The sequence below is a fragment of the Phyllostomus hastatus genome, unplaced genomic scaffold (assembly GCF_019186645.2).
Source record: "Phyllostomus hastatus isolate PE091 unplaced genomic scaffold, TTU_PhHast_1.1 phas_contig_312, whole genome shotgun sequence".
Lineage (NCBI taxonomy): Eukaryota > Metazoa > Chordata > Mammalia > Chiroptera > Phyllostomidae > Phyllostomus > Phyllostomus hastatus.
In genome coordinates, this window is record NW_025333849.1 from 2,830,450 (window position 1) to 2,974,628 (window position 144,179).

The 144,179-nt window shown below is 39.6% G+C and overlaps 1 protein-coding gene and 2 pseudogenes across 4 annotated transcripts; 2 read left to right on the forward strand and 1 right to left on the reverse strand.

Annotated features, from left to right (window-relative positions):
• Positions 1–20,611: 20,611 nt before the first annotated feature.
• PTPDC1 (protein tyrosine phosphatase domain containing 1) lies at positions 20,612–115,757 on the forward strand. Of its 4 annotated transcripts, XM_045839823.1 has the most exons (11): positions 20,612–20,887; positions 68,454–68,538; positions 91,894–91,957; positions 92,433–92,604; positions 94,834–94,914; positions 95,141–95,259; positions 96,317–96,454; positions 98,378–99,606; positions 109,319–109,504; positions 111,621–111,731; positions 113,796–115,757. In XM_045839823.1, the coding sequence occupies exons 3-11, from the start codon at positions 91,897–91,899 to the stop codon at positions 113,910–113,912; spliced, it is 2,214 nt and encodes a 737-aa protein (XP_045695779.1). In that variant the 5' UTR covers positions 20,612–20,887; positions 68,454–68,538; positions 91,894–91,896; the 3' UTR covers positions 113,913–115,757. The 4 variants fall into 4 exon arrangements, with proteins under 4 accessions (XP_045695779.1, XP_045695776.1, XP_045695778.1 ...); XM_045839820.1 differs by lacking the exon at positions 91,894–91,957; XM_045839822.1 differs by lacking the exon at positions 68,454–68,538.
• LOC123819461 lies at positions 102,663–105,252 on the forward strand (annotated as a pseudogene).
• Positions 115,758–117,922: 2,165 nt separating the features above from the next.
• LOC123819462 lies at positions 117,923–118,659 on the reverse strand (annotated as a pseudogene).
• Positions 118,660–144,179: the final 25,520 nt, after the last annotated feature.

Below are 144,179 nucleotides of genomic sequence, written 5' to 3' on the forward strand. Positions count from 1 at the left end.
GGGTCAGCCTGTGGTAAGGGAGTGTTGGTGATTGAGGTAGACCTGGGGCTGGATCCTGGCCAGGATCAGGGCTGGCTTGAAGTGGGAGTAAGAGCAGGGTCAGGCTGGGGTCAGGCCAAGGTCAGGCCAAGATCAGTGGCTCTGGCGATGGGCATTGAGACATGGACCTGACGAGGCCAGGACCAGCCAGTGTCACTGCTCTGGCTTCTGTTGCTACTGCCCTTGGCCACCTTGGAGCAGTGATGGTTCCCCTTCTGGGCCACTCTTGCTCTGGTTCCTGGTGAGAGAGTGAAGGGCAGTGCCCCCACCCTCACTGTGCAGTGGTTAGCCGTCGGAGCCCCAGGTACATGGGAGGTGCTGTGTTTGGGGGAACATAAGACAATACAGGGCTGGACAGCCAGACCATGGACTGTGGACAAGGATCCAATGCCTGGGGTCACTTGTGTCTCATCCCCTCTCTGTCTTCCCCTACACTCTACAGCCCAGAGACCACTCAGCACAGGTGGGTCTCAGGTACCCGCCTCCACTTTCAGGCTTCTGGTGGGAACTGTCCCAGAACCTGAGGGTGGGGTAAAGAACCAGGACTGATGAATGAGGGGCCCTGAGTCAGGACTAGAGCTCCCTGTCCCATCCTAAAGTCCAAGCACAGGCCCAGGGCAAGGACTCACTTCTCAGAGGACCTGGTACACCCCTTTGCCACATCCTTCTCAGGTGTGAGTCCTAGAACCAAGGTTATAGTCATAGCCTACCCTCTCTTCTATTTTATTTTTCAACTAGAGTTGACATCCAATATTATTTTATATTAGCTTCACGTGTATAGCATAGTGATTAGATATGTATATAGTTTACAAAATAATCCCCTAGTAAGTCTAGTACCATCCTGGCATCATACACAGTTACTACAACAGTATTGACTAAATTCCCATGCTGTACTTGACATCCTCATGGCTTTTTTGTAACTACCAATTTCTACTTCTTAATTCCTTCAACTTTTTCATCCAGTCCCCACAAGCTCCCCTCTCATCTAGCAAACATCAGTTTCTTCTCTGTATCTATGAGTTTGTTGGGTAAAACCTTTTTAGTTTGAAGTAGTTACTTTTTTTGCCTTCTCTTGCCTGAGGAGACATATTCAAAAACACATTGCTAAGAGCAGTATGAGATCATTTACTGCCCAAGTTTTCTTCCAGGAATTTTATGGTTTGGGATTTTACATTCAAGTCTTCAATCCATTTCAAGTTCATTCTTGTATATAGTATAAGAAAGTGGTCTAGTTTTTCCCAACACCATTTATTGAAGTGACTGTCTTTACTCAATTGTATATTCTTACCTCCTTCATTATAGATTAATTGACCACATAGGCATGGGTTTTATGTTGGGCTCTCTATTCTGTTCCATTGATCTATGTGTTTGTTTTTATGCCAGTATCATGTTGTGATTGCTGTAGACTTGTAGTATAGTTTAATATCAGGTAGCATTATACCTCCAACTTTGTTTTTCTTTTCTAAAATTGCTGTGGCTATTTGGAGTCTTTTGTGGTTCCATATAAATTTTAGAATTATTTGTTCTAGTTCTGTGAAAAATGTCTTTGGTATTTTGATAGGGATTTGCACTGAATCTATAGATTGCTTGGGTAGTGTGGAAATTTTAACGATGTTAATTCTTCCTATGTGTGAGCACAGCATATGCTTCCATTGTTTGTATCTCCTTTAGTTTCTTTCTTCAATGTCTCATAAGCTTCTGAGTACAGGTCTTTTAATTCCTTGGTTAAATTTATTCCTAGGTATTTCATTTTTTGATGCAATTGTACCTGGAATTGTTTTCTTAATTTCTCTTTGTGATCATTCATTATTGGGGTATAAAAATGCAATTGATTTTGAATATTGGTTTTTATCTTTCTATTTTATTCATTTATCAATCCTAATAGTTTTTTTTAGTGGACTCTTGTTGTGTGTGGGCTAACCCCACAGAGTAAGATTCACTGTAGTGGGGCACTCATGCCTGCTGAGTCCACCCTTTGAACTTGTCATTTGTGGAGCTAATTGGTTGGTGCTCCGGTGTGGTCTAAATTTGCTGCCAGGTGTTTTGGTTTTGGGGCCTCTTGGGAGGAGCTCTGATGCAGGCCCAGATCAGCCTTTACTTGTACCTGGCCCAAGCCCAATTGGTAGGAGCTACAAAATGATGTGGTTGGTAGTTGCCTCTGCTGGGCTTGGAGGCTCCTGGGACAAGCTATGCTTTGAACTAAGGCCAACTTCCAATACTACCAGGCTTGGGGCCCCCTAGCCAGAGATACAGGCACTCTGAGGCAATCTACTGCTTGTTTCAGGTTTGTGGGCCTTTCAGATATTTTACAGAAGTCCATAGCATGGGCCAAGGATAGTCGCTTGTGAATAACAGCTGCTGAAAAAGATTTATTGCCTGTGGACCATTTGGGTGGCATGAATTTGATGGAAACTCAGATTTGGCACCTGCCTGAGCCTACAAGCTGTGTGCAGGGAGGGCTCAGCAAAAGGACAATGGCACCTGGCAGCACTTTAGTCCAGGAAAGAGCTGCACCTCCAGCTTTCATCCTGAAGCTAGACAATTCAGTTCCTCCCTGTATATGTGGTGCACCTGGTGCTCTTTGAGTTGCTGCTCCAGTGCTGGAGCTCAGAAGGAATGAGTTCATCAGCAAGTAATTTTGGGCATAAGCCCTTTGAGAGTGACATCTGGGACTCCAACAGCACTCTGTCTCACCCAGATGGAATCTCCATGGATTTTCACAGCCAAATGTTATGGGGACTCCTCTTCCACCAGCACAGGTGGTCTAGGCTGAGGAGCCAGGTATGGGACTAGGACCACTCACTTCTGAGGGGAGTCAAAGTTGAGATATCCCTCCCAATTCTTAGCAGCCACACATGGGTGTGGGACCAGCCCTTTTTTCACCTTCACCCATCCTACCAGTCAACATAGCTTCTTCTTTATAGCGATAGTTATAGGTGGTCTAGTCAGTTGGTCTTCAGGTGGTTCTCCATAGTAGTTGTTCAATAACTTAGTTATAATTTTGATACGGTCTTTGTACTCTACAATTTTACTGAATTCTTTATTAGTTCTCATCTTTTGTGTGTGTGTGTGTAGCCCTTACAGTTTTTTGTGTGTATATATACACACAATATATACACACACATATATAGTATATCATCTGCAAGTATAAACAGTTTTATTTCCTCCTTTCCAATTTGAATGCCTTTCCTTTTTCTTCTCTCACTGCTGTGGCTGACTTCTAAAACTGCATTGAATAAAAGTGGTGAGAATGGGAATCCTTGTCTTGTTCCTCATCTTAGAAGAAAAACTTCCAGCTTTTCACCATTGAGTATGTTAGCTATAGGTTTGTCATATATGGCCTTTATTACATTGAGGTATGTTCCCTTCATACCCACTTTATTGAAAGTTTTATCATAAATGTTAAATTTTGTAAATTGCCTTTTCTGTATTCATTGAGACAATCATATGATTTTTATCTTTCATTTTGTTTATGTGGTGTGTAATGTTGATTGATTTGCAGATACCAAACCATCCTTGCATACCTGGAATGAATCCCACTTGATCATAGTGTATGATAATTTTAAAGTATTATTGAATTTAGTTTGCTAATTTTTGTTGAGAATGTTTGCATCTATGTTTATCAAGGATATTGGTCTATAATTTTGGGGGGTAGTGTCTTGCCTGGTTTTAGTGTCAGTGGAAGGCTAGTTTCACAAAATAAGTTTGGATGCATTCTTTCCTCTTCAAATTTTTGGGAATGGCTTTAGAATGGTTTTTAATTCTTTTTTAAATGGTAAAATCCACCTGTAAAGTCATATGGTTATGGACATTTGTTTGTCAGGAGTTTTTGATTACTGATTCAATTTCATTACTAGAAAATGGTGTTATCAAATATTGCTTCTTCCTGATTCAGTCTTAGAAGATTGTGTTTCCAGGAATTTATCCACTTCTAGGTCATCCAATTTTTGGGTGTATAATTCTTCATTGTATTCTCTTATGATCTTGGGGTCAGTTGTAACTTCATTTCTTTTATGTGTGATTTTATTTATTTAGAACATTTCTATTTATTGATAAGTCTGGGTAAAGATTTATTAATTTTGCTGAACTTTTCAAAGAACTAGCTCTTAGTTTCATTGATCTTTCTATTTTTTAGTCTCTATTTCATTTATTTTCTTTTCTCCACTCTTTATTATTTCCTTCTTTCAAACAACTTTGGCCTTTGTTCTTTCTCTGTTTCCTGTTTCTCTTAGGTATAATGTTATTGTTTATTTGAGATTTTCTTGTTTCTTAATGTGGGTCTGTGTGTATTGCTATAAGCTTCCTTCTTAGACTGCTTTTGCTGTGTACCATAGATTTTGGCGTGTTTCCATTTTCATTTGTCTTGATGTATTTTTTTATTTCCTCTATGATTTTTTCATTGATCAATTGGTCATTTGGTAGCATCTTGTTTAGCCTCCAAATGTTTGTGTTTTTTTCTGGTTTCTTCCTGTAGTTGAGTAGTTGATTTCTAGTTTCATATTACTGTGGTCAGAAAAGATGCTTGGTATGATAGCAATCTTCTTAAATTTACTGAGATTTGTTTTGTGACCTAACATATGATCTATTCTGGAAAATGTTCTGTGTGCATTTGAAAAGAATGTGCATTCTGTTGTTTTGGGGTGAAAAATTTTTAAACATATCTATTGTATTAAGTCCATCTGATCTAATATGCCACTTAAGGTGAATATTTCCTAGTTCATTTTCTGTTTTGGATGATCTATCCATTGATGTAAATAGGTCATTAAAATCCACTCTTAGTGTACTACTGTTAATATCTCCCTTTATGTCTGCTTTATGTATGTAGGTGCTCTTATGTTGAGTGTATAGATGTATTCCTGTTTTAAAGGAAAAAGGGGAATCTATATTCACAACCTTGGCAGGAGAGTTTATTTGTGATGGTGTTATTTTTGTGTCATGATGATACAATCTTTTTTTTTGGTCTTGGAACATATTGGCATTCATTTACTTAAAGATAATGTAACACATGTGTGTTCATTAAAGTACTCCATGGATGTGACTAAACAAGAATGCTTATCTTATACAAGAGATAAAATTTTCAAAATTGCAATCAGAACTTTTGCACTGCTAAAATAGCTCATATTAATTGAGAAAATTGTATTATGACTTATTTAAAACACAATTAGAATAGCTGTAGGGAACAAAGGCACAACTTGTGTAACTGCTATGCCAGAACATTTATGCTACCCAATGCAAGCATATCTTGCTTTACTGTGCTTTGTTTTATTGTGCTCTGCAGATACTGTTTTTTCTTCTTTTCCTTTTTCTCCTTCCTTCCTCCCTCCCTCCCTCCCTCCCTCTCCCTCTCTCTCTCTCTTTCTTTCTTTCTTATTGAAGGTTTGTGGTAACCCTGTATTGAACAAGTCTATCAGTGCCATTTTTCCAACAGGCTCAGATAATAGCATTTTTTAGCACTAAAGTATTTTAAAATTAAGGCATGTACATTGTTAAGACATAATGCACTTAATATACTTAATAGTGCACTTAATTAACTACAGTATAAACATGACTTTCATATGCACTTGGAATCTAAAAAAGTCATGTGACTTGCTTTATTGTGATATTCACTTTATTGCAATGCTCCGGAACAGAATCTGCAAAACCTCCTAGGTATACCTCTAATGGGACATTGGAGGCAGACCAACAGGGCAAGTGCTTCAATAAGACCATCACTGACTGTGCAAGAGTAGTTGTCCATTTATTTTAATTACAGTAGATGAATATAGAGAAATGGTAAGCAATGGCTAAGTATATTATTGAGAACAAACAAAAATGGAGATGATGTCATGGGATAAATTGTTTTAAAATTAACTAAAGAATACATTTGATGGAGGATTGGAACAATGCTTAAATATTCATATTTATATCATAATTTTTAATGCTCTAACTCATAAAGCAGTCCACTGAGATGGGTCTGTCAATCACTAATTTTCAGAAACTCAAATCTGGAATGCAAAAAAAAGTGGGAATTAAAATACACAAAAATGCTTTTAAAAACCCAGCATTTTATTATAAACTGATTTGCAAACTTTTTATGCCTTAAGAAAAATTCTTTGTTAATAATTTATTGATTATGCTGTCCCATTAACTCCCTCCATCCCCCTCCACCCTGCATACCCTCCCCCACCCACATTCCCCCCTCTAGTTCATGTCCATGTGTCATAAGTTCTTTAGCTTCCACATTTCCCATACTATTCTTCCCCTCCCCCTGTCTATTTTCTACCTACCATCTATGCTACTTATTCTCTGTACCTTTCACCCCTCTCTCCTCCTCCCACTCCCCTGTTGCTAACCCCCCATGTGTTCTCCATTTCTGTGGTTCTGTTCCTGTCCTAGTTGTTTGCTTATTTTGTTTTTGTTTTGTTTTAGGTGTGGTTGTTAATAATTGTGAGTTTGCTGTCATTTTACTATACATGTTTTTTATCTTCTTTTTCTTAGATAAGTCCCTTTAACATTTCATATAATAAGGGCTTGGTGATGATGAACTCCATGAACTTGACCTTATCTGAAAAGCACTTTATCTGCCCTTCCATGCTTAATGAAAGCTTTGCTGGATAGAGCAATCTTGGATGGAGGTCCTTGTCTTTCATGACTTGGAATACTTCTTTCCAGCCCCTTCTTGCCTGTAGGGTCTCTTTTGAGAAATCAGCTGACAGTCTGATGGGAACTCCTTTGTAGGTTACTGTCTCCTTATTTCTTGCTGCTTCTGGGATTCTCTCCTTCTTTTTTACCTTGGGTAAGGTAATTATGATGTGCCTTGGTGTGTTCCTCCTTGGGTCTAATTTCTTTGAGACTCTCTGAGCTTCCTGGACTTCCTGGAAGTCTATTTCCTTTGCCAGACTGGGGACATTCTCCTTTATTATTTGTTCAAATAAGTTTTCCACTTGTTGCTTTTCTTCTGCCCCTTCTGGTACTCCTATATTCAGATATTGGAACATTTAAAGATGTCCTGGAGGTTCCTAAGTCTTTCCTAATTTTTTTTTTAATTCTTCTTTCTTCATTCTTCTCTGTTTGGTTATTTCTTTCTTCCTTCTAGTCCACTCCATTGATTTGAGTCCCAGTTTTCTTCCCAACACTATTGGTTCCCTGTGCATTTTCCTTCATTTCACTTAGCATAGCCTTCATTTTTTTTTTCTAATTTGCGACCAAATTCAACCAATTCTGTGAACATCCTGATCACCAGTGCTTTGAACTGTGCATCTGATAGGTTGGCTCTCGGTTGCTTAAAAGGATAGGTTCTGGGGATTTCATTTGTTCTTCTGTTTGAGCCATCTCTCTCTCTCTCTCTCTCTCTCTCTCTCTCATTTTTTTTGGTCTGGTAGTACCTGTTACGTAGTGAGGGGTGGAGCCTTAGGTGTTCACCAGGGTTGGGCAAGCCAGTCACTGTATGTGGGGACAGGGTCCGAGATATAACAATGGCCCTTGCTCTGTTTTTTGCTGATTTCAGTCCCTTCTGCAGCTTCCCCCAAGCAAACTAGACCTTTCTGGTGCTGATTCCCAAGTGGGTGGGCTTGTGCACCCGTAGGACTTTCCAACTACCTCTCCTGTGAGGCTTGGAGTCTCTCCCTGTGCCTCAACCCCACAGGTGTTTTCAATCAGTTTCCCAAGGCTCTATTTCCCAGCACTGAAATCCTGGGTTGTGCGCAGTGCCTTGCTTCATAATAGGTGCCTTGCTGGGTCTGCTGGCTGCCACCCCTTGGCTGGGGTTTGCCAGCTGCCGCTTGTGCACTCAGGGTCTGCCCACTGTGGTCTTATGCGCCCAGTCCCAATGCTTTTTGTGCCATCTGACCACTCTCCACCCGGTTTCCTGACTCTGCCCTTCCTACCAGTCTGGATAAATGTGTCTATTTTAACTCCTTGGTTGTTCAACTTCCATACAATTCAATTTTCTGTCAGTTCTGGTTGTTATGCTGTTTCTAAATTGTTGTTGTCCCTATTTTAGTTGTGTGAGGAGGCACAGTGTGTCTACCTATGCCTCCATCTTGGCCAGAAGTGAAAAATTCTTTTGAAAGCATCACCAGAAATACACCATCACTCATTAAAAATAAGTTTAAAAGAGTTTTCTTGAAACTGACTCTAATCAGTGGCCCTCATGGAACTTCAGAACACAGCTTGGTTTTTATTCCATATCATCTACAATGTTGTCATCTCTCAATACCACTGCTCTCTACTGCAAGCATATTAAGCATCTCTTGTTCACAAGTTAATAAAAATTCCTCTAGACCATGGCAGGAATAATTAAATAGCTTCACAGGTTGATAAAAGAAGTCATTTTTCTGATAAACTATGACATTGCTAGAGAGATGAAAAATGGCATTTCATCTGCATTACATCATTTGAACGGTATTCCATATATGATAATCTTTCCACAATGTTACTTTTACTCTAGGGTGGTAGTGAAAGTAGAGAAATTATGTGTATGTATTTGAGTTCTAGTTGACTTTTGCCATCAGAAAATTTATCTACCTTAAAATTCATGACTTTATTCATTAAGAAAGAACACAGACTCACAAGAATGAATTTAATTCATATCTAATTCTCCAATCATTGTTTTCCTTTATCAGCATTTTTATTAGAAAGCCTGCATTACTTGGTAAGAAATGAAAAGGTGCTTAAAATTAGGGTTTATATGTAATGACTTATTCCTTCATTTTTAAAAATTATACACTTTTGATTTCTAGGGATCAAATATAGAGTGCACTCACTGAAGCCAAGCTTCTGCACACATATCAGAGTTTCCTTTGGGGCAGATAGAGTAGAGGGAGATCTAACCATTCCTCCTTCACCAGGTCATTTAATGACATCTCCATGTTGTGGATGATGCAAATTGGTACTCACCATTTCTATTCCATTCTCCTTGTGGTTGGAGTTGTAGAAGCTACATTTGAAGCTGTGTTCTTAGTGTAAATTATGGTGATGAGATTTGAAAGGTGAGAGTGAGAGAAGGTCCTCTGTCTTCCCTATTCAGCTCTTTCTACTAGAAAACAAAGTCTTGGAAATGTTGAGTTTTTCTTTCCAGTTCTCCAGTATCCCTTCTCTATTATAGAAGATTTGAGGTTATTAGAGCAGCTGCAGCAGCACCTATCAATTCTTGCTTCCTATCCCTGGATCACGGCTACTATGTGTGTCTTGAAATCACACTACTTGATGTACTACTGAAGGTGGAAACTCCCCTAGGCAGTCAATTCTGTTTCATTCTGGGTGGGAGGATGCAACAGTTTTAAGCCCTTAGGGATTTAGAAAACTAAAGAATTCATGTATAAAATAAATAACATAGTGATCATTTTCACATTGGAAAACTTGTTATAGCATTGAAACTTCAAAGAGGTTGTTAGGTGAATGCCACATAAGAGTAAAATTGGGTAGGGTTTTGCTCATATTACTAGAAAATGTTTTTTAATAGAACACCCTAACCAAACTGTAATAGAGAAATAATTTCTACATAGTCTGAGTTTTCCATAATAGTGCTGGTTTAAAACACTAAGTATTTAAGTTTTGGTTAGAAAATATGATTACAGTAACTACAGAGTACATTTTTTCCCAGTGAATAAACTACAGTATATATATCCAATTGTGAGATATGAAAATGAAGTAACAAGAATCCAGACTATAAGAAATCACACATAACCTCTACCATTGGTTCAACTCTCCATCCAATCACGTAATCTTTTCATGACTCAAAGAAACCTCCAGCACTTCCTCTCTAGTGGAGATGCTTCAACATCCTCTTTAACTCCCCATCCAACTATTTAACCTCTCACATTTAGTAATGTTCAAATTGGCCTATCCATCTGCTGAGGGAGCAGAAGATGTCTAAATTAAGAATGCCATGACTGCACACAAGATGGAGTAACTCCTCTCAAAGCATGGGGGGAATGGATGCTAGTGGCCAAAGGATGCAAACTCCTTGGCATGGCACACATGACCTGTCATAACAAGGCACTGCATAATTCTTTTTAAAAAACTTTTAAAATATTTATTATTGTTCTATTACAGTTGTCCCAATATTGGTCCCTTTGCTCTCCTCCCCCCAGCCCACATTTTGCTCCCAGTCAATCCCCACCATGTTGTCCATGTCCATGGGTCATTCTTACATGTTTCTTAACTAATCCCTTCCCCTTCTTTCCAACCTTATCCCCCTCCTCTCTCCCCTCTGGTCACTGTCAGTCTATTCCTGCTTCCCTGCCTCTGCTTCTATTTTGCTCATTTGTTTGTTTTGTTCATTAGGTTCCTCTTATAGGTGAGATAATATGGTATTTGTCTTTCACTGCCTGACTTATTTCAGTTAGCATAATATTCTCCAGTTCCATCCATTCTGTTGTGAAAGGAGGAGTTCCTTCTTTCTTTCTACTGTGCAGTATTCCACTGTGTAAATGTACCACTGTTTTCTGATCCACTCAGTTGCTAATGGGCACCAGGGCTGTTTCCAGCACTTGGCTATTATAAATTATGCTGCTATGAACATAGGGGCACATAAGTTCCTTCAAACTGGTCTTCTAGGATTCTTAGGGTATAATCACAGCAGTGGGGTCACTGGGTAAAAAGGCAGTTCCATTTTTAGTTTTTTGAGGAAATTCCATACTATAGTACACAGTGGCTGCACCAGTCTACATTCCCACCTACAATGTATTAGGATTCCCTTTTGTCCACACCCTCACCAGCTCTTGCTTTTTGTTGATTTATTAATGATGGTCATTCTGCCTGGTGTGAGGTGGTATCTCATTGTAATTTTAATTTGCGTCTCTAATAGCTGGTGATGTTGAGCATTCTTTCACATGTCTATGAGCAATCTGTATGTCCTCCTTGGTGAAGTATCTATTCAGGTCCTTTGCCCATTTTTTAATTGGATTGTTTGTCTTACTGGTGTTGGGTCATATTAGCTCTTTATATAATTTGGAGATCTAACCCTTGTCCAGGGTATCATTGGCAGGTATATTTTCCCATATGATCAGCTCCTTTCTAATTTTGATGATGTTTTCTTTAGCCCTTTGGAAGATTTTAAATATGATGTAGTCCTATTTGTTTATTTTTTCCTTTATTTCCCTTGCTCTAGGAGCTATATTGGCAAAAATATTGCTACATGGGATATCTGAAATTTTCCTGCCTATGATTTCCTCTAAGAATTTTATGGTGTCATGACTCATATTTAAGTCTTTTATCTATCTTGAGTTTATTTTTGTGTATGATGTGAGTTGGCGATCTAGTTTCATTTTTTTGCATGTAACTGTCCAGATCTCCCAACACCATTCATTGAAGAGATAATTTTTACTCTATTTTACACTAATGTCCCCTTTGTCAATTACTAACTGTCCACAGAGACATGGGTTTATTTCTGGGCTTTCTATTCTGCTCCATTAATCTGTGTGTCTGTTCTTATGCCAGTACCAGACTGTTTTGATTACAGTAGCCATGTAATATACTACCAGGTATTGTGATCCTTCCCACTTTGTTCTTCTTTCTCAAGATTGCTGAAGCTATTTGGGGCTATTCTTTTTGTTCCAAAATAACTTTTGTAGTTATTTGTTCTAGATCTGTGAAATATGCCATTGGTATTTTAATAGGGATTGCATTGAATCTATAAATTGCTTTAGGTACTGTGGACATTTTAATGATGTTAATTCTTCCATGAACATGGCATATGCTTCCATTTCTTTGATTTTCCTTGATTTCTTTCTTCAGCATTCTATAGTTTTTTAAGTATAGGTCTTTTACCTTCTTGATTAAGTTTATTCCTAGGTACTTTAGTTTTCTTGTTACTATAGTAAATGGGATTCTGCACACCTCCCCCCAGTTTCTGTTTCTAATATTTCATTGTTGGTGTACAAAAATGCCTTTGGTTTCTTAACATTAATTGGGTGTCCCGTTATTTTGCCAGATTCACTTATGAGGTCAAGTAGTTTTTTTGGTGAAGACTATGGGGTTTTCTACATACACTATCATGTCATCTACAAACGATGATAGTTTTACTTTCTCCTTTCCGATTAGGATGCCTTTTATTTATTTTTTCTTGTGTGATTTCTGTGGCTAGAACTTCTAATAGTATGTTGAATAAAACTGGTAAAAGTGGACACCATTGTCTTGTTCCTCATCTTAAGGGGAAAGATTTTAATTATTTTCCACTGAGTCTGATATTGGCTGTAGGTTTCTCATATATGGACTTTATTATGTTGAGGTATGTTCTCTCTATTCCCACTTTGCTGAGTGTTATTATCATAAATGGGTGTTGGACTTTATCAAATGCTTTTTCAGCCTCTATTTATATGATCGTGTGGTTTTGTCTTTCTTTTTGTTTATGTGGTATATTACACTTATTCTTACACTTACACTTATTCTTACACTTAAGAATATTGTACTATCCTTGCATCCCTGTGATGAATCCCACATGATCAGATTGTATGATCTTTTTAATGTATTGCTGCATCCAGAATGCTTGTATTTTGCTGAGAACTTTAGCATCTATGTTCACCAGTGATACTGGCCTGTAGTTTTCTTTCTTCATTGTGTCTTTACCTAGCTTTGGAATATGTATAATACTGACCTTGTAAAAAGAGTTCTGGAGTCTTCCCTCTTCTTGAATTTTTTGGAATAGTTTGAGAAGGATAGGAGCTGGTTCTTCTTTAAGTGTTTGGTAAAGTTTACCTGTGAAGACATCCAGTTGAGGGCTTTTGTGTTCTGAGAGTTTTTGATTACTGCTTCAATTTCACTGGCTGTTATCAGTCTACTCAGGCTTTCTGCTTCTTCTTCATTCAGTTTTGGAAGATTGTATGATTTCTAGAAATTTGTCCATTTTGCCCTGATTGCCCAATTTCTTGGCATACAGTTGTTCATAGTAATTTCTTACAATCCTTTGTAAGAAATCCTGTGCTATCAGTAGTAACTTCTCTTTCATTTCTGATTTTATTTATTTGGGTCCTCACTCTTTTTTTCTAGGTGAGTCTGGTTAAAGTCTTACCTATTTCATTTATCTTTTAAAAACATGAGCTCCTCGCCCTGGCTTGTGTGGCTCAGTTGATTGAGCATCAGTCTGTGAACCAGAAGGTCACTGATTTGATTCCCAGTCAGGGCATATGCCTGGATTGCAGGCCAGATCCCCTTTGAGGGGCACACATGAAAGGCAACCACACATTGATGTTTCTCTTTCTCCCTCCCTTCCCCTCTCTCTAAAAATGAATAAATAAAATCTTTTAGGAAATAAATAATGAGCTCCTGTATTTGTTGATTCTTTGAATTATTTTATTAATCTCTGTCATTTAATTTTGTTCTAATCTTGATGATTTCCTTCTTTCTACTTACCCTGAGATTTGTTTGTTGTTGTTCCTCTAGTTCTTGTAGATGTAGGGTCAGGTTGTTTATTTGAGATTTTTCTATCTTTTTTATGTAGGCCTGTATTGCCATGAACTTCACTCTCAAGACTGCCTTCACTGTGTTCCATAGGTTTTGGGCTGTTTTGTGTTCATTTTCTTTTTTTCCATGTTCTTTTTTATTTCTTTCTTGATTTCATTGTTAACCAATTTATTATTTAATAGCATGTTAAACAGTATTTGAATGTTTTTGAGTTTTTTCCTTGAGGTTGATTTCTAATTTCAAGCCACTGTGATGCAGGAAGATTTTTTATATGATTTTAATCTTCTTGAATTTGCTGAGGCTTGTTTTGTGTCTTATCATGTGGTCTATCTTTGAAAATATTCCATGTGTCTTTGGAAAAGATGTATATTTTGATTCTTTGGGGTGAAAGACTCTGTATATAAAAATTAAGTACACTTGATCTAGAGTGTCATTCAATGCCACAATTTTCTTGTTAATTCTTTTCTTGGAAGATCTATTGTTGGCGATGGGGTGTTAAAATCCCCTACAATGATGTGTTGCTATCACTATTTTTCTTGATGTCCTCCAAGATTTTCCTTATATATTTAGGTGTTCCTTCATTGGGTGCATATATGTTTACAAAGGTTATACCTTCTTGATGTATTACTCCCTCAAATTTTATGTAGTGATCTTCTTAGTCTCTTTTTAGGTCTTCATTTTAAGTCTATTTTGTCTGATATGAGTATTGCTACCCAAGCTTTTTTCATGTCCATTTTCTTGGAATATTTTTATCCATCCCTTCACTTTCATCCTGTGTAGATCTTTTGTTCTGAGGTCAGTCTCTTATAGACAGCATATATGTGGGTCATGTTCTTATCCATTCAGCTACCCTATGTCTTTTTTTTTTTTGAGCATTTAATGAGTTTATATTTAAGGTTATTTTTGATAGGTACTTATTCATTGCACGATTTTCCCTTTGCACCTGTATTCCTGTCTCTCTGTCTGTGTCTCTCTTTTCATCTACTTAAAGTGGTCCCTTTAGCATCTCTTGCAATGCTGGTTTGATGGAGATGTAGTCTTTTAGCCTTTTCTGTTGGGGAAACTATTTTGCCTTCTATTTTAAATGAGAGCCTTGCTGGGTAGAGTAGTCTTGGTTGCAGGCCTTTGCTTTTCATTACTTGGAATACTTATGGCCATTCCCTTCTGGCTTGAAGTTTTCCTGTTGAGAATCACCTTATAGCCTTATCAGAGCTCCTTTGCATGTTACTAGCTGTTTCTTCCTTGCTGCCTTTAAGATTCTCTCTTTATCTTTGAATTCTGCCATTTTAATTGTGATGTGTATTGGAGTGGGCCTTTTTGGGTTCATCTTGATTGAGACATTTGGTGCTTCCTGTACTTGCATGACTTTTCCCTTCATCAAGTTAGGGAATTTTTCTGTCATTACTTTTTCAAACAGGTTTTCTATTCCTTGCTCCTCTTCTCCTTATGGTATCCCTATGATACAGATGTTATTATGTTTCATATTGCCTTGCCGCTTCTGTAAATCCTCTTCACTCTTTTTGAGTCTTTTTGTTTGTTTGTTTTGTTGCCCTGTCTGGGAATTTTTTTCCCACCTGTTCTCCAACTCACTGATGTTATACTCTGCTTCACCTAGCCTGCTTTTAGTTCCTTCCAGTGTATTCTTCATTTCAGACATTGAATTCTTCATTTTCTTCTAGCTCTTATCGAGAGTTTCTATTTCCTTTATCATGCTGATGTAGTTCCCAAAAAGTTTCTTATATCTTCCACAGAGTTCCTTGTAGTTCTCACTGAACCCCTTGAACTTCCTTATAACCATTATTTTGAACTCAATGTCTGATAGATTGCTTGTCTCAATTTCATTTAGAACTCTTTCTGGGGCTCCTCCTTTCCTTTTGATTGGAGGTTGTTTCTTTGCCTCACCATTTTAGGTGACTCCTGTTGTTTGTTTCTGTATTTTAGATTGGTCTTATTTACTCCCTGTCTTCATGGGCTGTCCTTCTGTTGTAGGAGACCTGTGGGACTCAGTGGTGCAGCTTCCTTGATCTCCTCAGCTGGATGCTTTTGGGATGCCCTTTATGCCATTTTTTTGGTGGGCTTTCTTGCTGTAATTGAGTTTTGATTGTTGTTGGGTCATTCTTTGGCGAGTTCTTCCCCCTGGCTATCTGTCTAAGAGTCCTACCACCCACCACATCTTGTATTCTGTTGTACAGGTGCTGCCACACATACACAAACACACACACACACACAAACCCAGGAAACAAAACCCACCACCTCAGTAATAACCACCCCCACAACCACACAATAAATGTCAAATAAGCTAATAAGGGTGTGAAGATATTAAGACTATTATAGGAAAGGAAAAATGAATATAAGATGACTAACTGAAAGAAAAATGATTTTGAGAGGGTAGAGGAAAGAGGAATAATAAGAATAGGGAATACAAGCAAGGTCAAGAAAGAAAGAAAATAGAATTTACATTCTAATTTAAAAAAAGACCGGGGTAAGAAGGTGCAATGGAATAGGAAAAGGGAAGAGTATAGTAAGGACTTTAAAAACATTAAAAACAATAGTGAAAAAAATGGGAACCAAATTGGAGAAGATCCACCACAACAATATCAACAACAAATGAGCAAAGATTAATACCAGTGGAATGTGAATGAGAAGGAAAAAAAGAAAGAAAGCTTATGAGATATCTAGAGGAGGATGAGTGATTTTGAGAGGATAGAGGGAGAAGAAATGCTAAGAGTAAGGAATGAAAATCAGGCTAAGACAGGGAAAAAGTAAAATTTACAAGGAAAAAAAATAAAGGGCAGGAGGAAGGCAAAATGGAGTAGGACAGGGGAACAGTAAAATTTGAGATTTGAAATACAAAAATAGTGTAGATATAGGAATAAAATTGAAGAATGCAACAACAACCACTATATCAACAACCAATGAGAAAAGACTGGTAAAACTGGAGAGAGAATAATAGTGTTTTAAGAATGGGAAAAAGACTGTGAGATGACTAATGTCAAGAAAAAATGGTTTGTAGAGGGTAGAGAGGGGAGAAATAGTAAGAGTACAGAACAGAAACAAGTCATAGCAAGAGAAAAATCAAATTTAAAACAAAATTAAGAAGAGAAAGGAAGAAGGTAAAATGGAGTAAGAAAAAGGAGGAGCAAAATATGAGATTTGAAATAAACTAAAATTTAAAAAAACTTCCTTCAAGTGTTATAATAGGCACAAACTTGAAAGAAAAGAAATGAATGTTAAGAAGCTGTGCAGGAGAGAAAATAACACAAATAATGAAGATTGCGGTGGAATTTGTCTCTGTAGAATCCATTGTTTACCACTGTATTTTTTTTCTGGATCCACATCCTGGTGGTATATTCTAGCCTGGCCCTAGGCATCCTGTTTGAGACTACAAGCAATCCACAGTCTGTGGCTGTGTCCTTCAGATTTGGCTAATCCCCACTGTTCTACCCTCCTGGCTTTCCATCAGCTTAGGGTCCAGGAGTGGTTCCTTTGATGACCCAAGAAGACTGCAAATACCTTCTACACCTGCCTCCAAAGGGGAACTCTGTTGCAATCATGAGGGTGGGAACCCTGGGTCACCCCCCCGGGGGGGGCACTGTTCAGTCTTCAGGGAAGATGGTGGAAGTGTTTCCCCACCCTCTCACCACACATCTTGGTCTGTCCCAGATTCTTTGCTGTAATACATGGTTTCTGGTGAATTAGCCGTCCATTTCCTGTGAGGGGCCAATCTGGGTAAAAGGGGCAGCTCTTTCCTGCTTGACCACAGTTAGCAGCTCTGTCTAGGTATGGAGGCTGGGCACAGCCATGAACATGCTTTGTTGCATCTGTTTCTAACCTCTCTTCTTTGCTAGGTTCAGTGGATCAGGACCTGAGGAACAGTGTAGCTTATAGTGCCTGGTAGAAAGGGGCCTTTGGGAGCTTTTCCTTCTTTTCCTTTGGATATATGCCCAGCAGTGGGCTCCTGAGCCTGGTCTCACTGCAGAGCCTGCAGAGCCTGTAATCCTGTAGGTAGGGGTTGGGCACACCTGCCTATGAAGGGACCTGCCTGACTGGAGTGAATCTCAGGAGTTCAGCTCCTGGCCATCCAGACCCCAGCCTGCTGCTCTTGCAGGAGACCTGGATTCGAACCATACACTCTGCACAGTCTCCTGCTCACCAGCTGTGCTGAGTCAAGTCCTACAGTCCCTTCAGCATGACTCTACCATTCTCAATTCTTTGTTGGAAGAGCCACACCCACATGCTAGCACAGGGTCCTTTCTGAGACTCTAGTGTTGCTTCAGCTCCTCTTTTAAGAGAGTTTCCACCCTGGGTGGTGTGGCTCAGTGGATTGAGTGCCAGCCTGTGAACCAAAGGGTTGCTGGTCCGATTCCCAGTCAGGGCACATGCCTGGGTTGTGGGCCAGGTCCCCAATAGGGGGTGTGTGAGAGGCAGCCACACATTCATGTTTTCTCCTTCTCCCTCCCTTACCCTCTCTCTAAAAATAAATAAAATATTTAAAACAATGTTAAAAAGCTTCCGTGTGACCACCTCACACTTGCAGAACCAAGCTCTGAGAGGGCCTGTTCTACACACATTCCCCTCCCTGCAAAAGTACAAAGTCTCTCTCTCTCTGTCAGGGCTGCCCACAGCCTGCCAGAGTCTCTGACAGCATAAAGGATATCTCCGGGTGGCAGTGAATATAGTCCTCAGTGAAACTGTAATACCTGGTAGTGGCAGGGTACTCTCACCACTCCCTTCAGTGATTCTCAGCCTCAGGCATGCTCCCACCATTCTGTTTCTGCAGTCAGCACTGCCCTGGCCACCTCTCTCCAGCCCTAGAGCTGGAGGCTCATGAGCCAATTTGCAGCCTCCTCAGTCAGATTCTGTCCCATCTTCAGTTTCCATGGTGCCCGGGATCAGGGAGGCACTAGCCCCTTACTCGGGTACTTACTAGTATCTAAGTACTGCAGCCCCTGGATCCTAGCTCCTGGCAGTGGTGGGGTGCATGGCCATGCCCAGAATGGAGGGCACAGAGACAGGTCTGGACGCCGAGGTGCAGGGATTCCGGAGGCTTCTTCCTGAGGAGGATATTTTGAATTCCTCAAAGTGTCTCCCACCCCAAAGCTGTGTGGCTTCTGGCTGCTCCACTAGAAGAGCCGGGGCCTCCTGCTCCCAAATGCCCTGCAGGCAAGCCGGCTCTTGCCCACTCACGCACATGCCCTACACACTCATCCACATACACACTCACACTGGGTCTCACTCACTCTCAGCTGGATTTTTTAGTTGATTGCTCTGTGGTTTAGCTGCAAGACCAGTTCAGGTCTGGGAGCAAATGGCTGGAGCTTCTAGTTACTCTGTAGCCAGTTTGGATCCCCTGCATGACTCTTTAATGTGCTCTTGCACTTCCTCTCTCTTCATACCCACCCAGCAGTCATATGTGCCACTCTTTTTATCATCTATATACTTTTTTACTATCATTCCCTATATTTAGCTTGGTCCTTGCCAGTTCAATTTTCAAGACTGTGTTCAGTTATCATCTCTTTAGAAAGTCTTCTCTGACAACTCTCTCTCTCTTCCTCCCCTCCCCTCCAGGGGATACTCTTCTCACATATTCCCATACCACCCATAGTTACCATGGTATGCTCGTTTTCTTGTGTACTTGCCTTCTACCATAGATTGTGGGTTCCCTGAAGGCAGGCAATGTCTAACTTAGCTCACTAGTCTTTGATGCTTAATGGAGCAGCAAGTATACAATAGGCATTAAAGCTTATTGAATGTATAAAATGAGTTCCAATACATATTAATTACCCTTAGTCCATATTAGGAAATATCGAGTTCAAAATTTTCAATTTGTTTCAATTTGTTTTTACCATATCATATTGGTAGTTTGACATGAAAGTATCTTTACATTGGTATACCATATAAAGCTTGCTTCCAGAGATACAGGTGAGTGGCCTTATCTTTATCTTGTTGATTCTTGTCAGCCTTAGACAGAGTAGCATTTGTTTACCTAGCACCCAAAATTATATTCCTTAGGCTTGTGTGCTTGCAATATTGTGCAGAAATTCATATCAGACCATTTGGTCTATCTAAAGGCTTTTCTGCATTCTAGTTTGTCACCATTTTGCCTTCCAGGGTTCATCTGCATCATGGGGCTAGGAATGTCTGCCTTTCAGTTAATTAAATAGAAGCAAAGCATTTATGTAAAGCATCTGACACAGTGACACTCACAGAGTATATTTTTCCTAATAAGTTGTTGAGTGCAACCAGGGGAAGGTCTTATTTCTACTGAGCTGTGTGATACAAGGCCCCTTGCAAGTACTTTAAAAGCAACAACATGTAGTAGTATCTGTTAGACATCTTATCCAAATGCATTCTATTGAGAGCAGATATGTGCTTAGACTACATCTCCCACCTGTGTGAGGCCTGTGGCTAAGTTCACACCTATAAGATGTGGGTAGAAGTAGTTGGCTGTGGCTTCTATAAAGGCCCTTTTGAAAATAAGGATGTGATTGCTGGAGCTTCAACAACCATTTTAGCCCATGAGGTAAATCCATGGGTGGGAGCCAAGATGTAAAGACGATAACACAGAGAGTTTGGATCCCTGGGCTACCTAACACATTCTTTTATGACAGAGTTTTTAAAAGCCTAAAGGTTTAGAATATAAAAATTTTGGGGTTTCTATTACAGGTATGTGAACCCCATCAGCTCATCTGTTGATGTAGCAGGTATGGGGTGCTTACTGGGCTGTGCTCTAATTCCAGTATTTCTCATCCCTTCCAGAAGAGTCCTTGGAAACATCATGCCACCAGCTGGAGGCTGGATGGCCAGTGTAAGTAGGGGATAGCATTAGCCAAACAAAGGCGGGAAACTGGAAGCAGCCCCCCTTCCTGGGAGAAAGAAGAGCCAAACCTCGTACTCTTGTTTCCCTTCCATCTCTCACTGACTTTCGATACTGGTCTACGATCGCAGAGGGAGTCAGAGCCGCACTTGGACACCTCTCAGCCGGGCAGAACGAAGCCCGTGCCGGACCCTCACATCACTTGCGGCCCAGCCTGCCACTCTCTCACGCCCTGGTCTCCGCCTCTGCCCGGCCCACCAACCCCACAGTGACGGCGCCCTCTCCCTACCGCCCAGAGTCTCAGTCTGCGTCAAGGGCCGCTGCGGGCTATCATTGGCCGGCATGTGTCACGTGCAAGAGGGGCACGCAGCAATTGGGGCGGACGAGGGTGGTGGAGGAGCAGACTTTCTGCCCACCATGAAGGGTCTGCACACCGCGCTGTTGTGGGTCCAGTGGGTGAGACGGTAATGGGTGGTGGTACTGACAGTCCTGCAGAAGGCAGGCAGGGATCCTGCTGCCCCTGAGTTCAAAGTGCAGCTTCTGAAAGCCACGTCAGGCGGGGCCGGAGTCAGTGGAGCTGGGAACAACCTACTGCAGAGGCTGCAGCACCAACGGCTCCCGGGCGTCCTGATGTCCGGCTCCTATGCGGTGAGCGCTGGGGCCCCTTCGTTGGGGGCAGAGGGGGTTGCACGTTGGGCGGCTGCTGGTTCCGCACCACTCTGGACCGACTGGATCTCGAGAAGGTGAATGTCAGGATTCTCATGTGGAAGCTCCCAATTTTCTAATGCTGGCAACTAGTTAACAGTAAATCATTAAAATACTGGGGGATCCACAGGAGACCGTTGAGATTGATGGAGACCTGATTCTGCCCTCATTTGCAGTGTAACTTGACCGAGTCATCTCTCTATAGGACTTACGTTATGTGCTCATATTCTTGGGGGCAAAAAGGGCTTAGAGAATACAGTGGCTCTTGCCCTCCTGTAAAGGCTGCAGAGCATAAGCAGGTGTACAAGTCTCACTGTGACTTTTAAATGTCAAGGGGACTAGTGGATTAGGAGAGAAAATGTCTAGAAAGGATCCTGGAGGGAGAGGGAGATAATGAGAAAAAGGTGTGAAACACTGCTTTTGGGGAAGAGAAGCAGATGTTTCTAGATAGTTGTATATAAAGGGATTAAAGCAAACTAGCATTCACACATGTACGTACACATACTCATAATTTTACTTGGTCTTCACTTTCTGTATGAAAACAGTTGAGGCTCAGAAGATTTGGGTGACTTTCTGCAGTCAGAACTATTAAATGGAAAAACTGAAATTAAACCCAAGAGTGCAGGCTCCACACCCACCTGCTCATTGTGTTGTCTCTCAGGCTCCAGTCCAGTGTGTCCAAACCTCTTTGTGTAGAAGAATTCCACCTTGTGACTTTTAAAAGATACAGATCCCTAGCACCCGCCCCCCTTTCAGAAATGTGGATTCAGTATCTGGAACTGGGCTTGGGAATTTGCGTTTTAACCACTTTCCTTGGTGACTCCATTTTGGTGATCCAGAGAGCATTTTGAGAACTACTGTAGTCTTAATTTCCCACTTAGTCCACATGGGGCTTAGACTACATGGGGTTGTACCCAAGGGACTCAAAATTTCCCTTCCTGAGCAGGGATTCCATCTCCTCTGCCAGTCAGGTAAATGACCAAGCTTCAGGAGGAAATCCTTTATTGGGAGAAGCTGAGGCTTACCAGATAATACCTTGCACTGCTGAATACCTCTTCAGTTTGAGAAAGTGCTGACAATTTGCTTTGCGCTTTTGGTTTTTGTTTTTTTTGTTGTTGTTTTTTTGGGGGGGGGGTGAAGTGGGTAGATCTTTTTTCAATGATATTCTGACCTTCCTAAAAAAACAGATCAAGGCATTTATTTCAAAGTTAATGTTAAACAAGCTTTAAAACACCATAAAAACCACAATTCATCCGTAAATGCCACCAGTCTAACAGAATTATTTTTATGTTCTATTGTATTGTCCTATAAATATTAACCATCTCCTTTTTGTTAATTGTGTAGATCAGGGGTGTCAAACTCATTTTCACTGGGGGCCACATCAGCTTCTTGGTTGCTTTCAAATGGCTGAATGTAATTATAGGACTGTATAAATGTAACTACTCCTTAACTAGGGGCAAGGAGCTCGGTGCCACTGCTGGGTAGAAACAGGGTGCCCCGCCAGATAAAACAAGGTGGAGGGCTGGATTCCACCCAGGAGCCTTCTGTTTGTCACCTGTGGTGTAGATTGTTCAGTTTCACAAAAGTTAGAAAATTCTTCTGAGAGATGGGCTTGAACTTTAAATTCCAGTTGGAAATCTGAAAATTACCCTGAAGATAAATCTTAAATCATGATTCTATTAAAGGCATATCTGTTCATTTTTCCAAACTAAAAATGCTTTCAAGTCTGAAGACTTTTAGTTCTGAAATAAATGGCATAGTGGGTTTGAAACTGTATGCATTGAAATGTTTCTTTTCTAGTGGATTTATCTGTTCTTTCCCATATCACTTCAACCTCACTGAAACAAACATCTAATTTAGTTATTTAATTTACTTATATATTTCCTGTTGTAAAAAATATATAAATGAATTAAATATTTCTTTGCAAATAATAACGATCATTTAATACACTTTGTGTTACTGGAAAAATATATTTTATATGTATTTTAAAATATATATTAAATATGTATTTTATATATATATATTTTTCCTGTAGAGTCAACATGGAATAGAAGAAATAAAGTGGGCTTTGGTTTAAGGACGAACTGGTATTCTAATCCCTATTCCAACACTTTCTTGACCTTGGGCCAGTGACTTCCTCTCTCTCACTTTGCTTATATTTAAGATGGGGACAATGCCTCCAGAGTTTTATTAATATACCATGTGTTGTATAAAACTTTGATAGAGTAATAAGCATAACTATTTTTCTTTTGTTAGTTCTCTTTCTCCTTCACTCTCATTAAAGCATATTTGTGAGTTCCAGCCCTGCCATAATAATTCAGGGTTACTTTCATTTCCAAAAAAAGATGCAACTTTTTTGAGGACCTACTATGTGTTAAGCATTTTTAAAAGTCCATAAAGATAATTATCCAGCTTTTAAAAACATTTTTGAGAAATCTAAGAGCATAGACTGTGGTAGAACCTGGCCAACAGGATCTGTGTATGTTGTGGCTGCTTGTGAACAAATACACACGGACAACAGAAGTCCTGTGGAGAAAGGGATGGCATGGCCACTCTCTCAGAGAGAGAGAGGGCCAGAGGGCCAGAGAGACCAGTCCCTGCCTGGACACGCTTTTATTGCTCCTCTGGGTACATTATTACATTGAGGGTAGTCCTCATTTACTATGCACAGGTTCACTGAAGGGGATTACCTTTTACAGATAACAAGGAAAGAATGTTTGCTAATTACTTCAAAGAGAAGGATGTTGCAGACCAAGGGGAAAAGTGGTTGAACCAGTCACACTCCATACTTGGGAGGTTTAGCTCAGATTTTCGGAAGTTGCAGTAAGCCCTTGCTGCCTCAATTCAGGGTGAGGGAGTTTTAGCAAAAGCAAGTCTCATAGCAGGCTAGGTACAATGCAGGCCTGATTCCCTACGGAAAAACCTATCTGTGGGTGTGGTCCTGTGTGCCTACATGCACTCCACTGGTTTTCCATGTGAGGGCTAAGCTACATTTCCATGACACTCGAAAGGTTTCCCTACAATACACTACTTAGCTCGTTGTCATACTTTGCTCTATATGACTGAAATCATCCATTTGTTAATTCAGTAAATACTTATGAACACTTGTTAGTGCCAGGTATTATGTTAGACAAGGTATACCAGTGAAGACATGGTAATGACTAATTGTGATAAATGCTTGAACAATAAAACTGTAAAGTCTCTGAATGTTAACATGGTGAGGAAATGTGATTCACACTGAGTGTCATTTTAACAAAATATTTGTTAGGAAACTGTCTTAAAATTAGGTCTCAATTAAGATTCTGCACATAGGTTGTGTCAGAAAATGGGGAATTTCAGGAAAATAAATGATCACACTTAAAGATTTCCCAGGTCTGAAATACTGTTTATAGGTGATCCAAGAGATATAGCTGTCATTTCTTTCATTAAAATGTCAATGCTGTGATAGTCTTTTGGCTTAACTTCTAAAAAGTTATAGTCTTATTTTTTCTTTGAAACCATTCCCTTTCACAGCAATTGTAAGGGCCTCTAGTTTGGTAGAAAATTAAGTCCAAAAATCTTCCTATTTCTGTAAAATTTATTCATTTTAAGCCAATGGGAATTTTATTTTTTAAAAATATTTATTTATTTTTCTAACTTTTCTTTTAATTGTTGTTCAAGTACAGTTTTCTGTCTTTTACTCCCATCCCAACCCATCCCCACCTCCTTCCCATTTCCAATGCCCCCTAGTTTTTGTCCAGGTATCCTTTATACTTCTTCCTGTAAAGCCTTCCCCTTTTCTCCTGAAATTCCCTCCCTTCTGCCCTCTGGTCACTGTCAGCCTGTTCTCAATTTCAGCGTCTTTGGTTATATTTTGCTTGTTTATTTGTTTTGTTGTTTAGGATCCTGTCAAAGGTGACATCATATGGTATTTGTCTTTCACTGCCTGGCTTATTACACTTAACATAATGGTTTCCGGTTCCATCCATGCTGTCACAAAGGATAAGAGCTCCTTCTTTCTTTCTGCTGCATAGAATTCCATTGTGTAAATGTAGCAGAGTTTTTTCGATCCATTCATTTACTGATGGGTACCTACGTTGCTTCCAGCACTTGGCTATTTTAATTGCACTGCTGTGAACATTGGGGTGCACAGGTTCTTTCGGATTGGTGTTCCAGGGTTCTTAGGATAGAATCCTAGCAGTGCTATTGCTGGGTCAAAAGGAAGATCCATTTTTAGATTTCTGAGAAAATTCCATTCTCTTTTCCATACTGGTTGTACCAGTCTGCAATTCCACCAACAGTGCACTAGGATTCCCTTTTCTCTACAACCTCTCCAGCAATTGCTGTTTGTTGCTTTGTTTATGATGGCCATTCTGACCAGTGTGAAGTGGTATCTCACTGTGGTTTTAATTTGCATCTCTCTGTTAGCTACCCATACTGAGCATCTTTTCATGTGTCTCTGGATCCTCTGTATGTCCTCCTTGAGAAGTATCTGTTCAAGTCCTTTGCCCATTTTCTAATTGTCTTCTTAGAGTGGAGTCGTGTGAGTTCTTTGTGTATTTTGGAGATTAAACCCTTGTCTGAGGTCATTGGCAAATGTTTTCCCATATGGTTGGTTTTCCTTTCATTTTAATACTGTTTTCTTTATCCACGAAGAAGCTTTTTATTTTGATGAGATCCCACTTGTTTATTCTTTCCTTTATGTCCCTTGCTCTAGGGGATATATCAGTGAAAATATTGCTATGTAGAATATCTGAGATTTGCCTGCCTGTGTTCTCCTCTAGGACTTTAATGGTGTCACTGCTTATATTTAAACCTTTTATCCACCTTGAATTTATTTTTGTGAATGGTGTAAGTTGGTGTTTGAGTTTCATTTTTTCACATGTAGCTGTCCAGCTTTGCCAACCCCATTTGTTGAAGAGGCTATTTTTACTCCATTTTATGTTGCTGCCCCCTTTGTCAAATATTAATTAACTGTAGAGACTTGGGTTTATTTCTGGGCTCTCTGTTCTGTTCTGTTGGTCTATGTGCCGGTTTTTATGCCAGTACCAGGCTGTTTTGATTACAGCGGCTTTGTAATACAGTTTGTATCATGTATTGTGATCCCTCCTACTTAGCTCTTCTTTCTAAAAATTGCAGCAGCTACTTGGGGTTGTTTATGGTTCCATATAAATTTTTGAAGTGTTTGTTCTATGTCTGTGACATATGTCATTGGTACTTTAATAGATATTGCATTGCATCTGTAAATTGCTTTGGGTAGTATGCACATTTTGATGACGTTAATTCTTCTGATCCATGAACACAGTATGTGTTTCTGTTTGTTTGTGTCTTCCTTGATTTCTTTCTTCACTGTTGTGTAGTTTTCTGAGTACAGGTCTTTTACCTCCTTGGTTAGGTTTATTCCTAGGTACCTTATTTTTCTTGTTTCTATATCAAATGGGATTTTTTTCTTGATTTCTGCTTCTGATATTTCATTGTTGGTATACAAAAATGCCTTTCATTTCTGGATATTGACTTTGTATCCTGCTGTTTTGCCAAATTCATTTTTTCGGTCGAGCAGTTTTTTGGCAGAAAGTCTTTTATAAGACTTTCTGTGTATACTTTCATGTCATCTGCAAACAATGACAGTTTTGTCATTATTTTCAGTGACAAAATACCTTTCCAACTTGGATGCCTTTTATTTCCTTTTCCTGTCTTATCACTGTGGCTAAAACTCCCAATACTGTGTTGAACAGAAGTGCTGAAAGTGGACAACTTTGTCTTCTTCCTGATCTTAGTGGAAAAGATTTTAGATTTTGCCCATTGAGTAACATGTTGGCTGTAGGTCTCTCATATATGACCTTTATTATGTTGAGGAATGCTCCCTCTATTCACACTTTACTGAGTGTTTTTATCATAAATGCATGCTGTACCTTATCAAATGCTTTTTCCACAACTACTGATATTATCATGTGATTTTTGCCTTTCTTTTCATGTGATGTATCACATTTACTGGTTTGCAAATATTGTGCCATATTGGCATCCCTGGGATGAATCCAACTTGGTCATGGTGTATAATCTTTTTAATGTATTGTTGGATGTGGTTTGCCAATACTTTGTTGAGGATTTTAGCACCTATGTCCATCAGCGATATTGGCCTGAAGTGTTTTATTTGCTGTGTCTTTATCTGGTTCTGCGATTAGGATGATGCTGGCTTCATAAAAAGAGCTTGAGAGTCTTCCATCATTTTGAATTTTTTGGAATAGTTTGTGAAGGACAGGGATTAGCTGGTCCTTAAATGCTTTGTAGAATTCTCCTGTGAAACCATCAGGTCCAAGGCTTTTTGTGTGTTGGAAGTTTTTTGATTACTGCTTCAATTTGATCTGCTGTTCTTGGTCTGTTCAGGCTTTCTGCTTCTTCTTCATTGAGTTTTGGGAGATTATATTTTTCTAGAAATTTGTCCATTTCACCTAGGTTTTCAAATTTCTTGGCATACAGTTCTTCATAGCAATTTCTTACAATCCTTTGTATTTCTGGGGTGTCAGTTGTAATCTCTCCTCTTTCATTTCTGATTGTGTTTATTTGGGTCCTCTCTCTTTTTTTCTTGATGAGCCTGCATAAAGGCTTGTTGATTTTGTGTATCTTTTCAAAGAACCAGCTCCTGGATTCATGGATTCTTAGAATTGTGCTTTTACTCTCTGTCACTTAATTCTGCTCTGATCTTGGTTATTTCCTTCCTTCTACTTGCTCTGGGCTGTATTTGTTGTTGTCCCTTGAGTTCTTGTAGGCATAGAGCTAGGTTGTTTGTTTGAAATGTTTCTGTCTTTTTTAGGTAGGCCTTTATCACTATGAACTTCCCTCTCAGAATGACCTTCACTGTGTCCCATAAGTTCTGGGTTGCTGTGAGTTAATTTTCATTTGTTTCCAGAAACTTTTTGATTTCTTCCCTAATTTCATTTATGACCCATTCATTGCTTAACAGCATGCTCTTCAATATCCATGATTTTGAGTGTTTTGGGTTTTTTCCCTTGGGGTTGGTTTCTAAATTCAGTCCCTTGTGGTCAGAGAAAATGCTTAGTATGATTTCAGTTTTCTTGAATTTGTTCAGTCTTGTTTTGTGTCCCATCATGTGTTCTATGTTTGCAAATGTTCCATGTGCATTTGAAAAGAATGTGTATTTAAGCTTCTTTGGGATAAAAGGCTCTTAGGTAACTTGCAGGTTCTCTGATAGCAAAGTGAAATTTGTCACACTGTCTCAGCTGTTGGATGCCCCCTCTTTGGGCCCAACTCTGGTCTTTTCACAGTCCCTAGTTTTTTTGTCTCACTTGTGGGTATTTTTTTTTAAAAAGAGCAATACTCATATCAGACAACACTGACTTCAAGAAAGTGCCATAAATAGAGACCCAGAAGGTCACCTCATAATACTCAAGGGAAGAATCCATCAAGAAGACATAAACATTGTAAATATATATGCACCCACCATACGAGCACCCAAATACATCAAGAAAACCTTAGTGGACTTGGAGAAAGATATTGACGGCAACACAATTACAGTAGGGGATTTTACACCCCACTGTCAAAAATGCACAGATCTTCCAAACAAAATATCAATAAAGATATTGTGGCATTGAACAATGCCCTAGATGAAATGGGCTTAACTGATATATATATATATATATCAGTTATATATCAGTTATATATATCAGTTATATATCAGTTATATATATATATATATATATATATATATATATATATATATATATATATGAGCCTTTTATCCCAAAGAAGCTAAATACACATTCTTTTCAAATGCACATGGAACATTTGCAAACATAGAACACATGATGGGACACAAAACAAGACTGAACAAATTCAAGAAAACTGAAATCATACTAAGCATTTTCTCTGACCACAAGGGACTGAATTTAGAAACCAACCCCAAGGGAAAAAACCCAAAACACTCAAAATCATGGATATTGAAGAGCATGCTGTTAAGCAATGAATGGGTCATAAATGAAATTAGGGAAGAAATCAAAAAGTTTCTGGAAACAAATGAAAATTAACTCACAGCAACCCAGAACTTATGGGACACAGTGAAGGTCATTCTGAGAGGGAAGTTCATAGTGATAAAGGCCTACCTAAAAAAGACAGAAACATTTCAAACAAACAACCTAGCTCTATGCCTACAAGAACTCAAGGGACAACAACAAATACAGCCCAGAGCAAGTAGAAGGAAGGAAATAACCAAGATCAGAGCAGAATTAAGTGACAGAGAGTAAAAGCACAATTCTAAGAATCCATGAATCCAGGAGCTGGTTCTTTGAAAAGATACACAAAATCAACAAGCCTTTATGCAGGCTCATCAAGAAAAAAAAGAGAGGACCCAAATAAACACAATCAGAAATGAAAGAGGAGAGATTACAACTGACACCCCAGAAATACAAAGGATTGTAAGAAATTGCTATGAAGAACTGTATGCCAAGAAATTTGAAAACCTAGGTGAAATGGACAAATTTCTAGAAAAATATAATCTCCCAAAACTCAATGAAGAAGAAGCAGAAAGCCTGAACAGACCAAGAACAGCAGATCAAATTGAAGCAGTAATCAAAAAACTTCCAACACACAAAAGCCTTGGACCTGATGGTTTCACAGGAGAATTCTACAAAGCATTTAAGGACCAGCTAATCCCTGTCCTTCACAAACTATTCCAAAAAATTCAAAATGATGGAAGACTCTCAAGCTCTTTTTATGAAGCCAGCATCATCCTAATCGCAGAACCAGATAAAGACACAGCAAATAAAACACTTCAGGCCAATATCGCTGATGGACATAGGTGCTAAAATCCTCAACAAAGTATTGGCAAACCACATCCAACAATACATTAAAAAGATTATACACCATGACCAAGTTGGATTCATCCCAGGGATGCCAATATGGCACAATATTTGCAAACCAGTAAATGTGATACATCACATGAAAAGAAAGGCAAAAATCACATGATAATATCAGTAGTTGTGGAAAAAGCATTTGATAAGGTACAGCATGCATTTATGATAAAAACACTCAGTAAAGTGTGAATAGAGGGAGCATTCCTCAACATAATAAAGGTCATATATGAGAGACCTACAGCCAACATGTTACTCAATGGGCAAAATCTAAAATCTTTTCCACTAAGATCAGGAAGAAGACAAAGTTGTCCACTTTCAGCACTTCTGTTCAACACAGTATTGGGAGTTTTAGCCACAGTGATAAGACAGGAAAAGGAAATAAAAGGCATCCAAGTTGGAAAGGTATTTTGTCACTGAAAATAATGACAAAACTGTCATTGTTTGCAGATGACATGAAAAGTATACACAGAAAGTCTTATAAAAGACTTTCTGCCAAAAAACTGCTCGACCGAAAAAAAATGAATTTGGCAAAACAGCAGGATACAAAGTCAATATCCAGAAATGAAAGGCATTTTTGTATACCAACAATGAAATATCAGAAGCAGAAATCAAGAAAAAAAATCCCATTTGATATAGAAACAAGAAAAAATAAGGTACCTAGGAATAAACCTAACCAAGGAGGTAAAAAGACCTGTACTCAGAAAACTACACAACAGTGAAGAAAGAAATCAAGGAAGACACAAACAAACAGAAACACATACTGTGTTCATGGATCAGAAGAATTAACGTCATCAAAATGTGCATACTACCCAAAGCAATTTACAGATGCAATGCAATATCTATTAAAGTACCAATGACATATGTCACAGACATAGAACAAACACTTCAAAAATTTATATGGAACCATAAACAACCCCAAGTAGCTGCTGCAATTTTTTAGAAAGAAGAGCTAAGTAGGAGGGATCACAATACATGATACAAACTGTATTACAAAGCCGCTGTAATCAAAACAGCCTGGTACTGGCATAAAAACCGGCACATAGACCAACAGAACAGAACAGAGAGCCCAGAAATAAACCCAAGTCTCTACAGTTAATTAATATTTGACAAAGGGGGGCAGCAACATAAAATGGAGTAAAAATAGCCTCTTCAACAAATGGGGGTTGGCAAAGCTGGACAGCTACATGTGAAAAAAATGAAACTCAAACACCAACTTACACCATTCACAAAAAATAAATTCAAGGTGGATAAAAGGTTTAAATATAAGCAGTGACACCATTAAAGTCCTAGAGGAGAACACAGGCAGGCAAATCTCAGATATTCTACATAGCAATATTTTCACTGATATATCCCCTAGAGCAAGGGACATAAAGGAAAGAATAAACAAGTGGGATCTCATCAAAATAAAAAAGCTTCTTCGTGGATAAAGAAAACAGTATTAAAATGAAAGGAAAACCAACCATATGGGAAAACATTTGCCAATGACCTCAGACAAGGGTTTAATCTCCAAAATACACAAAGAACTCACACGACTCCACTCTAAGAAGACAATTAGAAAATGGGCAAAGGACTTGAACAGATACTTCTCCAAGGAGGACATACAGAGGATCCAGAGACACATGAAAAGATGCTCAGTATGGGTAGCTAACAGAGAGATGCAAATTAAAACCACAGTGAGATACCACTTCACACTGGTCAGAATGGCCATCATAAACAAAGCAACAAACAGCAATTGCTGGAGAGGTTGTAGAGAAAAGGGAATCCTAGTGCACTGTTGGTGGAATTGCAGACTGGTACAACCAGTATGGAAAAGAGAATGGAATTTTCTCAGAAATCTAAAAATGGATCTTCCTTTTGACCCAGCAATAGCACTGCTAGGATTCTATCCTAAGAACCCTGGAACACCAATCCGAAAGAACCTGTGCACCCCAATGTTCACAGCAGTGCAATTAAAATAGCCAAGTGCTGGAAGCAACGTAGGTACCCATCAGTAAATGAATGGATCGAAAAACTCTGCTACATTTACACAATGGAATTCTATGCAGCAGAAAGAAAGAAGGAGCTCTTATCCTTTGTGACAGCATGGATGGAACCGGAAACCATTATGTTAAGTGTAATAAGCCAGGCAGTGAAAGACAAATACCATATGATGTCACCTTTGACAGGATCCTAAACAACAAAACAAATAAACAAGCAAAATATAACCAAAGACGCTGAAATTGAGAACAGGCTGACAGTGACCAGAGGGCAGAAGGGAGGGAATTTCAGGAGAAAAGGGGAAGGCTTTACAGGAAGAAGTATAAAGGATACCTGGACAAAAACTAGGGGGCATTGGAAATGGGAAGGAGGTGGGGATGGGTTGGGATGGGAGTAAAAGACAGAAAACTGTACTTGAACAACATTTAAAATAAAAATTAAAAAATTAAAAAGTGGAAAGAAATTAAAAATAAAAAGGAAAAAATACATTATGAAGGAATTAAAGTTAACCATAGTCCCATTATCAGCTTTTAGATTAATCTCTTTCAAGGCTATGAGATTTTTTTTTCTCAGCCTATTTGTTTTATAAACTATGTGTATAGTTTTTTAATAGAAATAATTTTACCATGTAGCCCTGAGTGGTGTGGCTCAGTGGGTTGGGTGTGGTCCTGTAAACTGAAAGGTTACCAGTTCTATTCCTGGTCTGGGCACATGCCTGTGTTGTTGGCCAGGTACCTGACTGGAGGCGTGCTAGAGGCAACCCATGATGTTTCTCTCATTGAGGTTTCTCTCTCTCTTTCTCTCGCCATTCTGCTCCCTCTTAATATAAATACAGTGTTTTTCAAAATGAAAAAAGAAATTTTTACCATTTTAAGTCAATTTGTAACATTTTAGTATGTTGCTGAAATAATGTATTGCAGGTAATTCCAGTGTCTGTCTTTCCCAGCTCCTCCACCTGTTGTCTCTTGCATGCCAGGTTCCTCCTAGATGCTGACCATCCTGAGCTGGATACTTTAAAATATTCACTGCCATTATTGCTCTTATTTCTTTAACTTGTCTTATATTTCTGTACTTTATATTAGCAGGTTTCCTGAACAAGCTTATCTTCACCATGTCCTAGTGAGCCCTGTTACTGGACTGCTAACTCTTTCTTCCTCACAGCTGAGTTCATTTTCTCCGGCCCAGAGCTGACTACTCTCCACGTTTCCTCTACTTGTCTGTTTTGCAAAGGTCCTAGCATGCATCTAACTTAACCTGCCTAATTTTGTCAGTAAAAGGCTTTACAAAGCTAGCTGACTCTATTCAGTGATTTCTTTCCTCTGAGTAAAAAGCTCATTGAAAATAGATGATAAGCATGACCCCAGGAGAGGTTTTCTTCTCTTAATGATTAGTTGTTTATGTTTCCTGGTGCACATGGGAAAAGTATTCTCATTTAGATCATTTTCTTCTCTTCCACCTAATGCAAATGATTTGATATTTCAGCAGGGAAATGTGGATTTTTAAAGTGTGAATGCCTTTAATGGTCTAAATTGCTATAGATTGTAGAGATCAGTGGTAGACCTTGTAGGGAAATCAAACTTTAAAATTTGTTACATTTGTGAAAATGAAATAAAATGGGAGGACTTCCGGCAAGATGTAGGAATAGGTGGACGCACCGTACCTCCTCGCACAACCAAGATTAGAACAACAATAATTTACAACAATAATTTACAGATAGAATAACACCCAGAACCGACAGGGGATTTATCTGAATGGAAGTTGGACAGCCAAGAAGTTGAAGTAGACCCATTCATCTGGATTGGTAGGAGAAGACGAGCCGGGCAGGCGCGGGGCAGGTGTGGGTTGGCGTCGCGAGGAGTTCGGGGAAAGTTTGGCACGAAATCGGCGCGACAGCCATCCGGGGTGCAAGAACACAGCGGTGATCCCTGAGTACGCAAGGTGCGGAGGGGGGACCCAGTGGGGCAGCGATTGTGGACCAGGGCAGAACTCGTGGCCCAGGATCCCAAAGAAGGGTCTGGGCCCAGGAGAACGGAACTGCCGCCATTGTTCCCTCCCGTCCCCGCTCCCGCCCCCACCCCCACATATAACGTCACAATCTAGCGACTGGGGTGCCCAGCCCCGGTGAACACCTAAGGCTCCGCGCCCCGCCCCCCCCGCCCCATAACAAGAGCGACCAGACCGGAAAAAAAAAAAAAAAGGAGAGACAGGGACAGACATGCTTCCAACAGAGCAGATCAGTCCCCCAGGACTCATCCTTTTGAGCAACCAAGAAATAGCCAATCTATCAGATGCACAGTTCAAAACACTGGTGATCAGAAAACTCACGGAATTGGTTGATTTTGGGCGCAATTTAGATGAAAGGATGCAGGTTACCATAAAAGAGATGCAGGAAGATATGCGGAGGAGAACCAATAGTGAAAGGAAGAAATCTGAGTCTCAAAACAATACAGTGGACCAGAAGGAAGATAGAATCAACCAAGCAGGAAAGCATGATGAAATGAGAATTCAAAAAATCGAGGAAAAGCTTAAGAGCATCCAGGATGCCCTTAAAACGTTCCAATATCCGAATTATAAGGGTACCAGAATCGGAAGGGGAAAAGCAACAAATTGAGCACGTATTTGAACAAATAATAAAAGAGGACTTCCCCAATCTGGCAAAGGGAACAGTCTTCCAAGAAATCCAAGAAGCTCAGAGAGCCCCAAAGAAGTTGGACCCAAGAAGAAACACACCAAGGCACATCATCATTACATTAGCCAAGGTAAAAACGAAGGAGAGAATCCTAGAAGCAGCAAGAGATAAGGGGACAGTCACCTACAAAGGACTTCCCATCAGACTGTCAGCTGATTTCTCCAAAGAGACCTTACAGGCAAGAAGGGGCTGGAAAGAAATATTCCAAGTCATGAAAGACAAGCACCCACATCCCAGATTGCTCTATCCAGCAAAGCTTTCATTTAGAATGGAAGGGCAGATAAAGTGCTTTTCAGATAAGGTCAAGTTAAAGGAGTTCATCATCACCAAGCCCTTATTTTATGAAATGTTAAAGGGACTTATCTAAGAAAAGAAGATAAAGAAAAGACATGGATAGTAAAAGGACAGCAAACTCACAAATATTAACAACCAAACCTAAAGCAAAACCAAAAGAAAAAGTAAATAATTAGAACAGGAACAGAACCACAGAAATGGAGGGCACATGGAGGGTTAGCAGCAGGGGGGGTGGGAGGAGGAGAGAGGGGGAAAAGGTGTAGAGAATAAGTAGCATAGAATGTAGGTTGAAAATAGATAGGAGGAGGGCAAGAATAGTACAGGAAATGTAGAAGCTAAAGAACTCATAAGTATGACACATGGAGATGAACTAAAGGGGGGAAACGTGGGTGGGAGGGGGGTACAGGGTGGAGGGGAGAGAAGGGGGGGAATGGGACAACTGTAATAGCATAATAAAATATATTTTAAAAAAGAAAGAAAAAATGGAAATATTTTCCTTTATATTAAATTTTAGACTTTTAAGTTTTATACTTTTTGAAAAAACAAATTTTTCTAGGTGATTTAACAACATAGGGTGGAAGTAGTATCATTTTTGTCACCTAAATGGCGGTGTTTATTGGTTTCATCAGAGAGAATCTTGTTGCATTGGGCATTAGGGGAAGAGATCTTAACATATATTAATCACTAATTTTGTACCAGCCATGGAGCCCAAGTCAGCCTGTTATTGTAAAAAGGAGTTTTGTCATGAATAGATGTTCGATTTTGTTTCTGCTGGATATATTAATATGATCATATGGTTTTTCTTGTTCAATCTATTAATATGATAAATTACATTAATTGATTTACAGAAGTTGACTCAGCCTTGCATTGTTGGGATGAACCCCACATGATCATGATATATTACCCTTTTTATATGTTGCTGGACTCATTTTGCTAGTATTAACATCTAAATTAATGAAAGATATTGGTTTATAGTATTCTTTTTTGTAATATATTTATCTAGTTTTGGAATAGGTAAATGCTGGCCTTAGAAGATGAGTTGGGAAATGATCTCTCTTCTGTTTTATGGAAGAGATTGTAAAAATGGTATTATTCTCCCTTAAACAGTGTGGTCAAATTCACTAGTGAAACCATCTGAGCCTGGTGGTTTCTTTTGGGGGGAAGGTCTTCTACTAATTTAATTTCTTTGTTAGATACATGTCTATTTATATCACCTGTATAGTATTGAGTGAGTTTTGGTAGTTTGTAGCTTTCAAGGATTGGTCTGTTTAAATTATCAAATTTATGGTCACAGATCTGTTTGGAGTATTTCCTTATTATCTTTTTGATATCTGGGGGATTAGTAGTGATGAGCCCTATTTTATTTCCAGTGTTGGTAATTTGTGTCTTCTCTTTTTTTTTCTTGATTAATTTGGCTACAAATTTATCATTTCTATCCTTCTACTTTCTTTAGGTTTAATTTGTTTTTCTTTATCTAGTTTCCTAAGTTGGAAGCTTGAGTTATTGGTTTTAGATCTTTCATTTGTTCCAAAATATGTATTTAATACTATAAATTTTTCTGTAAGCACTATTTTAGCTCTCTCCTATGAATTTTGATGTTGTATTTGAAAAAATACTTTTAAATGTAGCAAAATACATATAACATAAAATTTACCATCTTCATTATGTTTGAGTGCAGTCCAGTGATATTAAATATATTCACTTTGTTGTGCAGGATAACTTGTATTTTTATTTAGTTGAAAATATTTAAGTTTCTCTGGAGACTTCTTAACCCATTAATTTAGAAATATGTTGTTTAATTTCCAAACATTTTAAATTGTCCAGCTATCTGTTATTGACTTCCAGTTTTATTCTTTTATGCTCTGAAAACATACTTTGTATAGTTTGTATCTATTCTTTTACATTTGTTAAGATCTGTTTTGTATGCCAAAATGTGGTATATCTTTGCAAATGTCCATGTGCATTATGTTGTTAGATGGAATATTCTCTAAATTTCACTTAGACCAAGTTGATTGAAGTACTGTTCAGGTCCTCTGCATTCTTACTGATTTTTTTGCCTGCTTGATCTATCAGTCACATAGAGGATGTTGAAGCCTCCAGCTCTAGTCTATTTGTCTATTTCTCCTTCCAGTCCTATCAGTTTTTGCTTCATGTTTATAAAGTTTATGTTTTTAGTTCTTGTATTTTGGTGTACAATTGATTTGAGTTAATTTTTGTATGTGGTATGACAGATCATTTGAGGTTCATGGGGTTTTTGTTTATGAATATTAAGTTGTTCCAGCATACTTTGTTGAAAAGAATATACTTTTTCTACTTCTGCCTTTGCATCTCTGTCAAAAGTTAATTGTCCAGTAGGGTGGGTATATTTCTGGACATTCTTTTTTGTTCTATTGTTCCATTTATCTGGTCTTAAGCTACTACCTCACTTTTTGTATACTGTTGCTTGAAATCAGATAGTGTTAGGACTGATAATTTTTTTTTCAAAGTTGTTCTGATCCTCTGCATTTCCATCAAATTATTGTAATTGGCTTATCCATTTCTACAAAAATAGTCTCATTGGATTCTAGATGAGATTGTGATGGATCTATAGGTCATTAAGGGGGAGAATTGATATCTTAATTAGTCTTCTGAGCTGTGAGTCTAAACACAGTAGAAATTGTGATTTTATAGGCCCTCTTTAATTTTTCTCAGCATTTTATAGTTTTCAGTATACAGCCATTTCACATCTTTTGTCAAATATATCCCTAAATGTTTCATACTTTTGATGCTGTTATAAATGTTTTCATATTTTAATTTCATTATTTTCCTTATTATCAAAAATGCTAAGTTTTTATATTGATCACATATATCACAACATTGCTAAATCAGCTTATTATTTCTAGTAGATTTTTGTGGATTGCATTGGATGTTCTGTATAAATGAAAACACGATTTAACCTCTTTGTTTCCAATATGGAAGCCTTTTACTTCTTTTTTTGCATTACTACTCTGGCTAAACTTCCATACTATGATGGATAAAAGTGGTGAGAATGGACGTGTTTGTCTCAGGGGTCAGAGGAAATATACTGAATTGAATGAAATTATAACAACAAATGTTTGTGGGCAACACTTAAGCAGTGCTGAGAGAGGGTGCAAGGCTCATTCAGTATTTGATAATGAGTCAGTGTTACTCACCACACTAACAGGTTAAAGAAACAAAAATACACAGTTATGTCAATTGATGCAGAAAAAGTACTTGACATAATTGAGCAAAGACTCATTATTTTAAAAAGCTCTAAAAAATTAGGAATGGAAGGAAACTGTCTTAACTTGAAAAAGAGTATCTTTTTCTTACAGTACTTACAGAAATAAAATTAAAATTTAATTTAAACTTACAGAAATACAGTTGTTTTGTATATAAATCTTATAGTTTGCCAAGTTATTGAACTCATTAACTCAAATAGTTTTTCTTAGTGGATTCTTTAGAATTTTCTAACTCTAATATTACATCATCTGCAAATTGAATGGTTTTCCATATTTCTTTCCTACATGGAAGCAAGGCTTTTGGTTTTTTCCCTTGCATTATTGCACTGGTTGGAATCATCATTACAATGTTGAATGGAAGTGATAAGAGTACATACCCTTTTCTTTTTTCTGATCTTAGAGGAAACGCCTCCATCTTTCACTATTACTCATTATGTTAGTTATGGGTTTTTCTTAGATACCCTAATTCAAGTCAAGGAAATTCCCTTCTACTGTTGGAGTGTTTTTATACTTGAGAGTGTATTAGATTTTGTCAAATGTTTTTTTCTGTGTCTATTGAGATCATGTGGTCTTTGTCTTTTATTCTATTGATATATTACATTAATTGATTTTTTAATGTTAAACCAACCTTACATTCTTGAGATAAATTCCACTTAGTCATGGTGTACATATTTGTCTATATGTTGTTGGTTCAGGTTGCTAACATTTTTGGAGGATTTTTGCCTTTGTAGTCATAAGATGTAATTGGTCTGTGGTTTTCTTGGAGTATCTTTCTCATTTTAGTATCAGTGTAATACTGTAATCATAAAATGAATGGTGACATGTTCCCTTCTATTTTTTGAAACAGATTGAAAACAGTTGGCATTAATTCTTCTTTGAATGTTCGATAGAACTCAACAGTGAAACCATCTGGGCCTGGCTGTTTGTGTATTGTGAGGGGGAAGTTTTTAAAATAATTTCTTTACCTTTCATAGGTCTATTCAGATTTTCTGTTTTTTCTTGAAGATATTCTCGGTAGTCTGTGCCTTTCTACGATATGAGTATTTATATATCTTCTTTGTTACCTATTTGTTGGCATACTTTTCTTCATAATATTCTCTTATAATCATTTTTATTTCTATAAGGGTGGTTATTATGATGTCTCCTCTTTTATTCCCAATGTAGTAATTTGAGTCTTCTCTTTTTCTTGGTCAGTCTAGCTAAAAGTTTCTCAACTTTGTTGATCTTTAAAAGAACCAACTTTTCACTGATTTTTCTCCTCTATCTCATTTATTCCCTGCTTCCTGCTTGCTTTGAGTTTATTTCACTCTTATTTTTCTAGTTTTAAGGTGAAAGTTTAGGTTGTTGATTAGATTTCTTTGTCCATTGTTAATATATGCATTTACAGCTATAAGTTTCTCTTTAAGCACTAAGTATAACTGTGTCCCATGACTTTTGATATCTTATGTTTGTTTTCATTTATCTTAAAGCATTGTGTATTTTTTATTGTATTGTCTTTGACCTGTTGGTAATTTAGGAATATGTCTAACTTTTATATATTTGTGATTCTCCCAAGTTTTCTTCTGTTGTTCATTTCTAATTTAATTTCATTGTGATCATAGACCATACAGTAAGCCCTCACTGAACATTGTTGATAGGTTCTGCTACTTTAAGTGAAAAGATGTGTAACAAAACCAGTTTTACCATGGGCTAATTGATGTAAACAAGGGTTAAGTTCCAACAACATCTCAATTAATGTTACAATGATACAGTGTTGAAGGAAATGACATTGTTAGAGGACCTGCTGTACTTTGTATGATTTAATTCTATTTTAATTTAGAGGTTTGTTTTATGACCTAGCATATAGTCTACCATGGAGAAAGTTGCACGTGCACTTGAGGAGAATGTGTATTATGCTCTTGTTGGGTCTGGAGTGGTCTGTAGATGTCTACTACAGGGTAGTTTATGGTATTCTTCAAGACTTCTATTTCTTTGTTAATCTCTTTTGCCTCATTTTCTATTCATTAAAGTGGAGTATTAAAATATCCAACTATTTTTGTGGAGTTGTTTATTTCTCCCTTCAGGTTTTCAGTTTTACTTCTTGTATTTTGGTGTGCTGTTCTTAGGTACATGTATGTTTAAAGCCATTATATCTTCCTGATGAATTGATCCTCTTATCATTGTAAAATGTCTTCGTTTTGTCTGTAGTGACATTTTTTTGTCTAATACTATTTTTGTGTTATTTAGTGTGACCACCTCAGCTCTATTTTGATTACTGCTTCTATGGTATAAATTTTTCCATTCTTTTTCTTTCAGCCAGTTTTTGTTTTTGAATATAAAGTGTATCATTTGTTGACAGCATATAGTTGGACCTTTTTTTTTTATTTTAGTGGAATCCAATTTATGCTGTTTTATGCTTTCTGGGTCCATTTTATTTAAAGACTTTGTTTTTAAAGAACATTTTAAGGGCACAGCAAAATAGGAAGGTACAGAGATTTCCCATATATCCCCTGACCCCACATATGCATAGCCCCCTCCCCCCATTATCAGCATCACTACCCAGAATTGTGCCTTTGTTACCAAGGATGAACTTACATTGACAAATCATAATCACTTAAAGTGTATAGTTTACCTTAGGATTTACTCTTGGTGTTGTACATTCTGTGGGTTTGGACAAATGTACAATGACATGTATTTATCATTATAATATCTTAGAGACTATTCTTTCTGTTCTGCCTTTTCACCCTCCCTGCTTCCCTCACCCCAGAAACCACTGACCTTTTTATGTCGCCGTAGTTTTGCCTTTTCCACAGTGTCACATAGTAGGAATCATGAAGTATGTAGCCTCTTCAGATTAACTTTTAGTTAATGATATGCATTTAAGATTCCTCTGTGTCTTTTCATGGCTTGATAGCTCATTACTTTTTAATATTGAACAATATTCCATTACCTGGATGTATCCTGGCTTATTTATCCACTCACCTATTGAATAGTATCTTAGTTGCTTCCAACTTTTATATAAAACTGCTGTAAAATCTGTGTGCAGGTTTTTACATGGACATAGTTTTCACTTCCTTTGGGAAAATACCAAGGAGTGCAATTGCTGGATCATAAGGTAAAGTATGTTTAGTTTTGTAATAGTGCACTAAACTGCCTGTACTGCTTTGCACTTCTATTAGCAATGTATGAGAGTTCCTGTTGCTCCACATCCTGACTAGAATTTGGTGTTATCAGTGTTCCAAATTTTTGCCATTCCAATAGATGCATATTAGTATCTCATTGTTTTAATTGCATTTTCCTAATGGCACATAACGTGAAGTATCTTTTCATATGCTTATTTGCATCTGTATATCTTCTTTAGGGAGGTATCTGTTAAAGTGCTTGGCTCATTTCTTAATCAAGTTGTTTGTTCTCTTATTGTTGAATTTTAAGTGTTTTTTGTAAATTTTGCATAACAGTCATGTGTTTTGCAAATATTTTTTTCCTGGTCTGCAACATGTCTTCTTGACCTTGTCTTTAGCAAATTAGAAGAATTTAATTTTAATTTATTATTTCTTTCATGGGTTGTATCTTTGGGCATTGTATCTAAAAAGGCATCAGCATACCCACTGTCATCTGGGTTTTTTATTATGTTATCTTTTAGAGTTTTACATTATAGCTTTGTAGTTTTACATGTAGGTCTATTATATATTTGAGTTAATTTCAGTGTAGAGCATAAAGTCAATGTCTAGATTTTTATTTTATTTTTTTTGCATAGTGGATGTCCAGTTGTTCCAGCATCATTTGTTGAAGACACCGTCTTTGCTCCATTTTATTATCTTTACTCCTTTGTCAAACGCCAGTTGACTATATTAATATGGGTTTGTTTCTGGGCTCTCTGTTGTGTCCCATCGATCTATATATCTGTTCTTTTACCAATACCATATTGTCTTGATTATTGTAGCTTTATAGTAAGTCTTGAAATCATTGTCTCTCATCTAACTTTATCCCTCTTTAATATTGTGTGGGCTATTCTAGGTCCTTTGGCTGTACATATAAACTTTAGAATCAGTTTTTTGATGTCCATGAAATTAGTTGCTGGGATTTCATTGAATCTATAGATCAAGTTGGGAAGAACTGATATCTTGACAGTATTGAATCTTTCTATCCATGAACATGGAATGTCTCTCCATTTATTTAGTTCTTTCATTTTATTCATCAGAATTTTGTAGTTTCTTCATATAGAGCTTGTGTGTGTTGTGTGTGTATTTATTTAGGTGGATCGTTTTTTAAATTCATTCTGCCAGTGTGTGACTTTTGGTTGGATATGTAATCCATTTACATTTAATATAATTACTGCAAATTAGGATTTACACCTACCATTTTCCTTTTTTATTATGTTTTATGTCATTAGTATTTCCTTATTCTTTGATCTTTCTTTCCTTTTGGTTAAATATTTTTGGTTATCCCTTTTTAATTCCTTTTTGTTTCTTTTCTATATATTTTGAGTTATTTTCTTAATGCTTACCCTGGGATTACAATTAGCATCTTAATTTAAACAGTGTAGTTTGGGTTACTACTCATTTAATTTCAGTACTATACAAAAATTTTATTTTCTTCCAACATAACTTCCTTTACTATCCCTTGCTTTTGTACTGTCACTGTCATATAATTTAAATTACATCTTTTTTTCCCCTATTGCATACTTGGCTTTAATGTTCACTCTACAGAAACCAGATTACAAATGAGTTGTCTTTTACCCATTTTATAATGAGTAATATCATTAAAATAATCAGCTCCAACTAAAACTGAATAAATAAACTACACAAAGTGTAAGGTAAAAAAGTAAATATTAACAAAAAATTAAGAAGTTTTCTTGGTGAGATATAATTTGCAAAATTTATCCTCTAGAAAAACTTGATATGGAGGAATAATGATCAAAAAAGAAAATATTCAGTGAGAGAAGAATCAAAATCTGATTTGAAAAAAAAATGTTCATTAGTGAAACATTTCCTTGCTCTAAAATTTGCATAGGAAAAATGAATCCCAATGGAAAATCAATGGTGAAGGGAAAAATGGTTATCCAAAAATTTTTAAAGTATATTTTATCAATTATGCTATTACCATTTTCCCAATTTTCCCCCTTTATCTTCCCTCTGCCATGCACTCCCCAACCCTCCAGCATTCCCACCCCCCCACCACCACCCTTAGTTCATGTTCATGGGTTGTACTTAAAAGTTCTTTCACTTATCTGTTTCCTATACCACCCTTAACCTCTCCCAGTCTATTTTATGCCTACCAATTCTGCTTCTTATTCCCTGTACCTTTCCCCTCTATTCTTCCCTTCCCATTCCCCACTGAAAACCCTCCATGTGATGTCCATTTCTCTGATTCTGTTTCTATTCTGGTTGTTTGTTTAGTATTTCTTTTCATTGTTTTTTTTTTTTAGGTTCTTTTGTTGATAGTTGTGACTTTGTTGTCATTTTATTGTTCATAGTTTTGATCTTCTTCTATTTCTTAGATAAGTCCCTTTAACATTTCATGTAATAAGGGCTTGGTGATGATGAACTCCTTTAACTTGACCTTATCTGAGAAGTACTTTATATGCCCTTCAATTCTAAACGATGGCTTTGCTGGATAGAGTAATCTTGGATGTACATCCTTGCTTTTCATGTCTTGGAATACTTCTTTCCAGCCCCTCTTGCCTGCAAGGTTTCTTTTGAGAAATCAGCTGATAGTCTTATGAGAACCCCTTTGTAAGTAACTCTCTCCTTTCTTCTTGCTATTTTTAAGATTCTCTCTTTATCTTTAATCTGGGGTAACTTAATAATGATGTGCTTTGGTGTGTCCCTCTTTGGGTCCAATCTCTCTGGGACTCTCTGGGCTTCCTGGAAGTCTGTTGCCTTTTCCAGATTGGGGAAGTTTTCCTTCATTATTTGTTGAAATAAGTTTTCAATTGTTTGCTGTTGTTCTCCTTCTGGCACCCCTATAATTCAGATATTGGAACATTTAAGGTTGTCTCAGAATTTCCTAAGTCTCTCTTCATTTTTTTGAATTCTTGTTTCTTCATTCTGTTTCAGTTGGATGTTTATTTCTTCCCTTTGTTCCAAATCATTGCTTTGAGTCCTGGTTTCCTTCCTGTCACTGTTGGTTCCCTGAACATTTTGCTTTATTTCATTTTTGATAGCCTTCATTTGTTCTTTCATTTTTTGACCAAGCTCAATCCATTCTGTGAGTATCTTGATTACCAGTTTTTTGAACTCTCCATCAGATAGGTTGGCTATCTCCTCATTGCTTAGCTCTTTCTCTGCAGTTTTTCTCTGTTCTTTCATTTGGGCCATATTTCTTTGTCTTGGAGCATGTATTAAGTTGTAAGGGGGTGGGACCTTACGTATTTGCCAGGGCAGGGCAACCCTCTTTGCTGTGTAGTGGTGCTGTTTGTGGGGAAGGGGTCAGAGAGGGAACAATGCAGTTTGATTATTCAGCTCTAGACCCATGTTCCAACAAACTCTTGCATAAGACTGGGAGTTTCTAGCACTGTGGCAACCTCTACTGTAGTCCACAATCAGCTTTGAGTCTCAGTTTCCCATTCAGCCAGCCCCACCCGCATGGTCCACCACCTTGCCCTGGGTTCTCTCAGCCAGTCTCCACTTTGCTGCACAGCCTGGTCAGCTGCTTCTGCAGGTCTTTTCAGCCCTGACAGAGCAGTCTTCCATCTTGCCACGGGTTCTCTCTGTCCAGCAGTGTGCCCATCTCCCTGTTACCAGTCTGGTTGGTCTAGTTGACTGTTTCTTTAATTTTGTCGGATTTCCATGCAATTTTTTGTTGGAGTTCCATGCAATTTGATTTTCTGGCTCTTCTGGTTGTTTATTGTTTTCAGATTGGTTGTTATTCTCCTTTTGATTGTGCAAGGGAGTGAAGGGTTTCTACCTACACCTCCATCTTGGCTGGAACTCTAAATTACATTTTTAGATCACTGTGACTTCTGGCCAAGATGGAGGCATAGGTGATACACTTTGTCTCCTCACACAACCAAGAGAAAGACAACAACAAATTAAAAAGAAAATAACCAGCACTGCCAGAAAATTGAACTGTATGGAAGTCTGACCACCAAGGAGTTAAAGAAGAAACATTCACCCAACCTGGTAGGAAGTGCAGAGACGGGAAGCAAGGGCAGAGAGGATTTGAGGCAAGGCGGAGGCTGGACGACTGGGGCAGGCAATGTGGTGGTTGGCAGATCAGGTGAGGAGGCAACTGGAGGACCAGGCAGTCCCACATTTGCATGTGGATAAACTAGGAGGAACAACTCAGGAGGGAGACAGACTGCACAACCCAGGGTCCCAGCTAGGGAAAAGAAAGCCTCAAAACTTCTGACTATAAAATCCTGTGGGGGTTGCAATGATGGGAGAAACTCCCAGCCTTACAGGACAGTTCATTGGAGAGACCCGCAGGGTCCTAGAACATACACAAAACCACCCACAGGGGAATCAGCACCATAAGGGTCCAGTTTGCTTGTGGGTAGCCAGGGGAAGTGATTGAAAGCCAGCTGAGAGGCATTCTTCCCTCTCAGACAACTCCCCTGTGGGAGATGCCCCATCCAGCAGAGCTGTCCCAGCCACCGTGGATGATAAAAAGGCATCTTGGACACAATCTTGTTGTTCCAGTGGGAAAGGGGATGGTGATTCCCTCTTGTGGGGAAAGCCTCGAGCCCTTCTCCCAAACGACTTTTCCTGGGAACGGTATGTGTAAGTGTGTACAGCATACATGCATAGCTCATCAATCAGTGTGAAAAGGCTATAGTCCTACAAAAACAGGTATTACCTATACCTGATAGATAACAATTGAAGGAACACAGAGATTTGTCATAGGTCAGGGTCTGTTAGTCATGCTGATGCCAGATGGTTTTTAAGATGTGTTTCATGAGATAAGGAGTTTACTCCTTATGCCTTGAACTTAAACATCTGGTTTATATCAGCAGGGCTATGCTAGGCAGAGTAAGCTTCAAAGGATATAACGTATATTTCAGGCCTGATTCCCATGGGAATCCTCGGTGTTAGTGTCTGGTCATGCCTGCTACTTGTGTTACCTGGTTTTCCAGGGAAACTTACTAGTCCCTTTCAGGGCTTCCTCTTGTGGGGCTATAGTCTCTGAAACCACACAGAGTGGTACCCAATACTAACCCACATACAGTGCCATAATGCAGTGATGTAGGTTGCCCCACCCTGGCTAATACCTAAGTCTCCACCTCTTACTACATAACAGGCCTGCCAAGACAAAAAATATGGCCCAAATTAAAGAACAGATCAAAGCACCAAAAACAGAACTAAGTGATAAAGAGATAGCCAACCTATCACATTTAGAATTCAAAACACTGGTAATCACAATGTTCACAGAAATGGTTGAGTGTGGTTGCAAAAGAGGAAAAAGTAAAGGCTATACAAAGTAAAATTAAAGGAAAATGTACAGGGAATCCACAGTGATGGGAAAGAAACCAAGACTCGAATCAACGATTTGGAACAAACGGAAGAAATAAACATTCAACCAGAATAGAATGAAGAAACATTCAAAACAATGAGGAGAGTCTTAGGAACCTCTGGAACAACTTTAAACATTCCAATATGTGAATCATATGGGTGCCAGAAGGAGAAAAGGAATAGCAAGAAATTGCAAACTTATTTGAAAACATAATGAAGTAAAACTTCCCCAATCCAGCAAAGGAAATAGACTTCCAGGAAGTCCAGGAAGCTCACAGAGACCAGAAGAAGTTGGACCCAAGGAAGCAAACACCAAGGCATATCATAATTGCATTATCTAAGATTAAAGATAAGGAGAGAACCTTAAAAGCAGCAAGGGAAAAGGAGACAGTTACCTACAAAGGAGTTCCCATGAGACTATCAGCTGATTTCTCAAAAGAAATCTTGCAGGCAGGAAGAAGCTGGAAAGAAGTATTCAAAGCCATGAAAGATTATCTATATCCAAGATTACTCAATTCAGGAAAGCTACCATTTAGAAAGGAAGAGCAGATAAAGTGCTTCCCAGATAAGGTCAAGTTCAAGGAGTTCATCATCACCAAGCCCTTATTACATGAAATGTTAAGGGGACTTATCTAAGAAAAAGAAGATAAAACTATGAACAGTAATATGACAACAAACTCACAACTATTAACAATTAAACCTGAAAAAAAAAAGTATGCAAACAACTAGAACAGGAACAGAATCACAGAAATGGAGATCACATGGAGGATTATCAGCGGGGGGCGGGGAATGGGGGAAAAGGGAGTAAGAAGCATAAGTCGTAGGTACAAAATAGGGGGAGGTTAAGAATAGTATGGGAAATGGAGAAACCAAATAACTGATATGTACAACCCATGGACATGAACTAATGGGGAATGCTGGCAGGAGTGGGGTGCTGAGTGGAGGGAAATAAAGGGGATAACAAAAATGGGACAACTGTAATAGCAAAATAAATATTTATTTTAAAATTAAAATAACCTAGCCATATAACCTCAGACAGACAGAAGAATCAGATTCTGCACAACCTGAATGGTAAGGAGTTCAGTAGGGACCTGAGAGGTCTGGCTGGGTGTCCACAAGCAGCAATACCAGAGGGATAATTAAGTGGCCACTTGGATCCCCTTGAGGAGAACGGGGTCTAAACCCTAAGCTAGGATTGCTGGCCTAGAGTACTGGAGCCAGAAAGTATACCCATAATAACCAGTGGCAAAATTGCAAAGGCAGATGGCCGTAGATACAAGAGCCATTTAAAGAGCCAACACACAAATTTTCATTTGCCGCCACTTACCCTGGACTCTGGCAAAGGTGGAGCAGTGTGGACTAGAGAGACTTGAGGAGAGACTGGGGGTGGAGGCTTTGGGAAGAGAACTGAGAGAGTAGCCACCAGGATCCTGGGACTGAGCCAACACGATTAAGCAGCAGCCATCCTGCTTAGGCAGACCACCCCCCTCTGAGCAGCAGCAGCCTGAGGGGAAACAATAGCCTTCACTCCAGGACAGATTCTGTCCTGCCCTATGGTGCTTAAACCTGACTGCTGAGTGCACAGTGACTTGATTAACAACTAAAGGAGATAGCCAGGGACAGTACATCCATGGAAGTCTGGAACAGGCTGCCTAAATTCAAGTCAGGGTTAACATCTGACATCACCAGAGGTGGATCCAGAAAGAAAAAAATAGTGGCAAATACAAGAGGCTACCAAGATGAAATACACTGTTGTCTTCTCCATTATTTGTGATGTCTTCTTTTCTGCATAGCTTTTTAACATTCATTTCTTGTCCATCAAGTTTGTACATGCTAAGTTATTAGATTTTATACTATAGTATATTCACTATATACATATTCACATATTTTGCCCCCCTCCCTTTTTTTACCCCTTGTTACCTTTCCCTTTACTGGCATTATTTCAATTTCAAATTTTGGTTTCTCACTTGATACAACTTGTTCCCATTCCATAATTGATCTTCCCCATCTAGACACACAAAACCAATTTTCTTGTCAATGGTTATCTCACATCCTTTTTCCCCACTCTTAAAATACCCTTGTTTTCTTCACCACTCTTAGCAATCTTTGCTAGTTGGTTATGGGTAGGGTAGTTGTTGCCTTTTTTTTTTTTCAATTTTATCTCTATAGCTTCACTAATTTTGTATTTCAAATATCAAATTTTACTGGTCCCTTCTTATTCTCTTTTGTCTGAAATTTTTAATTTTGCCATCTTAGCCTGTGTTTTTTTCTTTTTTGTCCTCTATTTCTCTTTCATCCTGCCCTTTCATTTTTCTTTAGTCTCCTGTTTTTCCTTTCCCTTACATCCCCAATTTTAATTTTTCCATCTTAGCCTGGTTTTTGTTCCTCAGACGTAGTATTCCCTCTCCATCATTTCAAAATCACTTCTCATTCCTTGAGATATCTCTCAAACTTTTTTTCTTTTTTCCTTCTTATTCCCATGTGATGTATATTAATTTTAGCTCATTTGCTGTTGATACTACTGTGGTGGATCTTTCTCTCCAATTTGGCTCCTATATTTTTATTAATTATGTACTAGTTTTCTTTTCCTTTTTTCCTTTTTCTCTCACTTTGTTTTATTTTGTTATTTTAATTTCTGTTTAAACCAACACTATACGTTTCCCTTATTATACACCATTCCACAGTCTTAATTCCCTTTTGTATTCATGATGTAAACTTTACTTTCAGTTTTTGCATTGCTCCAATTCCCAACTCTTATTAGTGCTCCTCCCTCAGCCCTTTCAAACTAATTTTTCTTTCAGTAGGTCATCTCCTATCCACTCTCCTTTCTTATAATAGTCTTAATCTCTTTACATCATTGTTAATACTAGTTCATTTGCTATTGATACTGGGATTATGGAGGAGAGTTATTTTCTGGAATTTGTGGTTTTGTTCTGGCAGCACCTGCACAACAATCATGAGACATGGTTAGCAGAATGACCCTCAGTCAACCAGCTGGAGGGAAGGACACACCAAAGAAAGAACCAAATCAAAATCCAATTACGTCCAGAGAACCAACATAAATGGCATAGAGGTGTCCCAAGATCATCTAGTTCATGTGATCAAGGAGACTGTGCTGCCAAATTTCACAGGCGTCCTACCATAGAAGTTCATACCATGAAGTCAGGAAGTCAAAACATATCAATTAAAGAAGCAGAAGCAAATAAGGAGAGTTTTACAGCTAATGGGAAAACAAAGAAACCACCAATCAAAGGGAAAGGAGAAATCCTCAGAATGATTGCTAAATGAAATAGAGGCAAGTCAACTATCAGATACTGAGTGCAAAACAATGGTTGTAAGGAAGCTCAATGAGCTCACTGAGAATTACCAAAAACTACAGGAAAACTATAAGGAACTTATTACAAAGTATATCTGCATAAAAAAGGACATAGAAACAATCAACAAGAGCCAAGATAAGATGAAGAATATAATTTCTGGACTGAAATCATAGTAGAAGGAATCAAAAGCAGGCTAGATGAAACAGAGGATAAAGTCAGCAAGCTGGATGACAAGATGGAAAAAATTCCCAGAAAGAGCAATAAAAGGGAAAAAGACTCAAAAAGAAAGAAGTGGGGTTAAGTGAATTGCATGATAACATGAAATATAATAATATCTGTATAATAGGGATACCAGAAGGAAAAGACAAAGAGCAAGGGGTAGACAACCTGTTTGAGAGGTGGTGATGGAAAACTTCCCTAATTTGATGAGAGAAAAAGCCACACAAGTCCAGAAGGACAGAGAGTCCCACTCAAGAGGAACCCAAAGAAGCCCACTTCAAGATACATAATTAAAATGGCAAAATTCCAAGAGAGAGAAGTTTAAAGGCAGCAAGGGAGAAACAGGAAGTAACATACAAGGGCGCCCTGATGAGGCTAGCAGCTGAGTTCTCAACAGAAACATTACAAGCCAGAAGAGAATGGCAAGACATATCCCAAATAATGAAAAGCAAAGGCCTGCAACCAATACTGCTCTATCCAGCATGGCTCTCAATTAAAATGGAAGGCAAAATAAGGAATTTCCAAAATAAAAGACTAAAAGAACACACCTCCACCAAACCAGCATTGCAAGATATGCTAAAGGGACTGCTTTAAGAAGATAAAGAAAAAGAGTGAGAGAGAGAGAAGAACACAGGTACAAAGGGAGTAAGGGCAATGAATGAATACCTTATCAATAGCAACCTTAAATGTAAATTGATTAAATTCTCCAATCAAAAGACATAGGATAGCTGAAGGGATATGAAATCATGACCTGCCCATAGGCCACCTACAAGAAATCCACCTCAGAACAAAAGACCTACACAGACTGAAAGTGAAGAGTTGGAAAAAAATGTTCCAAGCAAATAGACAGGAAAAAATGGCTGGAATAGCCATACTTATATCCACCAAAATAGACTTCAAAACAAAGGCCATAAAAAAAGACACCAAAGGACACTTAGTACTCAAGAGAAGAGTCCATCAAGAAGACGTAAGTATTATAAACACATATGCATCCAACATAGGAGCATCCAAATATATACGGAAATTCTTGGAGGATTTCAAGAAACTTATACACAGTGAAACAATTATAGTGGAGAATTTCAATACCCAACTTTCAATAATAGATAGATCTTCAAAACATAATATCAACAAGGATATTGTGGAACTGACTACACATTAGTCAAAGGGTTTTCACTGACATATGTAGAACCTTTCATCCCAAAGAAGCAAAATACACATTCTATTCAAATGTACATGGAACATTTTCAAAGGTAGACCACATGATAGGACACAAAACAACCCTCAACAAATTCAAGAAAATTGAAATCATGTCAAGCTTTTTCTCATACCACAAGGGCTTGAAACTAGAAATGAACCTCAAGGAGAAAATTAAAAAGTATACAAACTCATGGAGACTGAATAGTGTGGTATTAAACAATGAATGGGTTAATAATGAGATCAAGGAAGATCTCAAAATTTTTCTGGAAACAAGTGAAAATGAATACACAATAGTCCAAAACCTATGGGAAACAACAAGGCAGTCTTGAAAGGGCAGTTTATAGCAATTCTGGTCTACCTAAAAAAGATAGAAACATTTCAATAAACAACCTAACCATATATCTACAAGACCTGGAGGAACAACAACAAACAAAGCAGAGTGAGCAGAAGGAAGGGAGTAATCAAGGTCAGAGCAGAATTAAATGGCATAGAGACTAAAAGAACAGTTCAAAGGATAAATAAATCCAAGAGCTTGTCTTTGGAAAGATAAACAAAATTGAGAAGACTTTAACCAGATTCATCAAGAAAAAGAGAGGATCCAAATAAACACAATCAGAAATGAAAGAGACTACAACTATACCACAGAAATACAAAGCATTGTAAGAAATTGATACAAACAACTAATGCCAAGAAATTTGAAAACCTAGGTGAAATGGACAATTTTCTAGAAATATATAATCTTCCTAAAGTGAATCAAGAACAAGCAGAAAACCTAAACAAACTGATAACAGCTGGTGAAACTGAAGCAGTAATAATAAAACTCCCATCACACAAAAGCCCTGGAACAGACTGTTTCACAGGAAAATTTTACAAAACATTTAAGGAAGAGCTAACCCCTATCCTTCAAAGGTTATTAAAAAAAATCCAAGAAGATGGAAGGCTACTGAACTCTTTTTATGAGAGCAGCATCATCCTAATCCCAAAACCAGACAAAGACACAAGAAAGAAAGAAAAGTACAGGCCAATATCACAGATTAACATAGACACTAAAATCCCCCCAAAAATATTGGAAAACCACATCAGCAATACATCAAAAAGATCATATAGCATGATCAAGTGGGACTCATCCCAGGGATGCAAGGATGGTACAATATTTGCAAATCAATAAATGTAATACATCACATAAACAAAAGCAAAGACAAAAACCACATGATCATATCAATAGATGCAGAAAAAGCATTTGATAAGGTACAGCACCCACTTATGATAAAAACACATAGCAAAGTGGAAGTAGAGGAAGCATACTTCCAACATAATAAAAGCCATGTATGAGAAACCTACAGCCAACATCATACTCAATGGGCAAAAACTAAAAGCTTTCCCACTAAGGTCAGGAGCAACAAGTGTGTCCACTTTCCACCACTTCTATTCAACATACTATTGGAAGCTTTAGCTACAGTGATCAAACAAGATAAAGAAATAAAAGGCATCAACATTGGAAAGGAGGAAGCAAAACTGTCATTGTTTGCAGATGATGTGATAGTGTACATAGAAAATCCTACAGTCTCCACCAAAAAACTACTTGGCCTAATAAGTGAATTTGGCAAAACAATGGGATACAAAGGCAGTAATGGAAGGCATTTTTGTGCACCAACAACAAAATGTCAGAAACAAATCAGGAAAAAAAAATCCCATTTGATACAGTAACAAGAAAAATAAAGTACCTAGGAATAAACCTAACCAAGGAGGTAAAAGACCTGTACTCAGAAAACTACACAATATTGAAGAAAGAAATTAAGGAAGACACAAACAAATAGAATCATATACCGTGTTCATGGATTGGAAGAATTAGCATCATCAAAATGTCCATACTACCCAAAGCAATGTATAGATTAAATGCAATCCCTATTACAGTACAAATGACATATTTCACAGATATAGAACAAACACTTCAAAAATGTGTATGGAACCAAAAACAACCCCAAATAGCTGCATTAATTTTGAGAAAGAAGAACAAAGTAGGAGGGATCACAGTACCTGACATCCAACTATGTTACAAGGCCACAGTAATCAAAACAGTCTGCTACTGACACAAGAATAGACATAGACTGATGGAACAGGATAGAGAGACCAGAAATAACCCCTAGTCTCTATGGTCAATTAATATTCGACAAAGGGAGAAGAAGCATAAAATGGAGTAAAAATAGCTTATTCAACAAATGATGTTTGGAGATCTGGACAGCTACATGCAAAAAAGTGAACCTCGACCACCAACTTACTCCACACATAAAAATAAACTCAAGTCGTGGTACCATAAAAATCCTATAGGAGAACATAGACAGGAAAATCTCTGATAAACCATGCAGCAATATTTTCACCAATATGTTCCCTAGAGCAGGGGGCATAAAGGAAAAAATAAACAAATGGGACTTCATCAAAATAAAAAGCTTCTGCACAGCTAAAGAGAACATCAGCAAAATGAAATGGAACCAACTACATGGGGAAAAAATTTGCCAGTGATATCTTGGACAAGGATTTGATTTCCAAAATATTAAAGAACCCACATGACTACACTTGAGGAAGGCAAACAATCTAATTAAAAAACGGGCAAAGGCCCTGAACAGACACGTCTCCAAGGAGGACATACACAGGGCCCAGAGACATATGAAAAGGATGCTCAGCATCACTAGCCATCAGAGAGATGCAAATTAAAATCACAATGAGATACCACTTCACACTGGTCAGAATGTCCATCATAAACAAATAAACAAACAATAACTTCTGGTGAGGTTGTGGAGAAAAGGGAACCCTAATACATTGTTGGTGGGAAAGCAGAATGGGGGAGTCACTGTGGAAAACAGTATTGAATTTCCTCAGAAAACTAAAAATGGAATTGCCTTTTCTCTTTTTTTCTTTTAATTGTTGTTTAAGTAATTTTCTGCCTTTTACCCCATCCCAGCCCACCCCCAGCCCTCCCCACCTCCTTTCTGTTTCTACCCGCCCCCCCTCATTATTGTCCATGTGTCTTTTATGCTTGTTCCTGCAAACCCTTCCCCTTTTATCCCTGAAATCCCCTCCCCTCTGGTCACTGTCAGAACTGCCTTTTAACCCAGCAATTCCACTGTTGGGATTATACTTTAAGAATTCTGAAACACTAATTCTAAAGAACCTGTCCACCCTAATGTTTATTATAGCAGCACAAGTTACAGTAGTCAAGTGTTGGAAGCAATGTAGTTACCCATATGTAAATGAGTGGATCAAAAAACTATGGTACATTTACACAATGGAATACTACAAAGCATAAAGAAGGCTCCTACCCTTCGAGACAGTATGGAGGCAACTGGAGAGCAGTATGCTAAGTGAAGTAAGCCAGGTGGTAAAAGACAAATACCATATGATGTCACCTGTAAGTGGAACCTAATGAACAAAACAAATAAGCAAGCAAAATAGAACCAGAGACATTGAAATAACAGACTGACAATAACCAGAGGGAAGTGGGGAGGGAGATAACAGGGGAAAGAAGAGAAAGAGTCATCAAGGAATGTGTATAAAGGACTCATGGATAAAGCCAAAGGGGGGTAGGATTGAGGTTGGGAGGTAGGGGGATGGGGTGAGGGAAAGCAGTGGTGGGAAAATGGAGGCAACTGTATTAAAACAACAATAAAAAAATGATTTAAAAAATCCTCCAAAGAGTAAAAAAACTAAGAAATGAAATAAATTACATCTTTTTACATTATAAGTTCATCAACTCATTTTTGTAATTATTTTATGCAGTTGTCTTTTAAAACAAGTGAAGAAAATAGTTACATTTCATGAATTTACATAATACCTATTCAGTTAGGTTTTTGGTGCTCTTTCTTTGTGTGGATTTGTGTTACCTTTTAGTATTTTAACCTGAAGGAAACCCTTTCATGTGTCCTGTAGGGTAGGTGCTGGTAACATATGCTCTCAGTTTTTGTGTTCTAGTTGTTTGTTATTTTTATTTCTTCTTAATCTGGAGGTGTCTTAATTTCTCCTTTATTTTTCAAGGAGGGTACAGCTGGATGTAGAATTCTTGGTTGAGCATCTCTTTCTTTCAAAATTTAGAAGGTGGAGATCTCACTGTCTTTATCTTTTCTGATGAGGTACACCTCCCCGACTGTACCCTGTTCATGGTTGCATTCTGGGCTAAAACTTCAACTCAATTTAGTTTCTCTGGACTTTCTTTATTTCCTTCTTTACTACTTCTTGCTTTCTTCTAAAAGCTTACTGAGGTAACTAATCCATTGATAACTTCCTCCTACTCCTTGTCCTGTAGGCTTATTCTCTTTAAAATTTCTTATACCAGGGTCTGAGGAGGAAGGGGATGGTAGTGTGTGAGCTCAATCCACTACTTAAACCAGGTGTTCTCTATCTTTTATGGAAGGTCCAGTCTAATCCTGTGAAGTCCCAGGAGCCATATACCTGCCTTTGTTTTAAGTCACCCAGATTTGTCATCCAAGTACTTGAAATATGTTTCGTGGAATGTTTTTTTCTTAGAGAAATAGTTCAGGAAATGAAGAGGCAGAAAATCATATCCTTCCTAGTCTATAAATAAATGGGAATAGTGGGGTGAATACTCCACTCTACCCAGTACTTTAAGTTTTTCATGTTGAACTTAATTCTAAACAGTATGTCATAAAATATGTATTAAAATATCAATATAATCATATATCCACAATATGTATATATTTATGAAAAGGAATATTCAGATAATGAACATTTATTGGTTAGGGATAAAATTATGGTGTCCAAAATGGTATATATCTGGTGCTTGACCAAAAAGTGGCTGGTGTGGAGTCTTTCTTCTTCCTGATATCACCTGCATAGCATGCCCTGATTCCAGGTGTTGTGTTTAGTTTAAAGTAGAATTTTGGTAGGAACATTAGTTCCCAGGCTTTACCCAGGAATATGAGGTTCTTTCTAGAGGTGGTTGATAAATGTGGAGCTTCTGAATGTATTTAAAGATTTTGTGAAGACTAGCTTAGGAACTGCAAACAGGCTTTGTGGTTTGACAGCTAAACAGAACTCGAGACACACCTTTACAGTAACCTGTATGAATACTGGCTGTTAGGTAAATGCAAACTGCTTACCTACTGCAAGACATCAGTATCACTGGAATTCAATTAGAAATGCAGATTCTCATCCCCATTCAGGCCTCGTGAGTGGAAAATCTGGAGTGGGGCCTAATAGTCTGGGTTTTAAAGAAAGTCCTCCAGGTGATTCTGTTGAACTAGGAATTGTTGACCTCTTGATGAGTTTAGAGGTTATCTGTGGTAGAGACATTGACATGAGTTGATTTAAACCTTTAGGAATAACTGGCCAAGTGTGGCTGTTTGTGAGAAAAGGCAAGAGAGTATGGAAATCTAACTTGTGAAAATCAGCTTTATCTCATTAACATTTTACTCATCTGTTTTGTCATAGTGTGTCTCCCATAGAATCTGAACCAAACAACATGTTTTCTTGAAATGATGAAATCCTGAGGCTCTTGCTGCAGTGTTGTTTTTCCCTAATGTGTGACAAGTCTCCTGAGAGTGGAGACCCTCCCTAAAGTGTATTTAAGATGTGAGATCATAGAATCCAGTGAAATCTGTAGTGATCTGCCAGACATGTATATTCAAGGCAGCCCTTAATACTTTCCCTGAGGACTTGTTAGAAGGCTGTGGGGATTGGTAGTGGTGGTGGTGGGGGGGGGGGGGGACTAAAAAAAAGAAAAGGTATTTTTTTAAAGGTATAGAGCCTTTCAAGTACCCCAGGTTTTTTTTTTTAATTTTTATTTATTTTTAGAGAGGGAAGGGAGGGAGAAAGAGAGTGAGAAACATCAATGTGTGGTTGCTGGGGGTCATGGCCTGCAACCCAGGCATGTACCCTGACTCGGAATCGAACCTGTGACACTTTGGTTCACAGCCTGAGCTCAATCCACTGAGCTATGCCAGCCAGGGCTTGAAAAGGTATTTTTTTTCAATGTTGCCTGACTACCCCAGGAGTAATTTGAAAAGGGATCTTATGCTCTGGTTGGGTGGCTCAGTTGGTTGGAGTGTTGTCCTGTGCAACAAAAGGTTGTGGGTTCAATCCCTAGTCAGGGCACATACCTAGGCTGCATGTTCAATCCCCAGTCAGGGTACATATGGGAGGCAGCTGATCAATGTTTCTCTCTCACATCAATGACTCTCTCTCTCTCCCTCTCTCCCCCTCTCTCCCCCTCTCTCTCTACCCCTCTTTCCTGTCCCTCTCTCTCTTCTCCCTTCCCTCCCTCTCCCCCCATGCCCTCTCTAAAAATCAATAAAAAATCCTCAGATGAGGACCAAAAAAGGAAAAGAGATTTTATATAGTTCTGTAAATTATTTGAGATTGCAGATTAAGAGATGAGGACATTTCAATTTAAAGACATCTGTTTTGTTTTACTATATAAAGAATCATAAAGAGTGCTTTAATTCTTTAAGGACAAAATACTATAATATTAGGAAACTATGTTTTATAGCATCTGAGCTACTAGATAAATCTTCAGTCAGTCCTTCATGAGGAGGAAATATGTAATTGATGCTAGGGAAGGCATCCTGAAAGAGAGAAAACTCAGGCAGAAGGTTGGAGTTAATGTCACCATGCATATTTGTTGGAAAAGAAAACAGTTTTACCTAATTCCCTTCAGGGAATTAGAAGAAACATAAATCTGTCAGGTTGAAGATGAGCAACAAGTTAAGGAAAATACTATGTCTTGTATTTGCATAGTGGTGCTGTCGTGTCATTGATATGCTCTTAGCAATAACCTGGAGTTTAGTAATGCATGATTGCCACTTCTCCTTTATAGATAAAAAAGTGAGGTTCAGAATGATTAAATGGTGGTGGTGGCAGCTATTTTTATTGAGTGTTTATTTTTATTCAGGTGTTTATTCAACAGGTCTTTATTTAGTACCTATTGTGTGCTAGACCCGGTTGTAGGCTTTGGAGATGGAATAATTGACAAAGAAGACAGAAATCTGTGCCTCTGTGGAGCTTATATTCTAGTAGGGGAAAGCAGAAAATACATGGAATAAGTAAGTAAATTATACAGGGTCAGGCACAAATGATGCCCCTTTTTTATTATAAAACCATAAGCATGTAATTCTGCAACATAACAGCATCACACTTAAGCATACCATGTGACATTTTAGGTGAAATGTTCAGATTAGAACTAAATTATTACACCCATATTATTTCCCTACCAATCACATTCAAGCAGGCCCTACTTCTGCTGGACTGTATATAATGTGTTAGACGTGTTTTCTTCCAAAGTCCTGAGGAAAAGAGTGAAGCAGGGAAGGAGGTTCATTTAAATTGTAAAAACAGAGTAGCTAGAAGGGTTTTGAAGAGAGGGATGACACAACCCAGCTGAAGTTAACAAGATCACTTTGACTGCTTGTTGAGAACAAACTGAATTATGGATCAGGCACAAATTAAGTCTGTACAGGCTCTCAGGTCATCTTTCAATAACCACTGGACAGGTGATGAGTCTCAAAGATGTTAATAAATGTGCCCAAGATCACACAGCTAGTAAGTGCCATCAACTCTATTGAAAATGCATTTGGATTTTATACCCTTACGTTCATACCAGCTGCATTTGCATTTCTGTTAGGAGGGAGGAGGCTAAAATGTGTAAGGGGCTATGTTCTTGATATACTCATGAATTCCTTGGCCCCACCCTTAAAACATCTGAGTTAGTAAGTCTGATGAGAAGTTGAACAATCTGTACTATCAAAACATTCCAGCTCAGCCCTGGCTGGTGTAGCTCAGTGGATTGAGTGCGGGCTGCGAACTAAAGTGTCACAGGTTTGATTTCCAGTCAGGCCATATACCTGGGTTGCAGGCCACAGCCCCCAGCAACTGCACATTCATGTTTCTCTCTCTCTCTTTCTCTCTCCCTTCTCTCTCTAAAAATAAATAAATAAAATCTTTTAAAAGTCTTACTAAATACTCTTAAAAAAAAAAAAACACTCCAGCTCATTCTGATGTAGGAGGTCCTCTGCCTACACTTAAAGAAATGTTGTCAATATGACTAGATTCTACATAGCAATAATGGTAGCAGAATCTGAGGATGAAAAAACTTGTGTGTTTGGGGGAAAATAGAGATGGAAGCCCAGGTGTATGAGTAAACCTATGAAAGCAATATAAATATTTTTATGTTCACAAATAATACAATAATATTAACTAAAACACATAAGCTTACTCCATATTGGATACTGTTCCTGGTTCTTTATATAATTTAACTCATATAATCTTCATCGCAGTGCTATTAAGTGAACACTACTCTTAACTCATATTTTTTTAAAAAGAGTTTATTGAGAGGATCCAGTAGGCAGCAGAGCAGGTAGAAGCTCCACTAATGTCCTAGGACCAAACTGGAATTACAGCCAAATTATTGAAAAATCATCCTGAATAACCAACTGAACACTAACTGGTGAGAAGCTTGTAACCAGGGACTTACAAAAGAAACACCACCACCACAATGAGACTGGTAGGAAGTGCAGAGGCCAAAGAGGGTGATAGGCTCCAACAGGCAGAAGCTGAATGTTTCCAAGGGGTATTTCAGCAACTAGGGGAAGGGGGAGCAGCCCTCCTTGAGAAGTGTGTGTGGTGTCTAAACCTCAAGCTTGTCTCCCCAGCCTAAAGCACTAGACTGGGAAAGGCACCCACGTGACAACCAGCTATGAAAAACAACAGGATTTTTGTCCTCCAGAAAGGGACTATTAGAGATGTAGCCACCTTCTTAAAGGGTCAACACACAAAATTTTGTTCATAGCCTTGGCTCTGGCAGAGGGAGGGCCTCTCAGACTAGAGCCCCATGAGGGGTTGGTGGCTCTGGGGAGAGGGCTGAAAGGTCAGCCACCAGGATCCCTGTATTAAGTCATTCCCCATAACACAGAAGCCACCTTTCTCAAGCAGAGCACTCCCCACCATGCAGCATCAGCCTAGGGGGAAGCAATAGCTTCACTTGGAGGAACCCCTCTTGCCATGCCTTGTAGAGCTGAGGAATATAGCTAGATACTCTTTCAGGGTCTAAGCCTAAAAGGCAACCTGCAGGCAGAGACAGATCACTGGGTGCTTTGAGACTTTAGCACCCAGTCCCTCCATGGGGCCCAGTACTGGTAAAAGCTAGCTTTGGTGTGCACCTTGGTTCTTTCTGTAGGTACCTAGGCCAAGTAGAGGGAGCCACAAGTAGTGGATCACTGATAGTTCAAAACCAGTTGCCCAGGGCCAGTCACAAGCAGTGTCTGACATAAGTTTGCACCAGAGTCTTTATAGATCTACTTAATGCATAGAAACAAACACAAAGACACAGCCAAAATGGGAAGGCAGAAGCAGGCCCCAAATAAAAAAAAAAAAAAGAAAAAAAAAAAAAAGAAAAATGAGAATGCTCCAGAAGAATAGCTAAATGAAATGGAGACAAGCAATTTGAGATATACAGTTCAAAGTAATGATTATAATGATGCTCAACAGTGTGAAAAAAAGATATAGAAGCCATAGAAAAGGATCAGTCAGAAAGCAAGAAAGAATGAAATATCTGAAATAAATAGTACACTGGAGGGAATTAACAGGGTTAGATGAAGTGGATCGAATCAGCGATTTAGAAGACAAGGTAGAAAAAAAACACCCAATCAGAACTGGAAAATTAATTTTTAAAAATGAGTATAGTCTAAGGGACCTTTGGAATAGCATGAAGTGTAACAACATCCACATCATAAGGATACCAGAAGAAGAGAGAACAATGGATTGAGAACATATTTGTAGAAATAATGACTGAAGACTTCTCTAACCTTGTGAAGGAAAAAGACACACAAGTCCAGGTAGCACAGAGAGTCCCAAACAAGATGGACTCAAAGAAGCCAACACGAAGACACATTATAATTAAAATGTCAAAGCTGAAAGACAGGGAAACATTTTAAAAGCCACAAGAGAAAAGCAGGTAGTTACCTACAAGGGAGCTCCCATAAATGTCCCTCAACAGAAACGTTTCAGACCAGAAGAGATTAGCATGAAATATTCAAAGTGATGAAAAGCAAGGAACTACAACCAAGGCTACTTTACCCAGCAAGGCTATAATTTAAAATTGAAGCAGAAAAGTGAGCTTCCCAGAAAAGGAAAAGCTAAAGGAGTTTGTTACCACTAGACCAGCATTACTGTTACAGAACAGAACAAGGGGGGCCTGGAACAATATACTATTATTGAAAGAAGGCCCCGGGTCCGTTATGTCCGCCGCCAGAGGAAAGACATCTCTCAATGCCAGAGATTCGTGAAAAGGAAAGGAAATGTTTATTTAATGCTATACAAACTTAAAGTAGTGACCTAATGTCTTTATCAAAAATCCCAAAGTCCCTTAAAATACCCACAAACAGACACAGTCCTTCCTTCCTTCCCCCTTTGCCCAGTCCAGAGTACCGTAACTCAGGAGAGGAAAACGAAGTCCATGGCTCAGACAGTCTTCTGGTTCTTCCCAGTTAATCCTCCATCTCAACTGGGAGACCTCCCTGGGTTCCCGGCACCCTCGGCTGAGTAGCCGGGATCTCTGCTAAAACCAGGTGGTGGTTCCCCCTTCTAAAGCTGCGGGGGTCCCCACTCTGTCCAGGCCTCGTGGTTCTCTCTCTCAGGGCTGCAGGAAGGGGAGAGTCCCCACTCTGCCAAAGCCGCGTGGTTCTCCTAATGGCCGCCAAGTCTGGGTTTTAAATCCCCGCGGCCAATCTTCCTCTGCAGCCTCATTTCCGACTCCTCCCACACTTGGCTTCACATGCCGGAACTCGTATCCTTCCAGCTTTACTGGGCTGCCATCTTGAGTCTGGGCAGGTGTGGCCCCATGTCCTGGAGCCAATCTTCTCCGAGCTCCCACGCAGGTGTTGTAGCTTGGGGGATCTGCCCCCAGTCACGTGTTGGTGGGGAAGTTACTTTCATTCCCCTGGCTCAGAGATGATCACAGCTATTTAACATATCTAAGCGACCAGCCAAAGGCTATAGATATTTTAAATGACCACGCCAGAGGGTCGCTGCAAGGCTGTTGCTATGCAAAACAGCTCTCAATGGCCCTGCTCCATTTGTCCCTTCCCCCAACCCACACCCTGGGTGGGGGGATGGAGACATCTTAAAATCTCCTGGACACCTTAAGTTCTGGACCCCATTTCAAATGCCCATTTGGGGTCCCCCCTCTAGGCTGCACCCTGTAACAATACAACAAATGTTAAAGGGCTTGCTCAGAGAAGAGTAAGAAAACAAACAAACAAAAAAAGAACCAGCAACATAGTCTAAAGAAATAAAATGGCAATAAATATGTATCTGTCAATAATCACTTTAAATGTAAATGTCTTAAATGCTCCAATCAAAAGACATAGGGTAGATGAATGGATAAAAAAACAAGACCCACGTATTTGCTCTCTTCAACAGACCCACCTCAGAATGAAATATACACACAGACTGAAAGTGAAAGAACAAAAAGGATATTTAATGCAAATGGAAAATGGGAAAAAAAGCTGGGGTAGCAATACTTATAACTGACAAAACAGACTTTAAATCCAAGGCTATATTTAGAGACAAAGAAGAACACTGCATAATGATAAAGGGAAAACTCCAACAAGAGGATATAATGCTAGTAAACATTTATGAACCCAACATAGGGCCACCTAAATATGTAAAGCAAACCTTGATGGACATAAAGGGAGAGATCAACAGAAATAAAGTCATAGTCAGGAATTTAGTTTTGAGAAAATCCAGAAGTCACAAGGTACGAAATCTGGGCTGTAGGGGGGCTGAGTCACCTGGGTGATTTGATGTTTCACCAAAAAACTCTACATGAGACATGATGCATGAGCAGTGCATTGTTGTGATGAAGCTTCCAATCACCAGTTGCCCATAGCTGCAGCCTTCTGAATCATCCAAATAGTTTCTGTGGAGGAATGTTCAAGCTTAATGGAAAATTTGATGCAGATTTGTTGCTTTACTCAGTCATTTTGAATGCAACAGCCACATAGTACACACACTCACTCAGTGGTGTCTGCCACCCCCAATGACTAGTACAGTGAAGTTGTCATTGTTCAGGCACGTGAATTCTATTCCACTCTCCTTGGCTGCCAGGTTACATGGATGTCGTGCAAACCATTCTTGTTATATTAACAATGGTAGGACTTTTCCCAGACAGACCTTGTATATTTTCTACAAGCACCCAAGGTGGTTTTGATGCAGTCCGGATGCTAGTGCTGTGCAAGTCTAGAAGGAAGTACATCATGCTAATGACCTCCCAGGCACTTCATTTAGTCCCCACAAATTTGCTCCAAAAAGTACACATGTAGGTTTTGGCAGAACACTCTGTTTGAAAGATGGAAGGGAACGTAGTGACCTAAGAACTCAGTCCACCTCAGAACCCAGTCTCTGTGTGAAATGTTTTTGTGGAGTACAACATTTTTTATGTCAAACTCTCATTTTGTGACAACTCTTAAAAGCATGAGTTCGTTGTTCTAAGTTTTAAGTATATGGTACTAATTAGTGAGCGTGTGCTTAATCCTAAACAGTTGAGTCATTTGGGGGGACTTTTGGGGATAAAAGCAAAATGTATGATAGAGTGAGCAAAATATACATCATTAGCAACAGGAAATGAAAGTAAATAATTTTTTATTGTACATTGAAATGACAGGATTTCTAATCAAACTCTTTTTCTCCTGACTCTACAACCAGGCCCATGAAGTAAGTTCAGTTGTGAATAGAGTTAGTATTTTCATGAATCTTCTTGAGAAGCTCAACCATTACTAACTACTGGCAGGACTATTTTACTGGTAATTAAGTGAATATAAATTCTTTTTTCTTTAAAAAGATTTTATTTATAGAGAGAGGGAAAGGAAGGGAGAAAGGCAGGGAAACATCAGTGTATGGTTGCCTCCCATGTGACCCATATTAGGGACCTGGCCCACAGCCCAGGCATGTGCCCTGACTGGGAAATGAACCAGTGACCCCTTGGTTTGCAGGCCGGTACTCAATCCACTGAGCCACACCAGCCAAGGCTGAATATAAATTCTTACTACAATAAGAGGGAAATTAAGTGAACACAGGCTAAGAAGGAAAAGAAACAGAAAGATGTTACAGATACTGGTTTGCATTTAAAATAACAAGTATTTATTGAACATCTATATGCTAAACATTATGCTAGCAACACATACACACAATCTCCATCTTCAGAGCAGTTGAAGAAAGTAGATGTAATCTTGTTTCACAGAAGAGAAAATTGAAGCTCAAAATGGTTCATATATCTGGCAATGAACAGAGTCAAGATTTGAATGTAGAACTTCTGACTACTAGCCTAATTGAGCTGTATATAATTAACCAGAAATTATACACAGTTGGACTATAAATTCATGTTTTTATGCTAAGCTGACGCAGTCAGCATTCTTGCAGAGTTCCCTTGGATTCAAGTTAGCTGAAGTGGGCCCAGGGGAATTTCTGCTTCTAACCAATATGAAATAACACTAGAATTACCCTTCTGCCTTAAAATAGCCAGACAAAATATATAAAAAATGGGTTTTGGACATTGGAGAGCAAGCATCTCAGGACTGTGGTCTCTGAGAGAAGAGAAGCAAGTATGGTGAGCTTAGAATTGTGCAAGTTGCCTCCCTGAAAGAAGTTTCCAGGCTGTAATACAGTGGGGAGGCCCTAAACGGAGCTTGCCTCAGAAATGAGCAAGAAAGCAAAGGTGGCTGGAATTTGCAGTGCAGGATACTGGAGAAAAGGAAGCAACAGAAAGAGTGATCTCTGGAGACATGCAGAGGACTTCCAGGTCTTTGTTGAACTGAGCATCTTTGCATTAGTACTGATGTGTTCATTTCTGCCTGAGCACTGAGGCCAGGGGAGACACAGGTAGGAGCAGAGAGAACAATTTTCAGGGTTCTCAGAGGGCCGGAAATAGTTCATGTTTGCATTAGTCAGTGAGGAAAGACCTCATGATACCCAGAGCATCAGAAAGCCTCAGAAAGGTGTTGCCTTGGCAGTATGGCTGTTAGCCTTAAAATGAAGGCAGCTCTGCAGCTGCCATGCTGATTTCAAATAACAAGGAAAAGAAGGCAGTAATGAGACCTGTTGAGTGAGTAATAGGGATTTCTCAGAGGAAGTCAGAAGAATTAAACGTAAAACAGGATGAAAGTATGCCAGGTGCTTGGGCAAAGAGGAAAGCTATTTAATTTGTAGAGCAGTGGAATTGAGGCTACTAGACTTGTACATGAAAGCAAATGATGAGCAACTGCAAGAAGAATGAGGAAGAATCTGTACTGAATGCCTCTGAGGGCCCTACATATATAAGTAGGGATAATTTTTTGTTTGTTTTAACTCTCAGACTTTGGTAGGTGTTGAAATATGTTTTTTTCAAGCTAATGCATATTGTATTTATCTTGGGTCTTTGAAAATTGGTAGTTTAACTGTAACCCTATATAGTAACTCTTGGGTATTGCACCTTTAAAACTTTCCGTTCTTCCACTGTTTTCTCTATATTAGAAGAGTTAATTTTTCTTAGAAAGCATATATTCATGTTGTTTGATAAAAACATAGTACAATATTTAAGCTTTACAAATGTAGGTAATTCACAAATAAAGAGATTTTATTACTCTTTATAAGTATAGTCACATTAGGATACGTATGATATTCTTTGAAGATGGACTATCTTTAATTCTGATAATAAACTATTAAAAAGATATTTGACAAGCCGAATCTAAGGACCAGAGAGGACTCGACTCAAGGATGTAATAAAGACATCCTAGGTTGACAGCTAGGTAGTGGGTGTGGGAAGCCTCTCATCCATACTAGAATAGGAATTCAGAGAGCTCAGGGAAATATTTTCAAAAAGCAGATAGATGGTAGATACAGCCATAGCATGATTAAGGCATCGAAAGATCTTAAGGATATGATGAAGATTTACATTTCCTTGGTCAATAAGGAAAGAGCAATTAGAAACCACGGAGGGGCTTGGCTGATGTGGCTCAAGTTGGTTTGGTGTTGCCCTGAAAAGCAAAAGGTCAACAGTTCTATTCTCAGTTGGGGCACATGCCTGGGTTGTAGGTTAAGTCCCAGGTTGGGGTGCGTACAAGAGGCAACAACTGCTCAATATTTCCCTCTCACATCAATTTTTCTCTCCCTATCTCCCTTCCTCCCCATCTAAACAAACAAACCTATTTAAAAAAAAAAACAGGTAAGTCTATAAGAAACCCATGGTCCAAATTTACAGCAAAACCTAGTTTACCCTGGTTTTAAGCAACTGATGAAAGAAGAGGAAGTCCATTCGACACTGATGCTTGGAATGTTTATCCAACATGTTTAACTTTGAGCAGAACAGGTGTGGTAAGATTATACTTTTTTTTATATGGGTCCAACCACAGTACTTGGTAAATTATTTTCTAAAAAGTTGTGTGTATACAGGTTATGTGTATATTAAGTATTGAGCTGATTTCCTCATCTTTTATGGCAGGAATTCATAATATGGTTTAAAGATGATAAAATCATAACTGAGGTGTAAGTATAGTGACTGCCTACCCCCCCAGAAGAAGTAAAGCCAATGATTACATGTTACCTCTGAGGAGTAAAACCTAGGCTAGGAGATAGGAGTAGAGACTTTACTTTTTATTCTCCACTATTTATTCACTTTAAAGTTTAATATATGTTTAACTATCCATACTGAATGAATATATTTTAACCTTAGCATGTATTACAAATAATTTCTAGCCAGTTTTTTTGTCTTTGACTGTTGATGTATCCTGATATGTATTGAGACTATTGAGAGTGCTAATGTGTTGATAAACCACATAAACTGTTCAGGCAAGGGAGCTATTTTTATCCTAATTTTCAGTGATCATACCACCTCTGGAAGATATACTTCAGCTCTGGTTTGGGCACTAGTATATGAGTAACTATAGAATGTAAGTAGAAAGGGGTGGGGTATCCAGGGTGGTGATGTCTGGATCATTTTACACTTGAAGAGTGATGACAAGAACTGTTGGTGTGTAGTCTGGGAAGATGTAATTCAAGAGTAAGAGGAACATGATCACCAACTTTAGACATATGGAAGAAAGGGTTTTTTGATCTATGTGAGCTCAAAGGGCAAAAATAGGACCAATGGGCAGAAATTACAGAGGACCCACATTATGAAGAATTTTCTAACTACCAGAGCTGTGTGATGACATCACTGTTAACTATTCAAACAAAGACATTGTAAAGGTCATTCTCATGTTGGGTAGGATTCTGCTAGACATGTCCCCCCACCACCCTAGAGACCTTCTAATCATGGCTTGATCTTTCTAGTGACCAGTCTTCATGTAAGAGCCCACCCAGAAGCTCCTCATTAGAACAAAAGATTCTTCTAGTGCTCTTATGACTTAGGAATTTATAAGAGTTTAGTCACTCTGTGTTGGGAATCAGAGGCAGGGACCAGTTTATAAGTTTGTCATTTCACAGTCTGATACCTAGTAAAGAGCTTAAGAAAGCTGAATGATTTTTGCTTTTTTGACATATAAAATGGTTTACTTAACTTTCCTCAGTGGAAACCATAGTGACACCAGATTCACTTAGTCCATACATTTTAACTATAGGTGAAAGTCTTATAAACTTTGTAAACCTTCATTTAACTGAATTAGTAAAGAATGAAGGGTTCTGTTTTATTGCCTAGTCCACTATCAAGTCCACAATATATGTTAATTATTGAGCCCAGTTCAAAATTGAATTTCTCCTTGATACCTTGCAGCCACACTGAAGTTGGACAGCTTTCTGCCTTATCCAAGCCTGTCTTGTGACATTAAGCACATAATAGCATTATTTGTGTCTGCTTTTTGTCTTCCTGACAGACTAAATGTATAAGGGAGAGTTATGTCTTATTTTCCTCTATAATATCCTTTACTTTCTAGCACAGCATTGTTCAGTAGACTATTGTGTGACCCATGTATTCAATTTTAGATTGAATTTTCTAGTAGCAACATTAAAATTAACAGAATTGGAGAAAAATAATTTTAAAAATGTATTTAACCCAGTATATGAAAAATATTTCATGTAGAATGAAAGTAAAATATTTGTTCATGAGATATTGTACATTCTTTGTTTAGGTACTAAGCCTTCAAAATCTTGTACTTTACACCTGCAGCACCCTCAAATCTGTACTAGTCACATTTCAAGTACTTAGTAGCCATTTAGCTAATGACTACGGTGTTAGACAGCAGAGGTTTAATACATTACAGATGATCAGTAAGTGAATGTCCCATAGGCAAAATATCAAAAAATAATATTTTTTTCCCAACAGACTACCATGGCTGCAGGAGTCTTTCCCCCGAATGAACAACCCTATTCCATTTTGAATAATAGTGGGCATGCTGAAAACATGAAAGGTAATCATTCTTTAATAGACATTTTTTTGTCTTTTTGTGCAAACTAGAATTTAAAAAACTGTATGAATGGACATGAAAGAAACGGCATGATTCTTCATATTGGAATGCCAAGTTGCAGGTACTATTTGTGGCCTTGAGTTTATTTCTGCCTGCCTATTTTGACCTATTAACATTTCTTTTCAAAATCTTGAATAATGACCTTGGCCTGTTAAGAAGGAAGTGCTAAAAACAAAGTTTGTCTCCTTCATTATTTTTTACTGAAATTTTACATTTGTTCCTCTCATCAAATGCCTGCTTGTGAACCAAATTTTCATTTCTTTCTTTTTTGACTTGTAGTGTCACTTGTAAAGCACATTCAAAAGTACACTAGCTCAGCTGCTCCCAGGTTTTGTCTCTCATGAGTTGCCTTCCCACAGTTCTGATTTTTCACATGGTACTGCAGAAGGAAGGGTGCTATGACTTGGACTCTCACTGCCATTTGCCCTTCATTCAAGTTCTAAGGTGAAAGCATGCTTTGATTTTTTGCCACTATAGTGCTATAGTCAACCAAGAGTTGTTGAGTAATTTTTTTTTTACAATATCCCTTGAAATCCCTTGCCTGATTTTCTTACTGCCCACTCTGAGTTTTGCCCAAGTTCAAAGTTTAGTTTTCCTGTATAGGGAACTTTACAGGAAAAGTAAAGTTCTTGGTTTTCCCTGCTAGTTGTGAATTAGATAATAGGAGAAAAAGTAAAGGAGTATGGGTCTAAAGGTACTGGCATATTGCTGAGAATAACTGGTTCTCAAGAGTTGATTGTGTGCTTCTGGGAACCCAACCAGTACACCAGGGGGAGCTCTCATTCACCAAGAAAACCAGTGTTTACCTCTTCTGACCTCGTTAGGGCTCCTTGGTCTGTCTGTGCTGACTTTAAGGGGCAATACTAATGGTCACTACCATTTGTGGGCAGTGTATATGTGCCAGACTTACTGTATGTTAGTTTCCCTGGTTTAGAAAGAAGTGCTGTCTAAAACAAATGTAATAATAATTGTCTACTTGCTGTTTTCATTGTAGAATAATAGGTTTGTGCCCCTAATTAACTTTCTAGCTAACAAGTATAAAAAACGAACCTTTTCCCCTTCCCTTTCTTATGTTGGAATGTTACCTCTTAGTTGGTGTTTCTCATGGGGGATTTGGCCTTAGAGGTGAGGTACTTCTACATTGCAGGAGAGCCCCAGTTATGAAAACATTCAGTATCTCTGCCTCTCCCACAACTGAATCCAGTAATGTCCCCAAATTACAGGAATAACAAAAAAACCCTACACATCTCCAAACACCTCCATGAAGGTTGTAACACCTCTTTTGTGATCCTCTACGGAAGCTGATTATTACCTTTTCCAAAACCATCTTTTTAATTTAAATTGTCCTTATTGTATAAATATAGCTAATTTTTCATTTGAAAAAATCTGGAAAAATAAAAAATCAATTTATATCTAATTTTTCAAAGTGTATCTCATCTATACAGGTAGTCAGTTGTTTTTTATTGGGTTAATATTGGGATGGGAAATATTTTGTAAATGTTCACTAATGACTTATGGAAAAAATGACTCCTTAAGATACATCAGTAAAGTGTTTAAACTATGTTTAAAAGGAAATAGAAAACTTATCAAGAACTAGTTTTGGGACTTCTGGCCAAGATGGAGGTATAGGTGGATATACTTTGTCTCCTCCCACAACCAAAAGAAGGACAACAAATTTAAAAGCAAAAAATAACCACAACTGCCAGAAAATCGAACTGTCCAACAACTGTTTGGAAATCCAGCAACCAAAGAGTTAAAGAAGAAACATTCATTCAGACTGCTGGAGGAGAAGATGGGTAACAGGGGCAGAGAGGACACACAGCAAGGTGGCAGCTGGGGGACTGGGAAGGCAAGACAGTGACTACCATACAGGGAAAGTGAAGGTGGCATCTGGTACACCAGGAGGAGCAACTGGGGAGTGAGCCAGACCACACAGCCAAGGTTCCACCACCAGAAAAGAAAGCCTCAAAACCTCTAACTATAAAAACCTGTGGGGGTGGCAATGGTGGGAGAAACTTCCAGCCTCACGGGAGAGTTCATTGGAAAGACCCACAGCGTCCTAGAATGTACACAAACTCACCCACTAGGGAATCAGCACCAGAAGGGCCCAGTTTACATGTGGTTAATGGGGAAAGTGACTGAAAGCCAGCCAGAGCCGAGCAAGTAGCACTGTTCCCTCTTGGACCCCTCCCCCACATACAGTGCCACAACACAGTGACTTGGGTTGCCCCACTTTGGAGAATACCTAAGGCTCTGCCCCTTACAATGTAACAGGTGCACCAAGATGAAGAAATGTGACCCAAATGAAAACAGATCAAAACACCAGAAAAAGAATTAAGCAATGAGGATATAGCCAACCTATCAGATGCACAGTTCAAAACACTGGTAATCCAGGTGCTCAGGGAAATGGTTGAGTATGGTTGCAAACTAGAGGATGAAGTGAAGGTTATGCAAAGTGAAATAAAGAAAAATGTACAGGGAACCAACAGTGAAGGGAAGGAAACTGGGACTCACATCAACAATTTGCAGCAGAAGGAAGAAACAAACATTCAACCAGAACAGAATGAAGGAACAAGAATTCAGAAAAAATGAGGAGAGGCTTAGGAACCTCCAGGACAGCATTAAATGTTCCAACATACTAATCATAGGGGTGCCAGAAGATGAAGAGGAAGACCAAGATATTGAAAACTTATTTGAAAAAATAATGAAGGAGTACTTCCCCAATCTGGCAAAAGAAATAGACTTTGAGGAAATCTAGGAAGCTCAGAGAATCCCCCAAAAGTTGGACTCCAGGAAGCACACACCAAGGCACATCATAATGACATTACCCAAGGTGAAAGATAAGGAGAGAATCTTAAAAGCAGCAAGAGAAAAGGAGACAGTTACCTACAAAGGAATTCCCAGCTGATTTCTCAAAAGAAATCTCGTAGGTAAGAAGGGGCTAGAAAGAAGTATTCAAAGTCATGAAAGGCAGGTATCTCCCTCTAACATTACTCTATCCAGCAAAACTATCATTTAGAATGGAAGGGCAGATAAAATGCTTCCCAGATACAGTAAAGTTCAAGGAGTTCATCATCACCAAGCCCTTATTATATGAAAAGTTAAAGGGACTTATCTAAGAAAAAGAAAATTATCAAAACTATGAACAGTAAAATGACAACAAAGTTACAGATATCAAAAACTGACCCCCCCCCAAAAAAAAACAAAAATAAACTAAGCAAATAAGTAGAACAGAATCACAGAAATGGAGATCACATGTGGGTGGGGTTATCAGAGGTAAGGGGGAGGGAGGAAAATGGGGGAAAAGGTACAGGGAATAAGAAGCATAAATGGTAGGTACAAAATAGACAGGGAGGTTAATAATTGTATAGGAAATGAAGAAGCCAAAGAACTTACATGTACAACCCATGGACATGAAGTAAGTTTGGGGAATGCTGGTGGGTGTAGGGGTGCAGAGCAGAGGGGAATAAAGGGGGAGAAAACAATGGGACGACTATAATAGCATAATCAATAAAATATACTTAAAAATTTTTTTAAAGAAACTGAATAAATGGGAAGAAAAAGGTCTTTCATACATTAGAATGCTAGTTAAGAAATACAGAACAAATGATGGAATTAGAAAACTTCCATTTAGCCTTCCAACACAGTAATAATTAATTCAGGCAAGAAACATAAATGGATGACAAAACTACTGAGTAAAAGTTGGATGAGAAACAGGATATTTACATAGTCTCAAGGCATCACTCCATAAATATTAATTATGAAAGGTAAAGAATAATTTATAATGGGTTAATCTTGGCAGACACCATTTTACTGACATGACCAAACTTAACATTTCCAGTGATGAGGCAAAATGACATCTTGGGTCTTGCAATGGGATAGTGAGAAAAGCACAACATCACTTCTATGATGTCTCTGCTTAAAATGCATAACCTCAATCCTATCATGACAAAATAGCAGACAGATGTGAATTGAGGAACATGCTGCAAAATAGTGGCCTGTAATCTTTGTAAAGGACAAGAAACAACAAACTGTGGTCATTGAAAAAAATCTTAAAAAAAACCACCACAAATATCCCTTTGCTGTTAAAGAATACTATAGGGATGGCTGATGAAACTTGAATGGGGTCGGGGTCTCTGGGTGAACAGTATATAAAAAATTTTTGTGTGCTTTTTTTTTAAGTATGAAACTATTTCAAAATAAAATAATTAACATTACATCAACAAAGACAGCCAGACATGGGCATCCTGATAGAAGAGAACAGCACCATCCTTGAAATATTGTTGCCAAAAAAAAACCAACCTACCTGACTAGACTCTACATCCCTGAACAAATTCAGTTTATAGAATATACCATGTGGATATAATCAGCAAAATAAAGACTGTGGCAAACTCTATAGAAGGTGTAAGATATATATCAACCAACTGTAATATATTGACCTTCGTTGGATCCCATTTCACACATACACACATCTATGAGAATATTAGAAATTTAAGCAGTGTCTAGATATTTGATAATATAAAGCAATTATTAATACTTTTGGTTATGGTAAGGATGACATGTTTAACGAATGAAATGAAATAAATGAAAACACAGAAAAGGATAGAGGAAGGAGAGTAAACTGAAATTGTTAATGCTGGGTGATGTTATGTACATGGGGGTGTGGTACCTCCACAATTATCTTTATTATGTTCTGTATACATTGGTAAATGTTTGGAATTTCCCAAAATAAGAGTTTTTCCCCCCAAAATAGCAGAACCAATGTTTAAATCTGTGCCTGTTTCACTCCAAAGCTAGTCCTTTTCTTAAAGTGTATTTTAATAATTATGCTATTGCAGTTGTCCCATTGTTTTCTCCCCCTTTATTCCCCTCTGCTCTGCACCCTTACACCCACCAGCATTCCCCAAACTTACTTCATGTCCATGGGTTGTACATGTAAGTTCTTTGGCTTCTTCATTTCCTATACAATTATTAACCTCCCTGTCTATTTTGTACCTACCATTTATACTTCTTATTCCCTGTACCTTTTCTCCCATTCTTCTCCCTCCTGCTCCCTACTGCTAACCCTCCATGTGATCTCCATTTCTGTGATTCTGTTCCTGTTATAGTTGTTTGCTTAGTTTGTTTTTATTGTTATCTTTATTTTTTTAAGTTCAGTTGTTGATTGTGAGTTTGTTGTCATTTTACTGTTCATAATTTTGATCATCTTTTTCTTAGATAAGTTCCTTTAACATTTCTTATAATAATGGCATTATAATGATGAACTCCTTAAACTTATCTGGGAAGCACTTTATCTGCCCTTCCATTCCAAATGATAGCTTTGCTGGATAGAGTAGTCTTGGATGTAGGCCCTTGCCTATCATGACTTCCAATACTTCTTTCCAGCCCCTTCTTGGCTGCATGGTTTCTTTTGAGAAATCAGCTGAGAGTCTTATGGGCACTCCTTTGTCAGTAACTGTCTCCTGTTCTCTTGCTGCATTTAAGATTGTCTCCTTATCTTTAATCCTGGGTAATGTAATTATGTGTCTTGGTATATTCCTCCTTGGTTCCAATTTTTTGGGTCTCTGAGCTTCCTGGCCTTGCCCGTCTATTTCCTTTGCCAGATTGAGGAAGTTTTCCTTCATTATTTTTTCAAATAAGTTTTCAATTTCTTGCCCTTCCTCTTCTCCTTCTGGCACCCCTATGATTCAGATGTTGGAACGTTTAAAGTTGTCCCAGAAGTTCCTAAGCCTCTCCTCATTTTTTGGAATTCTCATTTCTTCATTCTGTTCCTGCTAAATATTTATTTCTTTCTTCTCCTCCAAATTGTTGATTTGAGTCCCAGTTTTCTTCCCTTCACTGTTATTTCCCTATCTGTTTTCTTCATTTCAGTTTGTATGGCTTTCATTTCTTCCTTTATTTTATGTCTGTACTCAACCATTTCTCTTTAGCATCCTGATTACCAGTGTTGTGAATTCTGCATGTGATACGTTGGCTATCTTCTCATTGCTTAGTTCTTTTTCTAAAGGTTTGATGTGTTCTTTCATTTGGGCCATATTTCTTTGTCTCAGCGCACCTGTTACATTGTAAGGAACAGAGCCTTAGGTATTCACCAGGATGGGGCAACCCACTTCTCTGCACTGTAGCACTGTGTGTTGGGGAGCAGTCTGAGAGGGGACATTGCTGCTTGCTCGGCCCTCAGCCAGCTTTCAGTCACTTCCCCCACTACCCAGAAGTGAATTTTACCCTTCTGGTGCTGATTCCTGGCTGGGTGGGCTTGCGTGTGGTCTAGGACCCTGTAGGCCCCTGTAACACCCTCTTCTGTGAGACCAGGAGTTTCTCTCTCTGCTGCTATCCTCACAGGTTTTTATGGCCAGAGGTTTTGAGGCTTTCTTTTCCTGTGCTGAAACTCTGGGTTGTATAGTTTATCTTGCTCCCTAGTTGTTCCTCCTGATTTTTCTGCACATGAATGTTGGACTGCCCAGTCTGCCAGCCACCACCTTGCCACACGCCCTCTGCCCTAGCTGCCCACCTCCACCCCTCTTACCAGTCTGGATGAGTGTTTCTTCTTTTAACTCCTTGGCTGTCAGACTTTTATACAGTTTAATTTTTCTGGCAGTTCTTTTTTGTTGTTGTTTTTAAATTGAGTCTTATCCTTCTTTTGGTTGTGCAAAGAAGTGAAACATATCTAGCTACACCTCCATCTTGGCCATAACTTCCTATGCAGGTTTATTTTCTGTTACCCAGTTTTGTAATGCTGAGGTCACTGTAGCCATCTCACATCACCTCAGATTGTTCAATTTCTTTATTTAATTGTAGATTTCCTGTTTTGTTCAGTGGAATATAATTCTTTGTTTTGATGCTCAAATTGTCCCATTTTGGCTAGTAAAAGCCTCCTCAAGCTACTAGCTATATATTTTTTATATGTCCCCACCATTCTTGCATTCCTTGTTTCCTGGCACATCAAGGTCTTTCAGTCTCATCTTGTACTTTCCCTGTCCCAGCTCCAAAGTCATCAATTTCCCCCTGCGTCCTTTTAGTGGGAAGTGGTATTTAGATGGCCTCACTATTAGATGTGCTCACTACTACTGGAATGTTATTATTCCCAAGCTCCCTAGAAGACAAAGTTAGGAAATACATGTTCATGTATACACATATATGTACCTACCCACTTAAAAAAAAGATTTTATTTATTTATTTTCAGAGAGAGAGAAAGGGAGGGAGAAAGAGAGTGAGAGAAACGTCAGTGTGTGGTTGCCTCTCATGTGCCCCCTACTGGGGACTTGGCCCACAACCCAGACATGTACCCTGACTGGGAATTGAACCGGCAAATCTTTGGTTCATAGGCCCACACTCAGTCCACTGAGTCACACCAGCCAGGGCTCTAACCACTTTTACATGTGTATTTACTTCTGTTTCTATTTGTGTATATTGAAAACCATGAGTGTATTGTTACTTCCTACTCTAATCAAACACTATACCATCATTCTAGCTTTTCTCATTTTTATGTTCATAATTCTTGTCTCCAAGAATGAGATACCTGGCTCTTATTATCCCCAAAGTGTGTATTTATTTACTCAATTGTTCTTTTCATAACCCGTCTTTGAGCCCTTCCTGGCCATCACCCCACTCAGGTCTTTTCCCACACAGGGTTCATGCCATGCCAGGTCATGTGGCATATATTGTATTATTCACCTTCCCTACCTTGTCCCTGACCTCTGCTAAATAACCTTCTCCTAGACCTTTCTTGTGGCTGTTTTCTTCTTGGATTATATATATACTTTTAATTAAAATATTGAAATAATGGTATAGTTACATGCAATTGTAAGAATTCAGAAAGATCCCACTTACCCTTTACTCAGTTTCCACCAGTAGTACCATCTTACACTATACTAAAACTATGTACAAAATCACAGCCAGGATATCAACATTGTTATAGTCAAGATACCAGTCACTACAAGAAACCCTCCTATTTCCTTGTATAGCCAAACCCACTTACATCCATGACTCTGGCCCCTGATGACCCACCATTAATCAGTTCCTCATTTCCATGATTTTATTATTTTAAAAATGTTATATAAATGAAGTTGTACAATATGTAACCTTTTAAGTTTGGCCTTTTTCACTGGGCCTAACTCCTTTGAATTTCATCTACATTGTTGTGTGTATCTACAGTGTTTTTATTTTTATTGCTGAGTAGCATTCTCTGGTATGGATATACCATAGAGGAGTTTATCCATTCATTCATTCATTGAGTGACCTATGGGTTGTTTCTATTTTGGCGTTATTATGAATAACATGCACATAAAGGTTTTTGTGTGAGCATGAGTTGTGTCATCACTGTGGGATAAATAGCCAAGAGTGTACTTCCTAGACCATATGATTGTTGCATGTATAGTTTTATATGAAACTGCCAAACTGTTTTCCAAAATGCCTGTACCATTTTACATCCCCACCAGCAATGTATGGGTGACCAAATTTCTCTGCAGCCTCACCAGCATTAGTTGTTATCACTATTTTCTTTAGGCATTCTAGTAGGCATCTGTGGTATCTCATTGCGGATTGCTGATGACTTACTAGGTCTAGGAGGTTTTTGGAGAGTCTTTCATATTTCCCATATAAATTGTCATGTCTGCAAATAAGTATAATTTTGGTTTCTTCTCTTTACAATACATATGTTACTATTTCTTTTCCTTGCTTTATTGTAGTGGCCTAGAACTGCTACTGAGCAGACTTGAGTCATGAGCACAGATATCCTTGACTCCTTCCCAATCTTAGGGAGAAAGTATTCAGTCCTTGATCTTTCAGTATGATGTTGAGTTTTCAGTAGGTGCTCTATGACAAGTTGAATTAATTGTCCTTTCTTGTTAACTTACTGAGATATTTTTATCATGAATAAATGTTGCAATTTATCAGATGTTTTTCTGTGTAATTGATAAAATCATGATTCTTCTTTTTTAGTCTGTTGATATGGTGGGTTAATATATTGATTGATTTTTGAATGTTCATCCATTTTTATAAGCCTGCAGTAAATCCCACCTGGTAATGGTGTATACATCTTTTTATGCAGTGGTGGATTTGGTTTGCTAATACCTTTGTTGACAGTTTTGTGCTTAAGTTCTAAAGAGACATTGGATTACAGTTTAATTTTTTTGTACTATCTATCTGACTTTGGTGAAGGAGTGATCCTAGCCTCAGAAAAGGGAAGGGAAATGTTCCATCCTCTTGTATTTTCTGAAAGATATTGTGTAAAACTGGTGTTTAGTCTTTTAATGTTGGGTAGCATTTTCTAGTATCTCAGTGGTAGTCTTTTGCCCTAGGAGGCTGCTGATTTTTTTTGTCCAGTATTTTCAAATAATGTTCATTACTTTTCTGCCCTGAGTACCTTGTATCAGTCCTTCAGGTATCCCCCAGAGAGGTTTAAACAAACACATACCATTATATGCAAATAAGGTCTACTTTGCTCCCTCTGGAAGAATCCCACACTGGAAATTCAGGCTGCTGATTTCAAGAGTGCCTGTCAAGCTGGGGAATGGTGGGCAGTGTACAAGTGACAACCTTGCCTTTATCTTGATTCAGCATTTTAAAGTTGCCTGTTCTTGATGCAGCATTTGCTTGGTTGTTGTACATCTTTCAGTATTTTCCAGAGTTCTGACATAGTGGGTTCTGTCAGCTTCTGATTGCTTTTATATTTCTGTTGGTAGGCTGGGTGTTTAGAGCTGTCTACTCCCATCCTGTTGTTGTTATGCCTCTTTTATTCTTGAATAATATTTTTGCCAGATATAAAATTTGCATATGACAGTTATTTTCTCTCAGAAAACTTGAAAAATGTTAATGTCACTTCCTACTAGCCTTCATTCTTTTATGTGAGAAGTGGCTGTCATTCAGATTGGGCTTTTCCTAGAACTGTGTCATTTCTCTCTGGTTGCTTTCAGTATTTTTTGTCTTCAGTTTTCAGAAGTTTTATTATAATGCATGTTGGCATGGATTTCTTCATTGTATCCTATTCAAGGCTCATTTAGCTTCCTGAACAAGTAGATGTAAGTATTTCCCCATTATTGGGAGATTTTTAGCCATAATTTCTTTGCATACCTTTTCAGTCCCATTCTCTTCCTGCTTTCCCTCTGGGACTCAAAATGATACGAATGTTGTTAGCTCTTTAGTTAATGTCCTACAAGCCTCTGAGAATCTGTTCATTTTTATTAGTCTATTTTACTCTCTGTTGTTCATATTGTATAATTTCTTTTGATCTGTCCTCAAGGTCAATAATGATATTCTCTGTCATCTTCACTATATACTATTGAGCCCATCCAGAGAGTTTTAATTTTATTTTTTAAATATATTTTATTGATTATGCTATTACAGTTGTCCCATTTCCCGCCTTCATTCCCCTCTACCCTGCAAACCCTCTCCCACCCATATTCCCTGCCTTTAGTTCATGTCCATGTGTCATAAGTTCTTTAGCTTCCACATTTCCCATACTGTTCTTACCTTCCCCCTGTCTATTTTCTACCTGCCATCTATGCTACTTATTCTCTGTACCTTTCCACCCTCTCTTCTCCTCCCACTCCCCTGTTGCTAACCCTCCATGTGATCTCCAATTCTGTGGTTCTGTTCTTGTTCTAGTTGTTTGCTTAATTTATTTTTGTTTTTGTTTTAGGTGTGGTTGTTAATAATTGTGAGTTTGCTATCATTTTACTATACATGTTTTTTATCTTCTTTTTCTTAGATAAGTCCCTTTAACATTTCATAAAATAAGAGCTTGGTGATGATGAACTCCTTGAACTTGACCTTATCTGAAAAGCACTTTATCTGCCCTTCCATTCTAAATGAAGGCTTTTCTAGATAGAGCAATCTTGGATATAGGTCCTTGCCTTTCATGACTTGGAAAACTTCTTTCCAGCCCCTTCTTGCCTGACAAAGATGGTTCTTCTCAGATGGTAAGTTACAAAAAGGAGGGTAGAATAGGAGGAAGTCTGTGTTGTTGGATTAGAATTGGTAATATCAGGGTGAACTCTTTGCTTTAAATATACATTCATACCTAAATAAGTATGTATGTAAATGTGTGATGTGTTTGCATGTATGTAGTACACATATTCCTTAGCTCTGTCCATTGAGAGGGTCTGTTGGTGACAATACTCTAACAGCACTGAGCACAACTAGTACCCAGATTTGATTTCTAAATACTGGTATTCACCAGCAAACAGCAAGGCTTCTTGGATATTATCATGAGGAAACAGACACACCCAAATTGAGAGGCATTCTACAAAATAACTGGCCTGTACTCAAAAGTCAAGGAAAGACTGAGGAACTTGTTCTAGAGTGAAATGAATGAAGGAGACAGAACAATTTAAATATGGCATTGTGTGAACATTGTATGGAATGATTTTACTATAAAGAATATTGAGATAATCAGTGAAGCTTGAGTGAAATCTGCGGAATAAAGGGCAACTAGTTATGGATTAATTGTAATTTTCTGACTTGGGAATTGTAGGCAATGTCTTTGTTTATGGGAAATAAATGCTAAGGTATTTGGAGTAATGGGGAAGCCTGACTGCATCTTACTCTCAGATGGTTCAAGAGAATATATTCTTAATGTTAAAACTTTTCTGTAAGTTTGAGCTTGGTTCAAAATAAAAAAAATAAAACAAAATACTCTCCAAAAAGTTTTTAAAATTAAAACCAAGTTGTTTAACTGTGTTGCATGCTGCTGCATAGGCAGAGAAGACAGTCCACTTTGAAACAGAGGCCATTAGAGACTTTATCAAGAGCAAGTTCCATTGGGCAGTGGAGGTTGAGACCAGAGTTAAACAGAAGTTGAGGATGAGACCTGTGACAAAAGGAAGTGGAAGATATGGTCAGTTTTTTTACTTTAAATGTGGAGGGAGTGCAGAGGGGCCCTCAGAAGAAGGGAAATCCTAGTGAAGGATCTGGAAACAATGATGTATACTAGTATGTATGGAATATTTAAGAGTTATCCTAAACAAGGGAGGTCTTGAGGAAGTTCTGTCTTCCAGTATTTGAAAATCTTGCCAAAGAGATGCTTTGTTTTTTTATTTTTAGAAGGTTGAACTAGAAGCAGTGTTTACAGAGAAATTGATTTTGATTCAACATTAGAAAACCTGTTGAGCTGCCCAGCAATTGAATCCTTAGTTGCTGTGTGAGAAGTGAGCCTCCTGTCACAAAAAGTGGAAAACAAGAAGCTGGAAAGTAGGTGTTCCAGCCCAGTTCCTAAATGTGACTCCTTTATTGATTTAGGATTGAGATTATAGATGGATCTGCTCCTAGCACATTCTCAGACTCATTGTTGCACAAGTGTTTAAGTCAGAATTATTAGTGCTTTCTGAAATCTTGAGTATAACAGGAAATTACCAGTTCTTGAGGTTCCTCTTTAATTTTGCTGATTATTATGCTTATTACAAGTGTAGATAATTTCACATTTGCAATGATCAGTATCTCATTTAGTTCTAAGAGTCTAAACAGTGTATCATTAGCAATCTATAATTGATCCCAATTTAAATTTTTAAATTGATTTTTAGGTTGTAGTACAAATATGCTTTGTTATAGATGTGTAAAACAAAAATGTGGGTATATGTAACTGAATTGACCCACAAAATTAATAATGAGAAATATCTGGGGTCAAGAAGGTTGGCACAGGAGGGAGATGGCGACGAGGTAGGAGAGAGCAGATTCCACTTCCCCCTACACACTGGAGGAAAACCTAGCTGATCTATGGAGGAACAGAGCAAATGGCCAATAGTACCCCAGCATATATGAAAATAAGAGTCCAAAAAATTATAGGGGACACTGAAAAACCAGACAATAAGGAGACTGCTTCAGGACAATAAGGTCCCAGGGACCAGCATGGGGGCCAGGGTGGCTGCAGCTCCAAGGCCCGGCGCCTGCTGCTGGGTCTGCCACAGAGTCCTTGGGAGAGAGCTGGGTCAACTGCTCCCTCCCCGGCCAAACAAGGTTTAAGCAGCACCGGGAGAGACCTGGTTGCTTGAAGTCGCAGAGAGGGGAATAAGGACAAGTGGCAAACACACAGGGGCTGTGATCACCTACAGTCTATAGATGCCAGCTCAGGAGAGTTGAGAGTCTCACAGTGATGGGCCCTGACCCCAATAGTCACTGGTCTGGCTGGAGAATTGACTGTGGGAGAAGCCAGGCTGCTGTACAAAGCAGCAAGCTTGAGTAGGAGGAATTTCTCAAAAAGTAAAAGTGAAAAGAGAGACACTGTTTGGGGAATTCTCCTGCAGCAATCACTCTGGCCTACTCCCCACCCAACCGGGCAGCAATCCCAAGGATGTGCAGAAGGTTATGTAGAAGGCCCTGCACACCCCCATAGCACTGAGAAGGATGGGCGCCCGAACCTGTGGGACTGAGGCAGCCTGGCGAAGTGCCCGTACCCCAGCCCATAGCGGTGACCCTCGGGAAAGTGCCCTCTCAGCAAGGCCTGGGTCCTACACCCAATGCACCAGGGAGAGGGGCCAGACTACCTCTCAGGAGTGTGCCCATTAGGATGATTGAGTGCAGATCCAGAAGGGAGAAAAGCCATACCAGTTTCCCCTAAGCCTGCTGCAGCCAGCAAGACCAGAAAAACGGGTTAGGCCAGTTTGAAACCAACAAGAACCTTTTTTTTCTCTTTTTTTTTAAAGATTTTATTTATTTATTTTTAGAGAAGGAAGGGAGGGAGATAGAGAGAGAGAGAGAAACATCAATGTGCAGTTGCTGGGGGTCACAGCCTGCAACCCAGGCATGTACCCTAGCTGGGAATCAAACCTGCGACACTTTGGTTCATAGCCTGTGCTCAATCCACTGAGTTACGCCAGGCAGGGCCACCTTTTTTTTCTAAGTAATTTTTAAATTTTCATTATTTTTTATCTTTCAATTCCTTTTTCTTTTCTTTCCTTCTTCCTTGTTTTATTCCTTCTTCCTTTCCATTTTATCTGTTCTTCCTTCCTTCTTCTTTCTTTTTTAAGTACCCACCAGTGAGACAAAAAAACCTGGAACTGTGAAAAGACCAGAGTTGGACCCAAAGAGGGGGCATCCCAACAGCTGAGACAGTGTGACAAATTTCACTTTGCTATTACAGAGAACCTGCAAGTCATTACATATTTGTATTATCATTTTTTCATTATTCTTACATCTTTTAATACTATTTTTCTATTCCTCTTCTTTCTGTATAGTTTTCTTTGCCTGGCTGGTTATATTGAGTCATTTGACAGGTTTCCCCTGTTCTATCTTTCATAGTGTATTGCTAATTTACTGTCCTTCACTTCATTTGGGTTCCATTAGCACACTACTCAAGGTCCTATACACCCTATTCTTGTTATCCAGATCACATAGATTCTGTCATATGATTGTTGCTCTAATATTATTGTAAGTAATAGCTGTTCCATACAATTGTAAATACTTCACAACACCCCTGCGAGATCTTAGCCCATTCATGGTTTCCTGAACTCTATTACTGTAGTGGTTAACTCTATTCTCGCACACACTAAACCTATTTACTATCCTTTCTTTCACCTTACCTCAGAATCTGACCTCCCACAACCTCACTGCTTTCTAGATCCAACTCAAAATCCTTCCCTCCCCAACAAGAGTCCTATCTTCTTTCCATCCTTTCTAAAAAGTGGCTAGTTGAGTGGAAGATCATGGTTAACACTACATATAGCCAAAGGATCACCTGTCTCTTCTCTACTGACTTGTACTGTAAATATCATAGAATACTTTCCTGTGGTCTTAAACCATTTTTTAAAAGATTTATGTATATTTATTTTTAGAGAAGGGAAGGGAGGGAGAAAGAGAGAGAGAGAAACATTAGTGTGTGGATGCCTCTCATGTGGACCGCAACCCAGGCATGTGCCCTGACTGGGAATTGAACCTCCGATGCTTTGGTTTGCAGCCAAAACTCAATCCACTGAGTTACACCAGCCAGGGCTGTCTTAAACCATTTTGCCTTCCCCCTCCAACTGATCACAGAAAGGAGTAGGTGGAAGCTGTGAACACCAGGATATCCACTGGAAGAGGAAACCCAACAACAAAGGAACCACCAACAGATAACAACAGAAGAAGGTGAAGGAGGGAGTGGAAGCCACACTAACCTCAATCTAGGACCTCTCTGGAAATACAACTAAATAGTGGAGAAATTACCCAGAGCAAACAACTGAACAAACACAAGAGAGAATCCTCAAAACCTTCCATACACAGAAGAACCAGCTTCAACACAACCTGCCCTCACCAGCACAACAAAATACAAGATGTGGTGGAGAGAGTGACTCTCATTTAACCAGCTGGTGGGAAGGACCCACCAAAGAAGGACCAACAACAATCAAAACCCAAAGACAATCACAGAGCCAACTTAAATGACAGCCCAGGACCAGTGAGCTTGGGAGATCAAGAAGACTGCATCACTGAACCTCACAGGTATTCTACCATAGAAGTTCACACCATAAACCCAGGGAGTCAGAACAGATCAATTTTAGAAGCTGAGGCTAACAAGAAGAGTCTCACAAACAATGGGAAGACAAAGAAACAATCCTCAAATGAAAGGAAGGGAGGAAGCCTCAGAAAGAATGCTGAATGAAATAGAGGCAACTCAACTATCAGATATTGAGTTCAAAGCCATGGTTATTAGGAAACTCAATGAGCTCACAATGAATTACCAGAAACTACAGGGAAACTACAATGAGCTCACTGCAAATTACATGAACATGACAAAGGAAATAGAAACTATCAACAAGGGCCAAGAGGAAATGAAGAATACGATTTCTGAACTGAAGAACACAGTAGAAGGGATGAAAAGCAGGATCAATGAGGCAGAAGATCGGATCAGTGAGCTGGAAGACAAAGTAGGAAAACACACCCAGAAAGAGCAAGAAAAGGAAAAGAGGCTCAGAAAGAATGAAGAGGGATTAAGAGAAATGCAAGACAAGATGAAACGTAATAATATCCCTATAGTAGGGATACCAGAAGGAGAAGAAGAAGAACAAGGGATAGAAAATGTATTTGAAAAAGTAATGATGGAAAACTTTCCTAATTTGAGATGAGAAAAAGTCACACAAATCCAGGAAACACAGAGAGTCCCAGTCAAGAGGAACCCAAAGAGACCCACCTCAAGACACATCATAATTAAAATGGCAAAATTTAAAGACAAAGAGAATCTTAAAGGCAGCGAGGGAGAAACAGGAAGTAACATACAAGGGATTCCTGATAAGGTTAGCAGCTGACTTCTCCATGGAAATGCTCCAAGCCAGAAGAGAATGGCAAGAAATGTTCCAAGTAATGAGAGCCAGAGGACTGCAACGAAGGCTGCTTTACTCAGCACGTCTCCCAATCAAGATAGAAGGCCAAATAAGAAGCTTCCCAGACAAAAGAAGTCTAAAAGAATACACCTCCATCAAACCAGCTCTGCAAGAGATGCTAAAGGGACTGCTTTAAGCAAAGGAAGGAAAAGACAGAGACAGAGAGGAACAAGGTATGAAAATGGCAATGAATAAGTACCTATCAATAATAACCTTAAATGTAAATGGATCAGATGCTCCAATCAAAAGACATAGAATAACTGAATAAGTAAGAAAGCATGACCCACACATATGCTGCATACAAGAGACCCACCTCAGGACAACAGACCTTCACAGACTGAAAGTGAAGGACGGGAAACAAATTTCCCAAGCAAATGGACAGGGGAAAAAAAGCCGGAGTAGCAATGCACGTATCAGACAAAATAGACTTCAAAAAAAAGGGCCATAAAGAGAGACTCAGAAGGTCACTTCATAATACTCAAGGGAAGAATCCACCAAGAAGACATAACCATTGTAAATATATATGCACCCAACATAGGAGCACCAAAATACATAAAGAAAATCTTAGAGGACTTCAAGAAAGATATGGACAGCAACACAATTATAGTGGGGGATTTTAACACCCCTCTGTCAAAAATGGACAGATCCTCCAAACAAAATATCAACAAAGATATTGTGGCATCAAGCAATGCCCTAGATGAAATGGACTTAATTGATATAGGTAGAACCCTTCATCCCAAAGAAGCTAAATACACATTATTTTCAAATGCACGTGGAACATGTTCAAACATAGACCACATGATAGGACACAAAGCAAGCCTCAACAACTTTAAGAAAATTGAAATCATACCAAACATTTTCTCAGACCACAAGGGACTGAAGCTAGAAATGAACCCCAAGGGAAAAAACTCAGAACACTCAAACTAATGGAAATTGAATAGCATACTATTAAACAATGAATGGGACAAGAATGAAATTAGAAAAGAAATCAAAAAGTTTCTAGAAACAAATGAAAATGAACTCACAATAACCCAAAACTTATGGGACACAGCCAAGGCAGTCCTGAGAGGACTAGTGATACAGGCCAACCTAAAAGAGATAGAAACATTTCAAACAAACAACATAACCCTACATCTACAAGAACTCGAGGAACAACAACAAAGACAGCCCAGAGCAAGTAGAAGGAAGGAAATAACCAAGGTCAGAGCAGAATTAAATGACATAGAGACTAAAAGCACAATTCTAAGGATCAATGAATCCAGGAAAAGATAAACAAAATTGACAAGCCTTTGAGTGGGCTCATCAGGATAAAAAGAGAGAGGACCTAAATAAACACAATCAGAAATGAAAGAGGAGAGATTACAGAAATACAAAGGATTGTAAGAAAGTACTATGAAGAACTGTATGCCAAGAAATTTGAAAGCCTAGGTGAAATGGACAAATTTCTAGGAAAATATAGCCTCCCAAAATTGAATGCAGAAGCAGAAAGCCTGAACAGACCAATAACAGCAAAAGAAAATGAAGCAGTAATCAAAAAATTCCTGACACTCAAAAGCCCTGGACTTGATGGTTTCACAGGAGAATTCTACAAAGCACTGAAGGAACAGCTAACTCCTGTCCTTCACAGACTATTCCAAAAGTCCAAAAAGATGGAAGACTCCCAAACTCCTGTTATGAAGCCAGCATTATCCTAATTCCAAAACCAGGTAAAGACACAACAAAAAAAACTTAATGCCAATATCGCTGATGAACACAGATGCTCAAATCCTTATCAAAATATTGGCATACCACATCCAACAGTACATTAAAAAGATCATACACCATGTCCAAGTCAGATTCATCCCAGGGATACAAGGATGGTACAATATTTGCAAATCATTAAATGTAATACATCACATAAATAAAAGCAAAGACCAAAATTACATGATTATATCAATAGATGTGGAAAAAGCATTTCATAAAGTACAGCACGCATTTATGATAAAAACACTCAGCAAAGTGGGAATACAGGGAGTATTACTCAACATAATAAAACCCATATATGAGAAACCTACAGCCAACATCATACTCAATGGGCAAAAAGTAAAATCTTTTCCACTAAGATTAGGAAGAAGACAAGGTTGTCCACTTTCACTACTTCTATTCAACATACTATTGGAAGCTTTAGCCACAACAATCAGACAAGAAAAGGAAATAAAATGCATCCAAATTGGAAAGGAGTAAACAAAACTGTCATTATTTCCTGATGACATGATAGTGTACACAGAATATCCTATATACTCTGCCAAAAAACTACTCAACCTAATAAATGAATTTGGCAAAACAGCAGGATACAAAGTCAATATCCATAAATCAAAGGCATTTTTGTACACCAACAGTGAAACACAGAAGCAGAAATCAGGGAAAAAATCCCATTTGATATAGAAACAAGAAAAATAAAATACCTAGGAATAAACCTAACCAAGAGGGTAAAAGACCTATACTCAGAAAACTACACAACACTGAATCAAGGAAGACACAAACAAATGGAAACATATACAGTGTGCATGGATTGGAAGAATTAACATCATCAAAATGTCCATACTACCCAAAGCAATTTACACATTCAATGCAATACCTATTAAAGTAGCAAATGCATATTTCACAGGCATAGAACAAACACCTCAAAAATTTATATGGAAACAGAAACCATCCTGAATAGCTGCTACAATTTTGAGAAAGAAAAGCAAAGTAGGAGTGATCACAATACTTGATACCAAACTGTATTACAAAGCCACTGTAATCAAAACAGCCTGGTACTGGCATAAAAACAGGCACATGGACCAATGGAACAGAATGGAGAGCCTAGAAATAAACCCAAATCCCTATGGTCAAGTAATATTTGACAAAGGGGGCAGCAACATAAAATGGAGTAAAAATAGCCTCTTCAAAAAATGGTGTTGGCAAAGTTGGACAGCTACATGTGAAAAAATGAAACTCGAGCACCAACTTACACCATACACAAAAATAAATTCAAGGTGGATAAAAGATTTAAATATAAGCAGTGACACCATTAAAGTCCTAGAGGAGAACGCAGGCAGGAAAATCTCAGATATTTCATGCAGCAACATTTTCACTTATATGTCCCCTAGAGCAAGGGACATAAAGGAAAGAATAAACAAGTGGGATCTCATCAAAATAAAAAGCTGCTTCATGGATAAACAAAACAGTATTAAAATAAAAAAAGAACCAACTGTATGAGAAAACATATTTGCCAATGATTCCTCAGACAAGGGTTTAACCTCCAAAATACCCGAAGAACTTACACGACTCCACTCTAAGAAGACAAACAACCCAATTACAAAATGGGCAAATGACTTGAACAGATACTTCTCTGAGGACATGCAGAGGATCCAGAGACACATGAAAAGATGCTCAGTATGGCTAGCTAACAGAGAGATGCAAATTAAAACCACAGTGAGATACCACTTCACACTGGTCAGAATGGTCATCATAAACAAAGCAACAAACTACAAGTGTTGGAGAGGTTGTGGAGAAAAGGGGACCCTAGTGCACTGTTGGTGGGACTGCAGACTGGTACAGCCACTATGGAAATCACTATAGAATTTCTTCAGAAAACTAAAATGGATCTGGTTTTGACCCAGCAGTTCCACTGCTAGGATTTTATCCTGAGAACCCTGAAACACCAATCCAAGAGAACCTATGCACCCCAATGTTCATAGCAGCACAATTTACAATAGCTAAGTGCTGGAATCAACTTAGGTGCTCATCAGTAAATGAATGGATAAAAAAACTGTGGTACATTTACTCAATGGAATTCTATGCAGCAGAAAGAAAGAAGAAGCTCTTATCCTTTGTGACAGCATGGATGGAACTGGAAACCATTATGCTAAGTGAAATAAGCCAGGCAGTGAAAGACAAATACCATATGATCTCACCTTTAACAGGAACCTAAACAACAAAACAAACAAACAAGCAAAATATAACCAAAGACACTGAAATAGAGAACAGACTGACAGTGTTCAGAGGGGAGAGGAGAGGGAATTTCAGGGGAATTTCAGGGGAAAAGGGGAAGGGTTTACAGGAACAAGTACGAAGGACACATGGGCAAAAACTAGAGGGGGTGGAAATAGGAGGGAGGTGGGGAGAACTGGAGGGATGGGCTGGGATGCGAGTAAAATACAGAAAACTGTACTTGAACAGCAATTAAAATTTTAAAAAATAATAAAGTATTAATTCTGAAAAAAAAAAGAAGCTTGGCACAAAACCCTGTCAGAGACAGCATCTCTTGATCCATATTTTCATGCTGTATTTCTCTCTGACCTCAGAAAGAAACCTATGTTGAGTTGCTAAAAATATTACTTACCTTTTTCAGTGTATTCATCCTTGGTTGTTGAAATATGTAAATAAAAATACAAACCTTCAAAATTAATTTTGCTTAGCAGTCATATCATCCCCAGAAATTTAGTAAATGAGAAGCACAGAATCAAAAAAGGTTCTAGTCCTGAAAATGTCTGCCCTCTTTTTAAATAAAATAATGTTTATTTAAAATTATTTTAAATAAAATAATGTTTATAATAACATTAATATCTAACAACTAAGGAATGATTAGTTTGATATGTCATAACTATTGTCCTTTCATTAATGAGACTAAAGCAAAATGTGTATTTACAATATGATTATATGTATGCAGAAAATCCACATGGACAAAGACTGGGGGGATACGGGTCTAGAGTGTTATGGGTGGGACTTATGATGCACTTCCCTATTGTAAAGCCATTTGGTATATATTAAAACTAGTTTCCAAAAATGGATTTGACTGTGTATTGGGCATTTTGCCAAGGAACAGTCTGAAGCATGAGATGGTGGGGCGACAGTTCTGTTGTGTCTAGGGGAAACACAGGCCTCTGCCTTCACCTACCCATAGTTGGGCAGTGCTCCGTTTCAGCACCAGTCTAGCTTCAGGCTCATCCCAGCACCCACAGAAGCCTTGGGTGATGTCAAGGACATTCTGAGAAAGAGGGCTGCTTCAGCTCCACTTCCCTAAATATCTCTAGTCACTTGCACTCAACTCTGTAGATGTCCTTGGAGTTGCAGACATTGGGATCTCCCATTCACTGCTGAGACCTCCTGTTTGCCACCTCACAGGCCTTGTATCTCAAATGGAGCTGACCTGCCTAGTTGTCACACACCTGCTCCTCACTAGCTCCCTTGTTAACCAGCTTCAGTGTCTCTTGCTCACTTAGGCAGGAAGTCCCAGCACTGTCTCCTGCTCCTGTCTTCCAGCTGCCATTTATCAACCCCTGTACTGTCTCATACCCAGGCTTTGCTCCATTTATAGTCAGTGTCCCAGTAGGTCTCTAGTCTTGGACTTCCAGCTCTCTCTCTGTAGGGCAGCATTAACCACTGCATGGGTACTTGTTCAGCAGCTTGATTCCAACTCCCTGTTCCCCAGGTAGCAGGCACAGACCCCTTAGTTTGAGCACTTAGGGCCATCTGCCATCAGGTTCCAACTTGCCTTCTATGCTGCACCTACTCTTTTCTCTCCTGTAAAGCTCTGGAAGCCTGAAAAAGTTACTCTCAGTTGGCTGTGTACTAAATAATCACAGCATAGTGCTACACTGTGAGTAGGCATTTGAGCACCAAATTGTCTATCTTATTTGACAGAGTGCATCCTGCTGGGGAGATTGCCGGAGGTGGGGGGGTGCATTTTTAAAAAGTGCTTGCTTAAGGCATTATTAATTGTTAGAATAAAACAGGACAAAATAAAAAAGAGCCCTATCTGTGGCAATAGATTGTTTCTGTATGCACACAGCTGAAATAGAAGTTTGGAGACTGGCAGACAGAAAGAGGAAGGCTGGGGTGGGAGTAGGGGGCAGTACAGCCTGACATTAACCAGGGAGGAGGCGGACAATTGGTGATTGTTAGAGTTTCTGTTCTCTTTATATTCTTTATCCTCAAGTTGCAACCTCCCCCTCACCCAGTTCCTTTAAAAAATGTGATGCTTAGTGAGGCTTTTTGTTTTTAGGTTGTTTTTTTTCTTTTGTATGCTTCTGCCAAGACATTATTCAAGTTTCTTTTTCCCGTCACTGACAAAATGCATATAATTGTATTTTGAGTTTTTGAGAAGTCTGGCTATTATAACTACCCAATAAAGGTATTACCAGGAATTGGGTTTTCACATTCTGAAGATAAAAATACAAAACTGTTTTCTGATTAATTTATCAGCCCTAAAGATGTCTTTATTTGTTTTATCCAACTATTTAATAGTTCTATGAAGAAAACAGAAAACTTTTTGATTTTGAAAAATGGAATGATGTTTTAATAATGTTATCAGATATCCTGCATGTCCCATTTCATTACAATTAATTTTCTGTCCTGTTCCTGAGAGTAGTGAAAAGAACTTTTTTCAACATGTTCAGAGAATAGATATGAAATAAAAGAATTGAAACCTTTTAGTGTATGTGTAAAAGACAGTGTTTACATCATAAAGACATTTTTCTAAATCCATTATAGTATTTTAGATGTAATTTTTGAGCAGTCAGATCTTTTAAATGTGTTTGAAAAACAAAATAGACTAGTCACAATTTAGGAATAATTTATTTAAAAAACATGTTAATCCTCCACATAGTTGAACAATCTCTCCAAACCACAGTTCAATTCCTGTGGGACTTGGCCTGTACATCTCTGAGTGGGAATCAGTAGTTTCTTTGTTCATCGCTATGGAAACAAGTCAGCCTATCCTGAATGGCTGTTAGATCATGCAGAGTGATGCTCATATCTCAGTGTAACTTCATCACGGAGCAGGCTGGCGCTGACATCTCCTGGCCTCCAGTTCTCCTGGCCAACTGCAGCATGCAGGACTCGCCCCAGCGGCTCTCAACCCTTCCCTTTCTCAGCTCCTTCTTACAGGGCTGCTGACACTCAGCCTCAGGCATCAGACTACGACTGTTGACTGTCGCAGGGGCATCCCGGCTCTGTCACCAAGATGCTCTCCTCTTCTTCTCTCCAGGTGATGCTAGCTGTGTCCTCCATCAGCTGTGCCAAGAGAAACCCAACTTGCCCCAAGAGAAAAAGTAAACTTCCTTTTCTTCTTAAAGATTGCCACACCTTTGAGTTTAAATTTAAGGAATTTGAAGAGGCTGGGCTGTGTTTATATCTTTTTAAATTTTGACAATTCTATATTATATGTTTTACCATCATCTGTTATGCTAAGAGTTTTAGTGACTATGTAATAGGAGATAAAGTGATTGAATGTTTTGTTTTTATATTAAAAATATAGTTTTTGAACAAACCTCATTCCCTTATGAAAGATCTGCTTTTAGAGTTGCTTCCTCTATGTGACCACTGTGGCATGTGGAAATTGTGTCTGAAAGTGTTTGCTATATTAAGAGATACTGCACTTGGTTTTAATGATTTTAATCTTGACAAAGTAAAGGGGAGTTAGCACCAGCTCCTTATCTACAATCCTGAGACAAAGTGGAAACTATTCCCCAGGTCACTATTCCGTTTGGAGAGTGGAATTTTGAATCCCTTCCTTGTATATTCTAGGCAATTCAGGACGTCCAACACCAAAGTATACAAAAGTGGGAGAGCGTTTACGACATGTCATTCCTGGACATGTGGCCTGCTCTATGGCATGTGGGGGCAGATCATGCAAGTACGAAAATCCAGCCCGCTGGAGTGAGCAGGAGCAGGCCATTAAGGGCATCTACTCGTCCTGGTGAGTGATTCTGTCATCTGTGGTAGCTCTCACCTGCAGTTGTGTAGGAAAAGGGAATGAAGATATCTGTGGTGCCTGGTGGCTGGATGCTGTGGAAGAGGGAGTGTGGGGATTTGAAGTTGGAACCTTGCTTCCAATCCCTGGCCTTGCTGCCTGACAAGCTGTGGCCTACTCACACAGGTACTCTGAACCTCATTTTTCTCCTCTGTGAAATGGAAATAATATAAATAACTCCATAGGGTCTTTTTTTAATTAAGTGAAATAATGTATGTAAATATCTTAAGGAAATGATAACAAGATAAATAGCTTTTAAATTTCAGAAATTGCTAGAAATGTTAAAAATGTTGAGCTATAAATTTGAGAAATTATGAGGTACATATGTAGTTTTCAGTTTCATAAAGGTAAGCCATAGCCTTGTTTAAATTTTGGTCCTATACTCTGAGTGAAAGGACCCATTTTCACACACATATTCTTCTAGTCTGTCTCACTAGGAGTGCAATAAGTTGTTGGTTCAGTGGACAATATAAGATGCTTGCACTTTTTATGGTGTGTAGGTGCAATTGAATCATTGAATCATACTGCTTTTTATTATTGCTAGTAAACTGTCAAGTATATCTTTTCGGTGTGGTGCTATCTGAAGAGTTTTGATAATCAGACCAAATCCCATTTGAAACACACTTAGAGGAAATCACTGTTTAAAGAATTCTAGTGGTGAGTCATTTTGTATAGCGAGAATTCATTTACATTTTAGATATTTGTCGACAAACAACTTCAACTTGCAACCCATACTTTTTCATGTTGGATTTTCTGGTTACATGGGTAGTGATGTGGTGGGGGAACCACTGTCACTGTTCTCCACAGATCATATTCTGGTCTTTCACTGTCATTTTTTTTATTTTATTTTAATCATTGTTCAAGTACAGTTTTCTCCCTTTTACTCCCAATCCAGCCCACCCTCCCAACCCTCCCCACTTCCCTCCCATTACCACCCTCCCCCTAGTTTTTGTCCAAGTGTCCTTTAAATTTGTTCCTGTGAACCCTTCCCATTGCCCCCTGAAATTCCCTCTTCTCTCCTCTGTGGTCACTGTCTTTCTTCAAGAATGTTATGAAAAAGCAAACACTGTTCCTGAGGTGTGGTCTGACAAGTAAGTTTCCAATAATGAAGCATAAGACCACATAAATATTTTTGATTTATTGTTGACTGAACCATCTGAGTCTCTTTAACCTGTTTTGATTTCATGTTACATCTCTTTTCATATTAAATGCTATTAAATTTGGGGGTTCTAAAGCTTTTGGGGTCCCTGTTGAATTTCAGGCATTGCCCTGGGGAGAGGGTTGTTATCTTTTTGGATCCTGCCCTCTTCATTTAATGTTATTTCTCTCAAGTTGTGACCCACAACTTTCAATAGACTGCCTGACGTACCTTTTACCAGAATACTGATGAGAAATTCGACCAGAACGAGGTGAAGTCAGAGCCCTAATAAGGGATAGTCTATTTGTACACTCAGTAAACATGCATTTGGCTACAGACCGGGGACTGTGCTAGGCACTTTCAAATTATTATCTCATCTTCATAAAACTCTTGTAAGGTAGGCATTGGTAGTGTCATTTTATTGATATAGGCATTGAGGTCCAGAGAAACTAAGTAATGTGCTATACAGCTAGAAAGTAGAAAGGCCAGCATTTGAAACTAGGCCCAACTAATTTCAAAGTTCTTATTTTTTGCTAAATTGCAATAATTCAGCATTTATTTATAACCACATGTGGGGATTTTTGTTAAAGACTTTGCATCCACATCATGTTAAATTTGAACACCAACCCTACGAGGCAGGTATTTTTATTCCAATTAACACATACTGAACTGCAGATAGCTCAAGAACTAGAAATGCCTTCTAGTCAGTCCTCAAATGACTAATAACCTTTGGATAACTCACCTAGACTGTCACCTTTGCTGCCAGTTGAACTTTTCTCTATCATGTGCAGTAGAATCTCTTGAGTGTCCTTAAAAATGCTTTGTTGTAGTCTGTAAATACTTTTTCCAGAGATTTAAGCAGCTAGCGTATTTTAGAATCTTAATCATAATGCAAAATTGAAGCCAGATTTGTATAGGAATTCTTATCTTACAGAGTTATTGAAATTATAGGAAAACTAGTGGACTGCTCTCTCAGTCCTTGGAGCTGGAACATTCTGGATTTTGTGTATCTTACCAGTCCCTCCTCTCATCTGTAGGGTCACTGATAACATCCTGGCAATGGCTCGCCCATCCACTGAACTCCTTGAGAAGTACCACATCATTGAGCAGTTTCAGAGGTAAATGCCACATTGTTCACACACAGTTTTGTAAGCCAGCCTGTAAGTTTTCTCCTTCATTGCTTTTGGCTTTGATGGAAGCGTATTTTCATTTTAATGATAGATATAAATAGCTTATTTCAAATAGGAAATTTGAGAATAATTAATATTGTTTATTAATGCCAAAAGTGATTTAACAGTGCTAGCTAGCTGCCGATATGACTAACTTTTTTCTTTTTCCTTTGAGTCATGGCTTAAAAACAATCATTAACCTGCAGCGGCCCGGTGAGCATGCCAGCTGTGGGAACCCTCTGGAGCAGGAAAGTGGTTTCACGTACCTTCCTGAAGCTTTCATGGAAGCGGGCAGTAAGTCCTTACACACTCCTACCCATGAGTTATCAAGGGCAGTACTCAGAGCCTTTTGTCTGCTGAGCTCTTAGATTTAAAAGGTGATGGAAATAAATGCTTACTGCATGGTGGTAGGGCTCCTAAAACATGAAGATGAGTTAACTTTGACTTTAAGGAATGCTACCTTTTGTGTGTGTGTGTGTGTGTGTGTGTGTGTGTGTGTGTGTGGTATTGCTGTGGAAAGTGCAGGCTTTCTTTCTCTATGAGAGGGACCTTGGGAAGAGAATATGTAGAAATAAGGGTACAATTTGATTAGTGCCTGCATTGATGAATATTAACAGTATGTCAGACCTATCGTCTCATTTTTATCCTTAACACAGTTAAGTAACGTAGTAGTTTCTGCTTCACATGAGACCACACACACTTAGCAAGTTCTGATTTGCTCAGGGTCACACAGCTTAACCATGTTAAAGGATTGGAACCCAGGACTCTCTGTGGCTTTTGCTATGACACATCAGTTCTGCCCCTGGGTAGGATGCCGGGATTCTCTATGTGGCAATTCCAGAAGCATCTTAGTCATGGGAGCTTTGGGGTGGAATTACACCAAGCTGGAAAGAATCAACCTGTGCAATTTTGGAACGTTTTTTTCAAGAAGCCACATCTAGTTCTTTTTCCCCCACTAGGTTGAAAATGTGTATGTACCATCTTCTGCCATTTATCAGTCATTTTAGACGCATTTCTAAGGTTCAAGATCATATGCTTTCTCTCTATAGCCAAGATGTTTTGGTATAGACTATTGACTTTAGTAATTTGCAATCCTGCTTTTTCATAATTCTTTTTGACTGAGTTTTAGTAGGAAATGCCTTAAATAATATGAAATGTGCTTTGTAAGAAATGTTAACAATAAATTTCTTGGAAATGTAAAAAGCCTATTATTCTGGGCCTATGCTTCCACTGAGATCTGCATGCCTTACAGCTTTCTACTCTTTATGAATTCACTCACTTTTTTCAAATATCCTTGCAAGTATTTTTCTTGTATGTTGACTTTTTTCCTGTTCTCTTTTCCATTGCCCAGTTTATTTCTACAATTTTGGATGGAAGGATTATGGTGTAGCATCACTTACCACTATATTAGATATGGTGAAGGTGATGACATTTGCCTTACAAGAAGGAAAAGTAGCCATCCATTGTCATGCAGGGCTTGGTCGAACAGGTAAATTCTAGGAGATAGTTTTGTTGTCTGGAACATATTTAAACATACAAAGAATAACATTTTTAATACCCAGTGTTTTTAAAAATGTAATTTTCCATAACCAAATAATAAAGAAAATAACAAGCATTGTTTCAACTACTGTTCTATTTACACTTGCTCTCTTATTAAGTCTTTAGCAAGTATGTGAGTTTTGAAGACACAGAAGTAATTTGCTACCTCCAGTAAGTGGCAGAGCCAAGATTTACATTCATGGCTGTCAGAATACATGTTTGTGAAGGAGAGTCTATCTGTATCTAGAATTCTATATAAAAATCATTGATAAAAAGGCAGGAAAATCTCTGTGCCGTGCTGATATGAGGGTAGAAATAAAGACTGTTGCATTGGAGTCTTAATTGCCATTTGGCTCAACCAGATACCTTAGCTGACTCTGTCCACAGTGTACCTGTATATCTGCCATAGAGTTTCCCACCTGCTCAGGAGCTTTGTCAGGATGTGGATATAGTCCGGCTAAATATCGTCAGCTCTCATGGTCGAGACAAAATTTTGCTGTTCTAGGATTCCATGTAATAATAGGTCTGCAGATATTTCATATTTCCACTAAAGACTTTCCCTGTCTTAGTGAAAATGATATGTTGGACCCTACCTTCCACATACTGAAAGAACATGCAGTATTCAGAGATTCTGATATATGTAATGAGATTCACAGCTTTGATGAATCACACAAATGTCTTTTGATTGCCTTTTATTTTGATAATAATTAACTGTTTTAACTTATTGATTATTACTTTTTCAATATTCATTTTAATTTGAAATTAATAAGAATGCCTAATGTTTATACTGTAAAGGCTGTTTTCCTTAATATTAAGTGCTTATAGCAATATATAATTATATCTGGTATGGAGAAAAACACATATTAGTGTAAAGACAAATCTGCAAGAAGAATTTGTCAGGAAAAAAAAGTTTGTGAATATAAATAATTCCAAAATCTAAAAATGTCCAAGTTGGTAGAATGCCAGGCAGGAAAGTGTCAATAATTGATAGCAAAGGCAGAAGTGGGAAGTTCCAAGAGCAGTGTATGAATCCACTGCATAGAAATTTTCAGAAATTGTTAAATGGGAAAGAGAAGCAGGATTTTACTTCTCCCATTTTGGAATTGGACATAAGGAAGATAAACATGCTAGGTCATCCCCCCTTTTACTCCACAATTACTCAGCCATTCCCCTTCACACTTAGTCATCCTCCCTTACTGCATACTTACTATTCAGTTGTTACCCCTCAGTCCACACTGATGCAGTGATCGCCCCTTATTCCATACCTACTCACTCATCCCCCTCACTCCACACTTACTGAGTCAGCCTCCTCACTTCACAGTCATCCCCTATCACTCCATACTTCTCAGTTATTTCTCACCTACTCTGTGTTTATTGTCATTCCTCACACTCTCCACACTAGTCATTCTCCCTCACTTCACACTTAGCCATTCCCCCTCATGCTACACTTGTCACCCCCCCCCTTACTCCACTTTTGCTCTGTCATCCCTCACTTATTCTGCACTTACTCAGTCATCCTCTCCCCATGCCACATTTACTCAGTTATTCCTGAGTATTCATTCATTCCACAACTACTCAGTCATCTCCCCTTATTCTGTCCTATTCAGTCATCCTCCCTTCGTCCACACTTAGCTTCACTGGGACAGTTTCTTTGTTCGCCCCTGAGTATAAGGGGCACTGAGTGTTCTCAGTCAACGTGAGTGGTGCCATATAGACAGGTAAATACATAAATACCTTTGCAAAAGTTTACAAAATTATATTATCCTTAAAGTGTTTTTCTATTTATATGGTTTTCTAACAAATATCAAATTTAAATTGTCAAAGATATATATATGAGCTTTTCTTATCCAGTTCTTTCTTCTTCTTGACTTAGGTGTTTTAATAGCTTGTTACTTAGTTTTTGCAACAAGAATGACTGCTGATCAAGCCATTATATTTGTTCGGGCAAAGCGACCTAATTCCATTCAAACTCGAGGACAGCTACTGTGTGTGAGGGAATTTACTCAGTTTCTGATCCCTCTTCGAAACATATTCTCTTGCTGTGACCCCAAAGCACATGCTGTCACCTTAACACAGTATCTGATTCGCCAGCGGCATCTGCTTCATGGATACGAGGCACGACTTCTGAAACATGTGCCAAAAATTGTCCACTTCATATGCAAATTGTTGCTGGACTTAGCTGAGAACAGGCCCATAGTGACAAAAGTGGTAGAAGTACCTGGCCTCTCTGCTGAAATCGAAAAAACTGTTTCTGAGATGGTCACGATGCAGCTGGATAAAGAGTTACTGAGGCATGACAGTGATGCGTTGGACTCTTTCACCCCCACTGCAGTGGTGGCAGATTTAAAGAATCAAGATGTGATTCTTTCCAGTGAACAAGAGTTTGACCCTCTTTGGAAAAGGCGTAATGTAGAGTGCCTTCAGCCCCTGACTCACCTGAAAAGGCAGCTCAGCTACAGTGACTCAGATTTACAGAGGGCCGAGTCACTTTTGGAGCAGTCAGGGACTCCATGGACGGTGCCTGCTCAAGTCTCATTTTGCCACAGCCCCAGGCAGCAGACACCCATTAGCCACCATGACGCTTCACAGACTCCACAGCTGGATTTCAGTAAGGAAATGCTGATCTGCAATACATTTTCTTTCTGGAATCAGGCTAAATTTAGAGACTTAGAAGAATTCAAAGATGATGGGTCACCAATTTTCCGAAAGAAGAATATTCCAAAGGAGGTACAACGGAGTAAAACCTTCTCTTCAGGTGTTTCTGGATCATACAACCCTGGGGAACCAGTTACATCCAGTGTTGCAAATATCCCCAAGGAACCACACTGTTCTCCCCAGCAAGGCATCCTGTGTCTGTGTGAAGTTCATGGTAGCTGCAGCAGCCCTCTGGACTGTCGCTCTGGCCCCAAAACACAATCCTCGCAGTCATCAATTGGACCTAAAACCCAAAACAGCAAAGACGCGCCTGAAGTTGCTCCACACACTGCCCTGCAGTCTGAATCGAGTGTTGAAAAAAGGAGAATACTGGCAGCCAAAGCCCTGGCAAACTTAAGTGAGTTTGCAGAAAAGGAGGAAGTGAAAAGGAAGGTAGAAATGTGGCAGGTATTTGAATTTCATTTAATTACATATGCTTGGGAAATACTTATATCAGTGCAAAAAAATCATGCATTTTCCCAAATTCTTTTGTTGTAGGAATTTGAAGACCTGTTGGTATACTTTTGAACTTCAGGTTTCTCAGCTATAACAGGAGCCTGATGACATAGAAATGACAGACGCAGGCTGTTGTGCAGGCTTGCTTCAGTCTCCTCTGAAAGAAAGCTCTTAGCACTTTGCAGGGTGCTTGAGTAAAAAGCATGGATATGATTGATATCAGTAGCATCCTTTTTTCTTGCTGGGTTTGTGAGATACACTGACAGACAGATGGACAGGCCATAGCAAACAACTTAAACCTGACCTGAAGGATTTCAAGGTCAACCCAAGGCCTAGCAGGGAACCACATTTTGAGAACCACTGACTCATGCATGAAATCAGAGCAAATTCTTTTTCAGAGATCATCTGCACAAGTATTGAGTGAGGTCGGGAGGAAGCATGACCAATGCTGTCTGCTCACATTCCCTCTTGTATACTCCCCAGTCCTGCCCCAGTGAGGCAGCTGCCATAGCTGGAAGTCAAATGGGAGTGACTACAGAGTATCTGTGTGCTGAGATTAGGTCTTTGGGGTCTATTTCTTGGCTTTTATTTAAATTAGAATGTAAAATTTTAAATGTTCATCCTTTTTTGTGTTGAACTTCCAACACAGAAGAGGGTTATAGTCTTAAATCAGCAATACTCTGCCCTGAATGGTCAGCTGAACTAGAGAAAAGGCAGGCCTTATAAACTTAGTTATCAAAAATAGGTAAACTGCCCAAATGTGGGACAGTGAAATCTTGACTTGTTAGTCCATAATCTACTACAAGTTATTTGTATAGCTGCTTTTCTGTATTCTGCCATTAATTAAGCAAGGTGGGTATACTTTCAAAGAGGACCAGGACCTTCCAGATGCGGAGGTGGTAAAACAGGCATGGAGCCTCGCACCCACTTGTAATTGGGGAGGAGAGCACTTTACACACTTTCTCCATCAGAATTGTGTTTTGCTGAACAAATAGTTAAATGTATTATTTTTTCAACATGAAGTGTGTTCTTTATTTCCTACTTGTAAATTAACAAGCCTTCTAGTCAGTTGGCAGATCTTTCTGCTGCATCACTGTGTGTCACGATAGCTTGCAGTAGATCCTTTGGCTTTGTGTGTGACAGCTCATGTCTTCTTGAGGGTTAGCCCCACTTGTGTGCATACTACTCAGTGCAGTACATGAGCCAAATTGTTTCAACATACAACATATGAAAGCATTTCTAGAGGTGAACACAGCACACAACCTTTTGTTTGGAAAGATTTGCCCTTTATTTCTTTTCTAGATTTTTTTATGAGCCTTTCAGTAATAAAAACAAATTAGTTGAATTCTGGAAAGAGTAGAATGAGGCTTCAGGTTAAGATGGTGGAAGGTAATCATGTCCTCCCACAATTACATCAAAATTACAACTAAACTACAAAACAACCATCATTCAAAACTGCCTGAAACCTTGCTGAATAAAAGTCCTATAACTAAAGATATAAAGAAGAAGCCATGTAGAGACCAGTAGTAGGGGCAGAACTCAGAACAGCCTGGTCCCATACCCACAGTGTAGTGGTTAAAAATAAGGAGGGATATCTCCACTGTGGAGGGCCCCTTGGGAAGTGAGGGGTCCCAGACCCACAGCAGGTTCTCCCTGCCGAAGCTTTCAGTCCAGAAAAGTCCCTATAACTTCTGGCTGGGAAAACTAGTGGGTATGGTGGCTAAGTGAGATGGAGGGCTTCTGGAATCCCGGGTATTCCTCTGAAAGTGCCCACGCACAGACTTACTCAGACTCACAGCAGCTCAAAATGCATTAGGGACATACAGAGAGGAACTAAATTGTCCAGCAAAGGTGGGGAAGTTTTCTTCCAGACAGAAGTACTAGCAGAGGCCATATTTTCTTTGCTGACTTCTCCCTGCAGAGCCTGCAGGTGGGCACCATATCTGAGTCTCCATCAACCTGGCTAACACAGTTCGCCCTTCCCTGGTTATCTCCTGAGACCCTGTTTCACCCAACTTCCAGGTCCACTCAACCATTCCCAGTGTCTTTTCCATACTAATGGTCTGTTTTGATTCGTGCTGCAGACTTTTCTAAAATCTCAAACAAGCAGCATCTTGTCTTGGCATGCCTCATACCTCTTGCTAAGTGGCCCCCACCCTGGCCTGGCACTGTCAGCAGCCGGACTTGGTAGGCAGCTTGGCCTCTCCCAACCATCTCCAAGCCCAGTACAAGTAGCATCTATCTGAAGATCACTTTGAAGCACTTTCCCAGTGGCCCAGGCAGAGCACAGGAAGCAGCTGACCTTGGCCTGCACCTCTTGGGAGGGCCCAGAATCAGTGTACCTGGTAAACAGCTTCAGACCATGCCAAAGCACCACCAAACCACCTCCACAAGCAACACACTCAAGGGGTGGACTTTAATGGGCACCAGAGCCCCACTGAAGCCAGTCCCGCTCTATGGGGCAGGTCCTCCTGAGTCGTCATGGCCAGAATGTCTGGGGAAAAATCTACCCACTGATGTACCAACAGCAATCAAAGCTCAACAATAACAAGAGGGTGCACACAGTCCAAGTAGTGGACACACCTGAAATACCCAGATAAGGTGACGGGAGGCTGTGCCATTGGGTCCCTTAAAACACCTACTATATAAGGCCACTCTACCAAGACCAGGAAACATAGCAGCTCTACCTAATACATAGAAACAAATACAGGGAGACAGCCAAAATGAGGAGACTTGTCCCAAATGGAACATGTCCCAAATGAAAGAATAAAATAAAACTTGAGAAAAAGAACAAAACAAAATGGAGACAAACCATCTATCAGATGCACAGTTCAAAACACTGGTTATGAGGATGCTCAGTGATCTCAGTGAGAACTTCAACAAAGATAAGCATAAAAATGGAGATAGAAAACAAAAGAACCAGTCGGAAGTGAAGAATACAATAATTGAAATGAAAAATATATGGAATCAGTGGTAGAGTACATGAAGCAGAAGATCAAACCAGTGATTTGGATGCTAAGGAAGCAGAAAACACCCAATCAGAACAACAAAAAGAATAAAAACAAATGAGGATACTAGAAGAAGCCTCTGGGACAACTTCAAGCATATCACCGTTCACATAATGGGGGTACCAGGAAGAAAAGAGAAAGAACAAGGTGCTGAGAACATGTCTGAAAAAATGATGATGGAAAACTTCCCCATCATCATTTCCAGGAAGGAAATACATGTCCAGGAAGTACAGAGAGTCCCAACCATGATGAACCTAAAGAGGCCCATACCAAGATGCATCATTATTAAAATTCTGATGGTAGGTCTGCCGCACATGTGCAATGTACCCAGCATGAAAGTTGCAGCTCTGATCAGTGGTGGGCAGGACAGCTGTTGCCTGGCAGGAATGCACTGCATCATAATGTAACAGCTGTCCTTCCCACCACTGATCATGCCAGGCATCAGATTGTTGGTTTAGCAAATCTTAGGCCAGCTGAAAATCAAGTGCAGTCAAATGAACTGGATAGCTACATGTATCAGACAGTAGGTCATCATGCCGTTGATTTGTATGCAGTGGCTCTTCCCCTCTGTTGCTTTACCATAAGAGGAAGGTGTGTGGATACAGGACAAATGTGAAGGTGATAAGGTTAAAGGTCTCTGACCTTTTGAAACTTGTTAAAGAAAAAGAAAAAGTGGAAGGAATATCAGTAGGTTCTATACTTTTTTATTATCAGTGTGTTGGAGTTGAAAATGTATATAAAAGGCTTAATCTTCAGCTTTCAACTTACCTTTGACCAAGAAACCAAGACTTGTTCCAAGAGATGATAACATTCAGGCAATCATCATCAAAGTAGCAGCTTTGAATTTAGAGCTAGTTAAGCATGTTGGAAAAACCCTGGATCAAATGGAGCCGTATCTCTTAGAGCTTTCTGAGAAATACAGAGTTCATGTTTGTGGAGATGGTGAAGAGTATGAAACATTCACTTTGGATTGTTCTCTATTTAAGAAGAAAATAATTATAGATTCATGAGAAGTAGTCATACATTCAGCTGATGTGTTTGTACCTGTGGCTTACCTACGCTTTTTAGAATTGTACTTGGAAGGCAAAATGTCCCCAGTGACTGACAACTACTAAACATTTAATTATCTACATAATTCTTTTTTTTACTGTTTTTAGCTAAGATTTGTTTGTTTTTATTTCTTAAAAAGCATTTTTGAACATTGTTTACTAAGCTGCCATATTTATGTGAAAAAAATCACCTAGCATTTTCTCAATTATTATGTCCAGCTTTTTCTCATTACACCTTTGACTCTTAAAAATATGTATCATCTTCCCTGGCCTCAGAGCATTGTCCCATAAACCAAAAGGTGGCAGGTTTGATTCCCGGTCAGGGCACATGCCCAGGTTGCAGGTCCAGTCTCTGGTCAGGGTGTGTATGAGAGGCAACCAATTGATATTTCTCTTCCTCTAATTTTCTCTCCCTTCCACTCTCTGTAAAAGTCAGTAAGTATATACTTGCATGAGGGTAAAATATATGTGTGTGTGTGTGTGTGTGTGTGTGTGTGTGTGTGTGTGTGTGTGTGTCATCAGAGAAAGTTAATAGAACCATTTATTAATTGGGGAAATGTGAATGCTTTGTTCATTATGTTGTCAAGTTATTCTGCATTCATTCTGACTTGTTAACACATCCCATTCACGTCCTCTATATTATATGTGCCTTTTTTTTTTTTACTTTTGCTTCATGTTCCTGTGACATTTCTTTCATCACACTGGTTTATTTTCGTCTATAGCTCTTTTCTGCTCTCACCTCTGCCAATAATATTATGGTGCAAAAGCATTTGAAAATGAGGATGACAAAGCAACCACTTTATTTAGCCAGTCAAGTTTATTCTGTTGGGCGTCACCAAAGTGCTGTGTCATTTTTGTTTTCAATATATTCATTGTTTCAACATTCATTATTGGACAATCAGAAAGACAATCATTAACTCTTACTGGTTATTTTATAACTGACTTTTAAAAAACAACTTTACAGCACTAACATTAGACAACATTTTAAAAATAGACTTCATTTTTACAGCAGTTTTGGGTTCATAGCAAAATTGAGCATACATACAGAGTTCCCATATGCCTGTGCCCCCATACAAACATACAGTTTCCTCATAATCAACATCCCTTACCAGAGTGGTATATTTGTTAAAATTGATAAATTGTGGTGTAAAATATAAACTTTGGTATGTTGATATGTTACCCAAGATTCATAGTTATATATGATTCACTTGTTTATTGTACATTAAGCAGATGCATAATGACATGTACCCATCTTTTGTATTATATGGAAGGCCTTCACTCCCCTAAAAATCTTCTGTGCTCCCAACTTCTGGCAACCATTGATTTTTTTATTGTCTCCATAGTTTTGCCTTTTCGAGAATGTCATATAGTTGGGATAATACAGTATGTTGGTATTTTAGATTGGCTTCTTTCATTTAGCAAGGCATATGTGAGGTTCCTCCATGTCTTTTCATGAGTTTTTAAGTGCTGAATAACATGCTATTGTCTGAATATATCAGGTTGTCCAAAAAGTTTGTTTTTTTTCTATAAGATAGTTCTAGTAGCACTGAGTTGTCTTTAACTTTATTCAAAACAGTTTTGTTAGATTGTACTGTGGCAGCTGTCATATCAACATGTAGTGTTTTTTTTTTTGAACTATCAAAATTGGAGAATTTTTGTGTAGCCATTTTAATACTGAAGATGGAAGAAAATACACATTTTTGACATGTTATGCTTTGATATTTCAAGAAAGATAAAAATGCAACTGAAGCACAAAAATTTGTACAGTGTATGGAGAAGGTACTGTGACTGATTGAATGTGTCAAAAGTGGCTTGCAAAGTTTCATGCTGAAAATTTCTCACTGGACATGCTCCAGAGTCAGGTAGACATGTTGAAGTTGATACTGATTAGTGATCAAATCAAGAGAAGAGAACAGTCAATGTTATAACACATGGGAAATAGCTGAAATACTCAGAATATCCAGATCAATAAAGTTATTGGTGAAAATGAAAAATGTCTTTTATTTTATGAAAAAAAAAAGGATTTTGGCCAAACCAATACCACAGTTTATCCGTTCACCTACTGAAATACAACTTGGTTGCTTCCAAGTTTTTGCAATTATAAATAAAACTACTGTAAAACAAAAATAAATAAAATGCTAAAGGTTAAAGACAAAGAGAATCTTAAAAACAGCAAGAGAAAATCATTTAATTACTGACAAGGGAGTTCCTATTAGACTGTCAGCTAATTTCTCAACAGAAACTTTTGAGGCAAAAAGGGATTGGCAGGAAATATTCAAAGTAATGAAAAGCAAGGACCTACAACCAAGATTACTGTACCCAGCAAAGCTATCATTTAGAATTGAAGGACAGATAAAAAGTTTCCCAGTGAAGAAAAAGCTAAAGGAGTTCATCACCACCAAACCAGTATTATAAGATGTTAAAGGGTCTTTTTTAAGAAGAAGAAAAAGATAATAAATATGAATAATAAAATGGCAATAAATACATGTCTATCAATTACTTTAAATGTAAATGATTTAAGTGCTTCAGTGAAGAGACATCAGGGGGCTGAATGGATAATAATACAAGACCCTTACATATGCTGTCCATGGGAGACTCACTTCAGACTGAAAGCCAGACATACACTGAAAGTAAAGGGATAGAGAAAGGTGTTTCATGAAAATGGAAATGAAAAAAAAAACAAAAGTTGGGGTAGCAATACTTATACCAGAAAAATAGACTTTAAAATAAAGGCTATAAGAAGAGACAAGGAAGGACTCAGTAACTCTACTTACAAGTATTTATACAAAGAAACCCAAAACACTAAATTGAAAAGGCATATATTCATATATTCATTGCAGCATTATTTACAATAGACAAGATATGGAAACAAACTAAGTGTTCACCACTAATGAATGCATAAAGAAGTGGTGCAACTATACAATGAATTATGACTCAGCCACAAAAAAGAATGAAATCCTACTATCTACAACAACATGGATGGATGTAAAGGTGGTTTTGCTGAGTGAAATAACTCACGCAAAGACAGATGTCAGATGATTTCACTTACATGTGGAATCAAAAAACAAAATAAATGGCCCTAGCTGGTGTTGCTCAGTTGGTTGTGCACCCAGTGAGTAAAAGGTTGCTGGTTCGATTCTCAGTCAGGGCACATTCCTGGGCTCCAGGCCCAGTTCCCACTCGGGGTGTGCGAGAAGCAACCAATCAATGTTTCTCTCATCGATGTTTCTCTCCCTCTCTTCCCCACTCTCTATAAGTAAAAAAAATCTTTAAAAAATAAATAAGTAGAATAGAAACAGACTCATACAAGGGGGAACCCCCCAAAATGGAATTTATTTATAAAATTGTATATTTATTCTTGCATGGTTAAACTTTAGTCACCTTCAATGTACTGTCCATTTGATGTAATACATCTATTGAGACTTTTTTCCCACCACTCAAAACAGTTGTGCAACCCTTCAGTTTTGATACCTTTAAGTGCTCCTGCTGTTTTTTGTTTCACCTCTTCCACATTGGAAAAATGTTTTTCTTTGAGAACTGTGTCATCGGAGAAAAAAATAGTCACTCAGGGCAAGATCATGTGAATAGGGAGGATGGAGCACAGGGGTCATGCCATATATGGTCAAAAATTCCTGAATACTCAGTGTGGTGTGGGCAGGTGTGCTTGTAAATCACCCATCATGAAATGCGCTAACAAAGAGACTTCAAACAAAAGTTTACTGAAGCTGAATGTAGCCTCTGGCACACTGATACAAATGGGTTCCAAGAACACTCACCTAGTGGGGGAAAGCCTGTACTTCAAGGTGTCTGCCCTCCAGAAAATAATTCTGGGTGTTTTTCTGTGGGGGTCCCCCTGGTAGAGACAGGGACATTTTGATGGTTGCCAGAGGGGAGGAAAATCAGGGGACTGGGTAAAAAGGTGAAGGGATTAAGTAAAATGTGGCAATTACAGAATAGTCATGGGGATGTAAAATATAACACAAGGAGTATAATCAATATTGTAACAACTGTGTACAGTGTCAGATGGGTACTAGACTTATCAGGGTGGTCACTTTGTTAGTTATATAAATGTCTAACCACTGGGTTGTACACCTGAAACTAATATAATACTGTGCAGTAGAATTAAAAACCTAAAAAGTTATTTTTTAAAAAAGTAAAATGAACATGATTTACATAGCACAATGTCACCTGCGCCTATACTAGGCCCTTTCTTGTCTTTTATGTCATGTGATTTTCACAGTAATCCTTTAAGGCAGATGATAGTATTTACAGATCCTTTGTTAATCTGTGCAGTCCTTATAAATTAAGTATCACCGATGGGGAAACTAAGGGTCACAGGTGTCAAGTGACATGCTTGCAGTCGTATGGTCCAAATGCAGCAGAGCCAGGATACAGCTCATGTGTTTAATAATTTTAATCATTTTTATGTCTTTTCCTAAATCCATTGAAGATTTCAGAAAACATCGATATAACAGTCATTTACTAAGAGGGTCTTTGAGCTTGTCATTTCTGTCCAACTTGTCTTCTCAAAGTACTGGCTTATTTATGAGATGATAAAGAGAACCCTAGTGCCAGAGTGTCATGGCAGGAATATCACAGACTAGGATGGAATAGACCTGGGTGGGAATGCCTGTTTCTCAATTTGGGCTCCTGGGCAAGTTATTTCATCTTTCCTGAGCCACCCCGTACATTTGTCTGTAGAAGAGCCTCATTGATGGGTTGCTGTAGAATCAGAGGTAAGTCATGTATTATCATTTCTGTCATATGGTAACTTCTACAAATATTGGAATGGGCGAAGGAATGAATGGTAGCAATTACTGTGCTTATTGTTGCAAACATTTTATTTACTAAAATAAAAATCTAAAATTAAATGTGCTGTCAGAAATTAAAATTCTTACCTCACTTTTCCCCTACCCTGTGAGGTAAAGTTTTAAAATCGCTTGTCTAAATTATCTCTAGGTACTTGGAGTAGTGGCTAGATTTACTAGTTGTTTTCACTCTTATCAAATTTCCAGGTACAGGTTTTATTTGTTAAATTCTACATAGTATTCTAAAAAGAAATTTGAAAGTAGCACATATACTTCACTTACCAATTTCAGGCACCTTTGGGGGGTGCACTTTGAAGTTTCAGTCAGAAGCTTTCCCTTATTTCAGGTTAATTTGCAAATGTTCTCTTACTTAGGATTTTCAATCTACCATTCTACTTCATTGCAGTAAATATTTCTGTTTTGCTTACCAGCAACTGAAAAAGCAGACTCCCTTCCTGAACTGTTCTGTGGTTTCTGAGTGAAGTGAAGAACTAGGTTAACTAAGGCCTTCTTTGCACTAGGAGCTTTAGCAGACCTCAGTCATCAATACCTGTGGGGTACAGGTACACTTAGTAGAAGGAAGACAGACTTATAAAAGTTCTATATCTCAATCCAATGTGCCTCCTGGAAGTGGGGATCCTGGGAAGGGTCCCAGTCCATACCCAGAGCCTAAGACTTTTCTCCTAGACAGCCTGAGGATCTTCAGATACCAAATGGTGTCTTGCTCCCTTCCCCCTCCCTTCCTCCTCCCTTCATCTTTCTCTCTCCTCCCTCTTTCTCCCTCTTCCTTTCTTTTTAGAAAGAACTGAATTCCCGAAACGGAGCTTGGGAAAGAATATGTGGTGAAAAGGATCCTTTCATCCTGTGCAGTTTGATGTGGTCATGGGTGGAGCAGCTGAAGGAGCCTGTGATAACCCAAGAGGACATGAACATGTTGGTTGACAGGCATGCAGATACTGCAGAAGCTCTGTTTTTATTAGAGAAGGTAAATTAGCTGTTGGACCAGTTTATGACATTAACTGTATAGGTTTCACAAACTTAAAAAAATTATAAAAAGGGAATTCATATGGAATCCCATATCTGGGTCTAATTTAAGTTTTTCATGATAAAAGAAGAAATACTCAGTATAAACATTTAGAAAATAAAAAGGGAGCCCTGGCTGGTGTGGCTCAATGGATTGCAAACCAAAGGGTCACTGGTTCAATTCCTAGTCAGGGTACATGCCTGGGTTGTAGGTCTAGGTCCCCTATTGGGGGCCTATGAGAGGCAACCACACATTGATGTTTCTCTCTTTCTCCCTCCTTTCCCCTCTCTCTAAAAATAAATAAATCTATTTTTTAAAAAATAAATAATAAATAAAAAGAGAAATGCCCATAATCCAGAGAAGAAATACCCAGAATAAACATTTAGAAAATAAAAAATAAAAAGGGAAATGCCCATAATCCCAGGAGAGCCACTTTGAAACATTTTCAAGTCTTTCAGTCTTAACATTGCATACAGTTCTTGGTAAAATCATTTCACATACAACTTTATTCTTCATTTTTGATCACAATTATAACATAGGTAATTACCATGTTTAGTGTAAGTTTTTCATAAATATTAACTTTGAAGGACAGGTAAATATTCTAACATGAAGGAATGTCATAATTAACCACTTTCACTTTCAAGTATATATTTCTACTTATTTACCATGAGTAGCATGTAATGTGAAGTGCTGTGCGGTAGGTTGGAATATACACTCATTTGTACTTTCTTTGAAAGAGGAGTGTGTCACATACATAGTTACGTAGTACATATATAAAATATAGAAGACTATAGAAGGAAAAACAAGAAACTGATAAATAATGGTGGTTGCCTTAAGGAAGACAATGGTTCTAGGAAAGGAGGGACTGATACTAATAGCTCCTTTTGTACAATTTAATATTTTTAACCATATTGAGGTATTAAATTTTCATTTAAAAATACATTTTGTTTCAGGAAGCAGTGTTGTCTCCTAAGGAACCTTGAGCTACATTCTGTGTTGCAGTGCCTCGTTTGCACATCTACTGCTAATGCACACACAGACAAGCAGATGTACAGTAGTGTGATGCACATCTTTAAAGATAAAATTTTTCTTGCATTGGGAGTTCTTCTCTTAGGCTGTTTCTCAGCAGTTAAATTATAGAGATGAATCTAGAGAGGGGATAAGAGAGGCAGTTACCCTTCTTGGATGATGGCAGGCTGGGCCCTTGTTACAATGTAATGTCCATTTTCACTTTCTTTTATCCCCATAGTCTGGGAAGGTAGAGAACCTGTTTTACTTAAAAGGGAAGGTGAAGTAACCCACCTAAGGTACATAGCCTGTGTTACAGCAGAATTCAAACTCCAAAAGCTCTGGCACAAATCTCTGTACCTTTTGTCACATCATGTGATTCCATCATCACTCGCTCCAACCCCATGTGTAGTGCATTGACGTTATTTCCAGGTTTTTACTTTTGTAAGCATCACCGATATGATCAGGTATTTCTGTATTTCAGATTATGCTCTTTGAGTAGATGTCCAGGGTGAAGTCAGTGACCCTTAAGGGACAATGTGGTCCAATGGTGGGGTTCCTCTGTTTCTCCAGTGTGAGCAGCCCCAGGAATCAAGTCAGACTCGTTTATCAAAGACTGTCTCCCTAGAGTTCTGGCATGCTCCTGAAGGACTAGAGTGCTGTTCTGTCTCTTCTTCCACCTCTCCTCCCTCCATAGAATCTGCAGGGGGCAGGGCATGAAAATCCATGGTTTCTGTGACACATCAGCATACACCAGCCCAATTGAAATGATTGTGTCCAGAAACAAGAATGGATCATCCCTTCAGTTCACCTCAAGGAAGACATTTCATTTGAAATTGTGCTTCATGTAATAAATAATCAACTTTGATTTTCTCTCCTGAAAGTTTTCAAACACATAACAGTAAACATTGGTAGAGTCCTTGGTAGATAAGTGTGGTATTAGAAGTTTTGAGTATTTGATCATAAACCAGTTCCTGGCTTTGCCTTTGCTTTGAGTTTATTTCTTGAGGTATTTTTCAAAAGAAAAAACAAAACTTGTTTTGTTTTGATTTGATTTCTGCAAAAATAGGGCCAGCACCAGACTATTCTTTGCGTATTACACTGCATAGTGAGCCTGCAGACGATTCCTGTGGATGTGGAAGAAGCTGTTCTTGCTCGTGCTATTAAAGCTTTCACTAAGGTGAGTGGCACTGTCCCTTCCCCCTTCAGACCACAAGCAGCATGATCTTTGCAAATTAGAATCCAGAGGTCACCAGCTGCCTCTAAAATAAAACTTTTAGCTATGTTTCCTCTTAATGGAAGTGTGTTTGACATTTCTTGAAAGTAGTTGTAGGCTTTGGCCAAAAAATACCAGCTTTCTAACAGTGGTATTATAAAAAAGCTGACCTGTGAGATTTTATTGGAAGAGAACATTTGAACAAAGAACATTTATAAAGAGAGAAACAATTGGGTATTGAGAAAGTATTTTTAAATGATGTGCTAGTAGGAGTCAGAGAATCTTGTTGAGCCAGTTCTACTTTGGGTCTACACAAGACATCATCTAGTGAGAATTCGGCATCCAGCATTGATGATTTGGTAGTATGTCCTGGTCAGCAAATCCTTAGCAAAGACTAAAAAAAAAATTTAAAAAAAAATTCCTTTCTCTGCACATCATTTTGGCTTACAGCAAGTCTTCCTGGCTGAAGAAAAGAACCAGGTCCCTGCCAGGTGAAGAGGTTCCTCTCACCCACTCAGCTAATTTATTGGTACCTCTCTTGCTTATGAAAATGTCATTTAACAAAGAACCCAGCTTTTCAATGATAATATCTGTGGTAAAGATTAATGATGATAGCAGTTATCTGAACTCATTCATCAGTCTCCTCTCCCTCCATTCCTTCCTAAGTGATATTATTCTGGCAGGCTTTCTTGTTCCTCATCTGGAGCTTTACGGTACTAAGTTTCCAGATTCAGCAGTGCAAACCCCAATCATGTGGTCCTTTAAGTCTTTATTTTATTACATTTTCATAGACCTTCATAGCCCAAGAGGCTACTTGCTTTGTGGAGAGGGTTGTGGTTTGGTGTTTAACAAAGTAAATAGACAAGACATGTTAATGTTGATAAGAAGCTTCTGCAAATAGGATAGAAAATATAATGGTTAAGATAAAAATATCTGAAATAACTGAAAAAAAATCCTTAATATTGGTCTCCAAAAATCCTGGGCTCTTTAAGGAATCCTGTGTGGTATCTGCTTCCTATGTAGTAAAGAGAATGTCTCCCTTCAGGCCAGAGTTTAGCAGGCTTGCTGCTGCCCCTACCTTGAGATCATCAGCCATGATGCAAACACCCTGCTTGTGCAGCCTCCACCTGTGATTATGTTGTTCAAGTTAGAAGGTTGTTTTTCTCTGACCTAGCAGTCTAGTGTCTCCTGCCAGTGACCTCAAGCTGGCAAATGAGCTTGTTGGCTTGTGAACCAAGTGAAATCCCACACCCTTCCCAGCCCTTCACAAGGGGATAGCCCTCCCTATAGTTGCAGGAGGAAGGAATCACTGGCCAAGATCTGACCCTGTCCTGAGGAGTCACACGTTTCTTTGGGATTGGGGTGAAGGCATGCTCTGGTTCTCTGTCCATCATCACTCCTAATCTTGCAGTGTGATAAACTTGGGCAGACAGCCCACATATGTGTACATGGTGCCTTCCCACAAAGGGGATAGGAAACTGCTATGTAGGTTTTTACATGTGTCACACACACATCAGGCTCTCATATTTAATACTCACAGAACCCTAAAGAGATGGGAATTGTGCTTTCCTTTTTACAGAGAGGTCAGATATGACCCGAGATTGCATGGGTAGCAGGTGGAGAGGCAGGCTCCTGTTCAGGTTGCCCCAGTGCAACACTGACAGCTAGTGCACATTGTTTTTGTGAAGAGACCTTTTCCTTGTATCATCAGTGATCAGTCTCTGGATTTGAAACTCACTTCGTACTCACTGTTGACTTGTTTCCTGACAGGGAGTGAGTATATTATGTATCCAAGCACTCAATTTAATTCTTTGTTTTTTCATTGATATAGTTGGCACTTAATATAATTGGCAATTCTAATATAGTCTTTCAATTAAAATTAATGTGTGAAATGTGTATACTTTGATATTTATATATAATTTTGTATATAAATATTAGTTCTATTTTTCCACCGTATATCTTTTCTCCCAAAATAGATCAGTTCAAATTCCTGTTAGTATCCTGAAAATAAATTTTCTTTGTCACCAGGTTAATTTTGATTCTGAAAATGGACCAATAGTTTACAATACCCTAAAGAAAATATTTAAGCACACACTGGAAGAAAAAAGAAAAAGGACAAAAGACAGCCCTAAGCCTCATGTTTAGTGAAGCTGACTTTCCCCTCATGGCGCATATTTTGGACCAGAAGATCAAGATGGCATTTCTGTTCATAGGTGAACAAGTTAAAGTATGGTGCTGTGTTGTCTCCTGGCACTTTATTTCAGATGCTCTTGGTTTGTGCTAAGAATGACCATTTCTGTTTGGAGCAACTATTTCTTTTAAAATGTCAAATGTCATAAATGTCACATAATTTTTGTGTTAAAAATTGCCATAAAGTTGGTGCCACTTTCTTTTATTTATTTTACCGAATTAATATTGTTGTATTAATATTTTAAATATGTAGTGTTTACATCCTTATTCTTTTCGACATTTTGAAAAAGTTGTAACTCTTATTTCCAAAACAATTATCTTATTAACACAACTCTTTCTAGAGTTTTTACCAAATAGATGTCAGTGATAAAACCTCACTGTTTATCCATCCCTGATGCATGATGTAAGGAAGTCACCAAGTGTCTTAAACCTAGTGTTTTATATTTATTAATAAGAAGGCTATTGATATAACATTTTTAAAGGATTTTTTTAAAATTGTTTGAATGTTTTTTATAAATGTGGCAGAGGGTTTCAAAGTGTATTATTTTTCAGGGTGGTTTAGTTTTACATTAAAAGAATGACTGTGAGATGGTTGGGATTTTTTACTTCTAGAAAGTAGACTTGCTCAGGCTTTTAGATGACTTTGCCAACCTCTGATGTCACAGGAGGCAGGAGTGACTCTCACACATTAGGCCTTATTCTCACCCCCTTGGGCTGCTGCTGAGCCAAATCACATCTTTACAAAGGAATTGGGATCAGCTGTGGGCACTGTGGTCACTGTGGGGCACTCTCTGAAGCAAGACTCCATGGGAAGGCCTGTCTCATGGCGTGGGCACTGCAGCCCTGCTCTCTCCAGGTGCTGTTTCTGCTCCCCAGAGCCATGTCTGTCCGTGCTGATAGTGTGATAGTGTGAGATCTGGCCCATGCTTCCCAGTCTGCCATTCCATAGACCCAGTTGCCTTTGACTGCCTTTTGACTAGGACAGGTAAGATTTTTTAAAATGAAAATAAAATGAATTTAACCCACTTAGGTCACATTCACTTTACTGGCTTTAGATAAGAAAAAGTAACTGTCTAAACTAGTTCCTTGTAGAACAAAACTATCAGTCAGCTATTGAAGCCACAACTATTATTCAGATAAACATGTGGGGTACCATAGGCCAAGCCAGAGAGGATTGAAGTATTTCCCAATAAAGGTGATATTAATCAAACCAATTTCAAACTGAAGAAGTTACTACTTAATCATAAAGACAGAATATCAGGGAAAGTTAATTTGTAACAAATGAAGTTTCTCTAATCTCTGCATTTGTGAATCAAGCTCTAGCACATTAAAAAAATTTTATTATTAGTCTTAGTAACTCTGGTGGCAAACACTAAATGCCATTTTCTTTCACATTGTTTGAATTTTCTTAGGATATCAAATCCAATGTTTTTAATGAACTGGGTTGCCCATTGCTGATATTTCTCATTTTGGAGTGCCTGGTCTGGATAAGTAGGGGAGAAAATAATTACATTTTATCCAAAGGTACCTTATAAAAATGCGTTTTGCCCAAAAAGGTGTCTGTTCTCTTCTCATTTGGTCTCATATGGGCAAGTAGCACCATGACTCATTTGATGAGAGCTATTGGCCTGTGAGTCTGAAGGAATCGTTTCAAAGTAAAGGGTAGACCCTACACAGCCACAATGCGACCATGGCAGTACACATCTAAAATCTTAAGTGCACCAACGTAAAAGGAAAGTTGGTGGGAGAATTAATTAAGCTGTCTATAATTATTGTATTTATTTGAATAAAAGTGAAAAAGACAACCTAAACCTCATCTTGTACTTCTTTAGTTGGAGAGTTGTGCACATCCTGATGATAAGGATGCAGTTTGTGGTTAGATTATCCTGATGGAGAGGCTGAGTTTAGGTTGAATAGTCAAGTGGCCAAGCCCTAGGCAGTCCCAGCACTGTTGGTTCAGAATGACCAAGTGAATTGGGGAACTAGCATTGAAGAATTCTAAGAGGAATGGGTGAGGAAAAACTCAAGGCTGACAGGATTCCAAACTTTCTATATTCGAATGGATGACTAGGTCTTTCCTGGCCAAAGAATAGAAATCTACCTATAGGAAGAAGTTATAGGCTTGCAAAATTCAGCTCAACGTAAGTGGGAAGGGCTAAGAGCACGCACAAAAACTACCTTAGAGAGGCTTATTTATCTTACCAGACTGAGAGAGAAGTATTATTCATAATTGACTGAGGGCGGAATCCCAGTCTGACTAATTCTGAACCATGCTCTCCTCTCACCTGAAGTCACCGACCTATGGAGCTCCTAACCAGGTAGAGCTGCCCAGCATGGAGCCCCCCATCAGGAACCTTGAGGCTCTCTTAGCACTAGACTCCATGATGGTATTACAGAGCATCATTTTGTCTGTAAATGCTATGAAAATGGACCAAGTTTTTGGTCCTCTGGAAAAGACTGAACTGGCTGTGTTACTCATAACATTTCTAGCATATCACACAGAGGAAGTGGATGATTTCTTGCCTTGTTTTTTTCTATCTTTTTAACATTTGCTGATGTTCTTTGAGATAAGGTACTGCTGGTTCAGAGATTGCTTTGTGTATTTGCATAACTCAGAAGTATTGTGCTGATCGATTTAGTCATATCTTCAACCAGCTTCCCAGTATTATCTGAGAAGGAGTATGTGCTTTCATCACTTTGGGTTCCATTAAGTAGCCATATGTTATAATACAGTTTTTCTGTTTTCTCTTAAATGGAAAATGCTTACTCATACACTTCAGTGCTGTTTCAGGCTATTCTTTAGATGTCTGAAAAAATTTTTCAGGAACAGTGTGTTATAGACAAAATGTATGCCTCAAGTTCTTGATTTTTGACATCCTTCAAATTATTTGGGGACTTGATTAAAAGTGACAGTTTACTTATAAGATCCTCATTGTTGTCCCAAATTAGCAAGCGTTGATATGTTTTCAACACAAGTCAAGAGCAACATTCCCTTTGGTGCTTTTTAGTAAATGTGGCCCAGGATTAGGACCTTATGTCAAGGAGTTCTCTATTCTAGATGGTTGAACATTGTGTACAGATAAAATGACAGGAGAAAAGTGCCATAAATCCTGTTATGCAGTAGTGTATTATTTTTTTAGTCATGCTTTTAGCAGGAGCTGATCTTGATTAGCTGACACTGACAATAAAACTGATTTATAAGCAGTCACAATGGGGACATTCACTACTGGAGCTGTGATAAACCTTCGTTCCAAGCCAGCCAATAAAACATGTAGTCACTAAAAGTAATATCACAATAAGACCTTCATATCATACTCCCTTTTGCACAGAAAATAAAGATTCATGTATCCACTGCAACTTATATCACAACAGAAGTCTATTAGGCTCTTGCTGCCCAGCTTTCTTGATTATAATAAAAAAGATATTTTACTCTTAAGATTGCCTATTTGGAGAAGTAGCTATGTTTTTGGAAACGATTCCTACTTATGTGACCATTTGATCACAGTCTTCAAATACTCGTTGGCTTTGATTTAGTGGATTGCTTGATCATTTTCTTTCTCTTTTTAAAAGTAAAAAATGTAAACAAATGATTCAAACATTGAATTAGGTTGAACCATGTGGAATGGCCATTTCTTTAGGTCGAAATGACCAAATACTAGCCATTGCATATGATTCAACCAAATATTTTTTTAATGGACAGAAGAAGCTACCTTTAATTGGGTGGCACAGGACAGTACAGCTCTCTGCCAAGAGCCATAGGGCCTGACAACCAGCACATGGCAGAGTTTTATGGCAACTATAGATTCAAGAGATGGGCACAGGTGAAATAGAGTTGGGCATCCAGCTACTTGATACCAGTGAGCTCTCTGCCACCCTTCTGCCAGCATCCGGGACAGACTGTGTGGGACAGTGAGAGAGAGCCAAAGTTCAGATCCAGGAGCCTGCCAAACAGCAAGGAAGGTGATTCAGGTTAGGCTGTCAATGAGGGAATCCCACATGCTGGTAGCAGTTGTGCTAGGCTGGGATTCATTCAGCTTGAAGACACTCTCCACCACTGAAAGCTCTGTTCTGGTTGTGTCCTGGCCACAGAAGGCACACCAGTTATTCACCACCATCCCAGCAGTAATTACTTCACTACCTCGGTTCACAGTGCCCGCCACAAGGTAGACCTGAAGGAGAGAGGACAGCTGATCCTGGTCTTCAGTTAAAGTCTTGGGATGTACCAGCCCTCCCTGATTGCTGAGGACACAATAGCTTCCTACTAACACCTGCTCAGCCACTGTCTGTCTGAAGACTTCCACCTTGAGTACATCAGCCAGGATTTCTTCTGTCTCCCTGTCCAGGTCTGCATGAACAAAAGCTACATAGTCATTACAGGTGGTGACATTGCCCAGGGCTGAGAGCCTTTCATCTACCCACCAGATCTGCACTGAGTCTGGGAGGGAGTTCTGAATATGTTGCAGCTCCTAGTCGGTGGTGTTGCTGGGTACAAGCAGACCATGTCTGTTCCCCACACACATACACCCGATGATGTGGCAGCTGGCAATGGACGCATGCACCACTGGGATGGTCTCGGCAAGCTTGCCCTCGAACACAGTGTAGGGTTCTCTGACCCTCCGATGGCCACCAGGCAATAAGTATTGGTAAGTCTGGCAAAGCAGCCAATCTCACAGTCGTTCTCGAATGATGCTCAGACCACCATGAAGCCTTTGTGATTGCCCTCCACATCGACTCTCCAGTTAACCTCAAACTCCACAAGACACAAGTAGGTTTCCGTTTGATTCAACCAAATATTAAATGCAATATTTCTGGGACCATTAGGTGACATTTCCTGGGTTATTGTAGCAAAGTTAATTAGAACAGATGATAGATTATTTTCTAAGAATATCCTGTTTGCTGACAGTACAGTCCCAATACAAGTAGAAGAGACGAATATGAGACTCATATTCCTTCAGCAACAGGATTGTACCTACTCTGTGCTTGGCCCTCTGCTGATGCTGGGAACACACAGGATCATTTATGCAGTCATACCTCCATCCAGAGCCATATCTAGTGCATGTCCATACCTACCACATCACTTGTTCATGCTGTCTTCTCCCTCTGTCAGCACTCTAATTGAATTCTGCGATGTCTGCCACACAGCTGCCTCCTTCAGTCCCCACTTCCATTCTTCCTATATAATGCTGGAAGGTTAATTCTCATCACTTTATCATTCTGTCAATCCAGAATGTCCCTCAAAACTTGGCTTTGATTCCTTGGAATAGAATATGTGCTAATTAACTCTTTGTTAAATGTAATTACATTCAGCTACCTAATTGCCTCATAGCCCAGGGAGGTGGGGAGGTACTGTGGGCTGAATTATGCCCTCTTAAAATTTCTGTGTTGTAGTCCTAACCCCTGATACCTCAGAATGTGACTAAATTCAGAAATAAAGCCTTTAAAAAGAAAATTAAGTTAAAATTAGGTCATTAGAGTCAACCCTAATCCAACATGACTGGTATCCTTATAAGAAGAGGAGATTAGGACAGAATTCCCCCACTCTAATAGGGGAGGGGGGGCTCCTCAATGAGTTGAGCATGGAGGTGGCTGTTCACACTCCTATAGCACTGCTTCCCACCCAGCACCAGTGAAACTAAACAAAGTGGCATAAAGAGCTGATCAGCATTCCCACCAGCACCAGGGGAGCAGAGCATGGTGATGAGGCCCATTTAGTAGCTGACTTGCTGCCTTATTACCCTCTTCTCCCCTAGGACAATGAGCTTATACCACCTGAAAGAAAAGGGCTGCAGGAAGTGTTAGGGGCTGAGAGGGAGCTGCACTGCCCTCACCCATTATCGAGGAGGCAGTGTGAATCAGCACTGCTGGGGTGGGGGCAGGCCTACCAACACATCCATCCAGTCTACATCTACACCCCAAGTGACTGTTTGATCAAAGATGGCCAAAGGATATTCTCTGAAAAAAGCAACTGCTATGGAAAGAAGGGGCTTAATATTTCAGGAAGGAAAAAACAACATTGGAATGAGTCAACATAATGGACTATCTCATAAGTTTATTAATTCCTACTTACTAGGTGCAACAAAAATGATAACACCATCTGATGTAGTGTTCAGCATACATAGGGGAAGTACCTGGGGCAATTACATTTAAAATGAGGGAGTATTCCCTGACTGGCGTGGCTCGGTTAGTCATCATCACACAAAGTGAAAGGTCATGGTTCAGTTTCTGGTCAAGGTATATTCCTGGGTTGCAGCCTGGTCCCCTTTTGGGGTGTGTACAAGAGGCAGCCAACTGATGTTTCTCTCATGTATCTCTCTAAAAGTAAATAAATGAAATCTTTGAAAAATAAATCAAATGAGGGAGTGCAGTGAATAGTGACATAATGGCAGTGATGGTTCTGCACTTCAAAATAATAAAATGTTGCAGATTGTGCCAAGTCACACATGTAATACCTAAGGAAGCAATAAAAAAAAAAGTGAAAGTGACATACTCAAAAACCATGATAACTCAGGATGGAATTTTTTCTATTTTAATTTGTGGATTGGATCCTGTGACAAAAAAGGACATTAGAAAATTAATGAAAATGAAGTGGTGGGTTTTATTAATAGCACTGTACCTATGTTTGTTTGTTCATTCCTTTCTTTCTTATTTATTTATTTTAGGGAGAGGGGAGGGGAAGGAGAAAGAAACGGAGAGAAACATGATGTGAGAACCATCAATTGATTGCCTCTTGTACATGCCCTGCCCAGGGACTGAACCTGCAACTCAGGCAACCTTTTTTTGCTTTGCAGTATGATCCCCAAACCTACTGAGCCATTCAGCCAGGGCCTAGTGTTGGTTTCTTAATTGCAGCAAATGTGCCATGGCGATGCAGAATGTTATCAATAAGGAATTGAGTCAGGAGTATGCAAGAATTTTCTCTACTATCTTTGAAAATTTTCTGTTAACTTGAAACTTTTCTTTTGAAAATAGTTTTAAAAATATAATTTTAAGATGTGTTATGGACTAAATGTTTGTGTCCCCCCCAAAATTCATATGTTGAAGCCCAAACCCCTATGTGACTATTCAGAGACGAGGCTAGTGAGGAGGTCATAAAGGTTAAATAAAATCACAATGGTGGATCCCAAATCCGAGAGGGCTGGTCCCCTTATATGAAGAGGAAGAGACACCAGATTCATTCTCTCCTCTATGTAAGGACGCAACAAGGAGGCAGCTGTCTACAAGCCAGGAAAAGGACTTTCACCATGAACCAACACTGCCAGGCCTTGGTCTCAGACTTCCAGCCTCTAGAACTGTGAGAAAATAAATTTCTGTTGTTTAAGTCACCCAGCCTATGATACTTCAACTGTTAAGGCAGCCTCAGAAGACTAATCTAAGATGTATGATTGTACTATGGTAGGGGTGTGCACAAGATGCTGCTAGAACACTGCAAAAGAGGAATTCAGATTATGAATGCCTCATACTACTATACAGCACAACTTGTGAAATATTTACTAAAAAGAGAACTTGAATCACACCTAACTATAAGCTTATTAGGAGACAGAGAATCATGCTGAAGACAACATGGGGCTGCAATGAGAATATCATCTTTGGGAAACCGTATGGAACAAATGACCTGGTTTTTTCATAATAAGTAAGTCAGAAAGGAAAATTAGGAACAAATTCTGTAAATTAAAAAAAAAAAGGGCCTATCCACCAACTGTGGACCTTGTGAGGATTCTGATATGAATAAACTGTTTAGAAAACCATGACGACAACTAGATAGTTGGAGATATTAAGGAATTTCTGTCGTTTGTTTTTTAAAAGTCACATATCTGGAGTTCTGGCCAAGATGGAGGCATAGGCAGAAACTCTTTGCTTCCTCGCACAACCAAAAGGGGGATAACAACCAATCTAAAATCAATAAACAACCAAAATCACCAGAAAATCAAACTGCATGGAACTCCAACAACCAAGGAATTAAAGAAAAAATCAACCAGAACAACCAGACCGGTAAGGCGGACCATGCAGGCTGACTCAGAAAAATCGTGGCAAGGTGGCTGAAGGGTGAGGCTGACTGCCAAGCTGGGCTGCACGGGAAAGACTGACTTAAGGGGAAAACTGAGACTCAGAACTGACTGTGGCTGGGGTTGCCGCAGCAAGAGATACTTTCAGTCTGACATGAGAGTCTGTTGGAAAGTGTGCTAGAGACAAGCAGGCAAGCTGCATTGTTCCCTCTCTGGCCCCTCCCACACAGGTAGTGCAGCAAAGAGGATTGCCCTGCCTGGGTGAATACCTAAAGCGCCACCACCTTACAACCTATCAACTGTGCCAAGACAAAGAAATATGGCCTAAATTAAAGAACACAACAAAACCTCAGAAAGAGAAGCGATGAGGAGATTGCCAACCTATCTGATAGAGAATTTAAAGCCCTAGTAATCAAAATGTTCACAGAACTGATTGAGCTTGGTCGAAAAATGAAAGAACAAATGAAAGATACCCAAAATGAAATAAAGCAAAATATTCAGGGAACCAACAGTGACAAGAAGGAAACCAGGATTCAAAGCAATGATTTGGAACAAAAGGAAGAAATAAACATCCAACTGGATCAGAACGAAGAAACAAGATCCAAAAAAATGAAGAGAGGCTAAAGATTATCTGGGACAACCTGAAACATTACAATATCTGAATTATAGGGGTTCCAGAAGGAGAAGAACAACAGGAAGAAATTGAAAACTTATTTGAACAAATAATGAAGGAGAACTTCCCCAATCTGGCAAAGGAAATAGACTTCCAGGAAGTCCAGGAAGCCCAGGAAGCCCAGAGAGTCCCAAAGAAGTTGGATCCAAAGAGGAACACACCAAGGCACATTATCATTAAGTTACTCAAGATTAAAGACAAAGAGAAAATCCTAAAAGCAGCAAGAGTTAAGGAGACAATTACTTACAAAGGAGTTCCCATTAGATTATCAGGAGATTTCTCAAAAGAAACCTTACAGGGAAGAAGGAGCTGGAAAGAAGTATTCCAAGTCATGAAAGGCAAGGACCTACCTACAACCAAAATTACTCTATCCAGCAAAGTTTTCATTTAGAATGGAAGGGCAGATAAAGTGATTCCCAGGTATGAAAAATAAAGATATAAAGTGCTTCACAGTATGAAATTACCTCAGAAAACTAAAAATGGAACTGCCTTCTGACCCGGCAACTCCACAGCTGGAATTATACTCTAAGAATCTTGAAACACCAATCCAAAAGAACCTATTCACCCCAATGTTCATAGCAGCACAATTTACAATAGCCAAGTGCTGGAAGCAATCTAAATGCTCATCAGCAAATGAGTGGATCAAAAGACTATGGTACATTTACACAGTGGAATTCTACACAGCCAAGAGATAGAAGGAGCTTATACCTTTTGTGACAGCATGGATGGAACTGGAAATCATTATGCTAAGTGAAATAAGCCAGGCAGTAAGGGACAAATACCATATGATCTCACCTTTAACTGGAACATAATCAACAAAAGAAAAAAAAGCAAATGAAATATAACCAGAGTCATTGAAACTAAGAACAACCTAACAATAGCCAGAGGGGAGGGGGAGGGGGGAGAAGGGAGAAAGATTTTCAGGAACAAGTATAAAGGACACATGAACAAAACCAAGGTGGAGGGTGGAAGCAAGGGAGGGAGGTGTGTTTGGAGGGAGTGGGGAGAAAATACAGACAACTGTAATTGAACAACAATAAAATAATTTAAATTTTTTAAAAATAATGAAATTTAAGCCCTGGCTGGCGTAGCTCAGTGGATTGAGCGCGGGCTGGGAACCAAAGTGTCCCAGGTTCGATTCCCAGCCAGGATATATTCCTGGGTTACAGGCCAGAACCCCCAGCAACCGCACATCGATGTTTCTCTCTCTCTATCTCCCTCCCTTCCCTCTCTAAAAATAAAATAAATAAAATCTTTAAAAAAAAATAATGAAATTTAGAAATAGAAAAGAAATGACAAACTCACAACTATCAACAAATGAACCTAAAAGAAAAGAAAAACAACAAAAACAAAAACTAAGCAAACAACCAGAACAGGAATAGAATCAGAGAAACGGACATCACAGGGAAGGATTTCAGTGGGGAGGGGGAAGGGAGCAATAGAGGGGAAAAGGTACAGGAAAGAAGAATCATAATTAGTAGGCATGAAATAGATGGGGAGAGAGAAAAATGGTGTAGGAAATAGAGGACTCAAAAAACTTATATGTACAACCCATGGACATGAACTAAGGGGGATGGGGGAATGCTGGAGAGTTGGGGGCAGGGTGGGGGACAGAGGGGGGAAAATTGGGAAAAGTGTAATAGCATAATCAATAAAAATACTTAAAAATAAAAATTCACATATCTTAAAGACAAAAACTGGACTATTTACAAATAAAATGATGCAATGTGTGCAATTAGTTTCAAAATTACCTAATAGAGGAAAAGAACCTCATAAGATCAGGGAGTAATAGATGAAACAAAATTAGCCATAAATTAATTTTGTTAAAGCTGGCTTAGTTGGCTACATGGAAATTCATTATTCTACTTTATCTAAGTTTGTATACTTTTGAAATTTTCCATAATAGAACATTTTAAAAAGAACAACAATATGTACAACCTATTTTTTTAATGTACATAACACTCTATATATGACCTCCCCTCACAGCCAAGATGGAGTAGTAGGGACCATATTTGCCTTCCTCCTGAAACAACTAAACACATACCACCACTACCACTACCACCATCACCACCACCACCAGTATTTAAGAAACTGAACCTCATGCAATGAAAGACTGATTTTTGACAGATGGGAAACAAAGGCTATGAGCTGCAAAATTGCCACAGCTTACTGCCTTGAGACAGTTTCCAGACTATAGCAGAGGAGAGAGAACTGAGAGAGCCTGGCAGTTTCCTGAATGAGGAGAAGGCATCAAGAGTCAGGAAACCAGGCAGCTAGAGCTTCCAGAGGGCCACTGGAGAAGGAGCTGTAGGCACAGCAGTGCAGAGCTCTGTAAGGACCCTTCATGTGCGTAGCTGAGTGGGGCTCATGACATGGATGAGGAAATTACCATATAACACTTAGAAAAGAAAAAACATACAATCATCTTCAAAGACACATTAAAAGCATTTGACAAAATTCAACATCCATTTCCCAATTTTAAAACTCTCAGCAAACAGATTATAGGAAGGAATTTTCTCAACTTGTTAAAGGGCATCTTCAAAAGGCCTGCAACTGACATCATATGTAATGAGCACTGTCAGGAGAAAAAAATCAGGGAAAAATCATCAGTCACACCAATTCAACATTGTACTGGAGGTTCTAGCTGCTGCAATCAGGCAAGAAAAAAAAAAGACATCAAGAGTAGAAAAGAAAACCATTTTTATTCTTAGATATGATGATCTATTGATGTAGAAAATCTGATGTAATCTACAGAAAAAGGCATGAGAACAAATAAGTGAGTTTAGCAAAATCAGGGGATAAAATATGAATATACAAAAATCAGTTGTGTGTCTAAATACTAGCAATGAACAACCTAAAACTGACATTGAAAAACAATGTCATGTATCACAGCATCAAAAAGACGAAATACTAAAGAATAAATCTGACAGAAACTGTAAATGACCTGTTGTATTAGTTTCCCAGAGCCAAGACAAATTACCACACACTTGGTAGCTTACAAACAAAGAAATTTATTTTCTCTCAGTTCTGGAGGCCAGATGTCTGAAATTGTGTCAGCAGGGCTCCACTCCCTCCAAAAACTCTTGGGAAGTCTCCTTCCTGTCTCTTCCAAGACTTGTTGTTTCAGAAGTTCCTTAGTGTCTTTCTTAGCTTGTAGCCACATCACTCCAATCTCTGACTGCCTCTTCACATCACCTTCTCTTCTCTTCCTGTTTGTCTTCTGTGTGTCTCTTATACTTGTAATTGGATTTAGGGGCTATCTGGATAATCCAAGATGAGCTCCTCATCTGGAGACCCCTAATCACATCTGCAAAGACCTTTTTCTAATAAAGCCATGTTCTCAGACTCTGGGGGAAAGTTATAGACATCTTTAGGAGGGCCGTGGTTCAACTCACTACACCTGTGCAACGAAAACTACAAAATATTAAACAGGCCTAAATAAATGTCTGTGAGTCAAAGAACTCAAGATTGTTAAAATGTCAACTCCCTCCAAATTGACCTATAGATTCCATATAATCCTGATCAAAATCCAGCAGAGTTTTCTCACATAAATCTATAAACTAATTCTAAAATTCATACGGAAAGACAAAGGTCTGAGAACAACCAACACGACTTTGAAAAAAAGTTAGGGGGCTAATGCTGCCTGATTTTAAGAATTATTATAAAGCCATAATAATCAAAACTGGTGGAAAGATAGACAATTAGATCAACAAAATAAGGAGTCTAGAAATAGACCCACACATACCTGGACACCTGATTTTTGGCAAAGGAGCAAAGGCAATGCAGTGGAGAGAGGATAGTTTTTCAACAAACAGTGCTGGAACAATTGGATGTTTACATACAAAAAAAACACCCCACTTGGATTCATATCTTGCATTATCTACAGATTAAAGTGGATTGTAGATCTAAATGTAAAATCTGAAAGTGTAAAATTTCTAGGAGAAAATATGTGTAGCCTTGGGCTAGCCAGGGATTTGTTAGATATGACACCATCCATAAGAGAAAAAGCTAATAAATAGGATATCATCAAAAGCAAAAACATTCACTCTTCAAAACACACTTAAGAAAATGAAAAGACAGCCACAAAGTAGGAAGGAATCTTTGCAAACATGTATCTGATAAAGGACTTACATACAGCCTATAAAAAACCTCTCAGCCCTGGCTGATGTGGCTCAGGTGATTGAGCACTGGCCTTCGAGCCAAAAGGCCGCTGGTTCAATTCTCAGTCAAGGCACATGCCTGGGTTGTGGGCCAGGTCCCCAGTTGGGGGCATGTGGGAAGCAACCAATCACTGTATCTCTCACACATTGATGTTTCTCTCTCTCTCTCTCGCTTTCTCCCTCCATTCCCATTTCTTTAAAAGTCAATAAATAAAATGTTTTTTAAAAACTCTCAAATATAACATGGGTAACAATAAGAAAAAGAAAAAATAGCCTACATTTAAAAATGCAAAATATTTAACACACTACCAAATATACAAAGTTGGCCAAAAAGCACATGAAAATATGCTAAGCATTATTATTCATTAGAGAAATGCAATGAAAAGCATGAGGTACCACTGCACACCTTTTAAAATGGTAAAATAAAAAGACTGTACCAAGAGTTGTTGAGGATGCAAAGAAACAGGAGCTCTCATACTCTGCTGCTGGGGATATAAAATGGTACCACTGGAAATGAGTTTGGCAGTAACTTAGAAAGTTAAATATACACCTACCACATGATGCAGCCATTCCACTCCTAGGCATTTACCCAAGAGAAAAAAAGGTATATGTCCCTCCAAAGGCTTATACACAAGTGTTCAAAGCAGCTCTATTTGGAATAGCCAAAAACTGGAAACACAAGTGTCCAGGAACAGGTAAATGGATAACTAAATCATGGCATATGCAGATGTAGAAAACTGTGAAGGGATAAAGTGATGAACTATTGATGCAGACAACAACAGGAATGAATTGCAGCTTAATTATGCTGAGTGGAACAAGCCAGACCAAAAACTAAGTACAGACTATATGATTCCCTTTACATAAAACTCTAGAAAAAGCAAAGTAACCTGTAGTGACAGAAAGCAGACCTGTGGTAGCCTGGTAGTGAAGGAATCAAAAAGTGCCACAAGAATACTTAGGGAGATGGATACACTCACTATATTGATTGTGGTTTGGGTTTCATGGGTGTATACACATCAGAACTTATCAATTTGATTGTATGTTAATTTTACATTAATAAAACTGTTAAAGAAAATAAATTAGCTCTGGCTGGTGTGGCTCAGTGAATTGAGTGTCAGCCTGTGAACTGAAAGGCTGCCAGTCCCATTCCCAGTTAGGGCACATGCCTGGGCTGCAGGCCAGGTCCCCAGCTGGGGGCGTGCAAGAGGGAACTGCTCAATGTATATCTTGCACATGTTGATGTTTCTCTCGCTGTCTTCCTCCCTCCTTTCCTCTCTCTGTGAAAGGAAGAAAGGAAGAAAGAAAGAAAGGAAAGAAAGAAAGAAAGAAGAGAAAGAAAAAATAAACTATATTTTCAAATGAAAAAAAAATGTTTTGGAAGGAGGATTGTTAAAATTGTCAATGGTTTCTCTGTGGAGGGCATTGAAATGGGCCATTATGTTCAGGGAGGACTGGAACTCTAACTTATGACTTGGATTTGTATAACACAAATGTGCCCACATATCAACTGTGTTATTTTTAAGTTAAAAATAAATGGCTAGCTTACAAATAGGATCTGGTGTTTGTTGACTGATTGTTCAGAGAACCTCTGAGTTGCAATATTTTTACAGTAGGAGCTTTGTTTTTATAATCTAAAACATCTTTCAATAAATTGCAATTTATTTCTTTTTTTTGTTGTTATTTTATTGTTAAGAACAGTTTTCTGTATTTACCACCTACCACTCCCCTACAACCCCAGCCATCTCCACATCCTTCCCCTGATTCCACTCCTGCTTGGTTTTGTCCATGTGTTCTTTATGGTTGTTCCTGAAAACTCTCCCCCCGACATTATCCCCTCCTAGCTCCCCTCGGGTTACTGCCAGATTGTTCTTAATTTCAGTGTCTCTGGTTATATTTTCCTTGCTTGTTTGTTTTGTTGTTTAGGTTCCACTTAAAGGTGAGATCATATGGTATTTGTCTTTCACCACCTGGCTTATTTCACTTAGCATAATCATTTCCATTTCCATCCATGTTGTCACAAAGGGTAGGGCTCTTTCTTTCTTTCTGCTGCATAGAATTCCATTGTGTAAATGTACCAGAGTTTTTTGATCCATTCATTTACTGATGGGCATCTAGGTTGCTTCCAGCACTTAGCTATTGTAAATTGTGCTGCTGTGAACATTGGGGTGCATAGGTTCTTATGGATTGGTGCCTCAGGGTTCTTAGGATATAATCCCAGCAGTGGGATTGTTGAGTCAAAAGGCAGTTTCATTTTTAGTTTTCTGAGGAAAGTCCATACTGTTATGGCCATCATAAACAGGTTAGCAAACAACAAATTTTGGAGAGGATGTGGAGAAAAGGGAACCCTAGTACACCATTGGTGGGAATGCAGATTGGTGCAGCCACTTAGGAAAACAGTATGGACTTTCTGCGATTTATTTCTTATTTAAAAAGCTTTTCTTGGGAATTTTTAAAGGACTAAGATTGGAAAAATCTGCTTTTTAACAGATGTTTTACATTTCCTCACCAGTTCTGTCTATAAACATGTAAAAGTAAAATACTATTTTTCTAGATTCTGACTAATGCATGAATTCTGGCGCTACTGCCCACTCAGAGCACACCTCTATCACCAGGTGTTTGTCTCCCAGCTTTTTATAGTTAAAGATTTCAGAGGAGATGTAGCCATTACAGCCACATTATTACATTTTTTCAACAAATAAAAATTTTGACAACCAGTGTTCACAAACAAATTAGAAGGCATGGGAATCTCAATTTAATTAAAGAGCCTCAGAAAGGTTTCTGCATGTCACCTCCCCACATGGTACTATTGGTATGCCCTGAAGTCTTCACCTAGGGAATTCTGACAGGGTACTTCCACCCAGGACTGTGAGTCATCAAGAAACCCTGTGTGTAAAATAAACCTCAGGCAAATGAGAAATATTACTTCAGAAAGTACTGCTTCCAAATCACAGAATAGAAAACTAAATTAAATACAGAACCATCTAAAACCTTTTCCTCTGGTATCATTTACTTAGTCCTCACTCTGGTACCTTCAGAGTCCCCGGTCTTGGGACACAAGACATTTGTCTGGCTCATCACTAAAGAGACAGGTAGCCTTGGGAACATGTAGCAGCCCCGGGCAGGACAGTCTCTCCCATGGAGCAGGTCCTTGAAGCTACATTCCTTAGGGAAGACGGAGAAGGCTCCACAGTAGGAGAAGGGCACTCACTCAGACTTGGCCTACAGTTTCGCGTTAGAAAATATAGCGATGGGAATTCTGGATAAAGAAACAATGTCTGAAGGGACTTCTAGTCTTTTGTTCTGGGGAGACCAAGTCATTCTTTGTCCTTGGACTACAGGAGAGAAGAAAGTTGGGTGAGAAAGTCAAGAGGCATTCTAGTGCCAAATTTCAAAGAGCCCTCCCCCTGATTTTTTGAATCCACAAACACAGGTGGGCAAGAAATACATTTCTTTCTTCAAATCAACTCATTGTTGACTCCAAGTTCCCATTCGCCCCATTACCCTCTCTCCCTATGTTGGTGAAATATCTGATCTCAGTGACTGTGAGCCCCATGTTTGTGCCGATGTTCAGGGACCACTTGTGGCCCTGTAATGTGGATAAGCCCCTTGGGCCTGGGTCCTCTGATCCTCTTCCCAGCTGCCACACTGGGCTTGAGGCCCAAGGACCTTCAGCAAGGCTGGAACATGTACACATTTTTTCCTGAAAATTAGAATTTTGTCCTGCACACTAGCCTCTCCAGAGAGCCAGGGGAGTCCCCATTCCATGACAAACAGTGATGCTGTGTATACTGTTCATGCCCATATATGTGTTGATGAACAGGGCTACAGGAACTCAGGGACCCATCTTCTAATTTGGGGTCCTCTCTTGACCCTGGGGAAATCGCTCTTTTCTATCCCTTAGTCCTGGGTTGGCTAAGGAGATCACTCTTGCAGGAGCTCTTAAAGCTCTTAGAGAAGGTGATGAAGGAAGTAGTTCAACTCCAGCATGCCCACAGGGCACTGGCTGTGTGATAGAGGGGACTTCTTGGCTGAGGCTTTCCCAGGGAGACCAGAAAGAAATGGGGACCTCCAGGGTTTCTCCCTCCCCCAGCTCCAGGGATCAGACTTACCTGGAGTAGCTTCTTCCCACATCCTCCCTGTAATGCCTGGACCCACATTTCAGCCCCTTCTTAGGAACCACAGCAGCATTAGTCGCCAGTGCTCAGCCACCTCCCACAGGAAGGCTGTCACCCCAGTGGCCACTTATTTTTAAAGTTAGGTATATTGAAATATACTTAATTTATAACCAAATTCTCTGCTTTTTGTGCTTGGTATTGACAATCATTGTGACCACCACCACAGTCAATGTTCAGAATCCTTCCATCCACACAGATGGCCCCCAGTGTCCCTTGGCAGTGCCTATGGTGGCTCTACACCCACCCATCTGTTTTCTGTCCCTCTATTTAAAATTTTCCAGACTGTCACTCTCTATGCAGCCCTTGAGGTGTTGCTTCTCCCACTTTGAAATTCATCTAGGCTGTCATGTGTATTAGCCATTTGCTCATTTCTGTGGCTGAGGACATTTCCATGTGTGGACAGATGACAGCATTCACCCAAGGATAATTGGGCTGTTCTAGTTTCAGTCAATTGTGAGGAAAGACATGATTTGCAAGCTTGGCAGATTTTGCTGTGAACTTGGTGTTGATTCTCTTGGTCACAAGCCTAGGAGAGGACTGGCTGGGCTAGGCCATAGGCAAACTCCACAGAACAGCTTGGGCCCTGCTCCCCTCTCATCACCTCTGTCTACTCCCTCTCCCACCATGCCCACCATTCAATTTGTCTACAGATTCATGGGCACATGTAATTTAAAAAAAAAAACCTAGTGAAGCCAAGGTACTTACTGTCTCCGTCATATATTCCACCTTTCCCAGATCCACGCATTGGCTTCCAATGGGTCATTTTGCATAATAGGCTCCTCTCCTTTTTGTGTCTGCATGTCCAAACATGACCCAAATGCCCTGTCCTCCAGAAGTTCTGCATGTCAGCCAAGAGCGAGATACAACACGTCCAACTCACAGGGCACAAACAGTGAAGATGGCTATTCTACTTACCAGAAGTTTGGAGCGAAGTAGTTCCAGGGTTATTTAGCAGCTCACTGATGAATGGTCTGGGTTGGCATTGCTGCTGATATTCAGGACTTTACTTCTTGATCATAAAGCTGCTACTGTAGCTCCAAGGTTATGTCTTCACACAACTGAACTCAAGGCAGCAAGAAAGGAGAGGGAGATTTCCCTCTTATTATGGAGGGAAATTTTCCTGCCAACTTTCCAGCAAAGTTCCCATGATTTCTCATTGGAGAGAACTGAGCCAGGTAGCCAGGCTAGTCCTAAATATCCAGGTGACTGGGATAGTTACTATCTGGTTGGGAGGATGACATTGCTATTGTGGTGTTGTCATAGGCAGGGCTCATCTCAGGATGAGACACTTAGGAATCCTGAGTATCTCTGGAATGTTACTGCCAAGCTCTACACAGAGTAAGCAGCAAGAGCAGCTGCCATACCTTTCACAATCCTTTCTCTTCCCATTTGTGAGTAATCTTGTAATATCTAAATGTTTCCGGCTTCTTGCCTCTCATGGTTTATAATACTTCTGGACTTGTTTTATCGGTTAGAATTGTAGACACAGTCCTAATGACTTGGTTTTTCACTTACAGTGAGCTGAAGAAGGTAAGCGCTAGCATCAGTACAGCAGTTCATGGACATTGGGCTCCATGTCTATGATCTTCATGGTTGCAAAGTGGCTGCCACAACACCAAGTTTTGAATCTTCATACAAGGCAAAAGATGAATGGAAGTGTGGTGAAATGCACACTTGTCTCTTTGATCAGGAGAACAAGACAGTTTTCCCAGACCTCTCAGCACATTTTAATGTAACTCTCATTGGCCAAGATGACACAACAGGACCACCCCCAGTGGCAGATAGTCTGACGAGGACAGTTGGCATTTCTGGCTCCATCTGGGAAGACATCCAGAAGAGGAATGGCTGGTACACTGGCTGGACATTTGCACTTTTCCCTCTGACTTGCTTCTTCTTTGGACTGACAGCTTTCTGTAAGCAGGCACTTGCCTTTTCTGTATCCATGAATTAATATGTATCACACAGGAGTGATGTGGTGAGTAAATGCGATGGTGTGCGCTGAGCCACAGAGTGACTGTCACTGTCATGAATAACAAGAACATCTCTGCCCCCACATATCACAGCCCATCATGTGTCTCAGCTGACTGCTCAATCCATGTTGGTAGAATGGAGACTGAGAGCAGGTGGTTTTTTCCTCATTTCTCTCTGCTATCCAGCCTTATGACAACATCTAGGAGCATAAAGAAATCACACATTTTCACATCAACAGAGGACCTTACCTGTGAGGCAACATAGCCTGTTAGAAGCAAAGGAAGAGTCAAATGAGATGTGACATGTTTTCATGAACTGCAGCCATGGGCAAGTCATTTCACCTCTCCATACCTCTGTTTCCCTGACTCAGGTAAAAACTAATCACTTGAGCCTCTTAGGGTCGTGGAGGTTAAATGAGAGATAATGTGACAACTGCTTGGCCTAGGTGAATATCAGTGCTCCTTGTTGAGACTAGTTGATCTGCCAAGGAACCCAAGAGCTAGGCCAGTCTTTGCAATCATCCTCTTTATGAAAGAGGTGGAGTTAGGGAATGCTAAGTAACATGCCAGAGACTACAGGCATCCAGAATCACCCATTTCAACAGATTGTGGATGGATAAACAGGAGGAGAGAAGCTGGCAGTCACTGCCCTACGATTGCACAGGACTGTGGGTTGGAGGCTGGGGCCAACGCCTCTGCTTCTCACTCACTCCCCACCAACTCCTATAGTTGAAATGAGTGTAATGTGCTTATGAGAAGTGGACTGGATTTCAGTTACATTTATTTGCTAAGACAGCAAACTCTTTAAGACCTGGAAAGTAAATATTTTAGGATTTGCAGGCCAAGTATAGTTTATCTTCCCTTTTTTGCTGTTTTTTGTTTGTTTTTGTTTTTTACAACCCCTTAAAATGTGTAAAAATTATTTGTAGCTTGTAAGCTGTGCAAAAAGCAGCTGCAGGCTTGATATGTCCAGCTGGTGTATCGGTCAAGTCTCCTGATATGTCCTAGTGCCTTGGGCATCAGTGGAGCTCCCTTGTTTCTGCTGTCCTCTGAGCAAAGCCTTGCTGTGTCCACTGTGACCTGTATCACACAGCTGTGTTCTGTGCCTTGCATGGGGGATGGGGACAGGAAAGCCTTCAGCCACCATGGAGATGCTGAACACTTCGCTGTTCTGCCCTCTGTGCATGGAGTTGTTTGCACCCTCTGTGCTGCTCCTCTCCTGCTCCCACAATTTCTGCAAAGAGTGCCTGGAACTAATCTTGCTGTGTCGTTACTACACCCATGTTCATGGGCAGTTCTGCTGTCCAGTGTGTAGGAAAGTAAGAGGAGTTTTGGACCCTTGTACTCCTGAGGCTGCACACTTCTTTCTGGTCAGCACTTCTGGGACTCTGTTCCATGAAAGAAGTGTGGATGGTTGGCCTGCAAAAGGAAGACAAGCTGGCCATCTCTGTAGGGCTGTTGGGCAGGTGGGAAGCAGGCTTCAAAGGCACAGTGGGACCAAGAGTAGGAGCTGCAGAGGACACACTTGTGACCTAATGTGAGAAAGAAGGTTCTGTGCTGGGGTAGGGAAGCATTTACCAGCCCTTGCTAAGGTCCCTGTTCCTGTGTCAGGACCCCAGAGATGCGGAGAAGAGTAAGAGCTTGTCCTCACAGGAGAGGGTCAGGATACAGTGAGAGGTCCCACAGTGCAGATATAGAAGACTACAGAGAAGGTAACAGCTGTGGATGGAGAGGGCATTCTGGGAAAAGCAAACAGTAATGTCAATGCTTAGGAAAGGGGCCCGCAACTGGAGACACTTAGGACTGGTCAGTAGACAAGGAGGCTTCAGTGCAGGGCTATGTGAAATGCCAGGGCACTAGTAGAGCCACCAGGAGTCAGGTTAAGACATATGGAAGGAAGTGTTACATCGTGGGGGAGCTTTGTCCAGCAGACCTCCCCCAGCTACTGTGGATGAGAATAAGTCTACCAAGACATGATCTGCTTGGGGAAGAAAGTCTGACCAGTCTCTCAGAGGAGGAAGGCCTTGAACCTCTTTGTCAATCAGCTTTTATTGAGTTTAGTTTGCATAGGAATACAGAGCATATACGTAAAGCTCATCAATCATTATCAGGCAGTAATGATCAAGGAATAGATAACATTAAAAGAACTATAAGGGCTTATTCTGAGTCAGGGTCAGATAGATAGAGTGACATCAAAGGGCCATAAAACTTTGGGAAACAAACTCATTTTGTGTTTTGACTCTTACCATTTAAACTGAGGGCATTCTTAGCAAAGCAGTTTTCACAGTATTTTGTGCATTTTTTCTTAGGCCTGATCACCCTGGGAAAGCGCCCTTTTCAGCACAGGGCTGCAGCCCGCTTCAGCATTGTTTCAGGCCTGAATCAGGTGGGGAGTGTGGACAGCCAAGAGATTAGAAGACTTCTTACAGACATAATGAGGACTCAGGCTATGACAAAGCTGAGAGGTGAGGGTCCGTCGCCCTTTTTCTATAGTCCCCTAAGTCCTTCCCTGATGATCCCTTCATGACTGTGCCTGTATTAGGTTGTCCCTCCTCCCTTGAGGACTCTTACTCATCATTGGCTAACCAGTCATCCACCTGGGCCAAGCAGGGGGATATGAGAGAGGAGATAAGTTTTTGTCTCCTTATCAGCTTATGTCCCTAAGGCCTTTTTACTCAGCCTTAGCCATGAGTGGTATGGGATTACAGCTTCTGAAACTAGGCAGGGGCAGTTCCCAACATTACACGTCATGTAAAGGTTTTGCATTTTGTCGTATAAACAATGGGGAGCCAGAAGAAATGTTAACCTAGAAAGATCATAATAGGGTTGGCCTTGAAAGTGCACCATTATGCACATTACATATTCTCATGAAACCTTTCTGTTTAGTTACTTGTGTAGCATCTCTCCCCACAGCTGGATGTACAAACCATGACCAGTGTTTCTCCAGGTCATTTGGGTACCTGTGAAGGACAAATGGAAGCAGAGAATGAATGGATTGCAGAAGAAGGATACCATCTCAGGATCTGTGTCAGTTGAATATGGAAGTGGGGAGTCAGGAGTTCAAAACCACCAGGTGCTTGGAATTGTTTATGCTTATCATTTTTCAACTTGAAATTTTCACTTGTGCATTTTTAAAAATATTTATCAAAGTAACACACACAGGTTAAATGATAAACCCTAGAAAATAGTTTATAGAGAGAAGCTCTACTCTTTACTCCATCTCCTCCCAATCTCACTTCTCAGAGGCATCCTCTTTAGCTTTCTCTAGATAGTTCCTGCACCTACCTCCACAGCTCAAAATAATGTGCTCATTCCACATTTCTCTGTGGGCATTACTGACCTTCACTCCTCTGATACTTGAACATTGCTCTCAAAGGCCTTTCCCCACCCCCTACCCATAGGTGGACTCTTCACTACCTTTAGTCTTTTCAGCCTGATTTTAAGTAACACACTTAAACTTCTGCTTCTTGTTCCAGCAACTAGAGACAACAGAACCCTCCAACTACCCACTCTGTGGAATGAGGCTGCCTGTCCCCTTCCATCCTCTGGCTTTCCTCCTCCCAAAGGCAGGCACAGAGCCCTATGGACTCAGAGCCCTGTGGACTCAGAGCCCATGGAAAAATGCTCAGGGAACAGGGAGTGCACTAGAAACTGCATTGAACTTGGATTTTGGTGAGGTGGGTTGTGCAGGTGCAGTCCCCAGAGAAGGCTGGCATTGAGAAGGACACACAGCCTGAGGGGTAAGCATTCCCATCAGCCCTGCACAGTGGGAGAGGGAAGAGAAAGAGCTTCAGAATGATGGAACAGAGGCAGGGAGCTGGGAAAGTGGGCAGAAGAGGACTGAACACCTGAAACATTTCAATACTCTTCAATTTTGTTTGAAATGAAAAAAAAAAAAAAAGGCCTGATCCCAGGTGCTAGTACTGAGGTTCTGGACAATTCATTTTCCATGGGGCATTTATGCTTCTGAATTCTGAAGGGAGGAATATGGCATTTTGTAGTCAATGCTAGGCTGCTGTTCAAATCTAGGTCCACCCTCCCCAAGGAGTGATCGTTCTCATCTGGGAGGAACCTGGGAAATTCTGTGTGGGGACAGCCCCTACTGAAATGCCTTGCTGCCTAGCTCCTCAGTCCAGAGAGAGGGACAATCTAGAAAGATATGCTAACATTTACTATATGGATCACAAGCAAGTAATCACTAAATCTCAACCTGCTCGCATTATGGGACCTTCCAAAAAGTTTAAGTAGGTACCTTTTTCAAAAAAGTAATGCAAATTCACTTTAAGAATAACAATGATAGTAACCCTTTTAAATCTGTAAAGCATTTTTTTGTTGAGGAGATTCCCATACAGCAGTCTAAAAAGTTACAGACAAGGGTCTGGGATCTCCATCTTCCAGGAAACAAAGAGTTCAAACTAAAGCTGCCATGTTCAGGTTCAACAGCAGTTTTTCCCTCAGAGCATAGCATACTGTGAGGTACACTTAATCTCAACAGATTACACGTGCATATCTCCACAGAAGCCCACCAAGACCAAAATTTAGGACATTTCCTATACCCTCTGCATTTCCCAGTCAGTGACTCCTCCCACAAACACAAGAAACAATTTTGACTTCTTTCACTGTTGGGTTAGTTTTGCCTAAATTATATAAATCATGTTGTATATATTATTTATGACTAGTTTCTTCTACTAATATAATTTCTTGGTGATTCATTTATGCTGTTATGTGTACCAATAGTTTATCTTCTTATTATTGCTGTGGTATTTCACTGCACACACAGACATACACACATATGCACATATGAGAAATACGTAAACATGCACACATATGTATGCATGTACACATACATACCTACTTAATTCTCTCCTCTTTTTTTAAGTGCTGAGATTCTTCATTAGGAAATTAATGTTATGGAGAAATTCTTTTTTTAAATATATTTTATGATTATGCTATTACAGTTGTCCCATTTTTTCTCCCCTTTGTTTCCCTCTGCTCTGCACTCCCCTTCCCAACAGCACTCCCCCCGCATTAGTTCATGTCCATGGGTTGTACATATGAGTTCTTTGGCTTCTCCATTTTCTATACTACTCTTAACCTCCCCCTGTCTATTTTGTACCTACCATTTATACTTCTTATTCCCTGTACCTTTTCCCCATTCTCCCCTCCAGCTCCCTACTGATAACCCTCCATGTGATCTCCATTTCTGTGATTCTGTTCTTGTTCTAGCTGTTTCCTTAGTTTGTTTGTGTTGGGTTTTTTTACATTTGGTTGTTGATAGTTGTGAGTTGGTTGTCATTGTACTGTTCATGTCCTTAATCCTCTTCTTTTTCTTAGATAAGTCCCTTTAATGTTTGTGTTGCCACCCTTCAAGGCCAAGCAGGTTCATGATTTTCAGGCACAGAGAAGAATATTCACAGAGCTATTGGGATGTCTGGCATGCCTTTATTCATGGGTGGGCCAGGCACCTACACTGTAAGCTGTGTGTCTATCTGCATATCTCATGTCGTGGCCCCTGATCCCCAGTGTGACAACTAAAGTGGCACCTGTCCCTTTGTGTGTCTCTCATCATTATTGCCTTCAGCAGAGAGTCCCTACCTGTTTAAGCCTAGAGAGGAACAAAGATGGCAAGATGCCAGAAATTATATAACATAACATAAATCTGCACATGGAAGCCCATCTCATGTTATGGGAAGAGTTTATCAGACTCAGTCTCAAGGCTATGAGAACACTAGTTATCAGGCCCCTCCAAGACTATGGGAACGCTGCTTCCCTTAGCTACCCAGACACTGGGTGAGGAAACCAGACTGCCTCCACTTAGCCTACAATCCACCCCTTCTGGGTTCCTCACCTTATAATCTATGTGAGGATGTCTTCCACAAAGTTCCCTCAGTGAGAGGCCAGAGCCCCATACCCATAGCCTACAATAGCAGTACAGGCTACAGCAACAAGCAAGCAAAACACAATTACTGCCCCAGCAGCAGTACAGACTTCAACAGCACACAGTTAAAACACAGGCATTCAGGCCACACCTAGGAATAATGGCAAGTCTGATTCCCATACAAGTAAGGCCACTCATGTGGTCTACCCATCCAGAGGGTCCCAGTGGGAACACCAGCCCACACACTATTCTGTGCCTTCCAGCATGTCCAAGAATATGGGTGTGACACTGACCTGTCAGAGTCTAGCCCACCTGGGCTTCTCCTTTGGAGTTCTCAATGCAAAAGGGCATCAGTCCAGCCAGCTCCGCAGTCTCAGCTGTGAGCCACCGTGAGCCATTCTGTACGGAGCGGCTGCTTAATGGCCTAGGCTGGTCATACCGCAGCTTTGCCCCAGCATAGATGTCAGTCCAGGTAGCATTCCACAAGGGATATTCACTGTTCCACTGGTTCTGGAGCCAAGTTCAGCTTGAGACAGGAGCAGGAGAGATGTACCATGGGAGGCCAGCCAACATGTTCAGGGGGAGTTCAGTGGAGACCCAGCATGCTGATTGGTCAGCCACTAAGGCATAGATATGATCCCAGTCCACTAAGGTGTTACCTTGCACTCTAAGGGTGAAAAGACAGAGCAGTAATAGGCACCAGTGAAAGCAAATTAAGACCCTCTGGCAATATACAAGGAAGCTTCTGGTCAGCTGATAAGACAGTGGCTGGCAGAGGGGCTCTTTCTGGGTGTGAATACCAGACCTTTCATGCCTCCACTGGGGGCTCAGCATCTATTTGCAATAACAAGAGAAAACTCATAATGGGCCATAGAGTAATTACAAAGGTGTCACAAAGAAGCCTTTCATGGTCTGCTGGCCTTGGATATGTCACCTTTAAGACTGGGGGCCATGTCCCAATCACCCAGGGCAGTATTTGTAAGTTTCTCTCCACATCTTGGCTCCAAGGGGCAACAAGAGCCATCCCACGCATGTGCTGGGCTTCGATTTCCTAAGGCCACATCCAAGCAGCTGTTTGCCCTTGCTCTAGGCCCTCTGGAACAGGCAAGAGAATATTCCCATTTTCTCATGCCTGGTTTCAGCAAGGTATCCTTAGTCTGTACCTGCAGCTGAATTAGAGCTGCAGTCTGGGGCAGTAATGCTTCCACTGGGGCTGGGCCCTGCCTCTGATTCCTCTCATTTAGCGTCTGGAGGACAGCCTATAAGCATTTTGTCCAACCCCTCAGTGTAGGGGAGGCAGCTGCAGCTCTTGAAGGCCCTGCTTTAAGAGACCATTGCACCATTCAATCATTCCAGCAGCTTGGGGATGATAAGCTACATGAAATTTCCAGTCAATCTGCAAGTCCCAAGCCCACTGTTGTACCAAGGTACCAGTAAAATGCATCCCCTGATCACTTTCAATGATTAAAGATTGCCTATAAGCAGTACATAACCACTCCAGCACAGCAATTACTGCTTTCTGATCTGGGTGCCATGTGGGATAAGCAGCTAAAAGTCCTGTGGCCATGTCCACACCTGTAATAGTATACTTATACCCCTCTAAACTAGGTAGAAGCCCGATTACATCCACCTGCCACGGGGTCAGTGGTATGCATCCCTGCATTACCTGTCCAGAAGTTCCCACAGGCCTTTGGGGATGCTCTCATGAACAGAAAACACAGGACTCACAAGCTTCTTGTATTTCTACCAATGTAACAGGTGACCCCTAAGATTCAATAGTGGACCACATGGTCTTCTACCTAGCATGTAAGAGGCGACAGTGTAGCCACTGAGCTACTTCCCTTCCTGAGAGACTGGCAAGTACCATTTCTAGCCACTGCACCTTGGCTGGAGTATCAGCCTCATCATTCCCAGGGGAAGCAAGAGGTGCATGTTCAGTAACATGATATGCAGTGATTTGTCCCTGGTGGCCTAACTCCCATAAGTCTTGCCACAAAGCCTGACCCCACAATGGTCTATGCATAACTATCTATTTATTTGTATGCTATGTAGAGATCCCCACTATATAGAGATCCCTAGTACACCGCCCAACTATCTGTGCAAATAATCAGGGGTGGGGCTTCTTTGACTGTCACAAGCCACATGGCTCAGAGTTCTGTCCATTAGCTGCTCTGTTCCACGCCAGTGTCAAACCAGATTGTGTCTGTCTCTGGTTGGATTGACACAGCCATCCACACAGCAGGCTGGCCCTGCTGGACCCATCAGGGTGTACCATGCATCTGAGGGAATAGGTACCTGCCCCTCCTGGAAGGGGCTAGTTTCTGTTTCTTCTATAGGGACAGAAACATTAGATTTCTCATCTACATAAATAACTGGACCTAACACTTCCTGTAGCTCAGCCTGTAAAGGGTTAGTAAACAGAGTACTCCTTTATTGCAGATAAGCTCCCTACTTCGCTAATGTGAGCTTCTGAGATGTCCCACTATGAGGCTTGGCCATCCAGTCCCAGACCCACGCTGTAATGGGATATGTGGTCCTAACTGTCTCAGGGGCAGTTCCTGTTATAGCCTCTGTGGCCAACAGGGCAGCCTATACAGCAGCCAACTGCTTTTCAATCAGGGAGTACCACACCTTTGGTACCTTCCATAGTTGGGACCAGAGACCCAATGGTTAACGAAGCCATTCCAGGCACTGCCACAAACCCCATCCCAAGCATTCCTGTGTCACATACACATCTATTTCACAGAGTATAGCAGGATATTTCCTCCCTCTTCTTGGGAGGTTGGCACAGCCAAATGACCTATTAGATGCACAGGACGGGCCTTTTTGGGTCACACCCTCTCAGGTTTGGATAGATAATTTAGGCCTGCACTGGACACCTGTGTGTGGGCACCAGGAGCTGCACTTGTGCAGCACCAGTGCATGCCACCCAGATGGGCGCCAGTTGCTGGCACCACCACTGCATCCCCTTGGGTCACTGGGCCACTGTTTCTGAGACTCCAGTGACCCCTGTCTCTGTGGCTTCCGGTGCCACTGTCATCTTCTGGGGCCTCTCTGACAGGCATTGCACTCACCTGCTGCTGCAGCCACTCCATCTCTCTGGCCGTTCCCTTTCAGTGAGCTTTCTGGGTGCCAGTGCCTGCCTCCCTGTCTAGTGCCAGCTCCAACCTGCTCTCTTGCAGCCTCCCAGGTTGCATTGCCAACTCTAACAGCTCCCACGGCCACCCCTCCTCCTGGAACACTGTTGCAAAGCCCAGCTCCTAGCACTCAGCCTTGACCTACAGGCACAGCAGCCCACACTACTCACCCACAGGGGTCCCTGCCTCTTCTGATCAGAGTGCTGGGAGCAGAGTTCTCTGGGTGTTGGCACCACTGCTGCCAGAGCACCCAGCCCGGGCCAGCCCTCTGGCTGGTCACTCTCAGCAACTGTGTCCCATGTATGTGTTGGGCAGGGGAGGAAAGGGGATTCCCAGACCCGAACTTCCCCCAGGAACCATAGGCTGCTGCCCTCAAGGAACTCAAGTCCTTCGCCTCCTCCACCTTTTCCCCTGAATCACACACTATGAGTGCGGAGAGGGATTGCAATAGCTCAGCTGCTCTGAGGCTTTTTACCAGGGCACAGACTCAAGCCTTCAAGGCTTTTTTTTTTTTCTCTTTTTCCCTGTTTGAGTAACTTTGCTGTGTAGGGAAGTGCAGTCCCCTCTTCTTCAGCCTTCAGGACTTCTGCTCACTCTAGGGGATCTTGCAACTTCACTTTGTCTCAAAGCATAGTCTCCATCTCAGTTCACAAAGCTGAAAGAAACACCCAGCCCATGACCCCCATGGCCGCAGAGGCTCTGGGCTTTTCTAGGGTCTTCCCCACCACCCACAGGGCTTTCTCCACTGTATTGGATGTGCCATTGACATAGGGACAGTCATGGGGTGGGAGGCCAAGCTACCAGGAGCCCAGCCACCAAGTACTACCTGTTTGTTGGTGATTGGCCAACCAAGCCCCACTCCAGGGGTGCTGGCTCCATAGCATTCTTTCATGAATCCTGTCGACTACGCCAATTGTGTTGCCACTCTTCAAGGCCAGGCAGGTTTGTGGTATTCATGCGAACAGAAAGATATTCACAGAGCTGTTGGGAAGTCTGGCATGCCTTTATTCATGAGTAGGCAAGCCACTCATGCTGAAAGCTGGGTGTCTATCTGCATGTCTCATGCTGTGGCCCCTGTTCTCCAGTGTGGCACCTATCGTGGCGCCTGTCCTCTTATGTGTCTCTCATCATCATCACCCTCAGCCGGGAGTCCCTACCTGTTTAAGTACTAGAGGGCAACAAAGCCAGCAAGATGCCAGAACATCACATAACATAATATAATTCTCCACATGAGAGCCAAACTCATGTTAGAGGAACAGTTTATTGGACCCATCAGACCCAGTCTCAAGGCTATGAGAACACTAGTTATCAGGCCCCTCCAAGGCTATGGGAACACTGCTTCTCTTCCCTATGCAGACACCTGGGTGAGGAAGCCAGACTGCCTCCACTTACCCTACAACATTTCATACAATAAGGGCTTGGTGATGATGAATTCCTTTAACTTGACCTTATCTGGAAAGCACTTTATCTGCCCTTCCATTCTAAACGGTAGCTTTGCTGGATAGGGCAAAGACTTAGATATAGGTCTTTGCCTTTCATGACGTTGAATACTTCTTTCCAGCCCTTTCTTGCCTGCAAGTTTTCTTTTGAGAAAGAAAACTCTTTATTTTGAATCTTGGGTAATGTAATGATGATGTGTCTTGGTGTGTGCTTCCTTGAGTCCAGCTTCTTTGGGACTCTCTGCACTTCCTGGACTTCTGGAAATCTATTTTCTTCACCAGATTAGGGAAGTTCTTTTTCATTATTTTTTCAAATAAGTTTTCAATTTTTTGCTCTTCCTCTTCATCTTCTGGCACCCCTATGATTTGCATGTTGGAATGTTTAAAGTTGTCCCGGAAGTTCCTAAGACTCTCCTCATTACTTTGAATTCTTGTTTCTTCATTCTGTTCTGATTGAATGTTTATTTATTCCTTCTGCTTCAAACCATTGATTTGAATCCCGGTTTCCTTCCCTTCACTCTTGGTTCCCTGTATATTTTCCTTTATTTCATTTTGCATACTCTTTATGTCTTTCTCTATTTTATGACCATACTCAACCATTTCTCTGAGCATCCTGATTACCAGTGTTTTAAACTGTGCATTCGATAGGTTGGCTATCTCTTCGTTGCTTAGTTGTATTTTTTCTGGAGCTTTGATCTGTTCTTTCATTTGGACCATTTTTTTTGTCTTGGCACACCTCTTATGTAGTTAGGGTTGGAGCACAAGGTACGCACCAGTGTGGGGCAAC

Excerpts from the sequence above, each read along its gene's own strand:
- PTPDC1 (XM_045839820.1), top strand. Across the intron at positions 92,605-94,833 it reads AAGGGCATCTACTCGTCCTG|GGTCACTGATAACATCCTGG; the intron begins GTGAGTGATTCT and ends TCTCATCTGTAG. Across the intron at positions 109,505-111,620 it reads CTCTGTTTTTATTAGAGAAG|GGCCAGCACCAGACTATTCT; the intron begins GTAAATTAGCTG and ends CTGCAAAAATAG.